At 38.3% G+C, this 144,179-nt stretch overlaps 1 pseudogene; it reads left to right on the forward strand.

The window, feature by feature from the left end:
• Window positions 1-31,708: 31,708 nt before the first annotated feature.
• LOC100446755 (serine/threonine-protein kinase RIO3-like) lies at window positions 31,709-110,233 on the forward strand (annotated as a pseudogene).
• Window positions 110,234-144,179: the final 33,946 nt, after the last annotated feature.

Here is a 144,179-nt window from a genome sequence, read left to right on the forward strand (position 1 = left end):
AGAAAATAGAGTATAAATGGGTAGGTTTGAAGCTGAGGGCCACATTTCCCATGGTCAATCGTGTCTATAAAATTTTCAAAACAAAGACACTTGGGGGACCTACATGGAGCTGCAACAAATTGGATAAGCTTTATGTCCTACAAAACCTGGATCTACCCTGGATGGTAGTTCCCGAGGTCTCTAGGAAAGAGGATGTACTAGTGTGAGAAGAAGCCAAATCTTAGAAGTAGAATTAGTAGAGAAAAATGAGATAGACAGAAAAGGATTGTTTAGGACATTGGGAAATGAACCAGAATCGTAATGCACTGTGGAATCAACTGGAGAGAGAGGACAGGATGGTGGGCAAGGGTAGGCCTTTGGAATGGGAAAATGAGTACCAATGCTCCTTCCCCTCAATGTGTCCACACCAACTGTTCTCTTTTTCTGCTGGGCTCCATAGCCAGGCTTATGCACAGCCCTATATCTGATGAAGCCTTTGTGTGTATGCTGAGATTCCTGATCCTCCATCACAGAATAGAAAATGAGCATTTGGGAAATAAAGAAAAATTAATAACCTCTAAGATTCTTCCCAGGAAAAGCCACCACCTTGAAAACATTTTCCCAGGAAAGATATTCCCATACTCAACCAGAGCTAGATCCTTGTTCACTCAGCAGCTGGACACTTTAAGCACTTGGAAAAGCCTGTTTATTCTAAAACAAATAATTTTTTTATTATTCAGAGAAGCCAAATGGACTGTAGCAGATAAAACCCAAGACACAACCTCCCTGTCTGATAAATTGTTTCCCAACAACAGCATCCACTGGCCTCTACTTGGGTGTCAATGTTAAACGTTAAGAAGTTTGTTTCTTTTATGATTTTACTATTAGGGACCCTGAAGTGTTTGTGACCTTCCTTACCTCTCTTTTCCATGGACAGCCCCTAGGACACTATAGACACAAGGAATAATAGAAAAATAGGAAATACCATGCTGTTTTAGTAGCAACTAAGACAGCACCTGATGCCCCAACATAGGGCCTCTTTGACAAGGTATTTGGAGCATATAATTTTGACTTGAGATGAAAGGGAGGCCCCGTGTTTCCCCTTTTAATATAAATCTTAGATCCAGCAAGCTCAGGTGTGACTGCAGGCTCAGAAAGGAAAATGACATCTTTGAAGGTTGAAGATTGAAGGTGAAGGCTGGGGAAGAAAAAGAGAAGAAACAAAATGCCAGCTGGAGTTTTCTTGAAGCAAGACCTGACTAGATCTGTTCCCACATGAATCAGAGAGCACCAGCGGGGAGCGGGAGAAGGAGGTCTGAGTGCCTTGCTAATATTAAGATGGAGTTGATTTTAAAATGGAGTCACCCTGGCTCTTCCAGGCTCCCGTTTCCCTAACACCTGTAGCAAAACCTAGCCCGGTGAATATCATGGTCTCGAGATAGCAGCCATGATAAGATGAGCAGCTCACCATCCCTTAGGGAGAAGCCTAAAGGGGAAATGGTGAAGCCGACCTGCCACCTCATGAAGTTCAGTGACAATCCCCTCCTCTAACAAAGCTAAAGTCTTTTCTCAGTTAGGAAAAATTGCTCTTGGGCAGCCTGGAGAGATTCACGGGAAATCAGAGACTCAACCTATCTTCATAACAGCAAAGACTTTAATTTAGTTTCACATGGCATGAGTATTTATGTCAAAATACAGACAACACCCATCATTCATTGGCTATACAAGCAGTTGTAAGATCCTATCATATAAAATGTCTATGAGTAATTTAATGTCAATTTGGAGGGGCATCAGGAAAATACTATCACACAGTGCTCATTTCTGTGCTGTGTCTCTTCCAAGTCTTACTAAGGGAGTGGCCTGGACTTTTCAAAGAATGCTTCCTTTAATAAGCATGCTCAGCATCTCAGGAGACAAATATAGAACTAAAGTGATCTTGTAAACTAAAGAATTAATAGAGAGGTTTCCACAGGATAATTGCTACATAACACCCCAGAAAAGAGCTTTTGCACAAGTTCAAATAGGCAAAGGTTTGACGAAACATAGGCTGGATGGGAAAGTAGGACGTGATGGATGATGAGCTCGCTTCAAGTCTGCAGTGAAGACCTGTCTGCAGCGTACAACACAAGCATAACATTGAATGTATCAAAAACAAAACAAAACAAAAAACACAGAAAACAATATGAGCCATTCTCTTGGGGGAAAAATCAAAACATTATTGGCATACACTTACCAAATGAATGAGGGTTATAGAGAATACAGAGAGGATTCAAAGAAGACCCACAAACATGGTTTAATTGGATATCACACCTGAAAGAAATATTGAAAAAACAAGGTTTTGTTTTTTTTTTCTGCTGGCAAAACATAAAACTTAGGAAATATTTTACAGTCATTTGATAGAAAAAGGGCTGTCAGAGACTGGCAATAAGCAGTTCTCTTGCCCTGCAGTTGACATAATCAAAGAAAATCGGCTTAAACTATAACAGTCTGAGAGAGATTTATAATTTCCTACCTACTCAGTCAAACTGGAAAAATTCACTCTCTATTTATGAAGTGCAATTATGCCTTGTATGTGCTGAAGGCATGCCCTGGTCATATTATTCAAGTTCTTTTTTAAAGTCCAAGTCCTGTCATATTAGTATTTCACCTAACACTACTCGCAATTAAGCACTTAATATGGTATTTGGATGTTGTAATAAACAACAAAGATTTTCCTGGCTTGTAGCCAGTGAACATTGGTCAGGTGTGGAATCTCATTCCCTGAAGTAATTCATTCTGGTTTTAGCTTAAGAAACTTTAGGCTTCTTTGGATATTGATTTACAGAAAGAAGCCAAATAGAAAATTAGTTCCCATGTGAATGTGTCTGCTTTTATGATAAAGTACTTTGGGCTAGGCATAATTGTCGTTTTTTTTTTTTTTAATGTGGTCATAGTCTATTATGCAAATTAATCTTTCAGGATCTAAGTTATACTAAGTATAATATCCTTGTGCGCTATAGACATTAATTGTTACTTACGATGTGTCTATTATAAGTCTAACGTTGCTAAGTTACAAAGTTATATATTTTGCCAATTTAAATGCCTTTTGAAGATATGCTTGTGTGAGGATTCTTACACTATACATGAGCTGAACCAGGATGGTCTTCCTGGCAATCTTGAAGAAGGGAATAAATTCCTATGGTCTGCAATAGAGCTTAAGAAATTGCAGCGTGTTGGTGGGGAGATGGAATATGGAATGTTCTTTTTAGTTCTGTGTTTGGCCTGTTAACACTAAAAATGATGGATGTGACTGATAATACAATGTGAGCAATAGATCATAGGTAGATAATAGGTAGAAAGATTTTAGATATATTCCTATTAAAACTCCATTTTTCACTGACAAGAGAGGCCAAGAAGTGCCAAATTGCTGGTTCGGCTTGGGTTTGATTTTATAATTTCGTATTCATTTTTGTAATACGTGGTGTTTTCTGTCCTGATTTACTATTTTGTATGGGTAGACATTATCTTTTAATAATGCTAGGAAATACAGATGCATTAACTTCCTTGTAACTTTGCATCTTTTAACCAGGGTAAAATAATTTCTTTTAATTAGTAAGACAGTTCTAGTCTTAGGATTTGCTACTAAATTTCAATCAGAGAACAAGGAGCTTTGAAAATTTATAATGGAGATTCTAACAGAATTTTAACTTCCTCACCACTGAGTCTCTGCTATAAAACCATCCATGCAAAGAACATGGTTAATTTATCTACAATGTTATCAACATTGGCCTTAAATTAAATCTTCATACAATTTAACAAGACGCAACAATACAATGGCTATGATTTATTTCTGATATATATGACATAATCATAAAAACATCAGGTTACCAGAGCTAGCATTTTGCATCCTTATAATTCTTTAAATGATTTTTCATTTGTCTTTTGTAAGAGGAAGTCAAAATAATTTCACATGACATCAATATGCATGGAATATAGTGTATCTAACAGTTACAGTCTTCTAAAATATTTCTTGTAACTAACAGTAATTTATTAAATAATAAACCAGGAAGCTCATTAATGCAAAGCCATTAATTTTCTTCTTCTAATATTATTATGAGAGAGATTCCATTTTAATTTCAACTGTGAGTGGTTGATATAAGAGTGCAATTTTTACACCAGTAGTTAAAGAATGATTATATTTTGTTTCTGTCTAATAATTCTCAGAGTTTAATAATTTTTGGAATGTTACTCAGCATTCTATTCATAATAATAATGCTCCCAACAAGTTACTGATTCTCATAATGCATCTGATGTGTGCCAGGTAAGGTGTGAGATTTTGGCAAAGAGCAAAGCACGGACTTCACCTTCAAGGTGCTTGTGTTTTAAGCAGAGACAAGCATAGACACAAGTAGGCATCGTGAAGTTTTATAACTACAATGATTGAAGTAGGACATTTATTATTTTGGCTCATATAAAGGTGTCATTCCATGTGGCCTCTTGACATGCTGGCCAGCTGGTCTTCATATTTTGATACCCAGCCTTCTCTCAGAAATATTTCTTGACCCTGTGCCCAACTTCAGTACTCCTACCATGATCACCCATGTATTATTATCTAGCCAGTGCCATATATATATAAATATTTGGAGTACTCAATGAATGTTGGTCTAATGAATTATCTTAATTAACTTACTTTGGCTCAGAGGCAGGGCTTCAAACATTATGTTGTAAATTTGGTTGAACCCCAGTTGAGAAGTGTGTTTCCTGCAAATTTGTGCTCACCAGAAAATGAAGTAGGTAACAAAATAATATGAAGTATCAATGAATAATGCCCCTTCTTGAGTCTTCAGACTACCTGCTGGCCCCTTCCACTCATAGATAAAGAGAAAGTATAGAGGAGAACAAATATTTTTATATTATTTCACTTCTTAAATTCAATGAAGCATCTTTTCCTGGTAGCCAGACACCCTACCCAAAGCCCCAAGGCACAGTGAACAAATAAGATAAATGACTCTAATTCTCCCAACCCAACACCTCCCTCCCACAATTCCCCTACCCCACTCCATGGCTATATACATTTGTCTGAGAAGTCGGAGGAATGAGAGTTGGAAACATAAGGAAAGGAAGAATCAAGTGCACGGCCTCCTGGGTAATCTTGATAATGGAGACAGTGGGTGGATTTTCTCCCAAGCTTAGGGGTAATTTTAAATACACAATTTGCTTCTCTCCTGGCATATGCTGTTTAGCAGAACCCCAGATCCAGGTAGAACAGGAGGGCAGCAGGGAAGGGCAACAGAAAGTGGGCAGTAACAGATTGAGGTGGAAGAAAGTAAAGACTGCCTCATGTGTGCAAGGTAGGAATTCCCAAGATTCCTATGGCCACAAACAGTGTAGGGGCAGGTGTTAGCTTCTCCTAGAGAGCATGACTTTGTTTGTTGTCAAACAAAAACCTGTCCAAGAAGGGAGATCTGATTAATAGAGCTATGATGGGTAGAAAGCTCATGGTTGGCGGGGGGGCGAGTTGGGGAGGTGAAAAAACCCCAATCATGTCTTATCAGGATTACCATGTCCAAGTAGTTACTGAGGAGAGCCCAAATGATGGTCCTAAGAGTATCCAACATGCCTCATGACAGAGTCAGCAATTACTTCCATCTACAGTAATAGGGGCAACCATCAAGGCTTTGCAGTTGGGCATCACCAGAGCCCTAGGACAGTGCTGGGCTTTGGCTTTGCGTCTTTTCTGAAAGCTCCTTCCCATAGCTGTGAGCAGGCATGCAAGGACACCACGTACCCTGGAGAAAGAAGCTTTGCACTGAATAGCGCCTACAATCTTAATGCTTAGTTTCAGCTGGAATATTTTTGGATTACACTGAGTCGACTGAAATGGGAGAGCATGGCTAGCTTGCTCCGAGCAGATGGATGGCTCAGACGATGGGATCAAAAGTCGAGAGAAGTATATCAGGTGCAAAATAAAGCAAAATCCTTGTTTGCAAACATCTGATTCATTAAAGTAAAATTTATACTTGTTACATGTTGGAGGAGTATTCATTGCTTCTGTTGGAGCATGTGGGAATTAACTATTTAGAAGATATAGATTTAGACAGAGTTCCAGTTCCTCAATTCCAGGGGAGGAAAACCCAAGATAAAAATTAACATTAAATAGGGAAGGATGTGCAGCAGTAGAAAAATGAAAAAAAAATTGTTTTCTGTTTTAGACTTTTTCATTAAGTCTTCTCTTCAGTTCACTGAACTCTCTCAAATGAATCCCAAAGGTGGATTCACCCACCCTTCCAGATACCCCCTCCTCTGCAACCCATTCACATCAAGAATTGTGAATAATCACTGTGAGAAGAAAAACAGAAACAAGCAAATATAGCTCAGGATTTGAAAGATATTTGCAGGGCCAATGCTTCTGCCAGGAGAGATGTGAAGAAATGGCCACAGGCTTGGGGAGAAAAAGAGGAAAGTCCATAGAGTATGGTGGAGAGATAACTTTATGGTCCAGGGAGTGGGAAAATTTGCTTGGGAGTTCCAGAGAGCTGACTCTGGAAGCTGCCTCAGTGTCAAGCTGTCTTCATGCTGCCCTAAGAGCTAGCAGATGGAGAAACATTTTCATTTTAAATCATTCTCTAGGACACCGGTTCTGCAAATATAATGCTTGGACAAGTGACATCAGCATCATCTGGACTCCTGTTAGAAACACACATTGTTGGGCCCAACACCAGATCTTTACTGAAACAGAAACTCTGGGTTGGAGTCCAACAATCTGTGTTTAACAAACTCTGCAGGTGATTCTGACACATGCTTGAGTTTGAGCCCCTACTCTATTACATGAAGGGTATTGGTGATGAAGCATGTCTTAAATGTTAATACATTACTTTTATCTTCAGCATTTTCTTCTAAACTCCTGGCACACTTTCTGCATATTTTGATATTGGTGCTTTCATAAGCTCATTGGAAGGTGCCAGCTGAAGGTGGTATTCAGCAAGAGCTTGAACTCTTACTTCATTTTCAAGTGAACAACAACAAAACAAAATAGTTTGTTGACTGAAACACAAGTGGTGGCAGTTGTCTACTCATGGCACGAGGTATAACAACCAAGTATGATTAATGCCAGCCATGTCACAAATGCCACCTGCCTAAAGATGCCACTGATATAAGGCACATGTTAAAATATTTTAAAGGATAAAATTTTAAAAAGTGAAACAACATGTATTAGAAATGATGAAATATGTCCAGGCATAGTGGCACACATCTGTACTTCCAGTTACTCAGAAGGCTGAGACAGGATGATTACTTGAGTCCAGGAGTCTGAGGCTGCAGTGAGCTATGATCGTGCCACTGCACTCCAGTCAAGGCAATAGGGTGAGACTCAAAGAAAGAAAGAAAGAGAGAAAGAAAGAGAAAGAGTGAAGGAAAGAAGGAAGGAAGAGAAAAGAAAAGAAAGAAGGAAAGAGAGAAAGAAAGAAAAGAGAGAGAATGCACTCCAGCCAAGGCAACAAAGTGAGACCCTGTGAAAAAAAGAAAGAGAGAAAGAGAGAAGGAAGGAAGGAAAAGAAAGAGAAAGAAAGAAAGAGAAGGAAAGAAAGAAAGAAAGAAAGAAAGAAAGAAAGAAAGAAAGAAAGAAAGAAAGAAAGAAAGAAAGAAAGAAAGAGAAAGAAAGAAAGAAAGAAAGAAAGGAAGGAAGGAAGGAAGGAAAAGAAAAGAGGGAGGAGAGAAGAGGGGAGGGCAGGTCAGGGCAGAGGAAGGGAAGGGCAGGGCAGAACAGGGCAGGGGAAGGGAGGGGAGGGGAAGGGAGGAGAGGAGAGGAGAGGGGAGGGGAAGGGAGGGAGGGAGGAAGAAAGGAAGGGAGGAAGGAAGGATATGATGAAATATGACAATCCAGAAAACCAATGCACGAATTTACAATGATAATTAACATAGTCAAGTTACCATGGGTGAGAAAGCAAGACAGACACTCAGTGTATTATTATAGAAACAAGAGGACGTAAGTTCATTCTACCTCCAAAATGATTGGAGGTTGAGTCCCACAACTATGGATCCTGAGGCCTGGGATAAGCAAGGCTATGGGTGGGATGTTTCTGATCTGGTCAGGGGAATTAAAAGGATCTATTCAAGCCAATGTACAATCAGGGAAGGGACAAACTCTCCAGACACTGGAATCCTGGAAATAGGATGTCACTAAGGAAGAAATAGATGAAGATCATACAGGCTCATTATAGTGTGATATTACTTCCTTCTCAATCCTGCCTTCAGATTGCTCCATCTATCCCCATCTGGGCCCAGATAAATGTGAACTCTGTGGGTAACATGTTTTTATCTTGCCTGTGCAAAGACTTACACACCTCCACTGGGATTATAAGCACAATTGTATATATTGGGAGTAAGGGCAGCTGTGCTTGGAAATATAGGTCTTTTAAAAGTGGAAATGGGGTCAAAAAATGTCAACTAAAAACAAGTTTGAGTCTCTGACCTAAGAACTAACGCTATCTTTCCTAAGTACATGACTTCAGCTTAGGTGATCAGTATCTGTCCCTTCATCCTCTCATGGGTCACATCACGCACGGAATGCAGAAGCTAATTTTCTACTTGGTCACATGTAAGAGGTTTTTGAGACAAGTTTATCACAATTTCATATCCCCTTTTCATTGTTAGCTTCTGCGGAAGCCTACAATCTTTGAACTTAAAGGTTCATACTCAGCTCCATGATAAACTCAATTTTTTCTATTCCAGCTCACTCTGCATATTGAAATAATTACAATTGTTCTCATAATTTTTAGGAGAACATGAGAAAACATGCTGAAAATGTGTTAAGTAATTTTTTAGTTTTAATTAAAATATAACATATAATTTTAATTGAATAAATAAAAACCTATGGTTAACTTAAATTGGAAAAATATTTGACTTGCTTCATATTTCCTTAAGAATTAATCCCATGCTAATACTAGGGTGAATTACCTACAACTGCATGGACAAGACAAAACTGGGCCCATAGGAAACATAGGAAAAGACTAAGCGTGTTACTCTAAATGAAAGCCCTCAGTGACTAGCTATGTTTGGCAGCAATGTTTTTCTGTAGAATAAATAGCTGTGATTCTCAATTGGTTGGTCATGATTAACCAACTAATCTTTCAGGCCAGTTTGTCCCTTCCAGCCCAGTGTCTGGTGACATGCTCTGTGAACTTTAGCTAGAGGGCATTCTGAAGTGGGACTGGGCTGGTGGATGCCAGATAATCCCTCTTTGCTCTCAGGAGTGACTTGTGGCCTTGGAGAGAGGTCTCCCAAGTCTGCCTATAGCCCACTCTCAGCTCTCTCACTCTCCTGTCCAAGTTTTAGCTTATATGTATATCCTCAGATGAATTTTGCATTTCAACTGTTTTCAGTAAAAGCCCTTCTTTTCTTGAAAGAAGTGATGCAGATATAAAAATTTGCAGATTTAAAAGTAGTTTATCCCCAGTAGGAAGCCAACTCCAGAGCAACTGCTCACACTAATTCTGGCACTCCTTGCAGGGAGGTGGAGTGGCAGAGGGGAAAGAGCATGGGTTCTGGAGTGAGAGTGACTAGGTATGAAGCTTGATTCTGCCACCCCGTGACCTAAGCACATGACTTTATCTAAGTTTGTCTTTATTTATCTGTATAATGGAGATATTTTGTTTATAAGTTGCTAAACTAAATGAAGCCACATACACTCTTGATGGAATATTGAAGATATTATTCAGAAATCCTGGACTTTGAGCTAGGATTGAACTAGAGTTGGATGAACTCTGGTTTGTCCTCTTGTGGTGGTGAGTGTGTTTTGCATGAAAGGTGTATGTGGATATTTGAGAGCTGGACTCTGGAAGAGATGATACATGGCCTGCCAAGGATTTGTGCCACCCTTCCCTACTATAGATATGTAACTGGGAGATGTCTTTCCAGCTCCTGTATATCCAGGTGGGCTACTTGAATAGTTATTATCAGTGAAATGAAAGTAATTGGATTGTTACAAAAATGATTATAAGTAAGGTAAATTCCTTCCTGGCTTAGATGCTTAGCTATCAGGAAGCTTTCTTTAACTCCCTTTCCCCACCCACCGGCTAGACTTGATGTCCAGAATGATTGTAGGAGTGTTTCAGATGATAAGGTGAAAGGTGAGGCACACTGAGTACCATCTGTCCAGAAAAATTAACATGATTCACATTATTCCCATTACATATAGACAGTGTTTGGAATCTGGTAGTTGTCCAATTAAGACAGACTGGATTTATTTAATGCCAAAAATGTTACAATGTGACATTTTCAATCTATTGAGGTAGATAAACTAATAAAAAATTATAAGTATGGCAAATGTTAAAATAAGGATAGTATGATATACCAGGTGAACACATAGTAGAGACATCAACACAGACTGAGGGAAAGTTTCTAGAAATAAGTGACTTCCAAATGGATACCTAGAGGTTGGGAAGTTAACTTGGTGAAGAGAGGTTGTGTGAAGGAGTGTTGGATTCAAAGCTCCAAGGAACTTTCTATGTGAATATGCCTGCTGTGTGAGCTGTTATAGCTCATGACAGTGACCTAAAAACAGACTCGTAACATCACAGACAGAAACAGCAGAGGCAGCCAGTCACTGTCACCAGATCACCAACTAGAAGGACTATACTACGAGGAGCAATGCATGGGGAAAGCTTTTCCCAAAGGACACTGGCAGGTCATTCAAGTGATGGGTAATAATCAACACCAGGGTGTCCCTTGAGCATGCAGTGATGTTCCAATCAAGAAGATGAAAACCGGGAAAGCTGAGTTGGGTGGACAGGTGGGCAGAGACATTACTTCACAGGCAGCAGGCCCACAGCCACTGCTTGAGTTTTTTTGAACAGTGGTTCAGTCTGTGAGGCAAAGATTTGCAAGAGCAAATCAAGAGAGGAGGATCCAAAGTGGAAACCTAGATCTGGTGACTGTGATGCACAAGGCTGATTCAAGCTCCAATTTGCAAGAAAATGACCTGCAAGGTAACAGATATGTAAATAACAGAAAGTAAATAAGACTCAGTGAGCAACACGGGAATGGTAGTCCATACTGGATGTGGAGTCTGGATGGCCAGCTAATGTTGAATACGATCTCCTGGGGCCTGGAAGAGGAAGAAATTGAGACAGAACCCTCCCTGTACTGTGAAGACCTTTTGAGGGTGGAGGGAAGTGGAAGCACAGGGAATGAGCGACACCAGTCTCTACACCAATACACAGGGCGGAGGCAGGGCTTCTGCCTCTAATTTATGGCCTGAGGAAAATAGGTGCTTCTCTATGGGACTGTGTAATCCTATTTGATTATGTATTAGTCCGTTTTCAGGCTGCTGATAAAGACATACCCAAGACTCAGTAATTTATAAAGAAAAAGAGGTTTAATGGACTCACAGTTCCACGTGGCTGGGGAGGCCTCACAATCATGGCAGAAGGCGAAAGCCATGGTCTTACATGGTGGCAGACAAGAGAGAATGAGAGCCAGGCAAAAGGAGAAACCTCTTATGAAACCATCTGATCTCATGAGACTTATTCACTACTACGAGAACAGTATGGTGGAAACTGCCCCCATGATTCAATTGTCTCCCACCATGTTCCCCCCCAACATGTGGGAATTATGAGAGCTACAATTCAAGATGAGATTTGGGTGGGGACACAACAAATTATCTCAGACTATGGAAAGCAAGGATGACTTATTCAACTTTGCATCCTTAACAACTAGCATTGTCCTGGATGCACTGAAAATAATTAATAATATTTGTAGAATAAATGAACATAAAATTAGCAATGTGAGTAATCGGTAATATACTTTAGTTCTGGGATTTTTGATTGCGGTCCCTTGACCAGTGGCATCACCATCATCTGGGAACTTGTTAGAAATACAAATTCCAGGCCCCGCTTCAGACCTACAGAATCTGGAGTACAACCCGGGGAATCCCGTGCTCTACCCAGCCTTGCAGATGATCCTGGTGCATGTGAAAGTTCAAGAATCGCTACATTTGTTCATTAAAAAAAATTTTCCTCTGAATATCTAAATTGTAAATCTTTTATGCCTAGAGGCCAAAACTGCTTTTTTCTTTTAAAGTAAATGCCGATTGAATTTGATAAGTAAGGAATTTCCTTAGATATTTTAAAAATATTGTTATTTGGTGGGTGTTATGTAAAGATTTCATGAGTTCATGAACAATGTGTTTTGAATAGTTTTCTCTCCAGAGCCCTGACTTTTTATAACTTTTCCAGAAATATCCTGTCATTGTTTCACATACAGGATTTCCATTGGTGTTAGGTGAAGTTGAGAGAGTAGGTCAATAGCAGGATGCAGTCTCAGATTACAGAAGCAGAGATCACATTGACCCTGCCACCACTGTATTCTTCCATGCATTGTGCTTCATTGTGTGTGCATTGGTGCCTCCAATCTCATGTTGTCCACTTATCACAAAGTTGAAGCGTGTATCACTTTTCACCATTGTTTGAAGAGACGGTAGCAATCAAGGAATAATACTGTATCTTTGTACATTTTAGCTAGCAGACAAAATTCATTAATTTTATCTACTAGACTAAATTATTACATAGTCTAATAGACAAAATTTAAGATTAGCTAATATAATCTTATTTGAGACATAAGGCTTCAATTTAATTGGCACCAAATATCATTCTGAGCTGACTTTATGACAGCTAGTCAATACCTTTAATGAGATGCTCCGTGATGTCATCATTTCCTTGAAATAATTGTCCTAGAGTAATAAAGCAGGGTCTAATGTGATTAAAGCAAACAGATTTAAACTTCAATGGTTCAAAATGTGTGACTACATATGGCTTTGCTTTTATTATTCCTATAAATTGAATTCTTCTAGTATTGTCAATTTCAGCCAAACACTGAGAAACGTTTTTAACTTTTATTTCAGAATCCCCATGTAGGTTGAGATAGTGACTGATGGTTTCATTACCCAGCAACCGTGGATAAATATTAGAATCAGCATTGCCTGGAATAAACAATAGGTGTAACTAACTATAGAAATTAAGTTTTCTGCATGGAACCAGGACAGTTTCTCAAATTTTAATGTGCATGCAAATCACCTGAGGATCTATTTAAAATGTAGATTCTGATTCAGTAGGTCTGGGGTGGAGCTAGAAATTCTGCATTTCTAGCAAACTCCAAAGAAATGCTGCTAACAGAAATTTACAATTTACAATTAACAAGGAGATGCTGCTAATACACAAACAGCACTTCAGGAAGCAAATCACCATAAGGCATTGTGCTGGGAAAGAAAGAAAACCAAATGCAAAATAATTTATAGGTAGCTATTTGGTCCTGTTCATCTTCTTTATTTCAAAATAGTTTGTGTGTGTGTGTGTGTTTTTTCTTTTTTTTTTTTTTAAATATCATGCTCAGGCAGAGCACTGCCACTGATTTTACTCTTACAAGTTGTTGCTATTTCTATATTTGTTGGCATGTTTCAATTCATATTTATTAATTGTCACCTTTTAAGAATTCTTGTAGTAGTATCTTTTGATGGTAACATACTCCCATATTTCTAGCAAATATAGAATAAAGGGATTCATATGTTTCACTTCCCTATGAACACAGACATAAAGGTGAGTATAGGATGAGTAGAGATGGCAGGTTCGTTTTCAAGCTTGCAGGACCAAATAGCACACAGATTTTTGCTCTCGATTATTTAATGTCCCTGTCGTAAGTGTTAGACCAGTTGCTTGTTCTGAAGGGCAAGTTTTTCCTTTCCTAAACGTTGTTCACTTCCTCCCTAGAAACTCATAAACTTTGATGATGATCATGAAGTTACACTTCTACAGAAAATCATTTCTCGCACACCTCTTGGCCAGATATCGGGGCTCCCAGGTGTTTTCCCATTTCCCTACAGTTACAGTGGAAGGCTGTCTATTTTCTCACATCTACAGACTTCTGTCACTTCACCCTGGCTCACTCCTTTGGGTTCCTGTGGGTGATCCTGATTGAACAAGGAACAGTCAACTTTGAGTGGTGCTCTTCTTTCTTCGGAATGACTGTTATTTTTAACTTAAGAAATCCACCTGGTCGAACTACTGCCTGTCTGCCAGGCAGACACAGCTGCTCTCAGGGTCTGCCAGAGCCATGTTACAGCCTGCTGGGAAATATGCCGATGAGCAAGAGTTTGGCGTGGGGTCAGTTTGGACCTCAGGCCTTGCTGTGGGCTCTTCCTCACTGTGGTTTTCTGGCATAATGAGCAGATGCTCCACCAACCCAAACAGAATGCTGTTGTTCTCTTGCTCTGTTTCTTCAACACACATGCACACACACACATGAACCTAAACACATGCACATACACACTTACATTCACTTGCCACATATTCTCCTTGGAATAAAAAGGAAAGTCTTGTAAGGAAATTGGCCGTGTGCCACATTGCCATAGGCTATACTGTAGGTGCTTTGGATAAAGCTTGTGAAGGAACATATGGGCCTCATGAAAGAAACACCTGCTTGTTCAAACTGAAAAATAAAAAATAAAAGTTGCCCCACTGCTAATTTGGAACCCCCTAGAAGGAAAGCTGACTGTGATTAAACGAAAGAGGCCACTGGAAGCTTTTTCTGCCCATACCCTCCCAGCTGGGGCATCTCCATTCCCTTGATTTTTAAACGGGTATCATTAAAGGCATACTCCGTATTTAGATTCTGAAAGTAGATTTAAGAAGTCCTTATATGAGGCAAGTTCTAAAATTGAATTTTCACCACCCCCCGACAAAAATTTTAAAAAATGGTTTCCAAGCCAAGATTTAGATTTGCACCAAACAGCCAAGATAGTCAAGATTTTCAATAGGATCCTTGCATCTGCTCCCAAATTTTGGGATATTTTGAAAGGGAATTAACAACTGAAGTTAGGTCATTGCTTTCCAAAGTAAAACTCTAACACCCAGAAATGATTTGGAAGAAGGAAAATTGTATCAATAGTGTTTAAAAATACATATACTTGTGCACTTGAAAATGACCTAAAAATAAAACATAGCATGAAAACTAAGTTGCTTTCCATTACAATTAGAATCTAAGATCACAAGGGAGTATATTAATTTATTTTTATCTCTCTATCTCTCTATTCCACTGTAACAAACAAAGGCTAGCTTCTTTTTTTTTTTTTACTTATACTTGACAATAGTAGAACAGCTAGGAAAATCCACTGCTACATGATTGATTTAGTAAGAGTTCTTAGTGGCTAATCAAACTCATTATAAGTCCACCAAATGGTCTGTGTGTGTGTATGTGTATGTGTATACACACATATACGTATATAATGTGTATATATAAATACATATAAATAAAATAATGTATTTACAAATACATATCAGTCCTTCACATAGTAAAATACGTAAAGTGATATAAAACAAAATAATTTTTCTAAGGAGTGAGATTCTGATGCGTTATTTTCTTTTTGTTCAACTGTACTTTCTGATTTTTTCTGGACTTTTATTACTTAGATAATAAAAACAACAATAAACAGTGAAAGAAGATAACAGGTCACAACACATATTCCAGGCTACCTTAAACCAGTTTTCAGGGCACCCTGAGATGTCCTGGAGCTCAGGCACAAAGGGGAGCTGGCACATGCTCAGAATCTGCCCTACTAGAGGATACTTCCAGTTCTTGTTAGGGATTCTCTTCATCTGGAGCAAGTGTCCTAAGACTACTGTATCTGGCCTGTACCAGATCACAGTAGTTTTGTAAATGAAGTTTTACTGGAACACAGCTACAATCATTTATGCATTGTCTATAACTCTTTTTGTGCCAAAACAATAGAGGTAAGTAGTTGCCACAGAGACTATGTGGCCCAAAAAGTGTAAAATATGTACTGTCTGGTCCTTTACAGAAGTTTGCTGACCACTGACCCAGGGTACATTTTAGGGCAAGGACTTCTGTTAATAGAATGTCCTTGTATTCAAGACAGAGCTCACCTACTCCAATATTTAAAAGCTGTGGTTTGTCATGTTGTCAAAATCTGAAATACATCATTAAGCCCTTTAGCCTCTTAATGTTCAATACCATGATTTCAAGTAAATTCAATTCATATGTGTCTGATTCAATCCAGTGTAGTTCAACAAACTGTGCTGATATGGTTTGGCTCTGGGTCCCCACTCAAATCTCATGGAGGAGGAGACTGGTGGGAGGTAATTGGATCATGGAGGCAGACTTCCCCCTTGCTGTTCTCAATATAGTGAGTGAGTTATCACAAGATCTGATTGTTTGAAAGTGTGTAGCACTTCCCCCTTTGCTCTCTCTCTCTCTCCTGCTGTGCCATGTGAAGACACGCCTGCTTCCCCTTTGCCTTCCGCCATGATTGTAAGTTTCCTGAAGCCTCCCAAACCATTCTTTCTGTACAGCCTGCAGAACTGTGGGTCAATTAAGCCTCTTTTCCTTATAAATTACCCAGGATCAGGGAGTTCCTTACAGAAATACAAGAACAGACTAATACATGTACTTTTGGAAAATATGTTTAATGCAAAACACACACACACACACACACACACACAAACACACACATACATATCATTCCCGGATTGTGGAAGTTGTGCTTCTGCTGGAGAGAGTGAATTTCAGACCCTAAAATAATGAGTTGTAACTAAACTCAGGATAGACATGGTCAAATATTTATGGGCACTTTTGTTCTCTGTAAATTAAGCTGATTGTTTGAGTAAAGACTGGCCCTCATAAAGTTAGCTCAAAATCCTATTTTAAAATTTGAGTGTCACATGTTTGGTTCTCAACACCTCAATCAAACTCCTTCCTCATGCTTTATTTAACTTGGGCATGGATATTAATAAAATACTGTATGTCAAATTATTCACTTAAAATAATTCTACTCTTCATCAGCCCTTCAAATTCAGGGTACACAACCAGAGGGAAGCTAGCACAAATTTACTAACTGCAAACCCAGGCTCTGATCATCTCAGCCAAATTTGACAAACCTCCATTGTTTACCTACCTATGGTGAGCCTCTTAGATACTCAATTGAGAGACTAACTCGGCATCCAAGAAACTTCCAACCAGATTCATTTTGGGGCCTATAGCTCACATTCCTTTATGGTATCTGTGAGACCAACTTGAAAAACCAGGGTCTTTCACTGTCATATTCATGGCTTCCCTTGTGTCATAGGCATGTTCTAATCAAATCGGGGAGGTTACTTCCCTAAGCCTCCTCAGAGGAAGGTTTAGCATCTGTGCTTCGTCTTTGATCCTCTGTATTTATCTAACTGTTAGCCATTGTATAACCTTAAATGTTAGCCTCCAGCTAATCTATCTTAAAAATAAGAAGACTGTGACAGAAATTATAGGAAGATGTCTATAAACATATTAAGAGAACAGAGAGCATCATGATGGAAGTCTTCATAATATAGATTATTAGAAGTTAACATGCAATCACTATTAATAACAATATGTTAGCATTGAGCTAGGCAGTTGACATAAATTATCTCAGGTATTCTTCCAAAATTTGTATGAGGAAATGTCTATTATTATTTGTATTTTACATAAGACTCACGAAGATTAATGACTTTCTGAAGATCATGGTGTTAGTAAAAGGTAGAGCAAGGACTCAAAGGCAGATCTGATTGCATTGCTTATTTTTTATTATCTCCCAACTTTCTTTTGTGTATATCTTTTATGCTTGACTACACATTTCCTTTTTGTTACATAAGAAGGGCCTGTTAGTTTTACAAAAATCTTAAAATAAAATCACCTGAAAATAGATAACTAAATAGATCTGAGATTAATTAACAGAATTTATATAACATTTTGCATTTTCAGGATATTGGAACAGAATATTAGGGGTAGACAGAGAAGATTCTTTAGGAGGACTTGACCTTAACAGTTTTACAATTTAAAAATATTATTTCCAAAGTAATAAGCATTTTTTTCTCCTAGAGTGGAGACTAGAAGTTATTGTTCTTTTAGAAAAATTGCTTGAATGGACATTTAGTTGAGCATATCAAAGGGCAAGTTCCCTGCATTCCTGGGAATGCCATAAATTCTATGAATTCACCCCAAGCAGAGACTTTAGGCTGAGATAGTAAGCATTCTGCTCAGTAAAGTAAATGTGTGCCCCTAAAACTCAGAGGAGTTTGTCCATTCTTAATCTGTATGTGCATCATTTATGCCTAAATGCTGTGGTCCATTCTTGGTTGCCAGGTATATGTGCATCAAGTTTTCGATGACAAGAGCTTGGGACAAATAATTTGACTCACAACTTAACTTCTCTTCATGTTATGTAGAGAAAAGATAGTGACAAGAATTACATTTCATGCTGCTCATCTTGAGTGGGATAGATAGAATAAACCAGATTAGAGGGTAATGTATTCAACTACTATTGAGGCTGTTTTGTCAAAGTCATGGGGCCAGATCAAGCCTATGGATATAGGAGGTGAGATTTTTCCTGTGTGGATTTCCGCATTGTAAACTGTCCTGGGAAAGACTTAATGATGAAGTGGGTCTTGCTTTGGGAAAGCCTTCTTTATATTTTCACTGGGCCTGAGTGTTGCCTGGCCTTTGCAGTGAATGTGGTGTTAAGTGTGAGTTACCCCCTGCTGCATGGAAACACTCCACAAGTTGGTCAAGAAGCTGGCTGAGTGGGGAATGACAATGTCAGATTTGGACTCAAAGAGTAGCCACATCTAGTGGTGGTCATAGTGACTGCCTACAATGTTTTCCTCATATTTAACCCTTCAGTAAAGCTAGTGCCCTATGAGGAAGTGCAGAGGGACTGCCTAACCATGTGATGTAGTGTCCCCGCTCACATTAATGTGCATTGAGAAGGGAAGGGAGCAGGTGGTGGGCTAAAGGGGAGTGGGAAGCATGAGACTGTGGCTTGGCTCAGCAAAGAAACAAAATCACCAGTCATGGCCAAGCATAGTGGCACATACCTGTAATCCCAGTTACTCAGGAGGCTGAGGTGGGAGGATCCCTCAAATTCAGGAGTTCAAGTCTAGCCTGGGCAACATAGTGAGACCCAGTCTCAACAAATAAATAAATAAATAATCACAAGAGTCAACCAAGTCTGAGGTGGCAGGGTAGATGGAGGAGGAAGAGCCAGGGAGACCTGATACCAAACATGTATTCAAGATGGCACCATGAGGATTCTAGAAACAGCTGGGGGGCACTTTTGGGGGGCAGATTTCCAACAATGAGGCCATTGGGACTGGATTTTTTAAAAAGAAAGAAAAACATATTTGTTAATTATAGATTGTTAAGATCTAGAATTTGGCTGGGCACCATAGCTCACATCTGTAACCCCAGTACTTTGAGAAGTCAGAAGTGGGTAGATTGCTTGAAACCAGGAATTCAAAACCAACCTGGTCAATATAGCAAGACCTCATATTCACAATAAAAATTTAAAAATTAGCTGGGCATGGTGGCCTGTGCCTGTAGTCCCAGCTATTTGGGAGGCTGAGGTGAGAGGATTGCTTGAACTCGGGAGGTCAAGGCTGCAGTGAGCTGTGATTGCATCACTACACTCCAGCCTATGCAACAGAGCAAGACCCTGTCAAAAAAAAGCCTAGAATTTACGTGTTACACAAGGATGGTAAAACAGATTCAGAAATAGCTAACAAAGACTTGTGCTGCTGCAGTGGCAAGTGCCGAACAGCCTGTCCCTAACTTCACTCAGGCCCCATACCTGACCTATTCACATAGGGCCATGTGTGCAATGCTCTGTACAAATTACTTACTAGGATAAAAGGCAAATATACCTCCAAATAAAGCTTTACTCCACCTCCCCACATTCATTTAGTCCACTGTCCACTGCTACCCTCTAAGGGATTAAAAGAAAAAGATATATATGTAGTGGGGGCTTCTTCAAAGCAACCAGTGTTTAAAATGCATGCCCCTTCCCCAGGACACCTTCTGCATAGAGAATTATATAAAACATTCACTACACTCAACAAATTGAAATCGAAGAAAATTTTATCACAGTGTGAGATACCTGGCTACTGATTCCATGTGATATATGGCTGTACGTTGATATATTTTTTATTAACTTATTCAGTAAATACTTATATAGTCCTTTGTACTAGGCACTATATTAGGGGATTAGATCACAGTTTTTGCCTTTATGTTGCTTACAGGCTATTTCTGAAAGGATATAAGAAGATATACATGTGGGACTCTAATGCAAAATGTGGCAATTTGGAATCACAATAGAGACCACACAACAATTGAAGGAAAATTGATGTTACTGATAAATCCTGAGAAAAACTGCTTTCTACCTAGACGTTTATTTCTAAGGGTTATAATCATATATACAAAAGGGATTGGGGAGAGCAAATGTATGGCATATGCTCTGTGGATTTTATTTTTAACATAGGGTAAACTCAAGTGGAAATGTTTCTTGTAGGTCTTTGTGTAAGAAAACCTGAGAATCAAAGTGGATGTTATTTTCAAATACGGTTTTGTAAAATACAGAAGATTGTTGAAGTGAATAGTTCTTCTACTGCCGCTTTTTTTCTGTTGTGACCTCGTAAAAGAATACAGAGCTGTGAATTAAGAACCTCAGAATAAATTCCTCAGAGCAATTACGACCTCAGAGTATTTAAATAGCCTATTAGATCATCTTTTTCAAATACGAGCTACTTTAAATATACTTTAGTAGGTGGTCAATCAATCAATCAATCAATCATCTTTCTATATGCCTGATGTACCTGGAATAAGAAAGGTAAAGCTATCCTCAACTGTAAAGATTGGAGAATGAATTTATTTGCTCAAAAAGGCTTCTACCATATAACATGGGCCTTTACTACTAATATAATACGTATATAGAACCCATATTTATCTCAGACAAAAAAAGATCTTTGGGTTTTTCATAGCAACTGTATAACTGTTATTTGAACCTTAAATTCTATTATGAATGCAACTGAAAAAATATGCTGGGTGCCATGATAATAGTTGATTATTTTGGTGACTAAAAGTAACAGATACATATACAAAGCTAGAACACAAAACTAAAATCTTCAGTTTGACCCTGTGGGACATTTAATTCCATAAGAAGATGGGGCTATCTTCTCTCTGAGTCTGTCAGTATGAATAAATTTCAAAATTCTCTGACCTGCCCATCCAACTAACTGCAAATGACTGACTCACTGATGAGATCTTATAATTTCACGAATGCATACCAAATAAAACAATGTTTTGTGGCAGCTGGTTCAGAGAAGTGGCCTCAGAAAAGAAGTAGCTCTATGGTTCTACCTCCTTATTACCACTGTTCTTCTAGGAAGGACAGAACAAAAGTATTTTTGGAATTTTTCTATACTCTAGGAACTGTGCTAGGTACTGAGCATGCAATGGCAGAAAACTCACACCCTGCTCTTAAGGAACTTAAAATCAGCCTGAGCACCTTCCAGCTTTCTCTAATAATAGGAAGTGCCACTTGAATTTTCTCTAAGATTGAAAAGAAAGTGAGCCAGAAAATAGCCAAACTGCCAACCCCTAATGTTTATAAATGGATCTTTCCTGGGATGCAGCAACAAAATAAAGCTACTAGCACAATCAAGGAGTCCATCAAATTCGAGTTTATTAGCTATGTCTACGTCCTTTTCCTGATTGTACCCAAAGAAGACATTTCTCTCCCTCTCTAATCCTTGGTCTTTATAGCAAGGCGGGCATGTCTGATTGCTCTAGAGTTTATCTCCCTTCTTGAAAACAACTACTCTTCTGGGCAGTTCTTTGGGCCATTGCTCTGTCCTTTTTGGATCAAGACCCTCAAACTCTTCATACTTCACTAGCCTGGTTCAATTTTTCAGTCTGATGCCCTCCAGCTCCTGACTTTCTTAACTCAATCTCTCAATCTGTTATATATTACTTAAGGTCTTGTAAAAACCCTCCTCATCCTTCCTCATATATATACATATGAAAAACATACATAAGGTCGATATAGACATATGATATAGATTATAAAGATATCATATATATTGTGTGTGTGTGTGTTTCTGCATATATATGGAATCTCTTCTACTGCTCTGGCTAACCTTCTCACTTTACAATAAACTAAATTAGGATATATAAGTATATGTATTTTCATGGCATGTGAGGGGTAAATAATGATGTGCACAGCCTATATAAATACTCCTACCTAGCATTGTACATTCATTTTGTTTTATCTGGGAAGAATTTTTAAGCATGGTTATAGAGATGAAGGAAAGACTAGAAGGGGAAATAGTTTCTGGTACAAAAGACAAGAATAGGAAACTAGAATGTAAAGGATTTAAAACACATGATTTCATTTTACATGAGCTTTAGAGATAGTAAAAACTATTCTAACTATTTTAGAGTAAAAAATGACACATTTCACCATAAAAAAGAGGCAAAAGGAAAACATTTTTGAAAATATAAAAATTACAGAAGACATTGACTAAATAACATTGTGTGTGTGTGTGTGTGTGTGTGTGTGTATTTAGAAAGAAATAAGGCAGAAAGATAACTGCAGGTTATGACAGAATCAGCTGATAAAATATGCCTTCGAAGAGAAATCTGTGAATTATAAAGAAGCTTGTATTATAATAATTTCTTTTTATAATCTGACCTGCCCGCCCTCTCAGAGCACATACTATCTCTTTTGCAATCAGCAGTGGTTCCATCAAAGTCTGCCTTGTATAAATATTAACTCATCTTCAAAGAAGCATGCAAGTCTTAAATTCAAATCTATTTTGCTTTTCTAGGCAGGTAATAGACTCTTCTAACTACCTGCTTGGTTCCCCGTTCCTGCCTTGATGTAACCTTCAGAGTGAGGTCACTAAAACCCTAGAGACTCAGCCTTGATCAGTTTCTTAGTCTAGGCTGGCCTCCTGGGACTTATAAGGAGGCAAAACCAACAGCACTCTGTCTCTGCTTTTGTCCAGAACTGCTGAACAAAAATGTCTGGCTCTGACCATAAAGCCTACTAAAGAATTTAGGCTCACAATTTATTTTTCTCTCTGTCCCATTTCACTAAATTATCCCCAACTTTTCCATTTCCCCATGTCATCTCATTGCTGTCATTCTGTCTGTGAACTCCATCTTTTTATGTATAGGTACCTGCTACCTGCTGTCCCAACTTCCTAAAGGCATGAGATACCCTCCTGCCAGATCCACGCTTTTTGCCACCTGTTGAATCCCTTCCCTTCCCCGATGCCAACTTCCATGCCTGCTCTGCAAGTTTCTCCCTATCATTTGTTCTACTTCCACAGTTCAGCCTAATCTCTAGATTTTTACCTTTTCCTCACAGGCCTTCCATGTTACTGACTGGGCAACATAACCACTCCCAGCATCGTCTAATCATCGAGGCTGAGCTTTGCGTTGGTTTCAAAGGATTGACGAACAGACTCTCTTATGATGAGACATACCTCCAGATATAAAAGAACTCTTACAGATCATGTATTCCAAATCTCATAGCAATGAGGATAAATGGTCTAATATTATATACCTTGTTTCATAGTTTTTGTTCAAAGGAATGCTCAAGGAATACATATGTTAATAAGATTTCTGATCCTATGTATATCTTCCAAGGCTTGGGAAAAAAAGGCTGTTGAGCACTTGAAGAAAATATGTGCTAAGTGCTAGGAATCTCACCATCAGAACTAGAAGAGTCATCCGACAGGTGTAGGATGGTTTTGTAAAGTACAGAAATGCAGGAGTAGGATGACTCTTCTAGTTATGATGGTGCAATTCCTAGTATTTCTTACAGTAGTTAAGTTGGGCTTTGAAAGATACAAAAAAAAAAAAAAATTCAGTAGGAGAAGAGAGAGAAGAAAACCAGGAGCAGAAATTCTTAGAGTGAAACCCTTTAGGATGAGCCTAGAGTAGCATGAGGCCAGGCTGATTAGAGTGGGGCTTTGTGCTGGAGCAAGAGAAGATGCTGGTGATACTTGTTCTAATCTATGTCTCAAAGTTTCCGCTGCCACAGAGAATTCAGGGGTAAGAATTCTGGGTTAGAAAGCAGAAGAACTCATGAAAGTAAGGTTTTTTGAGCTCTATCTCAACTGTGATATTGAATTAGCAGTTCAACCCTATTGACCTCATTTTTTTTCCAGTAGAAATAAATACATAAGACAAATAGCACTGCCTACACCTTGTGCCTACACTGAGAATGGTGTGCAAAATGTACAAAGAGAACTTCATTTAAAGGATTGTAACAAAACATTTTAATTTGTATTGAACGGTGTCTGTAATTCATCAATTTCATAATGTACCACTCTATTGTAGGATTTCCAAACACCAGGTTCCATTTTGCTTAGGGAAGTAATTATTGAGTGCCCACTATGTGCCATCCTGTTAGGGGAAGTGACATATGAATCCAGTCAGATCCATCAAGGTGTTGAGTTAATTCTACTGCCATGAACTTGGTCTCCAACGAGACTGGGATAGTTTAGAAGCCCCAGACTGCTCAAGGTGCCACAGAAAATGTCAGGCCCAGTGTTGTCTTTTTAGTTCTTAGGGATGAATCTGTGCCTTGGATTTAAGCTGAACTGAATTGCCCCACAGAAAACTTCAGCCCATTATTGAATCCTGGGCTTCGTGCATCAGATCATGACCCCCACTTCTCCATTGCCAACTCTTTTGTCCCTGGCAACAAGGCAGTCTTCTATGACTAAGACTCATACTAAGATCCTAAAAACCATCGCCTAAAGGCTAATGGGCCCTTTTCTCCTCACCATACATTTAGATTACTAATTAACTCATCTGCTACAAGTTCTCTAAGGGGTTATTTCTGCCAACCCAAGAAAAGCCACTTAGGCCCCCACTTCCCCCTGGTCCCCAGGGAAGGCTCTAAATGCTTTGCAGCCCTGCACACTTATAGGAAAGATGTAGCCATCTTATATACACAGGTTATGATCCCAAACCAGACTCCAGCCTGTTGAAAATTTAAGGGCCTAGTCTTGCCTTGAATTCTTTTCCTAGTGTAGAGTTTGTAACAAAGCCCTATGTCTGTGGCCCCTTTAGCTTGCAATGACTACATGCTTCTACACAATTCTCTCAATTCTGTTGAGAATGATCCTGTTTTCCGTGCAGTATTGTATCTCACTGAAATTAAACAATTAAATCTGAATCCTCAGGGCTTGCACAAAGAAACTTTCAAATAATCTCAGATGCTTACAGCCCAGCAGGACAGTTACAACCCTGTAATGTATCCAGACATCATGTCAGATACACATTAAAAATTCTAGCATCTCTATATCAGTGACAGATTTCACACACAAAGCCAAAAGATTCAAATCAGATCCTAGCATTCAAGCTTTTCAGTGAACAGCGCCTGAAATTAAATTACTTCGACCTGAAGCCCAGGCTGATGCTTAGCATTTCCTTTCTGGAGCCATAGTTCACCTTTAGAGATGTTCTAATTTCCCCTTTAGAGATATTGTTGGCAATTCCAGTTCCTGAAGAGGAGATTTGTTGCATTGCCAGACAGGGTCAAGCTTCCCCAGAGCAGGTGGTAAAGTATGTGTTGATTGTGGGAAAGCAGCACCAGGCGGATTTTCAAAGCCTGATCTTGTGATCTCATCAGATCATTGAGAGAAGTTTTAATCATTAATGAGCAAAATTCTCAGGAAGAATTCTGATTATTGTCATCTTTCCCTATCTCTGGGAATAGCATCTTTAGAGCCCCATATTAAATATAGCTTCAAAGAGAAGCATTGGGAATATGGTTTTTGAAAACCTCATATATCAGTTGGTACAGTTTTATGTGCTTAAACTTTTGCAAGTGTGAATTTCTGCTTTAGTTGTTTTTTCAATCTGCTTTATTTGATTTGGATGGTAGAGAAAAGACAACCATTTACTTTACAAAAAGAACAAATATTAACAGCTGCCTTGCTGGACTTTTTTGCATAAGTACAGATTTTTTAAGAGGGAAAATTTCAAATTTGACAAAATTATTAAATTGATATGATATATTTTCATTATACTAAATTAAATTTCACTGTCACATAGCTAAAGTTTTTACTAAAGATGCTGCTCTTTGGATTTGAATAAAACATTCATCTTCAACACCACACTAACACTATCTTGTAAGCTCCGTATATTATGTTAGTCTTGGGGCATTAACCTGAGAAAGGGAATTAGTTTGATTTAGAGGGCTTAAGCCAAATCCAATTTTTAGATTTCTCTGTAAACACAGAATTGCCATTGTTTTTTGAAGACTTGCTGTGTTTCTACAGCTATGATTATACCACAATAAAATGACATAAGATAACAAGACAGGGAAAAAATAAATCTCACGTATGAAACTGATTTTGGTATTTATTTTAGGGTTGTAACTGCACAATCCTCTTGACAGCTTCAAATCCTATTTCCAGTTTGATTTGACTTTGATACTGTATACCTAAAAGTGGGGCATGACATTGTAGAAAGACGGTAGAGCTAGAGGCTCTGTTTTTGCACTTTTACTCACTAGAATAGATGCTTAATCTCTTTGAATCACAGGACTGTCCCTTGGAGAATAGACATAATGATTTCTGAGGATATGTTAGTGTGATATTCTATTCCCAGAAAGTTATTACACTAGTTATAATAATATCACCTGGAGCCCTCACTATTAATATTCAACTGTAAAACAGATGTATTATAATAGTAAAGCTATAAGTAACACAGACCATAGTAGCGTAGCAAAGTGGGTGGAACTTCTCAGTATCTTTGTCCTGGACACTTTGTTTTGAGTTGATCATGGAGGCTCTGGGTATTTTGTAGAAAACATGGTTTACCAAGAATCCAAATAATAAAATCCCTGCATGAGAGTAATATGAATTATATGTAATTTATATTACTAAATTATTACTGTATTACACATAAAGCACTATTTTAAACCTGAGTATAGCGGTATTAGAGTTCTGTTTTTCTTGAAACTTTCTATAAGAAAACCCCAAGATATTTTCATGATTCTGTTCACCAATTTGAACTTTTTTTTTAACAACCCCAGGCATCAGATCCCAAAAGCAAAGGAAAATTCAAAACTCATGCAATTCTGTGGTATAAAAATTAGACCTCGACAAGGGGTAGATTCAGATACCACTGCCATTGTTCCTCCTGGCATTTATTTGCCAGTGTAAAAGATCCCAAGGGGATCTAGGTGGACAGACTTTCTAAAATTAATGACAAGTTACCAATGTGACTGTTCTCTTAAAGAGAGTTACATGGAATAGGAAGTTTCAGCTATACAGAAAATGAAAGCAGTAAAGAAAGAGAAAAAGAGGAAATCCCACTAGAAGATTAGCCAAGAGTTGTTCTAACAGGCAGGAATGTCTTTGGGAAATTCGGGATTCTAGAGCTGAAGTCAAAGTATTCTGATTATGAGATAAAATGGAGAAAGATGATTCCTTACTTTTGCCCATTCACTGACAGTATTATCCAGATAAGCCAAAGCTGAATCTTCAAGAGGGTCTACCATTTTGATTTCATACAAGGATTTCTTGACTAATACAAAGACTGCTACCTATGCATGGAAATAAAGAAATGGAGCTCACATTTGTTAAATGGTTTTTGTCTGTCATCCTTAGACATTGTATATAGGTAATCTCATTTATTCCCCACACTGAACTTGTAAAACAAGTAATATTTAATGCATTTAATAATGGTTGAAAAACCAAGATTTAGAAAAATATATAACCATTAAGTAGCAGAATCAAAATTTTTTCAGGCATAAAATTCCCATTTTTTTCCTGCTTGCCTTGTCACTTCCTGAAGCAGTTAGATTAAACTAAATCTAGGGTTTGGTGGGGCAGTGCAATTAACAATCAAGGGATCCAGGAAATGTAGCAGGTCTAGAGAATGTGTGTCCAAGGACAGTCAGCTGGACAAAAGACACCTTACTTCAGCAACACACTTTTTTTTTGTAAAATTGTGTAATCCTTTTTCTGTTAGAAAAGATAAAAGATTTCTTCCTTTTCTGAGACCAAAGGTGAGCTATCTACAGGAAAGACAAGAGAAATAAGCCATTGTCTATACCCAGGACTCAATGCACTATCCACCTTAAGCTAAGAGAGATCATCTTCACGTTCTCTTGCAGTAAGACTTAAGGCCTCAGCAGGTGCAGAGAAGTTCCTCCTCCACTCCTATTCAGAGTATAAGAGATGAAGAAGAGCTCCTCATCATCCAAGGACAAGGATGTCTTCATAACATCTCCATCTTTAGTTGTACCCGGGGTCACCATGTTGAATGACTTCAGGTGAACCACTGACATTGTGGTCTCTGTGAATGGTGGCCTTGGAGCTGGGCAGTATGCAGCCTGCATTGCCAAAATTGGTGACCTGGAAGGACTCAAGGGCTGAGACTTATACCTGTATTTGAGGACTAAGCCATCTGACTTTCTGACAGAGAACACCCTCACATATTCAATGTACCAGGACACAAATGAAAAGTGTTACGCAGATAGGCAAATAGAAACTACCATAAAGATACAGCTTCCAATCACTGTTGGTAGGTTTTCTTGTCCTTTGTCTTGTATCACTCCTATCCTTCTGCAGTGTGATGGGTCCCCTACCAGGTTACTTAAGGGTACATGTCCACTCCTTGAACTCTGAAGGCCTGGGCAGTGGGCCAAGGACACGGGGCTCAGTCAAACAACAGGTGTCCCTGAGAACCCAAACATCCTGGGGTATAACTGGAAACATACCAAGGAAAACAGTCTCATCGCACATACACAGTCATCAAAGAGTCAGAAAATTAACTTAAAACAGTTTAGAGATGGGAGGTGGGGCAGATCTCCAAAGTCATCCTGCTGCCACCCAAGAATGTCCTGTATGTAAGTCCTGATAGACTCATTTACTCTCCAAGCTGGACTTGTATGAGTTGTCCTTTGGTCTCTCCAGGCCCCTTCCCAGTTTGGAGTGGGTATTAAAGTCCCAGGATTTTCTTATAATAATTGGCATCATGAACAGGACCCCAGAGATCAAACGATGAGTCAGGAAGGAGTATCTGCAGAGGGAACCCTGAGGTGATTGGCATCAACCATGTGGGGTGAAGTTGCCTGGCTGCTTGACCTTTGTGGGCTACCATGTGAGTATGGGAACGCTCTGAAAGCACAGGCAGGGCCTGAACATGTACTACAGGATGCTAAGGTGTTAAAATACAATAAGGATGGCAAACACAGCGTTGTTGCAGCAGGCTGGCCATTGCTTTGGGTGAGGCTGGCTACTGAGAAATCATTAGAGCAGGAGAAGGAGATAGAAAAGTTAAAGAAGGAGCTGCACTTAGAAAGGGACAGCCGGGAGCAGTGGCTCACGCCTGTAATCCCAGCGCTTTGGGAGGCTGATGCAGGTGGATCACTTGAGGTCAGGAGTTCAAGACCAGCCTGGCCAACATGGTGAAACCCTGTCACTACTAAAAATACAAAAAAATTAGCTGGGCTTGGTGGCAGGCACCTTTAATCCCAGCTACTTGGGAGGCTGAGGCAGGAGAATCACTTGAACCTGGGAGGCGGAGGTTGCAATGAGCGGATATTGTGCCACTGCACTCCAGCCTAGGCAACACAGTGAGACTCTGTCTCAAAAATAAAAAGAAAAGAAAAGAAAAAAGAAAGGGACATCGGACATTCAAGTGTTTATGTCAGCTCTGGCTGGGGATTTCGCAAAGAAGCTAGATAAATGGGTAAGAACTTCAGTGACTTACGTGTTTAAAAACGTGGAAAAGTTCAAAGCATGCCAGGCTTTCTAGGACTCCCACTGGATACATGTTATGGCCCATTCTTGTGCACATTTTAAAACCAATGGGCAAATTACAGCAAGAAAAGTTCAGAGCTCAAATGATTAACCTGCAACTATAGAGTTAAATAGAGTCTTCTGAAGCTCTCTGTCTCTCTTTTCTTCCTGCTTTTAATCTGCTGTTATTAAGCTACCAGTGTTGAGATGAAACTCACTGTTTATGGTACTGCTAATTCAAAATCACTTGGAGGTTTTATTTTTCTTATACAGTTCAGCCAGTTCTAAATAAAATGCGAACATTGGAAACTAACTTGAAACTAAATTTTAAAATAATAATAAGAAGTTTTTAAAATCAGACTGCCAAAGAAACTGCTTTGCCCAAAATTTTGATCCACAGCTTTGCTTGGATTACCTATTGGGCAAATAAAGTTTAGCCATGTTAACAGGTCCCACTTTTTTCAGAAATACAATTTGGATTCATCTCTCTTTATAAGCTGCTAAGTTTATGATGCTGTCTCATGGCTAGAGTTCCAAGGTAAAAGCTATTGGATCTTTTTTTGTCTGTGTGTATACATGTTTAGATATATTTATGTATGTTACATATATGTGTTATATCTAATATGCAACCAAATTGGCTTATAAGTAAATGAGTACTCATAAATTAAGTCCAAATGCTTTTCAGATTCATGTGAATTTAGTAATCTTTAATAAATAAGCTGGCTTTAAAATTATTAGTAAAATAAAAATGGAAATGTCTTTGAAATTGTCAGTATATAATTTTGTCTGGGTTTGCTGATTAGATAAGTTCTATACTTGCCACTACTAGATGTTTTAAGATGGCAGGATTTGGCCGGGCACAGTGGCTGACGCCTGTAATCCCAGCACTCTGGGAGGCCGAGGCGGGCGGATCACGAGATCATGAGATCGAGACCATCCTGGCTAACATGGAGAAAACCATCTCTACTAAAAATACAAAAAATTAGCTGGGTGTGGTGGCATGCATCTGTAGTCCCAGCTACTTGGGAGGCTGAGGCAGGAGAATTGCTTGAATCCCGGAGGTGGAGGGTGCAGTGAACCGAAATCACACCACTGCACTCCAGCCTGGGCGACAGAGCAAGACTCCATCTCAAAACAAACAAACAAAAAAGGCAGGGTTTTATATAAACATTATGAGACTATACACCCAGCCAAAAGCAGGATCTTTTGTAATTTTTTAACAAGCAAGACCAGTTGAATACTGTTGGTTCAATAAAAACAGCTACATTTACTTACTTATGTGAACACCTGATATTCACAGGCTATGTAAATGGCTAACAGGGAAATAACTTGGAACAATGATTAGCTTTGTCTAATGTCTTGGTTCTCATAAGTAATGTAGGGAAACTGCTAAAACTAAATAAATGTAAATGAGATGAATGCTTGTAGGTAAACTTTTTGTAAAGTTTAAATTTTTAAAATTATTTTAGACACTTACTGGATGGCTGGGTCATTTCCAATTAAAAAAGGGTTATAATATGGGGCAGTGGTTACACTTCTGAGACGGTTAATGGAAAATAAACATAATAAAATCTATAATGTGGGGAAAACATTGGTGGACCTCAGTGAGCTGGCAGAAACCTTCCACCCATTACACACCCTAATAAGGAAAGGTGAAAAATGGGACCAGACACAAATAGAGCAATAGCTATTGGCTGTATGTAGGGCATTACAACAAATGGAGGCCACCACGTGTCTCACTGCTCTCAGTTTCATGTATGGCATGCCAAGATGAATAGACAGTGATCAGGGCTCCTGTTTCACAGGCTATGGTACTCAACCTGGGCATCAGGAAAAACCATAGACTAGAGGTTCCAGTTACCATATAACCCAACAGGGGCAGGCCTCATTTAAAAAAAAAATGCCCTGTTAAAAACCCAATTATGTGCACTGTCCCAGGATGGCTCTTTAAGATCTTAGACTAAGAATCTCCCTGAAGCCATACAAACTTTAAATAAGCCCCATGTACCACACAGGGCATCACTTCCTATAAATGATTGGCAAGGCCTATCAAACAGGCCCTACAAACTCTCAGGGTTACATCTGAGACACTGAGCCACGCTCCTGAAGCAGATGGCCAGACCATGCTCCTGAAAGCACCAGCGGGTCTGCCAAGCAACAATGGCTATGTGGACCTGAAGTCGAGCTTGAAAATACCTCCACGTTGGGCTGGTTTTATGGCACTGGAGTGTACCATGAAGACTGCTGGAGGGGATATGGTCCCAGCTGGGCTCCTTGATGGAAATCCAAAAGCCTTATTATATCAACATGTGGCAGCACCAATACCTGCTGGAGCCATCATAGTGCGGGTACATAGACAGGGCCAGAAAATTACCAATTGGCTACTATGCCCCCTTCCAGGGAGGAAAGCCATGTGTGGTACTGTAAGTGAGACCTGAAGCCCATAGCAGCCTCCCTAATAGGACCAATGGGAGAAAACACAGAGGTAATAATGTTACAAAAAATGGATACACCCATGAGGGTCCCTGCTATATACCTGTGTTTATGCCCATAGGCTGTTATTCCTGCTATCCATGGCAGCTGGTAATATCTTCCTAGACTGGGCTGTGACTATAGCTGCAGTTAGCAACCAGTATGACTGCTGGTTATATGAATACCTACCCCTGTCAAATGGTAATAATATGCTTTGGAATATTCTGTCTTTCTCTTGGCAACACAGAGTGACTGGTTTAACAGCACCAATAAGGCAACCCAGGCTCACTGGGGGTGGCCTCCACCCAGAGGCCCAATCGCCAATGCTATGGAGATGCAACAACATGTGCCGTTATAGCCACTACCTGTTGTGCCTATTGGAGGATTTCTTGAGCCCAGGAGTTCAAGACCAGCCTGGATAACATAATGAGATCCCATCTCTACAAAAATAAAATAAAATAAAAATTAGCTGGATGATGTGCACCTTTAGTGCCAGCTGCTCAGGAGGCCGAGTTGGGAAGATCATTTCAGCCCAGGAGTTCAAGGCGACAGAGAGCTATGCTTATGCCACTGTACTTCAGCCTGGGTACAGAGTGAGAGGCACTGTTTCTAAAAAGTAAAAGGAGAAGAAATGAAAAGAGCAAAAAAGAAAGTAATGTCACAGATGCTTTAAATCATTTGTCAGTTCAGATCCATAATACAACCTAATTAGGTTGCTCTGACTCATTCTCAAATTGGTTATATACCTTATCTACTCATTGGAGTTATATTCTACTGTGTATACGGTAGATGTGGTCTAATGCACAAGCCATGGTTATGCATTGTAGGCCCATATAATTCTTCCCCTCATATCCCACTAGGAGACTCATACACAAGATTGGTAGAAAGAACGTAAGAGCTGGGAGATAGGATAGATTGATGGATTGTAGTATGACGGGTTCCCCACCAGGATACTTAAGTGTGTTTATCTGCTGTTTGAATCCTGAAGGCTTGGCATTGGGCCAAGGCCATGGTGCCCAGCTGAGGAGCAGGTGTCCCTGAGAACCCAAATATCCGGAGGCATAGCTGGGAACATATTAAGGAAAACAGTCTTACTGCTGTCATACACAGTAGGCAAAGAGCCAGAAAATTAACTTTAAAGCAGCTTAGAGATGGGAGACAGGGCAGATCTCTGGAGTTGTCCTGCTGCCACCCTGCCTATAAGTCCTAATAAACTCATCTAATTACCAAGTTGGACTTGTCCAAGTCATTCTTTCGTCTCTTGGCTTCTTCACAGTTTGGACGGGGTGGGGGACATTACAGTCCCAGGCTTTTCTCATAATACCTTCAAAAGGAGCTACTCAATCTTCATCACTTTCATAAGAATCCACATGTTGCCACATGGTTGACTTTGTCTTCTCAACAGAGAAAAAATAAGTGAGCAAGTATGAGCTCTTACAGCTTCCGAGTCTCCCATTTTTTGGTCACCTAAAAGGTCTTCAATGCTGGGGAGGTCTTATCATTTCCAAAGCTAAATCTTGCACCTGGCTCTTAACCCAATTTTTCACTTCTCCCACTCTCAGAACTCATTTATTAATATGCCATTTCTCCCCTTATTTAGGCCCTGATCAATTTCCATATAAATATGCCATGGCCTACACATAAACTCTCAACTGCCAGATTTTCTCTTTTCCTGTTTACATTCCTGCCCTGCATTATAATTATCTTTCTAAAATAATTGTTTAAATTCTCATAGCAACTCTTCAAAGCCTAGTGTTTGATTCAAGACCCTTTACAAATTATTAACATCATTTTAGCCTTTCCTCCCATCATGTTTTATTATTATCTTGACACTACGGCCATACCTTTGCATAGAAGCATGAAACAGCAGAACATCTTCAGAAAGTGGCATAGTTTGTCTTGAGGGTAGGTACTGTGTAATATTTCTTTCAAATTTCTAGTGCTATCACATCCTTGAGTAGATTATAGACAATCAAGAAATATTAATTAAATAAGTTTCACACCGTTCTCCAAACATAGCTCCCTACTTCCAGTTTTCTTTCTCTCTCTGCCATCAGGACCTATTTCTAAGACTATTCCTGTCACTTCCTATTTATAAACCTTCAATTGGGCTTCATCACATATGTAATAACCAGAAACCTTTCCATCTTGGTATCCGAGGTAGCCATGATTTTTCCTTTCTCTATGTATCCAGTCCTTTACTCGTATTTAATCATCCCTGTCCCTCCTGATAGCACACATTATGAATTATGCTCTAGTGGCTTCCTGAGCACTTTAAACTTTTCATTTCTGCCTTTATATAAACTATGATCCCATCTCAGATTGCCATTTTCATCCATCTCCACCTGTTGTAGTCCTAATCCTCCTGAAAGGCCCAGTTCAAATCCCCCTTCATCTAAGAAGCTGACCCAGATTTCCCTATGCAGAACTAAACTCCGTCAATCCACGCTGGCTGTCACAGCCTTTTATCTGTAACATTTCTACTGCAATGAGCAATTTGTATTTTGACTTAGAATTAATTTATGCCTGTCTCTCACACTAAAATGTAAATTACTTGTTTGCATAAACCATATCTTATTTATATATACCTCAAAGCACCAAATACAACACTATAAGCATAACAGTTTCTCAACAAGTATTTGTTGGTTTGAATCAAAGAGAAATATTAAACTTATTATCAAAGCAGCATTGTTGGTGAGAAGAAAATCATGTATGTGTTTTATTGCCTTAATAAATTTGTGGGATTCTCCAAAGCATGAGGTTAATGATACAGCACCAAAATAAAAACAGGTAACCTTAATTTTGTGATAGTTTACAAAAATCAAGTCACGAAAATTTGAATTTGAGGCCAGGTATGGTGGCTCATGCCTGTAATCCCAGTGCTTTGGGAGGCCAAGGCAGGAGGATCACTTGAGTGCAGGAGTCCAAGAGCAGCCTGGACAACAGAGTTAGATCCCATGTCTAAAAAAATTTTAAAATTATCTGGGCATGGAGCCAAATGCCTGCAGTCCCAGCTGCTTGGGAGGCTGAGTTGGAAGGATCACTTCAGCCCAGGAGTTTGAGGCTGCAGTGAGCTACCATCATGCTGTGCCACTGTACTCCATCCTGGGTGACAGAGCGAGACCCTGTCTGTTAAAAATAACAACAACAACTTGAATCTGCTTGAATTTGAATGACTCAAAAGGCACTTTATTTCATTAGTATGAATAAAAGCATCAGAGATTCATTATCTATTTGCAGTATGATTCTTACCACTTTCATTGGTTAGTGATCACAACCCAGTATATTCTGTCACTCACATTAGAAAATGGGTTGACATGACTTCTTCAAACCCAAATTTTACACAATACAAAGGAAAAAAATGGTGTTTAACAGGCATGCATGTCCATTCTTAGAACTTACTCTTTCATTCACTCATCTAGTTGTTCATTCAAAAGTAACACTATTAAGGATAAATGAAAATATTCTTGCATCATTCTGTCCATTTTCATGTCCTCAGCTACAAATCATTCTTTTGACTTTACTGAAGTATATAAGACTCTGTCAGCTGGGCATGGTGGCTCATGCCTGTAATCCCAGCACTTTTGGAGGCCGAGGTGGGCAGATCATGAGGTCAGGAGTTTGAGACCAGCCTGACCAACATAGTGAAACCCAGTCTCTACTAAAAATACAAAAATTAGTTGTGCATGGTGGCACGCACCTGTAATCCCAGCTACTCAGGAGGCTGAGGCAAGAGATGAACTCAGGAGGCGGAGGTTGCAGTGAGCCAAGATCGCACCACTGCACTCCAGCCTGGGAGACAGAACAAGACACCATCTCAATAAACAAAACAAAACAAAAACCTCTGTATTATCAGGTAGGAGAGGGATTCTCTTGTTCTTTGAAGAATTTATCTGCCATGTTGTGAGTGAACCATGTGGCTAAGACCTGAGTGTGGCCTCCAGGAGCTGAGGGTGTTCCTCTGCTAACAAGTAGTAAGAAAGCAGGGAACTCAGACCTATCACCATAAGGAGGTAACTTCTGCCAACAACACATATGTGCATAGAAGAGGACCCTGAGCTCCAAAGGAGAAAATGGTCTGGGTGGCATCTTCATTTCAGCCTGAGGAGACCCTGAGTGAGAACCAACTATACTGTGCCCGTTTGACTTACAGAAACAATGCAGTAACAAATGTGTGCTGTTTCCAGCTGCCAGTTTATGATGATCAGTTACACAGCATAGAAAACTAACACTGGGGCCAGGATACTAATACTTACCAGTTTAGTCAGGCAACTATGATGAGTTAGGTACTGTGTTAGACACTGAACACATAGTATCTTATTTAATCATCACAACAGCTCTCTGAAGTAGATTGGAGTGTCCCCAGTATGTGGAGTAGGTAAATAGGTATTTCTCATTTTATAAATGAGAAAACTGAGATGAGAAAGGCCAAGTGATGCAAAAGTGACACATAGGAAGCAATTAGGCTGAGTAAAATATGTTTTCTGTATGTCAAATCTAATGTTATTTCTGAAGTTCTACAGTCACATGAAAACGCAACAAGTCAGCAATATAAAGTAGTACCAGATGAATCAACCAATTAGCGTTAGAGGAAGTAGTGGGAAGAAATGTGAGGTACCACATCAGGCTGGGATGTCTGGGAAATCTGATGGAAGAAGTGAGGTTTCAAATGAGCCTTAAAGCTGGATATAATTTTCCAAAGGGAAAGGGAGGATGAATACAGTAGTTCAGTCAGGGGAAATGGCAGGTGTCGAGCGCTAGTTTACAATGTAAACATGTTTAGAGAATAGCATTAGCAATTGCAATGGCAAGCATTGGGAGATGGGCAAGAAAAGTTAGATTTAGCCAAGTACATGGCATGACCATGAAAGTATTTTGGCCCTTGAAATACTTTGAGGGAGGTATAGGGTGAAAATAATCCTTTCATACACTGTATATTAATATAATAAGGTCAGAGAAATGGTATTATCTTAGTAGCTAATACCTTACATTTACCTGTTGGAAATGAATAAAATATATGTTTTGGGGAAAATATTCAGGTAAACAGTTGGTGAAATGTATGGGTCCTAAGTGGCTGGTATCAGCTGATACCAAGTATTAAGAAAAGAGGGAGAAAATATTTTGCATAAGGCAAGTGGGGAATTTTTTGCTTGGCTCAATGAAGAAAGAGGAGCAAAGAAAAACATGAAAAAGCACGAAGGAGAAGCATGGGCTATGGCTTGAATGTTTGTCTTCTCCAAAAGTCATGTAGAAATTTGGTTGCTGTGTAACACTGTTAAAAGGTGAGATCAGCCAGGCACGGTGGCTCATGCCTATAATCCCAGCACTTTGGGAGGCCAAGGCGGGTGGATCACATGAGGTCAGGAGTTCGAGACCAGCCTGGCCAACATGGCAAAACCCCATCTCTACTAAAAATACAAATCTAATTGGCTGGGTGTGGTGGCAGTCGCCTGTAACCCCAGCTACTTGGGAGGCTGAGGCAGGAGAATTGCTTGAACCTGGGAGACGGAGGTTGCAGTGAGCCAAGATTAGGCCACTGCACTCCAGCCTGGGTGACAGAGCAAGACTCCATCTCCAAAAAAAAAAAAAGGGGTGAGATCTTTGGGAGATGATAGGGCCATGAGGACTCCACCTTCATGAGTGGTTTAATGTCATTATAAAAGCACAAATTTGGCCCCCTCTTGCTCATTTTGCCCTTCTACATGGCAGAAGGCAGAAGGATCCAGTGTTCCTCCCCTCTGATGAATGTAGCAAGAAGTTTCTCACCAGAAGTTGGCACCTTGATCTTGGATTTTCCAGCCTCCAGAACTGTGAGAAAATTAATTTCTGGTTTTTGTAAATTATCCAGCTTCAGTTATTCCATTATAGCAGCACAAATGTACTAAGACAACAGGGACCAGCAGGATGAATGAAGGAAATAACAGTTCAAGTGATTGAAATGAATCCCCATATTTAATGCCTCATCATACCCAAAGCCCACTGAGATGACAAGAATACAGAGAGGACTGAGATGTTAGCATATTATTCAATTACAGAAAGTGGATTGGTCGTGGAATGTACGGATTAACAATGTAGAGCACATAACCCTCAGTCTGGCACACCGGCGGAGGCTAAAGAAGCTGAAAGGTGTTCTGCCCAGGGTGCAGAGGCTCCATGTCAAGAGTTGGCAGGTATGGAAAGCAAGAGGGTTGAGACAGAAACCGGGGTAATTAATTAAGCGACTATTTTTAGGACTAACTGCAGGGGTTACATGAGCTCCCTCCCCTCCAAAAACAAATCATTAGGAAAATCTCAAGACAATTAAAAACTTTCTGAAGTACGGGTAGAATTAGGGCTCAGCCATCAAACTAAAGTGAAGGCTATAGTTGCCCTGTCCTATCCACTCATCCTTTTCATTCAAAAATGTGGCATATGAGGGCAGGGAACTCATATGAGCTACATAACTAATCAATGGAGTCTTCTATTCTTTTTTTTTTTCTGGAGACGGAGTCTCCCTCTGTCACCCAGGCTGGAGTGCAGTGGCAAGATCTAGGCTCACCACAAGCTCCGCCTCCCAGGTTCACGCCATTCTGCTGCCTCAGCCTCCCAAGTAGCTGGGACTACTGGCGCCTGCCACAATGCCCAGCTAATTTTTTGTATTTTTAGTAGAGACGGGGTTTCACCGTGTTAGCCAGGATGGTCTCACTCTTCTGATCTCGTGATCCGCCCGCCTGGGCCTGCCAAAGTGCTGGGATTACAGGCGTGAGCCACCGTGCCTGGCCTATTCATTTTTACATATAGAAAACCAACAATCACCAGACATTAGAGAAAAATTAATAGCCTCAAAACGAACAAAGGACTCAAAGAACAATTCACTCTAGAAATAACTAAAAGATAAGAGATTTTAATAAACACCTGTAATAAATTTAGTGAGACCCAAGAATATATTAGATCTCTAAAATAAAATAGGTTGCTGCAGAAAAAGCTTTCAGGAAAATAATAGTGTTTTTAGAAATTAAGAAAGAAACACTGGACCTCTGTTCCTGCTTAGGATATTGAAAGCTACTAGAAAGTAGCGGTCTCATCCTAATGACAAGAACAAAATCTTTTCTTTTCCTGGTCTATCAGAGAGCTGAGATCACAAGGCAATTTGTGAACTGAAATCCCAACAGTGTCAAGCCTTTCCAAGGAGAGATGGACGCACAAACTCTTTCCTTTTGCCCAGAACAGAGACACAAAGAGCTGACCACCATAGAAGCAGGTGAGAAAAAAACAATCACAATGTTAACAAGTGCTTTGAGGCAGAAGCCCTCTGACCCTGGGGAGGATCAGGAAACCCACCCCTGCTGACTATGCTCTGTTGTAAGAGGGGAGGTTGTAGCTACTGGGGAGGGGCAGGAATGCTAAAGGAACACAGCCCTGAGGATCAGCTCGGCTCCTAGAACCTGCCTAAGGCAGAGGCAGGAGCAGGAAATTGAGAATGCCTCCTACCAAGCCCTGGCAGCCTGGAGGAAGCAGGAATGCAGAGAGAGATCCTCTCTGTAGCACAGGTTGGTAAACCTGCAGAAAGCTGCCACTGGAGTGGGAACACTAAGAGAAACCTCTGGCAATTAAGGCCTGATGCTAAGCATAAGGTAGCAACAGAAGGAATTTGAAATCTGTGTTATCCTGTAGGTCTCTTCAAAATGTAGAGCAAAAATACAAAAGAGAACATACGAGAGAAAAGTTATGAGATATGAAGAATCAGTTCACAAGTTTCAATCTCTATCAAAGAAGAATTCTTGAAAAAAAGAGAATGGAGGCATAATTAAAGAAATAATAGAAGATGATTTCCCAGAGCGGAAGAAAATCACAGAACTTTATAGACAGGACCCTTTCAATGCCCAGAAAGGAAAGTGAACCAAGAGCCCAACCTACACAGAACTTTGTAAAATATTAGAATACTAAGGATGACGGAAAGACCCTGAAAATTTCCAGAGAGAAAATGAGGTCACCCACAAGGGAACAAGAATCAAATGGACTTTAGAATTTAATCAGCAATATTGAATGTCAGAGAACAGTGAAGCAAGATGTTAGCATGTTGAAAATTAGTCTGAACTACTAATTCTTGTCAATCAAACCAATCAAGTGTGACTTGAAAGAAAACCAACAAGACAGGCTCAAATATGGCAGACCTGAGTTTATGGCCTGCCAGGTTTTCACTATAAATGAGTGCCGTGTACATTAGCAGGGTGCTGCCAAATCAAGAATCACATAGTTCTAGTTCTGTCCACTAGTAGGAGTTGCTTTGTCAATTTTCCTCTACGGCCCCCTCTGCAGTGGGTATGGGTTCTGTGCCCTTCATAGGACCCTCAGCTTTGAAAATTCACTTCCTCCTCATGAAAGTTTAGGGACCTTGGTGTTGTTTTAGATGAGGGTTTCTCAACCTGGGCTTCATATTTTTGGACTGCATAATTCTTTGTTATGTGGGGCTGTCCTATACATTGTAGGATATTTAGCAGCATCCCTGACCTCTGCTCCCCAAAAGCTAGTAGCATTCCCCCAGTTATAACTTTCAAATGTCTCATGGAAGGCAAAATCATCTCTGGTTTAGAACCACTGTTTTAGGGGATTAATAGCCTTTACCATAGGGTTAGTGGTTTCTTTGGCAATAAAATTTCTTGCAAAAATATGTAAACTATCAATCTATTTGTTATCAATCATGTTTGGACACCAGTAACTACATCCAAAGATTATTCCTAGACATAATATTCAAGCTTGATTTCTTGGCTACTCTGAGTCCATCAAGCTTGAATGGGAGGATAACACCTGCCTCCTTACAAGCTACAGTGGATTAAGCACTCTTTAACTTTTATTTCCTAGAGTTTGTATTCTAGAAAATAATTGGCTTTTCCATTTCTACGTGACATCCAATTCTGGATTATATTTCATTTCATTTCTGCTTGCAAATCAGCCGATTCTTACCTAAACTCATCTCCTTCTTATAATATCTTAGCCAATAATAGACAACACATATTTACTCTGACTCCTCCCAGCCACTTCCTGGGAAGTTCAGGCTCAGCTAGCATATGGTCTCCTTGAAGTGGTCATAACTAACAGTTTACCATAGGAGCTACCACTGCATAGCAGGTCTTCATAGGGTTCTAGCCTTTGATATGATTTCTTTCAGTCTTCTATCCAACAGCTATGCCATGTTTTAGGTTTTGCATTTCTGCAATAGCCCACTTCAAGATATCAGTTTCTACATTAGTCAGGATAGGCTAAAGGCTCTAACAAATAGTCGGCAAATCCTGGTGGCCCAGCACAATATACATCTATTTCTTGCTCCCATCATATGCCTATGTGGGTTGGTGTATATGGGATGTATGTTCCACTCTGTCATTCAGGCACCAGGATTCTTCCATCCTGTGGCTTTGCTGTCTCCTGGGGACATTCTTCAGTTGGTGGACAGAGAAAGAGAAAGATGATTACACATGGGAGAGGCCTATACACCCAGCATGGAGGCTTGCATATTACTTTCATCAGTTGTATTAGCACGAGATGTCCGTCTAACTGCAAGGAGCCTGGAGACATCTTCCTTATGTGCTAAAGAAGATGAAAAAGTAAATATTGGCAAGCACTAGAAGTTTCTGACACTAAGTCCAAGTAAGATAGAAATTCAGAAGGCTCCACGAGGAATACATTTTAAGAGAGTTAAGTGGATTTCAACTCAACAAACTGATGGGAATCTGAAAATTTTACTAATATAGTTCTAAAAGTATACATACATTTTTTTTCTCAGCAAGAAAAAATAATGTAACAATGACACATAAATAAAATGACCTAGGGAAAAAGAGCATAATAATAAAACTAGGAACTCAAGGAGGAGAAAAAACTGTACAAATTGGTTCTTTCCAAGAATAAAACAAATTATAATCTGCATGATTTTGAGGAGTTGACGAGGCAAACAAAAAAGAAAAAGTTCAACTTGACACATGAAACATGGCCTTCATGTAGACCAAGTTGCAAAATTGGACCAAGTTACATTCTCCTCTTCATAAGTCCTAAATCTCACCAGTCAGTGAATAATACTTACATAATAATCATATGACAAATAAAAATCATCATGTTTTAAAATATTTAGACTTGATCTATAGAAAAATATAGAAAATTCCATTGTAGTTATAGAATAGAATCTAAAGATTTTTATATTTTGACAATGTAAAATGATATTCTATATATGAATATGGAAAACCTCATGAACATAGGTCCAGAAGTATTCAAAAATAATGAATATCCTAGTATTTGGACACAGGAGAAACTACTACAGCTCGGACTAGAAGAGAGAAACAGAGCCACTGGTACCTGCTCTAAACAATGTCACTCTCATTTGCTGTTATACTGCTATGAATATTATTATGTCTAGAAAAGTTACCCAAATACATTTTCCTTCAAATCCATTTTTCTTGTTTATCAATAATTATCTGCTTTTACTTGAAGTTAGCAAATCCCCGACTATTGTGAAAAGTATGCAATTTTTCCACCAATTACAGCTTTGTGTGAAAATGGAGCTAGTGACTAGGAGATAGTAATAGCATTGGATTAGAACTGCCTTTTTGAAAGCTTCACTCTGTAGGGCTCCTTCTGTAGTTCAGATAATGTATCCTAGTTATTTGGGGTCTGAGGCTTATCAAAAGAGACAGAATTAATCATGCTGGGTTGTGCGATATGTTTTGGAGAATGGACATGACTCCTCTAAAATGAAAAAGGCAAAATAATTTTCTATGAGCTTTTGAATCCTAAGGTTACCCTCCTGTTCCCCCTATCGTCCATCTCCAGATTAAAGCTTGGAACAATCACTAGATTTTAAAGTGAGGGGGGAAGAGGGGGAGACTGTCTGCACCTGGAAACCATTTTCTTGATTTGTGCTGGCTGGAGTCCTGGAGATATAACAGCAAGAATGCCTCTCTGGGATTTCTTTGAAATCTGGGCAGGATGATTTGTCTGAAGGGAGGAATTGGGGGATGAAGGGTGGGGAAAAATTCATTCCTGGTTGCCACATTGTTATTCTGCAGTGAAGGAGCTTGGCCTGACTTGGGTTGGAGTTGAAAGAAAATCAACAAGGCAGCCTCAAGCATGCAGGAATGTGCTGCCCTGAACTTGCCAATTTTTTAAACATAACTGAGTATTGTCTCCACTGTAGGGGGCTGCCAACATCAACCTCACATGGTTCCATACTGAAGATCTTTCCAATAGCTGTGCAAATTACAATGTATTTTTATCTGCTTTAGTACATTCAAAGGATGACAAATAATTATCTCTGCTTACATTACCTGGAAATGCACAGTAATAAATTTGCTTTGGAAGCTCCCTTTGTTGTGTCATCAAGCATTCACATACTTAGAAGATGCTTTTGTTCCTCCTATGTGTACAAACAGTAAGCTCCAAAATGTGAAATATACTTTGCCCAAAAAGAAAGGCAAAAAAAGATGCAACAGGATGAAACCAGTATTCTTAATTTACATGATTGTTTCTCATACACGTTTATGCAATGTTCAGCATTAATGAACTTCTACCTCTATGTTGCTGTCCTCGTGCAGTACAAAGCTATGCAGCTAACTTTTGAAGGCACTGACTACAGTAAGAGTAACAACAGCTTACAAGTGTCTACTATGTGCCAGGAACTTTATACAAATTATTTCTAATCTTCATAATACTGCTCAGGACAGTGACTATTATCTGTAATTTAATGATGAGAAAAGTGATGCCAGAACAAGCTAAAGGACTTCCTTCCCCAAGGCCGTGAAGGTAGTAAATGTTTGCTCCTAGATTTGTCCTGTGGGCATTGAGACATCAGAGCTCATGCTCTTCAGAGCACGCCTGTTTATTACGCATTATTTTTACAAACCTATCTTCTTTGTTTCTCTGGGCGACATTTGGTCTTAAATATTATTGTTACTATTCTCATACAAAACAGGTAATACAGCCCGATGTTTGAATCCAGAAGACCTGGGTTTGAATTTTGTTTTTCTTGTGGTTTTTTTTTTGTTTTTGTTTTTGTTTTGAGACAGGGTCTCACTATTTTGCCCAAGCTGGAGTGCAATGGCATGATCACAGCTCGTTGCAGCCTTGACCTCCAGGCTCAGGTGATCCTCCCACATCAGCCTCCCGAGTAGCTGGGACTGCAGGCATTCATCACCACACCCAACTAAATTTTTGTATTTTTTATAGAGATGGGATTTTGCCATGTTGCCCAGGCTGCTCTGGAACTCCTGGGCTCAAGGAAGCTGCCTACCTTGGCCTCCCAAACTGCTGGATTACAGGCATGAGCCACTGTGCCCGGCCAAGTTTGAAGTTTGACTCCACCACTTATGAATTTGTAACCTTGGACAAGACTCTTAATTTACAGGATATCAAATTTCTCCATTTGAAAAAATGGATATAATAAACATGCCTATGCTCTAGGGCCATTGTTTGAATTACAATACAGTAAGAAATTTCAATTACTCTACTCATGTTAATTAGTACTTCTATAAACTTAGAAAGGAAAATTATACCCAAAGAAGTATAACAAAGTAAATATAAGTCAAGTCTTTTTTGGATTATCTCTTCCTTATGCATATACATATCTGTTCCCTATACATACGCCAATATGTAAGAGTCTGTACATAATTTTATTCTATTTTCTCTGAAATATGGTTCAGTATTTGCCAATCAGCAAAACTCCACTTTTATCACCCGAGAGACTTTTTTTTAATAGAAAAGACTTTTGTAGAGATGAGGGTCTCACTCTCCTATGCCCAGGCTGGTCTTGAACTGCTGGACTCAAGAGATCCTCCCACCATGGCCTCCAAAAATGCTGGAATTACAACCAGCCACCTTGTTATGGAGAGACTTTTATCTCCATAACAAGGCAACCTTTGCTCACCGTACATTTTCTCACCCAAACCTCCCGTAACTTGCCTCCACTCCCCTAGAAGCCCAAAACCTCTATTCCTTTCAGTAGCTTGGGATGGTGTATAAGCCTCTGTCTTCTGGCTGTTTCTTTGGGTCTCATATTTCTGTGGAACCCTCACGTATAGACACCTAATTAAAATTTTTTTCTTCCCGTCAATATGTCTTATGTCAATTTAATTTGTAGACTAGCCAAAGAACCTAGAAGGGTGAAAGGAAGCTAATTTTCCTCCCTTACACATTTATTCATTCAAATATTTATTGAGCAGCCACTATGTACTAAACATAATGCTAGCCACACAGAAGATGGAGATTCTGTCCTCAAGAAGACCATCTTCTGGTAGATAAAAAAAAAAAAAAAAAAAAAAGGAAACCAGCTGTGACATATACTGTGATGGGGTCTGAACAATGTACTGCCTTAGTGCTAAACAGACTGGCTGACTCTGAAAAGATGATACTCAAAATGAGATTTTTATGGATGAGTGGAAGTAAATCAGGCAGAAGAAGGTGAAGGAGAGGCAGAGGGCATCACGGAAAGAGACAGTAATGTGTGCAAAGGCGCGTACCATTAAAATGCACTACACTCTCCATAAACTGCAAGTTGTTCAGGCTGGCGTGAATGCAGGGAGCACTGGCAAGTGACAGGAAGTCCAAAGAGGTAAGCCCAAGAGCCAAGGGACCCAAATTGTCACATGTGAATTCAGATGTTGGTAAAAGCCCACAGATGATACTATTATTTTCAAGAGAGTATAGGAGAGAAAGGGTATGTTTGGAGATTACTGAGTATTCTAATTAAGGAATCACTGTAATTTGGAGAGCATCAGATGGAGAACAGCTAAATGTCAGAAACCTTACATAATAAGGCCTTGCAGGGCTTAGTAAAGTGGAAATAAATAAACGGTAGAAAATATTGGACATAGTGGGTTACATACATGTTGATTTAAAGTGTGAGAGCAAATTTTTCTTACTGAATGGACAATATTGTAGATTAGGCTAGCTAGCAGGAAGGAGTTTTGCTAAACGCTTATGCAATTTTTATGAGATAAGCTCTTCTAAGTTGACTGATGTTGCCTTGGCTTGCCTAAATTATGAAATAAATACTGCAGAAGATGAGCAAAGGAGAAGAGTGACAAGAAATTGCCTTTTTCAAGATATTTATACTCTGTTGCACCTATCTAGTTGAAACATGTGATTCCTCAAAGCTTGGGTATATAGAACATCTTCCTAAAAGTATGGGAAGACTTGCTTTACCCAGAATAAATGTTCATTGTAAAAAACCTGTCCTATAGGAGTACTGTAATTAAAAGAAATCATTCTTCTGAAACTTTTTAGAATTCAGATGTGTCTTTAAGTCTGTTAGGCTTCTGCCCACTAGGAGACGTTAGTGTGGGGAATGGGTAACATTTTGGAAAGAATGAATCTGAAGGAGACACTCTAGCCCTGTTCAATATTAACATTATAGTCTGTAGTCTAAAAGCAAAGTAGAGGGATATGTCTCATTTAGATGGTCTTTCAATCCAGACCCTATGGACTCCTGATGAAATCTGAAGTTACAGTGAGGATGCCATTACTAAAAGTAAAAATGAGAAGAACTGTTTCCATAAACATCATCTTAAGGCTTTGGGAACACAGGTGGCACTGATTTGGCACTTAAAAGACAAGTAAGCTGACATTTAGAATGCCCACCATATGCCATGCACTGTTTCAAGCATATTTTAAATTATTAAATTAAAGTCTATGAGATGAGTTTTTATTCACATTTAGAGTAAATTGCAATATAGAGAGGTTAAGAAACTTGTTCAAGTTCAGATGGCAAGTTAGTAGGAAAACTGAGATATGAACCTAGTTACTCTGCCTCCAAAGTTCATGCTGTTAAACCATAATGCAACTTGAAGGTGATGGGGAGAGGGGATCTTCTTGGGTGAGACACCCTTCAAGGGTCCTAGGGCATTGTCATGATTAACAGCATTTGCAGTTTTGTACCACGTGCAGGCTTTGGCCCAAGGAAAGGCTTGGTACTGGAGGGCCTGGAGAGCACATGACCTGACAGCCATCGACCTGGGCAAGGAACAGTGGCACTGGAGTGGGAGGTTGGGGGAAACTGGGGGAGTCAGAGGAGTTGTCACAGACAAAAACAATGGAAGCTGGAAAAGGAGGGAAGGAAAATCAGGCATATCATGTAGTAGTTGAGAACAGCATTCATGAGCCCACGTGAGGCTTCTTCCTTCACCCCAAGACAGTCCCTGAGATATGGGGGAGATTGAATGGAAGGGGGCAGTCTCCCTATGGAGGAGAGACAAAAGCCAGAAGAGCGCTGTTCATGAAAGTGATGTGACTGGTTTTTTTTTTTTTTGGTGTGACCTGAGAAACATAGGATGCCTTTGTAATTATTAACTGCAACTTTTAGTAGTATCCAAAAAGTCCCAAATGCTTTCATGTAGCTAATTTCAATTGTAAAACAATGGTAAGCAATGGAGTGAAGCTGTGAGACAATTCAACATAGTATTGCCAGTAGAACTAGCAAAGGATTTGGTTTAAAAGACTCCAACTTGGCTGGGTGCAGTGGCTCATGCCTGTAATCCCAGCACTTTGGGAGGCCGAGGTGGGTGGATCATGAGGTCAGGAGTTCGAGATCAGCCTGACCAACATGGTGAAACCCCATCTCTACTAAAAATACAAAAATTAGCCAAGTGTGGTGGTACACACCTGTAATCCCAGCTACTCAGGAGGCTGAGGCAGGAGAATCACTTGAATCTGGGAGGCAGAGGTTGCAGTGAGCCGAGATCGCGCCACTGTACTCCAGCCTGGGAGACAGAGCAAGACTGCATCTCAAAAAAAAAAAGAGACTCCAGTTTAGTCAGTAGCTCTCACAAGTCCCAAACTTCTTTATATCTCCATTTTTTATTGATAAATGAGAAGGCAGTAGATACTCTCTAAATTGTAGGGATTAATGTTAAGACAAGAGCCACAAGAATAGCGAACAATAACATCCCAGATAGCTTAGCCCTATATATGAACATTTATTTTTAACCATGGATGTTGCATATCTTCCTTTAACATTATTTGGCAGGCCAGGTGCAATGGCTCATGCCTGTAATTCCAACACTTTGGGAGGCTGAGGTGACAGGATTGCTTCAGGCCAGAAGTTTGAGACCAGTCTGGGCAACACAGTGAGACCTCATCTCTACAAATAATAAAAATAATTAGCCAGGCATGGTGGTGCACGCCTGTGGTCCCAGCTGCTCAGGAGGCTGAGGTGGGAGGATCACTTTAGCTCAGGAGCTCAGGAGGTTGAGGCTGCAGCAAGTCATGATTGCATCACTGCACTCCAGCCTGGATGACAGAGTGAGATACTGTCTCAAAAAAAAAAAAAAAAAAAAAAGGCATTATTTTGCAATTCTAGTGTGATTAAGAAGGCCATATGCCAAACTAACATTTCCATCATAAGTGGCAATTTAAATGTTGTATATAAATGAGGTAGATGATCCCATTTCAACTAAATGGGATGTATTGGTGCATGATGCTATAGAACTAGCCTAATAAAGCAAACCAAGCCTGGCGAATAGTCCCAGAAATAATAGAATTTTAAAATAAAAACCTAATTTTTAAAAATGAAAATAATTTGAAACTCATCCTAAGTGATATTTTTCATGAAACACTAAATATTATAGAAAATGCAAAGATGACATATGGTATCTGTGAAATCATAAATTTACAAAGCCATTTTCCTAAGAGAAAACAAATCAATAACTGGAAAAAGCTTTAAGAATTCTCTTCATTCAGGCTTCTAAGTCAGTTATTCTATAAAGTCCTACTTAACCATGTTTCTGCTGTCAGAGACTTTATGTCTTGTACCAGTCAGGTTGAGGAAACATTCTAACACCATACTCTTAGTTGCATTTTTCTCCAGGTTTAGGGACTTTCTAGCTTGGTTATCACTGACTTCCTTAATGCAATGATAATACTGTTGCAATTGTAACCAAACCTCTCTTTTAAAACAATAATTATCATTTTTATCATGAAGCTTACATCTATTTTGCATTCTAACTTGCAATGCAGAGATGTAAAATACATCTCTATGAGTCAATGGTAGCATCATAAATCCTCTATTATGGGATATCAATGAAAGGGACTGCCAATGTACCCATTGCACCAGCTTAGCAAAGGGTATATAAAATAGCAATAAATCAGTGGCTCTTTTTTTTGTTTATACTTTAAGTTTTAGGGTACATGTGCACAATGTGCAGGTTAGTTACATACGTATAAATGTGCCATGCTGATCTTTGACAAACCTGAGAAAAACAAGAAATGGGGAAAGGATTCCCTATTTAATAAATGGTGCTGGGAAAACTGGCTAGCCATATGTAGAAAGCTGAAACTGGATCCCTTCCTTACACCTTATACAAAAATCAATTCAAGATGGATTAAAGACTTAAACGTTAGACCTAAAACCATAAAAACCCTAGAAGAAAACCTAGACATTACCATTCAGGACATAGGCATGGGCAAGGACTTCATGTCTAAAACACCAAAAGCAATGGCAACAAAAGCCAAAATTGACAAATGGGATCTAATTAAACTAAAGAGCTTCTGCACAGCAAAAGAAACTACCATCAGAGTGAACAGGCAACCTACAAAATGGGAGAAAATTTTCGCAACCTACTCATCTGACAAAGGGCTAATATCCAGAATCTACAACGAACTCCAACAAATTTACAAGAAAAAAACAAACAACCCCATCAAAAAGTGGGCAAAGGATATGAACAAACACTTCTCAAAAGAAGACATTTATGCTGCCAAAAGACACATGAAAAAATGCTCATCATCACTGGCCATCAGAGAAATCAGTGGCTCTTAACAGCTGATTTGCAGTACTTAAAGCATAAAATGTGGTCTGTGTCAGTTATATAGTTACAGATTCTACTAATTCACCAGTAAGCTGATACGCAACAACAAATAATCAGTATATTGACATAAGACTGTTCCCACTCACCTTTATCTATTCCTGGCCCCTCTATGTGCAGAGATAGTCACTGAAACCATAAAGCCACATCTGTTGGCTGAGTGATGTCCTTCACCATATGGGTGTTGGAAAGTATACTATAAGTGAACTTAACAGGTTCCTGGTAAAGGCAGCTGCAAAGTATTCAAAATAATGGTTGCTCTGGCCATTTCCCCAAAACACTCACTTGTCATTCTAAGAACAGATGCTCCACTCAGGTAACCAGTTCGATGATCAGTTAGACAATCACGAGCCCGGTGGATCAATAGATACATGTTTAGAGCTATGTTGATTCCCTCTGGACCCCTTATTGAATATCTATTTCATATTCAGCCCTCATCTCATGCAAATCACAGCCAAACAGTCTTTCATGGTCTGGCATTTCACAGGAAAGAGAGTATCTTTGGAAACCTAAAGAATGAGACTCAGTGGGGAATTTTAGCCTCTGGCTGGTTTATAAAATAAACACTTCAACAAAACTATTTGCATAATAAAACTGTATCATCCGTAAGAGATTTAGGAAATTGTATCAAATGAAGCTAAACTACAGTTTAAGAGTGTATTTTATGGGGTAGATAAGGGAATCTTCTTAATCCACAGAGTTTTATGTTTTGTTTTATTTTTCAGGGAGGGATCCCTTCACTCAATTCTAGAATGGAGACAACAGCTGTTTGCTCTTGTCTTGTGTGCCGAGTCTTCATGAGCTGTCTGAGGCAGCTTTAAACATTCCTAGTGCCTATTTATTTTTTAGCCTTGTAGTTCACATATTTGGTTAATAAGTTGGTAGGCGATTGGAGTCTCGGGGATACCCATTAGTACAAAGCAAAGGAAGTATCCGGGAATCACTCTGAACTTCCTCTGTTAAAACAGAGCTGTTCAGGCTGGGCGCAGTGGCTCATGCCTGTAATCACAGCACTTTGGGAGACTGAGGTGGGCGGATCACTTGAGGTCAGGAGTTCGAGACCAGCTTGGCCAACATGGTGAAACCCCGTCTCTACTAAAAATACAAAAAACATTAGCCAGATGTGTTGGCGCACCCCTGTAATCCCAGCTACATAGGAGGCTGAGGCAAGAGAATCACTTGAACCTGAGAGGTGGAGGTTGCAGTGAGCTGAGACTGTGCTATTGCACTCCAGCCTGGGCAACAGAGGGAGACTCCATCTTTAAAAAAAAACAAAAAACAAACAAATAAAAAAAACACAGAGCTATTCTCATTGTCTTGAAAATTCATGATTTCACATACTCAACTATGCCCTGACAGGAAAAGGCAGCTTTGCACTCATAAACTCTATTATGCATTTGCTTGCACTTTTGCTAGACTCCAGAACTTTCGAGATATTATTCAGTTTGGTCTTTGTTGGAAGCTGCCAAATAAAATGTATGTGTAGGGAGGGACTGGAATTAAAGAAAGACAGTCAGAAATTTGCATTCTGAGTTTTCTGAAAATCATAATGTAACATCCTCTGTGCTCCCTGGGTTCTATTCTGTTTGTTAACTTGGTCCCTTGATAAACAGGAAATTTCTTGTCATGCTGGAAAACCTAGATTAAAATCAAAGAATAATAGAGAGCTTTAAATCTTAATAAATGACTCAACGAATGCTCTAATGCTCAATAAACATTTTCATTAATTGCTACTATTTCTATTTTCTAAGCAGCTCTGGTATTTCCAGATTCCTGAGTAGTTTTGGATCATGTTCCCCCAACGTCTGAGCTGTCACCATCAAACATTTATTGAGTACTATTGTGTACAAGGCACCAAATTACTTGAGTTCTGAAACTAATCAAGGACTATTTTATAGAAGTGAATAACCATGCCTAATTTGTACATAGATCTCCTCTCCTTTCTCCCAACCTAAGTCACTTGCTTTTGGCTGCTGAAATATCTTAGGGAGTCTTTAATCCTTGCTTTCTCGGCAAGGGAATGATTACGAAAATTGGCTCTTAAAAAATTCACTGATGCCACATTACTAACTGCATTTGATACCACAGCCAGCAATTTCCAGTGGGACACTAGTGGGAGAAATTTTGGGCCAGTGTCAAATATGAAGAACTGAGGATAGAAATGTAACTTTTACTGATCTTGTCAATAGCCTCAAGACTGTAATGCATTCAAAGATAATCCTCTCATTACTCTGAGCTCTCAATACACATACAGTAGGTGGGCTTTAGGTCTGGAACTATTATCAGGATTGTACAGTTAGGACAGGCTTTGTTATGCTGTCATAAAAAAGTAAGCCAAAAATCTCAGTTGACTTTGCACAATAAAAGTTTATTTCTTGCCCAGGGGATTTCTAATGCAAGTCAGGTAACATTCCAAGAGAGTTATCCTCCATGCAGTGACTCAGTAACCCAGATTGTTTTGATCTATGAAACTGCCATAACAACATGTAAGTTCCAGATCACCACAATAAGGGAAGAAAAGTGGAAAGTCACTTATCAGGTCTTAAATTCTTTGGCCCAGAAGTGACAATGGTCTTACAGCTCATTGGCCAGAACTAGTAACATGGCCCAACTGCAAAGGCTCTGTGAAATGTACAATAATGCTAACAGGTAGACATTAATCTCACTTTAGAGATGATGAAAATTGAAGTATAGAAAGATAAGTAACTTTTCCAAAGTCACAAAGAGGTTGGATCAGGGGTTAAACCCAGGTAACATGGCTCTACAATACACACTCCTAACCATGACAGTGGGCCATTCGGGTAGTGTCAGTATTAATCCTTTGTGGAACTTTAATTATTGAATTTTTCTTAGAGTATTTCAATTTGTAAATTATAAATAAGAATATCAATCCAGTGTAACTTACTGATTACAAATAAAGATACATATTGTGCAGATAGAACTGTTATCACTTTTGAAGTACCACTAGATGCCAAGGATATTATATTTTTTATCTATGATAATCCTCATAACACCCCAATAATGATGAGGATGATGATGAAGAGGAAGAAGGTGATGATATGGCAATGAGGATGATGAGGAGAATGACATTTGATGGTTATTGAAGACTTAATAGCATGCTCTGAAATAAGCACTTAACATTAATTATCCCATTTAATCCTCATTACAATTCTATGCTCAAGGTTATATTCCCCATTTACAGAGGAAGAAAATGATGTTCAGAAGCCTTTAAGTTATTTTCCCAAGGTCCATAGAGCTTGGGCTCAAAACCTGAACTCATTATATTACACTGCTTTGTCCCTCATCAAATGAGTTATTAAATGTAGAAGTATTAAAAAATAAAGCACTATGTCAAATCAAATTATTATTACTTACTAAACGATTAAAAAATCTATGATAGAAGTCCTGTTTTCTCTTTATGTCTCTAACATTTTTCTCTCTTATTGCAAAGTACTTTGCCTTAACCTCTAGTCTATTTGATAAATAAATGACAGAAGTAGAAGTTTCTTGAAGATCATGACTGGATTTTGGCTTAGTCTATGGTTCCCACAGCATGCAACAGTCAGAATTAAATTTCAGTTCTGAATAGAAATAGAAAGTTTTGGTAGTATCATGCCATTATATGCAGTTCCAGGCATAAGCCTTTGTTTCTCTCTAGTGCTAGTCTGTTTTTAAGACAGGATGGTTGTTTTTCTCATTCTTGGGCAAACAACATTATTCCATAAAATATCTAATTAGTATGAATACCTTTAGTACTGCTTCCTGGGAAGTCTGGTATTTTATAAAGCCACATATTACTTCCTGTTAAATATATGCTCTTCATATTCTTAAAGAATGTTTTTTTCTATTGCCATTTTCTGTTTGCCTGTATCTAGAAAAATATTAGTGTTTATTAGTAGACGATGATCTTGCCTGCCACTAGCTATAACTGGTTTTATAGTTCAGATTACCAGAGGATGGCAGAGTAACAAAATACATTACAAGGACCATGTTGTGGTCAATGATGATGTCTGCAAAGAATGACTTTCAATTTATTTGAAATAGTCTATGGTCTAGATAAATTATTTCTTTAGTGTGAAGCATCTGACTAACTTCTGAGATGAAATTGTTCTTATTAAAACAAATTCCACAACCTAGGACTCATTCAAGTCTTCCAGGTCAGGGACGACTGTGTCTCATCCTTGTGCCAGTCTCTGCCCTATCATAGCAGCTTAGGAGCCTGAAAAATGCGTGATAAATATTTGTTGAATCCCCCAAGTTCTTAGAGGAAACACATTCTAGGCAGTTCAACACACTAATGGCAACATTCCTCTGTCTCCAAGATAACCTGCTCTTTAGAGTTCTCTCACTTCCGTTTTTCCTACCACTATTATGCCAGGCCCGAAGGACCCACCCTCATCTAAGTGTGAACTCAAACATTGTAACCATTTGGTTCAACTTTCTTTAATTTTACAGTTTTTGCTATGAGTCGTTTTCCCTCTGCTCCTGGATCTATGCAAGAAACAATCCTACCCTTTCCTCCAACTGTTAGGAATCATGTTTTTGCTCCCTCCTCTGCAGAGTGAGTAACTCCTCTGCTTTGTTCTTCCCCTTCCTCCAGTGTCAGGTTTGCCTTTTCTTTGGGAATATAAAATATTGCTTTGCAAACATGTATCTGAATCTCCCACATTAAATTTAGGCAAGTGTCTTCTTCAAGTCTTTGTTTCTGCTTTTTCATGAAAATTATAAACTGTGCAGAAAACAAGACTTCTGTAGAAAAAGTTCAAAGGAAGTTACAAGAGAATGAGGAAAGGAAGATATGAAAAATATTATTATTGAAAATTGAAGGTTCTGAAATGACCATAAATCCATACAATTAAAAATTAAGAGGTTGGGCGCAGTGGCTCATGCCTGTAACCCCAACACGTTGGGAAGCTGAGGCAGGAGGATTGCTTGAGCCCACCAGTTCAAGCCTAGCCTGGGTGACATAGCAAGACCCCATCTCCACACACAAAAAAATAACAATAATTAGCCAATGTGGTGGCCTGCATTGTGATCCCAGCTACTGAGGAGGCTGAGGTAGGAAGATTGTTTGAGCCAGGAGGTAGAGGCTGCAGTGAGTCGTGTTCGCACAACTGCACTGCACTCCAGTCTGGAAAACAGAGCAAGACACTGCCTCAAGAAAATAAAATAAAAAAGAGGAGTGTGCTTTTATTCAAACATTTGTCTAATTTTATTCTAGCTATAAACCAGTCAAGGTTAATCAGTTGCCTTGTTTTAATTTTATCTTCCCTCAGTGTCTGCCAGGAGAGATTTTGCATCCTTTGGGATCCTCTATCATGTGCCTCATATTTTTGGCATTTATTTAAGGAAATGCAAAATGCTATTGCATCACAGTGTGACAAAAATAGAGTTGCATCTTCACTATCTTCTATAAATTCAGCTAAACATTATGAGAGAATATTTTTCCTTATGCTTATTGCAGGTTGAACTTTACTTGGCAACACACAAAATTAGAGAATTCATGAATCCAAGGATGTATTTTATTCCTGGAATAAAAATAATTCAACATTTTTATCCTTCTCTTTTTAATCAAATTACAATTTGTCTAAGTTTATTTTTCTCCCTTCTTCACATCTTTTCTTACGTTTCCTTTATGGTAACATTCCATGCCTGGTGCTGTATTTGTGGGCAAGGAATGGCTCTTCTTTACAATTCCTTCTGAAATTCTTCTTAGAGATGCTGAGCACACATCCATTTTAATCATTCATTGAAACATTCACTTAAAAAATACATGTTGACCACCTACCACTTGCTGGGCTCTGCCATAGGCGCTGTGAATAAAACAGTGCTTGCCTTCTTGAAACTTAGTTAAGGGAGATGGACAATAAACACAAAGGCAAATGTATAGTATGAAGAATATGAAGGGCACCATGGAGGGAAGTAATGTGGGGAAAGTGGATCAGGAATGCCAGGATGAAAATATATCTCTCTACACATCAGGAAGGGCCAGTTGGACCAATAAAGAGCTATTACAATGATCCTCCCCAACTATCTCTAATTCATATTGAAATTAGATCACCCAAAGATAAAGGGGGTAAAAACCACTTTATTTTATTTTGTGTGTATATGTAAGGTATCATAATAAATTTCTAGTTTTCCCTGGAAACTTATATCTTATAGACATTTTAAAAACACCTTTCTATCTATGAAAGCACCATCTTTGTGAATATATTTAAGAAATTGAGGGAGCAGTAGATTAAGCTAAAAAAAAAAAAGCCCATACTGCATGTCTTTGTCTGTTGTGAAAGGAAAATAAAATCTCAGAACCCAAACTCACTATGACAAATGGAAGGTTCAGCTTGGTCACTGAGTCACGCAAAAGCTACATTTCTTCCCAAACAGCTGTAAATTTCACATGCCTACTTTGTCTTATGTAAAATGTAGATCTACCAAGAGTGAGATGAATGCATAATCACTTCCCCTCCACTCCTCTTTTCATATGTAAAATATGGATTTGGTGAGTACTAATCACAGTAGCCACTTCTCATACTGCCTACCTTCCTCCTTTTCTTTTTCTTCTCTTCTTTCCCTCCTGTCTGCTCTTTTCTCTTTAAATATTGGTCCTCAAACTTCTTTGGAAAAAGCACAGGCCACAGATCCTATTTGTAACTTGTGTTTTTTTTTGTTTATTTTTTGTTTTTTCGAGGTGCATTCTCAATCTTGGCCAAATAAACCTCTAAATCAATTAAGATTGATCTCAGACACTTTTTGATTTACACAGTCTGTCAATCCATCCATGGATCCCTCTACCCATCTATTGTAGCTAGTCATTGACAACATGGCCCAGGAGAGTCATGGCCAGAACTGAGCTCAGAGGCTAATAGACCTAGGAGAAACATTGTCTCGGCATAATTAGAAGGTCATTAATTAATTAATTCAAATATTTTTGTAGACTTAACATGTGCCAGGCACTATTCTAGGATCTGGAGATGGATAGGCTACTGGGCTCCACAGAATTTACATTCTAAGCTTTCAAATTAGGCAACATATCTTCCCACAGTGAGATCTCCTTGTTGGCTCAGGCAGTGCTCTAAGCTGGTGGGTGCTTGGAATTCCAATCTGTGTGACTGATTTTTTAAAATTTAATAATATACTTTATTTAACTTAATATATCCAAAATGTTATTTCAACTTAATATGTCCAAAGTGTTATTTCTCACTCTGTCACCCATGCTGTAGTGCAGTGGCAGGGTCTCAGCTCACAGCAACCACCACCTACTGGGCTCAAGGGATCCTCCCACTTTAGCCTCCCGAGTCGCTGGGACTCCAGACAGGCACCACCACCCCTGGCTAATATTTTTCACATTTATTTGTAGAGATGGGGTCTTCCTGTGTTGCCCAGGCTGGTCTCAAACTCCTGAGCTCAAGTGATCCTCCTGCCTTGGCCTCCCAAAGTGCTGGGATTATGGGCATGAGCCACCGCACCCAGCCACATAATAATATTTATCAACCTGTCAACAACAGTTTGGGAAGATGAAGGTAAAGATGAAGCACTGATTACAGTGTAATTAATATTCAACATGTAGTTCATATAAAATAAGAATTATTAATGAGATATTTTACACTTTTTTTCAGACTAAATATTCAAAATCTAGTGTGTATTTTATGCATATAATACATCTTAACTTGGATTTAGCCCAATTCAAGGGCTTAATAGCCACCTGTAGCTGTTGGCTACCATATTAGGAGCACAGCTACAGAGAATATCATGTGACTGGTTTTTAAGGGGCTGTTCTCACTCTCATACATGTACTGGATAGGATATGCTCAGTCCCTTCATCTAGCCTAATTCATTTGTCTCAGCCCCTACTCATAAATTGTTTAGGAATGATATTATCCCACTTAGTGGCCAGTCTCCCAAATCATCCCACCTATTTCATATGACAACTCACCTTAAGATAAAGAACAATGCCTTCCCTATTATAGCCTTGGCACTTTATAAACAAGATGCCTACCTTGGTTTACTCCAGCTACCTTATGTGTAGGCCATCACTGACCTGCTCTGGACACTAGAACTTTGCTATCCTGGTTGCCCTATCAACTAGAAATTCCTAAACTCACACATGAGAAACTGTAATAGGGACTAGGTAATAAAGAGGGTAGTACGTGCAAGAAAGTTATGTTATCTGAATGGTTCTGTGTTTTCTATCCTATGTTCTTTTGCTGATACCCTGAAGGCTACTTCTCTTTCCCCTAGCCCACAACTAAGGAGAGACAAGGACTCAAAGACACTTGCCTACATTTAGTTCAGATACATGTTTGTAAAGTATATTTTTCTCAAAGACAAGGCAAATTTGGGACTAAAGAAAGAGCTAAGATAGAGTACAGGAGTTATTCATTCTGGAGAGGAAAGAGCAGATACAATGGAATTTCTGAAAAACAATGCAATTTCTAAAAGTGGAAGAGGCTGGGCATGGTTGCTTCTGCCTGTAATCCTAGTACTTTGAGAGGCCAAGGTGAGAGGATTACTCGACCTCAGGAGTTCAAGACCAGCCTGACAACACAGTGAGACATCATAAATAAAAATGGAGAAAGATTATCTCCTTTTTTTTCTTTCTTTTTTTTTCTTGCATAGATCAAGGAGAAAAGTGGAAAGGACTTAGAACCCAACTGTTTACACATGTAGAGCCAGACTTCACTGTGTCACTTCCTATGATCTACCATGGCCCAACAATTGTGGACATTTGGAAGCTCCTAGGGGTGATGAACTTGGATAACTCAGGTGAAGAGGGAACTCCACTCCCTGAGCAAGGCAGAACTGAGCAGAGCCATCTGGGAATGTTCCTGAGAGCCAGAGCACGGGTGGACTCTGTATCACTGATACACAACCAGTGGATAGAAACCTGAGCAAGTAAACTTGAGTTGAGCATAGGAGAGGTCCATCAGCAAATTTTAGGGATGTGTAGATACATGGAAAAACTCTAGTGTTGAAAAAATGTTGGTATCTAGCAAAGAACCAAAACAGAAATGCAGATATGGGGCTGCTGAATGGATCAGAAACTTAATGTATTAGTTAACATGGTTTGGATACAGTAGTTCCCTAATTAACATTTTCCCTTTAAACATTCTGGCATTTATTGTTAACTTGGCAAGAAGTCTGGAGTTAAGCATTCCCAAAGACAGCTTGGAGATCAAGACCCAGGAATTTCCCCACGCCATCCTCTCCCTCCCCTGCTGCCTTCCTCATATTGGCTTTGGGACCCTGGTTTATTGCTTTTGGGTCGCAAATTGCTTGTGCAAGCTGCGAAAGTCACACCAGCTCACACATGGTCTGAAAGTGAAAGAATGGAGAACAGGCATTGGTCTGTTTCTATGATCCTCTGCCTTCTAATCATGGGGAAAATATTTCTGAGAAGCTCACAGGAGATGTGCCTTACATCTTATTGCCCAAAATTTAGTCACATACTCACCTCCAGCTGGAAGGAAAATTAGAGATGTTTATGTTCCCAGGGACAGGGATATTGGAATTGTTTTGGGGCAACACTAAGCCACTGGAAGTGAGGCACAAGGTCAGGGCAAGGATCTAGCATGAGCCTGACTTCATCCCAAAGCAGTGAAACTGACTGTGGACTCTTATTTTTTTTTTTTTATCTAGAGACAGATTCTAGGCTGAAATCAAACCCAGAGAAGAGGCTAGATTTCTTTTAGTGAGGAGTAAAGATGACAGGGCCCATTTTGAGAACCTTTGAATGCTAGATAGAGAATTTTTTCCTTTGTCTATAAATAATGAAGATCTATTGCAAGTGTTTGAGCAAAGGAGTAACAATAAGAAATTTTAAACTAGCAGCAATGGGCAGCCTGGGTGTGATCAGAGGTTAATCAGTGCCTTCTCCACTAGGGACTTCGCCTACGTGTGTACTTTCCTGCACACCCAAAATAAGACAGAAAAATCCACATGATATTCACCCTTCAGTCGACAGAATAACCCTCAGGAAAGTTCACAGTGCCTGGGAAGAACATGAGGAGTAGGAGTACCTGAAGCTTTCAGATGGAGAGTGTCTGGTTCACTAAGTATAAAGGTTGACCAGTTATGAAGAAACACTTCACATGTAAAGATGGGCTAGGTAAAAGAGATTATAAGTGACTCTCCTTCAAATTTAAAAATGATTATGTCACCAAAAAGCACAAATGGGTTAATGGAAAAGTTGAAGCTCTGGAATGTGGGAAACATAAAACATCTTAAATAGTAAAATAAAGACAAAAACAGTAGTAAAATTAAGGCATCATCCTTGAAATTCATATGTCATTTTTAAGCTGAGTGCCTCTTACTTCTCAAGAATAACCACAAGAGAAAAGTTATAAGGACATAGCCAATGAATAGTTTTATGGTTTTGCCCTCTCTGTCTTCAAGTAGAAAAAAACCGAGCTTAATTATTCTATAATCATTACAATTTTCTCAGTCCTATTGCTCTTTGACCTTATACCAGTTTCTCCCTGGATAACTTAATACTCTCTACCATTTGAAAATCGAATTTCCCATATTGCTTTTATTTAAGAAGGTCACATAGCCATAGATATAATCACCTGATTAAAAAACCTTCAGCTTCAATATTAAATGTATACTGCTTTTATCTTCTAATGGGATGAGTTTAGATGATCCCAAGCAATATTTTTAAACTGTCACTTAATCTTTTATAGCTAATAAGCTATTCTACAAGATCATAGTGATTATCCACAAGGTTGTATAACTTATCTCAGAAAATATTTTTTTTTCTGCAGTGTAACTGATGTCACCAAAATACGAAAGTCTTTAATATTAGGATAAATTGATATTAACCTTTAAAATAGCGATTTATAATAGGATGCAAACCAAAGTTTAAAAGATACAATCCAGTTTACACTTAAGTAAGCAAACAAATATTTCTGAAGCATCATTGCCCATTTCTTCTATTTGTTTTAACTTGTCGGATTTTTTTGCTTTTGATCAAAGGCCATCACATGGTGTTTGACATAAGGAACTGAGTGTGATGAGAAATGTAGAAAAAATTGGCACAACAGTGATTCTTCTAAGCAGGAAACTATGTAACATATCAGAGATGGTAACCTAACAAGAATTTTCATCACTGTGTTGTACCGGACCCGTTTAATAACTTAAACAAATTTAGCTCTGATTTTTAAACAGCAAATAAAAAATGATAGATGCTAAATATTGCATACATATCAGTACTAAAAAGTGAGCAACATCTTTTCCAGGACATTGTTTAAATTTACTGTTACCCCAACTGCTTTTGGATGTGGAACTCATGAGATAAAATTGTTATGAAAGAAATATGGCTCAGATATTTGTTAAATGCTTATTCGCTAGGCTAGAAGAGTCTTTCTTGAATCATGGCTAAAAAGATGGTCTAACAAAGCTCCACAGAGGAGTTTGAGCTTGAGACAGTATGATTTCCAAGATGATTGACTTCTTCATTTCAAAAACTTTCCAATATGCCAAGAAAAATAAGTTTCTTTTTAAAAAAAAATTCAACTTCTTGTGTAGAAAATTTTGGTTGACTTTTTACTTGAGAACATTAATATCTATGCATCATAACAAACAAAGAAAAACTTGTTTGGCTTCAGAAGTCAAAGACTTGTTTTCATCCTGGCTTCAGATATACAAAGTAACTGGGATGTTTGGTAGAGCCAAGGCAGTTTCTTAATCTCTGTCACAGTATTGAGACCGAGTTATTTAGCTTTAGGTCCACTTTGTATAAACTCATGCCAGAGAAGATCACACACAGCAGGACATTTGCCCCTGGCCTTCTTATCACTGCAGACACAAGAGTATGATTCTAAACCTTGGGTACCCTTTGCCTCAACTTCCTTTATTTTTCCAAGTCTTCAAGGCAAAGAATTTAGTCCAGTGCCATCATTCCACTTTTTCTCCCCAAACTATAATTACTAACAGTAATAATACAGTCAGACTTAATAGTTTTGTGTTGAGCTAGGCAAAATTTTGACGGATAGCTTTCAGGAAAAATCCCAATTTTTGCCTACACCTCATGAAATGAAGGACTCAACTAAAGAGAACTTTACCTTTCCTCAATTCATAATAGCAATACCAGAAAGCTGTTTTGAAATTATTTTATAAGATTTCCTATTCCACAGAGTATTTATGTCATCCCAATTCTACTTGTTTTATGCAGAATGACATTTTTGGAGTTCCAAATTCTGACAGTATGTGCTACAATTCAGCAATGTACAATTATTGAGTGTGAGGCCTCCCAAAAGCAGCTTGATTGAGGGCACAAACTAGTAATAAACAGGGTGGATCTAAATTGTTTTTCTGATCCCCAGTACAATACATTTTTCACAATTGTTTCCAGTGTCTTTTACTATACCACCATCAATATGGATTCACGCCTAATGATGACATTTATGTTTTTATTTGGCTTGTTATAAAAAACACAATTTTGACCCTATTCTTATGCAACTTAGTAGTCAATTCTCTCAGCTGCAATTAATCATGATCTGAGTAGACACTGCAGTTTTAACAATGCTGGCAGGAAATGTCACACAGTCGGTAGCCAAGAGGGCCACGTTACAAAAGACAACAAGACAGAAGGCACAATAGCTTAACATTCCAATTTGCCTTTTCTTCCCATCATTCTCACCTACCGGGGAAGGGAAAGAGAATATTAGAATACTAACAGTATCTTCCATAACTTGATACCCTATATACTCTCATATACAGGTTTCCAATAACTTTAAGATCAATGGACTAAATAAAAATTTTCCAAAACTCTAATAAAGAACAGACAGATTTAGGAAGCTGCTGATCAAAATCAAGGCGAACAAAAATTAATTACATGAGATTAAGCACATTGATGAAGGTATTGTTTTTATGACTTTTATTTGAAACATTGTTGGATCATTACTTAAATATTTTGTTTTCCAGATTTAAGGAAATGTTCTCTCTTTAGCTATCTATAGCTTACAGCAATTTGGTAAAGTATACTTTTTGAACAAAGATGGAAACATTTGCCTTTTCTCCCTAGTTGATCCCTCTGACATTCAGGAACTATTTATGAGTACTCTTATGGCAATATGGATATTTGCATAAGTTCAATAAAAATCTGCTCTCTTTACAACAGAGCACAATTAGACACATTTGTTATATTACAAAGGCTTTGACTGGAATATAATATTTGAGAATGTGCGTAGAAAAAGCCTGGCTTCAAAGGTTCCTAGTTTTACAGTGAGTGAGTGAAAGTTGTCACTGCCTAGCAGGTCCAGTAATCTTAAAACAGTAGTTAAATTCGAAAATCTGCCCTGGTTTGGCTTTCTAGCTTCAAAAGGTTTTTGAATCTGAGATTCCTATGTAATCATGTAAAGAAAAAAAGTTTTGTTTCTAAAAGTAACACTATTATACACCAGTATTAGATTATAGGCCTCTGCATTAGTTTCAAGTTCTTGTTATCTACCTATTGGCTAGACTAAATCCTAAATTCTTCTAGCTTCCTCCTATCCAACTTTCTTCCATGGAGTTATTAAAAATAGGAACTGCTCTGTTTCTAAAGCCCTATCAGCTTAAGTTAGTTTTAAAGAACAAGTCTTATGCATGACGTACAAGCCACACAGAAAGTTCATCAGGCTGGTTCCATAACCAGAGACATTCAGACTGCAAACCAGGACAAGAAGTTGATGACTTCATGATGCAGGCAGCTTTTCTCAAGATGTAGAATAAGACTCCATACCAAAATAAGACTCTTACCCCTTGTAATGTTACCTTTTCAATGACAGAATAATGGTATTACTAAAATTTTATAATCTGTAGCTTCTGCTGGTAACTTGACAGAATCTGACCTAAGAGATCCGCTGCTTCACATGTCACATGAAGGATATCTTGGCAAAGGATATCAGAATCTGACTTAAGAGATCCTCTACTACAATTTGGAGTACCTCCCTCAATATGCACATAATTTACTATGATGTGCATATTCCCATTGCAATGTCCCATTCCTGAACAAACATCACTTTCTTTTAGAGAACCTCTCCCTTTTTGTTATGTAGGTTGACTATATATTCTTACTTTAGGTTATATGGGCTCCAGGTTTATTTTTATGTCTACTGGATAAAGACTATATAATCTCCCTTAGAAACCTAGAGTGGAAACATTTTAAGGAAAGCAAATGTAAGAAAAATTAGCTGCCACTCCAGAAGGAATTCTCCAGGTTAAATCTAACTGGTGCTACAGCAAATGAATTTCCAGCTACTTGCTCCGCTGTATCTTCCTGATGAAAACACGTCCCTTCCTGGTTTGCCCAAAACGCTTCACCCCTGCATTAACTTTGTCCATGAACCTTTGATTCCTCTTGTTCTCTAGACCCTCCTTTTAGTGTCTGTTTGTTCTTCCAAAATCAACTTTAATACCCTCAAACTATTTTGAATATACTTAATCACTTTTGGACTCTATTTTGAGGGGTTGTATTCTGTATTTCTTTTCACCTAATCTCTACAATATTCTTCCCTATAGCTGACACATGATTAGCTTCCAGCCACAAATGGGGACTTTACTTTTTTTTTTTTTTGAGATGGAGTCTTGCTCTATCACCAGGCTGGAGTGCAGTGGCACGATCTCGGCTCACTGCAACCTCCTCTTCCCGGGTTCAAGCGATTCTCCTGCCTCAGCCTCCCAAGTAGCTGGGACTACAGGCACATGGCACCATGCCCAGAGATACTTTTTGTAGTGTTTTAGTAGAGACGGAGTTTAGTAGAGATGGAGTCTTGATCTCTTGACCTCGTGATCCACCCTCCTCGGCCTCCCAAAGTGCTGAGATTACAGGCATGAGCCACTGCGCCTTGCTGGGAATTTACATTTTGATTTGTGCAGTCACAAGGAAAACAGAGCCCAATGTTCCTTGCCTTAGTTTAGTAATCCTTTTATAGTTACCTATATGCATCACGACAATTTCTAAAATAAGCTAATGTTAACTTTGTTATCATAAAACCAATGCCCTATAAAGTGAAGCATAATTAGTGCTTCATCTGTATGAGATAAATGTTATATATTGAAATATTGAACAAATTTGCTCTAGCTTTACAATGTAAATGATAAGCTATTCTTTGCCTTTTAATTGTGCCACAGGTATGGAACAAAGAAACAGACGTAGAAACACAGAATCAATCTTAACTCTACAAAAAAGGATAGTCCACTGGGATTTCTACCAAGGAGAACCAACCCATGCAATTTCCTTGTACAATGACCCATTCGTTGCTTTGTATGAAAACACTGTCCAGAGGAAAACTTGTCATTTTCCGACTTGGGTCCAGTGTTTGGAAGCTTGCAAATTAACTGACAATAGATTAAAAGAAGATACACCGGGCGTGGCGGCTCATACCTGTAATCCCAGCACTTTGGAAGGCCAAGGTGGAAGGATCACATGAGCCCAGGAGTTTGAGACCAGCCTGGGAAACACAGTAACACCCTGTCTCTACAAAAAAAATTTAAAAGTATTAGCTGGGCATAGTGGTGTGTGCCTGTAGTCCCAGCTACTCAGGGACTGAGGTAGGAGGATCACTTCAGCCTGGGAGGTTGGTAGGTCAAGGCTACAATAAGCTGTGTTTGTGTCACTGCACTCCAGCCTGGGCCATAGAGTGGGACACTATCTCCAAAAAGAAAAAGAAAGATAAAGAAAAGAAAGGAGAAAAGACAAGGTTTATTTATACAGACTCAGTGATGAGTAACTCACTGAATAGCCAGAGATAAAGGATTTATATTCCACATTTGACAAAATGTGGAGGCAGGGAAGGGAGGGAGGGCTTCCATGGAAGACATGGAGGGTTCTATTGGGCTTTTGATGCTAAGGAAAATGGAAAGTCTGTCTCCACAGCAGCTGAATTCTCAGAAAACTCCCTTGGAGGGGAGTACAGAGCAGCAACATTTTCTGGAAGTTCTGCTTTGGCCCAATAAAAGAAGTTCAGTTATAATTTCTTTCTGTATCTTACTTAGCTCAAATATTTTCACTTGAAAATTATTTTTATACTGACTCTGGAGGTCCAAGTGGGTCCCACAAAACTATTACTGTTTTTAAATGCACATAACCGAAAGAGCAGAGCACAATGGGTAATGAACATTGATTGACCTTCATGAGTTTCTACATCATAAACACAGATTTATCCTCATGGTTTGACTGATGACCCTGTTTAAACCACATTGCGAGACGGGAGTGGGGGTGAAGGAATCTCACAGCACTAGCAAGTATGGAAAAGGAATATAACTACACCAACAATACTACAAAAACTCACAATGGATGAGGGTGGAGTCACATTTCATATTTATCTCTCCATAAATTTGATTGACATACTCATACTACACCATCTATCCAGTCTGAATTCTGCCACTCTTTGGCTTTTCTCCTTCAAGGACATTTTAATTGGATATAAACTATTTGGAAATTGGAAAAGCACACAATTGTTCTACATATCTCCCTGTAGAAGGGAAATATAATTTAATGTTTTTCAAAGGAATTAATTACTAAATTCTTCTCATAAATTTTTAGATGGGATTCTCAGGGAAACAAAATGACTTTCCTGAGTAAAATGTTTTTTAAATTCCTTGTTGAAAAAAATTTTCGCAAATAAATTATATATTTTAATATTTATTTTTAAATAAAAGCAAATGATTACTAGTTTCTGGATTTTTAAAGTAGACACAATTTGAATCTACAGTGCATGTAAGCATGAGCCTAAACACACAGTCTCCAGCATTTTTGTGCAGCCACTTTTATCATGTGTGAAAAAACACTTTGCCTGGATCAAAAATCATAGCTCATTTATTAAAAAATCTCCATTGAAACCACACCCATAAAAAGTATTAATAGATATCCCTTGGCTCTTGAGCATGCCTCCAAGACAGTTTTAATAATTTATAATGCCCCGAGAGACTGAGGTCTATATATGAAATCTTAATTCCTGCTCTGAGCCTTACAGATTTTATCCAAGAACTAATAGTGTTAGTATAAACATACCCTAAAGGGTCAGACTTGCTAATGCACATTTAATTCTTTCCATGGAAGACCACCTCCCTTGAGAAAACTGTCTAATCATAAAAGTAACAAAGATTTGCAGCAAGAGCCTGACACTGAATATAGAATAAGTAAAGAAGGAGATAGCTGGGTTTGATCACAGCCCTTAACAAAATCCCTTTACCGCTGGGATTTTTGGTTAACTAAAGCTCATCACTTCTAATCGGGAGAAATGCAGAAGGCCCTGGGGCCCAAATAGGAGAAAGTTATGTGGCCAACATGGTAGATACATTTCTAAAAGGAGAAATGTCATTACTTAGAGAAAGAACTAGTAAGATGTTACTGCTCACCAAAATTCTAATGTCTTAGAAAGAAACCATCATTATTGTTTACATTCTCTGAGGGCACCCTCTCTTCTAGGCTTCATGTAAAAGGAAATATAAACTACTTTAGCAGCATAATTCAATAGTTCTACATTGTATCCTTTTTATTGCAGGGAAACAGCATTCCTCAGGAGCTTTGTAACATGGTCTCTAACCATGTTCGCTGATTTATTAGGACAGTAACAAATAGTTATTCTGAATAAAAATCTCACTAGAGTATCAAAGCTTGTTGGAAATTATGATAAGTGAGAAATGCAAATTTTTTTTGTCATTTATTTGGTTGTTTTTTTTTTTGAGACAGAGTCTCTTTCTATTGCCTAGTCTGGAGTGCAGTGGCGTGATCTCGGCTCACTGCAACCTCCACCTCCCAGGTTCAAGAGATTCTCGTGCTTCAGCCTCCTGAGTAGCTGGGATTACAGTCATGTGCCACCACGCCCAGCTAATGTTTTTGTATTTTTAGTAGAGATGGGGTTTCACCATGTTGGTCGGGTTGGTCTCAAACTCCTGGCCTCAAGTGATCCGCTCACCTTGGCCTCCCAAAGTGCTGGCATTACAGGCTTGAGCCACTGCACCTGGCCAATGCTAATTTGTTGTTGGCAAGTGACACTTTTTAGAAGTTTTGTCTTAAGAGTGGGCGCTAAGTTAGCCTCAGCATTAGCAATTTTTGATTTTCAGTGGATTTTTTTCCTATCTGCAGATACTGTTGAAGGATAAAAATTGTTTCACATAGTGATGCTTATTCATTTCAGAGAGATAGCATTGCCATAATCACAAACTTGGATTTACACTAATGAAGGGACTCTCTGTCCAAGCTTGTGTAAGCGAAATTACCTGGGTGTGTCTTTTATTCCTCCTCCTTTTCCTAAAATGGCTGGAACGCTCTTTCCTGGGAACTTTGGTTCACATTTGAAAGGAGACTCCATGGAAAATGTGTTAGTTATCTTTTACTCCTACTGAGCTTTGAATCACTTAACGCACAATTCAGGTAACCAATGTATTCATGACCACCAATATGATAGCTGGTTGTATAATAGAAAACTTTCAAAATGATTATATAGAACAAAGCATAAACTGTTCCATCTGAAAATAAACTTTAGCTGGGCATGGTATTTCATTTCTGTAGTCCCAGCATTTTGGGGGCCATGGCAGGAGGATTACTTGAGTCCAGGAGTTCAAGACCAGCCTGGGCAATACAAAAAGTTTAAAAATTAGCTAGTGTGGTGGTGCACTCCCAGCTATTGGGGAGGCTGAGGTGGGAGGATTGCTTGAGCCCAGGAAGTCAAGGCTGCAATGAATACTGATTGCACCACTGCACTCTAGCTTGGGCAAGAGAGTATGACCCTGTCTCAGAAAGGGAAGGAAGGAAGGAAGGAAGGAAGGAAGGAAGGAAGGAAGGAAGGAAGGAAGGAAGAAAGAAGGGAGGGAGGGAGGGACCATTTTATCAAAGTGTACTGCTGGCATGTGAGGAGCTTGTTCTTGTTGAGGTTAGCAAGTTCAATAAATAGTTCTATTCTTTAGCACACACTTATTACTCATTTCTTTAACATTTACCTCTCCAAAGTAGTTAATTACTTATCAAGTAATTAATTTATTTAGTAAATTACTTTAAAGAATTACAATTACAACAATTGCTTAACACTAACTAAAAATTTATATGGATGGATAGCTTCAGAATCCTGTCTTACTAGAAACAAAATTAGCCTGCTTTTTGGAAACCTGTCTCCCTGCTATAGCTGTAGAGGTTATCACTGGCCCCAATGAAGTATGTACCACTGAAACACAGCACATCCACATCCCAACTACAGTCACCTTCATCCTGCCAAGTGCATCGCAGACCAAAGGACAAACTCATGGCCATCTATATCTAAGACATTGTATTCTTCTGCCCACTACTTATTAGGTCTGTGGTATCTCAGACCTAGCAGGGGAGCTTGCCTAAGTGCATGGCTTCAGGGATTTTATATCATTTATTCATTTAGTCATAGTTTGCAGTCGGTAGATATTCTTTTAACTATTTTAAATTAGGATATGCTAGTGTCTTCTGCATCATATCAGCTGATTACTTTTGCACAGGAAAAGATTCACCTTGGGTCCCAATAAACTAGCCAATAACCCAACAATCAGGTAATCCCCGGTTCTCTGAGGTGCAACACAAATTTTAATTCACAAATTCTATTTGGTTTAGGAGAACTGAAACAGACTGGTGTGTTTATTCCCCAGTGTTCATTTTGTTTCTGTCAAAGGTAATGCATTTTTAATATACTATTAAATGTTATAATAAAAAATACATAGGCATCTAATTCTGAACTTTCCTACTGCTGAGTGAATTCTAAGTTTATTTTAATAGCTATTATACTGAGTGTAGTTATAATACTAAAGAATTATCCTATTGAAGATTACCAAATAATCTGTTCTCTTTGATAGAGGAGTTACTCCAAAGTAGACATTTACATTTTAATTATTTCTATACCTAACATTAAAAACTATACCAAGAATAAGCTAAATTCTAGCTTTATCTGATGCAAAAAATGAGAAAATTGAGACTTTAATAACTGCACATATTTATGGAATACAGTGATATTTTGATACATGCATACAATGTATAATAAAAAATCCAGTGTTGTGAGAAAAACTTGGAATTGTAATGCCTTCCTCAAACTGGGAGGGAAATAAGAGAACAAAGAATGACTAAAGCAAGTCCAGTTTGAGAAATAGATGAGTTTATTAGTGCCTACATACAGGGAACTCCTGGACAGCTACAGGAGAGCACTGGATATCTGTCCTACCTCCTGTCTCTAAACTGCTTTTAAGGTAATTTTTTGGCTCTTTTGCTACTGTGTTTGAGCAATAAGACTATTTTTCTTGGTAGGTTCTCAGATACTCTCTGGGGTGTTTGGGTTCTCAGAGACACTGGCTCCTTGGCTGGGAACCATGGCCTTGGCTTATCGCCTAGCTGCCAAGGGTTTAAGCAGCTGACATAACACTCTTAAGTAACCTGGTGGGGGGATCTGTCGCGATAAATCTGGGAAATTTAAGATATCTATCGCCTCAAACATTATTTTTTCTAGATTTTATATTTGTTCACGGTCTGATGGGTGGCACTGACACAGATACATATGAGTATATAGTAAGTGCTCACTGAATTCCTCTTGAGTGATAAGCTAGGATACAAGGTATCAGAAAAGAAGGAGTAAGGATAGGTATTGGATACAGATGTCAGGGTAGTCTGAGTGTCTTTTGCTGGTTAAAAGAACAGGATATTTTTTATTTTCATTCTAAACCATGCCTGATCCTTGCCCCCTGTATCAATGAATCACTTCCTTGATGGCCCCTCAAACATGATTTCTTTGAAGTTGAGGGTCATTGACAAAGGCTCCTTAGAAGTGCACTGTGGCTACTAAAATTTCTGTCTGTGCTTTGTGCCTGGGTATCAGTACACGTGTCAACTGAGGTTTTCTTATTATTTAAATTTCTTCCTTTATCTGATTAATAAAACAATGCATACATGTACTTCATGCGTATATAACATACCTTTTTACATTTCTCTTTATTTTTCATATATTTTTTATGTTTTTATTTCAGTAGGTTTTTGGGGAACAGGTGGTGTTTAGTTACATAAATAAGTTCTTTAGTGGTGATTTCTGAGATTTTGGGGCACCCATCACCTGAGCAGTATACACTGTACCTAATGTGTAGTCTTTTATTCCTTGTCAACTTCCATTCCTTCCCATGAGTCCCCAAAGTCCAATGTTTCATTCTTATGCCTTTGTGTCCTCATAGCCTAGCTCCCACTTATGAGTGAGAACATATGTTTGGTTTTTCATTCCTGAGTTACTTCATTTACAATAATAGTGTCCAAATCCATTCAAGTTGCTGCAAATATATATATATATATATGTATATATATGTTCTTTGTCCACTCATTGATTGCTGAGCACTTGGGCTGGTTCCATATTTTTGCAATTGCAAATTAAGCTGCTATAAACATGCAGGTGATGTATCTTTTTTGTATAATGACTTCTTTTCCTCTGGGTAGATACCTAGTAGTGAGATTGCTGGATCAAACAGCAGATCTACTTTTAGTTCTTTAAGGAATCTCCAGTGTTTTCCACAGTGATTGTACTAGTTTACATTCTCACCAACAGTGTAAAAGTATTTCCTTTTCACTACATACTCTCAAATATCAATTATGTTTTGATTTTTTTATTATGGCCATTCTTGAAAGAGTGAGGTTGTATCACATTGTGGTTTTGATTTGCATTTCCCTGATAATTATTGATGTTGAGCATTTTTCCATTTGCTTGTTGGCCATTTGTATATCTTCTTTTGATAACTGTCTATTCATGTCTTTAGCCCACTTTTTGATGGGATTATTTGTTTCTTGCTGATTTATTTGTAGATTCTGGATATTAGTCCTTTGTCAGATGTATACATTGCAAAGATTTTCTCACACTCTGTGGCTTGTCTGTTAACTCTGCTGATTATTTCTTTCGCTGTGCAGAAACTTTAATTAAGTCCCATCTATTTATCTTTGATTTGTTGTATTTGCTTTTGGGTTCTTGGTCATGAAGTCTTTGCCTAAGCCAATGTCTGGAAGGATTTTTCTGATGTTATCTTCTAGAATAGTTTGTGGTTCCAGGTCTTAGATTTAAGCCGTTGATCCATCTGGAGTTGATTTTTGTATAAAGTGAAAGATGAGGATCCAGTTTCATTCTTCTGCATGTGGCTTGCCAATTATCCCAGGACCATTTGTTGAATAGGGTGTCTTTTCCCCACTTTATGTTTTTGTTTGCTTTGTTGAAGATCATTTGGCTGTAAGTATTTGGCTTTATTTCTGAGTTCTCTATGGTGTTATTGGTCTATGTGCCTGTTTTTATACCAGTACCATGCCATTTTAGTGACTATGGCCTTATAGTATAGTTTAAAGTTGGGTAATGTGATGTCTCCAGATTTGTTCACTTTACTTAGTCTTATTGTGGATATATAAGCTCTTTTTTGGGGCCATATGAATTTTAGGATTGTTTTTTTCAATTTCTGTGAAGAATGATGGTGGTATTTTGATAGGAATTGCATTGAATTTGTAGATTGCTTTTGGTGGTATGGTCATTTTCACAATATTGATTCTACCCATCCATGGGCATGCATGGGATGTGTTTCCATTTGTTTGTGTTGTCTATGATTTCCTTCAGCAGTGTTTTGTAGTTTTCCTTGTAGAGGTCTTTCATCTCCTTGGTTAGGTATATTCCTAAGTATTTAAATTTTTTGCAGCTATTGTGAAAGGGGTTGAGTTCTTGATTTGATTCTCAGCTTGGTCACTGTTGGTGTATAGCAGAGCTACTAATTTGTGTACATTAATTTTGTATCCTGAGAGTTTACTGAATGCATTTACCAGTTCTAGGGGCTTTTTGGTTGAGGTTTTAGGGTTTACTAGGTGTATGATCATATCATCAGCAAACAGTGACTTTTGACTTCCTCTTTACTGATTTAGATGCCCTTTATTTCTTTCTCTTGTCTGATTGCTCTGGCTTGGACTTCCAGTACTGTGTTAAACAGAAGTGCTGAAAGTGGGCATCTTTGTCTTGTTCCAGTTCTCAGGAGGAATGCTTTCGACTTTTCACCTCTCAGTTCAATGTGGGCTGTGGGTTTGTCATAGATGGCTTTTATTACTTTAAGGTATGTCCCTTGTATGCCGATTTTGCTGAGGGTTTTAATCATACAGGATGCTGGATTTTGTCAAATGCTTTTTCTGAGTCTATTGAGACGGTCATGGGATTTTTGTTTTAATTCTGTTTATGTGGTGTATCACATTCATTGACTTACGTATGTTAAACCATCCCTGTTTAACTGGTATGAAACCCACTGGATCATGGTGGATTGTCTTTTTGATATGTTGTTGGATTTTGTTCACTAGCATTTTGTTGAGGATTTTGGCATCTATGTTCATCAGGGATATTGGTCTGTAGTTTGTTTTGCTGTTGTTGTCATTGTTCCGTCTTTCTCTGGTTTTGGTATTAGGGTGATACTGGCTTCATAGAATGATTTAGGGAGGAGTTCCTTTTTCTGTATTTTTTGGAATAGTGTCAATAAGGTTGGTACCAATTCTTTTTTGAACGTCTGATTAGAATTCAGGTGTAAATCTGTCTGGTCCTGGACATTTTTCGTTGCCAATTTTTTTAATTACCATTTCCATCTCACTGCTTGTTATTAGTCTGTTCAGAGATTGTATATCTTCCTGGTTTAATCTAGGAGGGTTGTATATTTCCTGGAATTTATCCATCTCCTCTAGGTTTTCTAGTTTATGTGCATAAAGGTGTTCATAGTAGCCTTGAATAATCTTTTTTTTTCTATCAGTTGTAATATCTTCCACTTAGTTACTAATTGAGCTTATTTGGATCTCCTCTCTTCTTTTCTTGGTTAATCTTGCTAATGGTCTATTTAATTATCTTTTCAAATAAACAGCTTTTTGTTTCATTTATCTTTTGTATTGTTTCCTTTTTGTTTGTTTGTTTCATTTAGTTCTGCTCCGATCTTCGTTATTTCTTTTCTTCTTCTGGGATAGGGTTTTGATTGTTCTTCTTTCTCCAGTTCCATGAGGTGTGACCTTAGATTGTCTATTTGTACCCTTTCAGACATTTTGATGTAGGCATTTAATGCTATGAACTTTCCTCTTAGCACTGCTTTTGCTTTATCCCAGTGGTTCTGATAGGTTGTGTCACTATTACCATTGAGTTCAAAGAATTTTAAATTTCCATCTTGATTTCATTGCTAACCCAACAATCATTCAGGAGTAGAATTATTTAATTTTCATGTATTTTCATGGTTTTAGGGGTTCCTTTTGGAGTTCATTTCCAATTTTATTTCACCGTGATCTGAGAGAGTACTTGACATAATCTCTATTTTCTTAAATTTACTGAGACTTGTTTTGTGGCCTATCATATGGTCTATCTTGGAGAATGTTCCATGTGCTGATGAATAGAATTAATGTTCTGCAGTTGGTGGGTAGAATGTTCTGTAAATATCTTGTTGAGTCCATTTGTTGCAGGGTATAGTTTAACTCCATTGTTTCTTTTTTGACTTTCTGTCTTGATGACCTGTCTAGTGCTGTCAATGGAGGACTAAACTTCCCCACTGTTGTTTTGTTGCCATCTATCTCATTTTTTAGGTCTAGTAGTAATTGTTTTATAAGTTTGGGAGCTCCAGTGTTAGATGCATATGTATTTAGGATTGTGATATTTTCCTGTTGGACTAGTCCTTTTATCATCATATAATGTCCCTCTTTGTCTTTTTTAACTGCTGTTGCTTTAAAGTTTGTTTTGTCTGATATAAGAATAGCTACCCCAGTCCCTTCTAGCTTGTAGGGTTTCTAATGAGAAATCTGCTATTACTCTGATAGGTTTTCTTTTATAGGTTACCTGATGCTTTTGACTCACAACTCTTAAGATTCTTTCCTTCATCTTGACTTTAGATAACCTGATGACTGTGTGCCCAGGCAATGATCTTTTTGAGATGAATTTCCCATGGTGTTCATTTGCATGAAATATCTTTTTCCACCCCTTTACCTTAAATTTATGTGAGTCCTTATGTGTTAGGTGAATCTCCTGAAGACAGCAGAAACTTGGTTGGTGAATTCTTATCCATTCTGCCATTTTGTATCTTTTAATTGGAGCATTTAGGCCATTTGCATTCCATGTTAGTATTGAGATGTGAGGTGCTATTCTATTTATCATGCCATTTGTTGCCTAAATATCCTTTTTTTCATTGTGTTATTGTTATATAGGTCCTGTGAGATTTCTGCTTTAAGGAGGATTTATTTTGGTGTATTTCTGGAATTTGTTTCAACATCTAGAGCTCCTTTTAACCATTCTTGTAGTGCTGGCTTGGTAGTAGTGAATTCTCTCAGTATTCGTTTGTCTGAAAAAGACTGTATCTTTCCTTCATTTACGAAGCTTAATTTTGCTGGATACAAAATTCCTGGCTGATAATTGTTTTGTTTAAGGAGGCTAAAGATAGAACCCCAGTCCCTTCTAGCTTGTAGGGTTTCTAAAGAGAAATCTGCTGTTACTCTGATAGGTTTTCCTTTACAGGTTACCTGACGCTTTTGACTCACAGCTCTTAAGATTCTTTCCTTCATCTTGACTTTAGATAACCTGATGACTGTGTGCCTAGGCAATGATCTTTTTGAGATGAATTTCCCAGGCATTCTCTGAGCTTCTTGTATTTGGATGTCTAGATCTCTAGCAAGGCCAGGGAAGTTTTCCTCCATTATTCCCTCAAATATGTTTTCCAGACTTTTAGATTTCCCTTCTCCCTCAGGAACACCAATTATTCTTAGGTTTGGAATGTTTAACACAGTCCCAAGCTTCTTGGAGGCTTTATTCTTTTTTTCATTATTTTTTCTTCATCTCTGATGGATTGGGCTAATTCAAAAGCCTTCTCTTCAAGCTCTGAAGTTTTTCCTTCTGATTGTTTGATTCTATTGCTGAGACTTTCCAGTGCATTTTGCATTTCTCTAAGTGTGTCTTTGATTTCCAGAAATTGTGATTGTTTTTTATTTATGCTATCTGTTTCACTGAAAAATTTTCCTTTCATATCCCATATCAGGTTTTATATTTCTTTAAGTTGAACTTCACCTTTCTCTGGTGCCTCCTTGATTAGCTTAATAGTCGACCTTCTGAATTTTTTTTTTTCTGGCAATTCAGAGATTTCATCTTGGTTTAGATCCATTGCTGGTAAGCTGATATGATCTTCTAGTGGTGTTAAAGAACCTTGTTTTGTCATATTACCAGAATCGTTTTTCTGGTTCCTTCTCATTTTGGTAGACTAAGTCAGAGGGAAGATCTGGGATTCAAGGGCTGCTGTTCAGATTCTTTTGTTCCATGAGATGCTCCCTTGATGTGGTGTTCTCACCCATACCCTAGGAATGGTGTTTCCTAAGAGCCGAACTGTAGTGATTGTTTCTGCTCTTCTGGGTCTTGCCACCCAGTGGAGCTACCCTGCTCTAGGCTGGTACTGGGGAGTGTCTACACTGGTGTGATCCGTCTTCAGGTCTTGCAGCCATGGATACCAGCACCTGCTCCAGTGGAGGCAGCAGGGGAGTGAAGTGAAGTGACTCTGTGTGGGTCCTTGGTTGTGTTTTTGTTTAGCGTACTACGTTTGTGTTGGTTTGGCCTCCAGCCAGGAGGTGGCACTTTCAAGAACGCATCAGCTGCAGTCCTATAGGGAGGATGCAAACTTGCTCTAGGGACACCTGGTTAAGTATTCAGGTTTCTCAGGTTGTAGGCAGGGCTGCAGAGCTCCCATGAGATTGTGACCTTTGTCTTTGGCTACCAGGGTGGGTAGAGAAAGACCATCAGATGGAGGCAGGGATACGTGTGTCTGAGCTCAGCCTCTCCTTGGGTGGGGCTTGCTGCAGCTGCTGTGGGGAATGGGGATGTGGTTCCCAGTCTGATGGGGTTATGTTCCCAGGGGGATTATGGCTGCCTCTGCTGAGTCATACAGGTTGCCAGGGAAGTGGGGGAAAGCCAGCAGTCACAGACCTCACCCTGCTCCCATGCAGCTGCAGTCCTAAAGGCCAGTCTCACTCCCACCGTGCCTCTCCAATGGCATGGAGTCTATTTCCAGGCAGCCGGTGACCAGGGCTGAGAACTTGCCCCAGACCATGAGCCTCCCCATTGAGAAAGCAAGCAGACTCACAGTTTTTCAGCATCTCAGGGAGCCTGCAGCAGTGATCCAGTTCCTTCAAAAGATCTGTGTATTCTCTCATCTTTCCTGATATGTTCCCACAGTAGTTATTGGAGCAAAAGTTCACGATGTGAGTCTCTATACACTCCTGTCTGTCTGAGCAGAAGCTGCAAGCTAGTCCTGCCTCCTATCGGCCATTTTAATCCCTCAAACATTTATCATTTCTTTGTGTTAGGAACATTCTAAATCTTCTCATCTAGTGACTTTTTGATTGGCATATTGATTTGGGCAATTCCACATTTAACTCAGTTTTTTCATGGAGGGAGCAGAGTTGATTCACAGGAATCAGCTGTTAAATACTTCCTAAGAATTAACCCATTAACTTGGGAGGTAGATGGGCCTCATCCCTAATCAAATCACTGTTCTTCAGGGATCTATACTCATATTTTCAGGCAAAGCAGCCCTATGTGGGTCACTGATTGGTCTTTGGTCTCTTATGCTGCAACTCTCAATCCCTGTAGAAGAATGCCACACAGTCATTGGCTATGAATTGAAAGTGAGGAAAGCAAGGTCCCTCTTTCAATAGGGAGGGAAGTTCAGAAACTTTTTTTTTTTAATCTCTAATCCCCAGGCTTCTTACTTTATGTTTCCAAAGATGGAGAAGATATTGAGTGAAGGAAAAAAGTACTTATTGTAAAATAATAATTTAGGGCTTAAATGAGAAAAAATATGCTTATGTTAATTTTGTTCTCATTGTTGCTAAAAAACACCCCATTTGTCCAAAGCAAACTTCTAGGAGCACAGATAAGTATCACAGCATAAAATAAAAATCAAGATAAAGTTTGGCTAGAAAGAAATGCTGATAGATATTCATGTAAAACAAGAGAGTTTTCATTTTAGAGATGAACAGATAAGACTGTAAAATAAGTAATTGTGTGTCTATTATTTAAGTTTGAAATCCAACTGCCAGGGGGCTATCATTAATTCTTGTTCCAAGCAAACATATCTTTTTCTTCTTTTCAAAAGACTCTTTGTTTAATATCTCTGGAACTTTTGTTACATTTTTTAAAGTCTTCTACCTCAGTTGCTAATGGACAAGGTTTCCCTTTGTCTTTGGCTAGATATTTCTTTCTTAGAGACAAAGAGAAACAATGATGCTTTTATCTATTTCTACTGGGGATGAATAGGGCCTGGTTATCTGAAATCCATGCCTATGACCAAGCAGCGAGAGGCAATGTGATTATAGCAAAGAGATGAACAAAAACACAGCAAGAATAATGCAGAATTAGAAATATTTTACATTATTAGCAACTTTCATAAAAATAGGTGAAACTGACTTTGCCAAGTTATGACAGTAAAAGAAATATGATGTAGTTTACTCTATTTTGCTTCTGACATGCAAGCTATCCTTGGTCATACCTAGGAATAGGTCAATCTAACTTTGGGAAGAATTTAGTTTATAGTTTAACTTGAAAGCAAGGATGATAATAGTTTCTCCCTAAAACGAATCCCCTCCTTGCTCAGGGACTGAAAACATCTTTGTAAGACTAATGAAAGGCCACAAGAATAAATTATGAGAGGGGTTGAACTCTGCTAAAATGTAGGTTTAGTTTCTATAATCCCTTACTGCTCAGGACACAGGAGCCAAGTGGCCAGAGGTCACAAGATGGGTGTCATTTCTGTAACTCTGTACTGCTCAGGAGTCATGTGGCCAGCAGTCACAAGATTTGTGACTTTTCCAATTGCTTCTATAGATAATGTCACTATTGTAGAATTTAAGATTGGTTTCTATATGTTTCTCAGATCTATCCCAGGCGGGCTTGTGACTCACGGTTCAGCTGGTCCTGTGGCCCCACCGAGAGGCAGACTCAGTGCATGACGACCATTTTCTACAACCCTATGATATAATTCCCCAACCAAGCAGCAGCACCCATTCCCTAGCCCCCTGCCCACCAAAAATTGTCCATAAAAACCCTAACCTCCAAGCCTTCAGGGAGACTAATTCAAGTGATAACTCCAGTTCTCCTGCATGTCCCAGCCTCGTGACAATAAAACTTTTTCTACTGCAATGTTGTGGTCACAGTGAACTGGTTTGGTCTGTGCAGTGGGAAAAAAGAACATGTTGGGTGATTGATTACACAGATATTAAGGAGAGAGAACAACTGGGCTGAAATTGCTTAGTAATCATCCATTCAGTCCTTCATTATTTATTTTCAAGAATGCATGACATGTTAATATATAAAATTCTGTTAAGAGTTTAATGAAAAAAGTCACCAAATATGATTTTCTCTCTCTCTCTCTATCTCTCTGTCTCTTTCTGTGTGTGTGTGTGTGTGTGTGTGTGTGTGTACACAAATATACATATGTAGTAGATAGGGGATAGGAAGAAAGGCAGATTCTAGAGATTCTAGGCAGGAAAGGGAGGAGGCTGCAAGCAAACTTTAAAGTTATATTTTAATATCTCCAGAAATTAGGGCAATAAAGCTAGGTTGGTGGCTCATGCCTATAATCCCAGCACTTTGGGAGGCTGAGGTGCAAGGATCTCTTGATCCAGGAGTTTGAGATCAACCTGATCAACATAGCAAGACCTCATTTCTATAAAAGAAGCATATATATTAGCTGGGGATGATAGTGCACACCTGTGATCCCAGTTACTTAGGAGTTTGAAGTGGGAGAACCGCTTGAGCCCAGTTGGTCAGGGCTGCAGTGAGTTGTCATCATGCCACTGCACTCCAGCCTGGGCAACAGTGTGAGACCCTGTCTCAAATAATAATAATAATAATAATAACAACAACAATTATATTGGATCCTCATATATTTTTATTTAACTAAAGTATTTACAGGCTTTAGGAATAAAAATTATAGATATTTCCTCAGAGATCAAATTTATAGAAATGATATTTGACAGATTTGATAATATAAATAGGATTGAATAGTTTAGCAAAAATATAGGACACCAGTCAAGTTTGAATTTCAGAAAAACCTCAAATAATTTTTGTATAAGTATATTTAAAATATTGCATGGGACATACTGAAAAGACTGCAAGGCAGTTGTGTTTGCTTAAAACAAAAACTAAGGTTGACTCTTGGCAGCTGAAATTTGTATTTCTACGGTAGACACACAATTACTTATCCTGTCTGCTCATTTTTTTAAATAAAAACGCCTCTATTTTATACAAATATTTTTAGCATGGAACATACTTATATTTTAAAATTATTTGTTATTTATCTAAAATTCAAATTTAACTGGGCATCCTGTATTTTGTCTTGGCAACATTAGAAAATGCTACAATTACTTTAAATATCAGGAACATTTAACATTTTAAAAAACAACCTATCCAAATTTTATATAATTTGAAGTATTTAACACTCAAAAAAGGGAGTGTTATCCTAGGAGCTTGATAGAAGCCTTTTTCATTATATCTGAAATTTAATCTTGTTCCAACCCAAAGGATCTAATCTCAGTTTTGTAAATGTGTTTTTTAACCTTGAAATTTGCAGATCTAGGAGAGGAAAAAAGTTCTTAATATCCTTGGAATATCTGTGTTTCTCTCTCCACATTGTTTTGCATCATCCTAATATGTCGTTACCTAAGACGGGTACATAATATGGGGTGACATAAGTCACCCCAGTCTATCTTCTGTCACTTTCTCTCTGCCTAGTTGTGCATAGTTCTCTGGGCTGTTTCAGGGTGGCTCCAGGGTTTGCAGACCAACCCTGAAGTCTGTTAGTTGCACTCTGTGAATTCTTCAGATCAACGGTGACAAGAAATATTTATAAAAGTGGCTGAAATACTTATACAAGGGTTTAAATTTCCCTGATTCTGGGTAATGTGACTATAAATTTCTTTGTATTTTAGGCTCACGATTATGCAGCCCACTATACTTTTCTAATGGCTTTTTTTAAAAAAGGTAGTTTTAGTTTCATAGCAAAGGTGAGAGGAAGGTATAGGGATATCCCCAATGTATACTCTTTTATTGGTTGTCATCTCATGAATCCACATATTTAGCCGCTTTCCATAACTTTATCACACACCATAGATGTTACCTTAGTCCTTTCCAGAGCAGCCTTATGTATAGATTGGTAAAATTCCTCTTCCTTTTTCTGGATGTACTATATTCCTGATTCATTACCATTAAAGTCATGGTCAAAGCACTATTTCAGTGTAGGTATACAGTCACCTAATAATAATGTATGTTTATTACTGATAGCTATTGTACTCAGCGTACTATGTGCCAAACATTTCAAGTATTTTAAGTGTTTTAAGTCACTCCTACATAAAGTATGTATTATCATCTTACCTTTGCAGAAGAGGAAACTAAGAAAAAAAGTTATACAGCTAGTTACTGTGGATTTCTCAATTTCTCTTTTTATGTTAGTCAAGGTTTGCTTTGTATATTTTCCGGCTATATTTAAGGAGCATACATGTTTAGAATTATTATGGTCATTTAGTACATATATAGAAATATTTAATATTATATTCACCCCCTTTATCTCTAATGATTTTTCTTTGCCTGAAAACTTATTTGAATTTATGAGTTATTTATATATTCTGGAGACAAGTCATTTGTCAGGTATGTGTATTATAAATATTCCTTACCACTTATCTGACTTATCTTCTCATTTTCTTAAAGGTGTCTTGATGAGCAGAAATTTTAAGTTTTGATAAAGTACAGTTTATAATGTTTCTTTCTTCTTAGAGTCAGTGCTTTCCAAGTCCTGTCTAAGCAACTTTTGTCCACCTCAAGATCAAGAATATCTTCTCCTGTGTTTTTTTCTACAATTTTCATGTTTTAGCTTTTTATTTAGGTTTATTATCCATCCTGGAATAATTTTGTGTATCATATGAGTTGCTTTTCCTCAAAAGTCATATCATCTGCTTTACTTTTGTTTGCTCTTCAGTGGCCTTCAAGTAGCTGTTTTGTTCATTTATTTGCTTTTTGATATTGTCTGGTCTATAATTATTATCCCTGGTAGGGTTAATCCAATTCAATCTACTTTGCCATTACTGAAGTTATTCCAAGCACAACCAACCTCTTCATGTCCTGGGAGCATGGTGATAATGCCTAAATAGTTAACTCCTTCTTCTAGTATCCTGCCAGATGAATTTGTATCAGCAGTTGTGTCATGTTCTGAGAGTTGCACTAAACCACCAATCATTCAGTTGGTAAGGTCTTTGAGAAAAATGATAAATTTTGGGTTACGTGATGAGAAAAGTGTGTGTTTTACATAGAGATTAAGCAACCCTACCTTACAGTGTATAAAGATTAGCCTATTGCTGTCATTTAAGTCATTTATCATTTATTACATATATTTTATTGCTTGGTAATAATATTTTAGTATGCAGTAAATCCTTTCAATAGCAATTAGATTTAAAAGTACATGTTTAATGAAAAATTAAGTAGTGAATTTACATTTCTCTGGACAGTTGATGATAAGTAAGTAATTTCTTTGTCTATGTTTACCATCCAATGTGGGGGCAATTCTAATAGCAGAAATTGGAAAAATCAGAACACACAAATCTGCTAAAGAACTACCAGTACCTACTTCAAGATTTAGTAGTTTTATCAACAATGTAACATATCTATCTGAAGACAATCACTTCACAAACCCCGTGAGGGTTACTTGCCTATCACCAATCAGATCAAACCATTTTTCTTCTAAATCAATTTATTTTTAGTTCCCAGATTTCTTATGCATATAAATAAAGCAATAGCTGTTAAAACATTGGCTTCATTAACTGAAATAAAATTTAGAAAATAATTTAAATGAAGCCATTTTTATATCAGTATCATAAGAGGACTCAAACAGAAAAGCAGTTAGGTTAATTTTTCTTCATCCAAACTATAAACTCAAGACTCTTTTTAAGTTTATTCTTTTAATTAAATATCCAACATGATCTGGAAGCTGTTATAAACTCAGCTATAAATATCAATATAGAAAATAATATTGAAGGAGGGGAGGAGCTAGATGGCTACATAGAGGGCTCCACTAATCATCCCTCCTGCAAGGACACAAATTTAACAAATATCTATATTAAAAAAGTACTTCAGTAAGAACCGAAAATCAGGTGAGTACTCAAAGTACCTGGTTTTAACTCCATATCACCGAAAGGGGCATGGAAAAGGTAGAAAAAATAGTCTTGAATAGCCAATGGCAACCCGTCCACATCCCCCAGAAGTGGCTGTGTGGCATAGAGAAAAAAATGTGTGCTCTTGGGAGAGGGAAGGTGCAGCAATTGTGAGATATCGTACTGAACTCTGTGCTGCCCTATTATAGCAGAAAGCAAAGCCAGACTGAATTGAGTTGACACCTGCCCATGGAGGGAGTATTTAAACCAGCCACAGCCAGAGGAGTATGGCCCATCCCAAAAACTGGAACTTGAGTTCCAGTAAGCCTCACTATCTCAGGCTGGAGTGTTCTGGGGCCCTAAATAAACTTGAAAGGCAGCCTAAGCAACAAGGGCTGCAACTTCTGGGTGAGTCCTAAGGCTGAGCTGGGCTCAGAAGCCAGTGGACTAGGGAAACACATGACCTACTGAGACATCAGCCAGAACAACTAGGGAAGTGCTGGCACCACCTCTCCTCTAAGCCCAGACTGCACATCTCATATCTCTAAAAGAGTCCCCATCCTTCCACTTGAGAAGAGGAGAGGGAAGACTGGGAAGGACTTTGTCTTGCATCTTGGATGTCAGCTCAGCCACAGCAGGATAGGGCACTGGTCAGAGCTGCGAGACCCCCTTTCCAGGTCTTAGCTCCTAGACAACATTTCTAGACACATCCTGGGCCAGAAGGGAACCCACTTCCTTGAAGGGAAGGACCCAGTCCTGGGAGGATTCATCATCTGCTAACTGAAGTGTTGGCCCTGAATAAACAGCAGCAATACCCAGGTAGTACATTGTGGCCCTTGAGAAAAGCACAGGGAAAAGTAAAGGAGATTTGTCTTACACCATAGATAGCAGCTCTGCCACAGTAGGGTAGAGTACAACACAGGGTCTTGGGGTCCATGATTCCAGGTCTTGGCTCTTGGATGGCATTTCTAGACCTGCCCTAGGTCAGAGGGCTGCCCACTGCCATGAAGGGTGAGTCCCAAGCTAAGCAGCATTCACCACAAGCTGACTGAAGAGCCCTTGGGCTTTAAGTAAACATTGTTGGTGGCTTGGCAGAATGCCCCCATGGGCCAGTGGTGGCAGTAGGCACAGAGCGAGGCTCTCTGCTTATGGCAAGGGGAAGGAAGAACAAGAAAGAATTTATATTGTGGTTCCAGTGCCAGCTTAGCCTCAGTAGAATAAAACATTAGGCAAATTTCTGAGGTTATTTTTGACTCCAAACTCTGGCTCCCAGACAGCATCTTTAGACCTGCTCAGGGCCTAGGGAAACTCACCAACCCTAAAGGAAAGGACACAAATTTGGCTGTCTTCACCAGCTACTGATCATAGAGCCCTAGGGCCTTGCGTGAACATAGGTGGTAGTGAGGTAATGATTACAGTGGGCCTTTAGGCAAGACCTAATGTTATGCTGGCTCCGGGTCTGACACAGCACAGTCCCAGTTGTGGTAGCCACAGGGGTGCTCACATCACCACACACCCAGTTACAGGCAGCTCAGCACAGAGAGAGACTCCATTTGTCTGGGAGAAAGTAAGGGAAAAGAACAAGAGTGTCCATGTAGTAATCCAGAGAATTCTTCCGGATCTTATCTAAGACCACCAAGGCAGTGCCTCTATGAGTCTCAAAAAAACCACAGTTATATTGGGTTTGGGGCCTAGGTCCCCTTGAATACCTGGGAAGCTTTCTCAAGAAAGACAGGCACACACAATCCCGGATTGTGAAGACTACAATAAATACCTACTTCTTCAATGTGCAGACACCAAAGAACATCTACAAGCATCAAGATCATGCAGGAAAACATGACCAAACCAAATTAACTAAATAAGGCACCAGAGACCAATTCTGTAGAAACAGAGAACTGGATCTTTTATACAAAGAATTCAAAATAGCTTATTTGAAGAAACTTAAAGAAATTCAACATAACACAGAGAAGGAATTCAGAATTCTATCAGATAAATTTAACAAAGATATTGAAATAATTCAAAACAATCATGCAGAAATTCTAGAGCTAAAAAATGCAATTGACACACTAAAGAATGCATCAGAGTCACATAATAGCAAAATGTATTAAGTGGAAGAAATAACTAGTGATCTTGAAGACAGGCCACTTGAAAATATATACTCAGAAGAGACAAAAGAAAAAATAATAAAGAACACTGAAGCACACCTATGAGATCTAGAAATAGTCTCAAAATGGTAAATCTAAGAGTTATTGTCCTTAAAGAGGAAGTAGAGAAAAAGATGGGGTATAAACTTTATTCAAAGAGATAACAGAGAACTTCCCAAACCTAGAAAAAGATACCAATATTTAAGTACATGAAGGTTATAGAACACCAAGAAGATTTAACCAAAAGATTACCTCTTTGGTGGAAGGAACATAGAGTTGGATCAGGCTGAATTTATTGATCTGTGCCCACTAAGTAGGGACTCTGCATATAACGTTGCAGCTCAGGGAGTTACAAAAGGTTCTAATAGTTTATTTGCTTCGTTAGCTGAAATATGGATTAAAAGATGGCCCACTGTAAGTGAGCTGTAAATGTCTGATCTCTCTTGATTTAGTGTAGAGGAAGAGATCCAAAGACTTAGGAAGGTTGGGATGGTGGAGTGGATTAGTCACTTTACACCTACTCATTCCAGTTGGGAGGGTCCAGAAGATATGCCCTTGACCAATGCCTTGCAAAATAGACTTGTGAGGGCAGTACCTGCATCTTTGAAGAGTCCTGTAATTGCTTTCTCTGTATGTCAGATCTAACAGTGGGAACCACAGTCGCTCAACTACAACATTTAAATACAATGGGAATAATTGGATCCTGAGGTGGCAGGGGCCAAGTGGCGGCACTGAACAACCAAAGGCAAGGTGGGCATAGCTACCATAATAAACACCAAACACAAAGTGGCAATCAGAATAGTCTGACTTTTGTAGCCCTCTGGTATTGGCTAGTTACTCATGGTGTTCCTAGAAGTGAAATTGATAGGAAGCCTATCGCATTCCTACTTAATTTATACAATCATAAAACTTCTACGTTGAATGGACATAAGACTAATTTGAATTAAAGAAACAGAGAATCACGGCCCCTCAATCAACTTCCAGACTTGAGCCAGTTTACAGACCCAGATAATGAAGGGGAGGCTGGGTGCCCTTGAGCAAGGACCTAACTACATTACTCACAGTTTATGCAGTGAATCTTTCTCCTATACTTACCCAAGGAAACCTCCAGCTTTTTACCAGAGTAACTGTGCACTAGGGAAAGGGAAAGGATCAGACATTTCAGGGACTACTGGACACTGGCTCTGAGCTGATGTTGATTCCAGGGGACCCAAAACGTCATTGTGGTCCTCCAGTTAAAGCAGGGGCTTATGGAGGTCAGGTAATTAATGGAGTTTTAGCTCAGGTCCAACTTACAGTGGGTGCCCGGACTCATCCTGTGGTCATTTCCCCACTGCCAGAATGCATAATTGGCATAGACATACTTAGCAGCTGGAAGAACCCCCACATTGGCTCTGACTGGTAGGGTGAGGGCTATTGTGGTGGGAAATGCCAAATGGAAGCCATTAGAGTTGTCTCTAACTAGAAAAATAGTAAATCAAAAATAATATTGAATCCCCGGAGGGACTGCGGAGATTACTGCCACCAACAAGGACTTGAAAGATGCAGAGGTGGTGATTCCCACTACATCCCCGTTCAACTCTCCCTTTTGGCCTGTGCAGAAGACAGATGGATCTTGGAGAATGACAGTGAATTATCATAAGCTTAACCAAGTGGTGGCTCCAATTGCAGCTGCTGTACCAGATGTGATTTCACTTCTTGAGCAAATTAACATATCTCCTGGTATCTGATATGCAGCCATTGACTTGGCAAATGCCTTTTTCTTTATTTTGTCCATAAGGTGCATCAGAAGCAATTTGCCTTCAGTTGTTAAGGCCAGAAATATACCTTTACTGTCCTACCTCAGGGGTATATCAACTCTCTGGCTTTGTGTTATAATCTTATTTGGAGAGACCTTGATGACTTTGCTTCCGCAAGATATCACACCGGTCCATTACATTGATGACATTATGCTGATTGGATCCCGTGAACAAGAAGTAGCAAATACACTGGACTTATAGGTGAGACATGTGTGTGCCAAAGGATGGGAAATAAATCAGACTAAAATTCAGGGACCTTGTACCTCAGTAAAATTTCCAGGGGTCTGGTGGTGTGGGCCTGTTGTGATATTCCTTCTAAGGTGAAGGATAAGTTGCTTCATTTGGCCCCTCCTACAACCAAGAAAGAGGAACAATGCCTAGTGGGCCTATTTGGATTTTGAAGGCAACACATTTCTCATTTGGGTGTGTTATGCTGGCTCATTTATTAAGTGACCCAAAAGACTGCCAGTTTTGAGTGTGGTCCAGAACAGAAGATGGCTCTGTAACAGGTCCAGGCTACCATGCAAGCTGCTCTGCCAATTGGGCCATATGACCCAGCAGATCCAATGGTGCTTGAGGTGTCAGTGACAGATAGGGATGCTGTTTGGAGCCTTTGGCAGGCCCCCATAGGTGAATCACAGTGGAGGCCTCAAGGATTTTGGAGCAAGGCCCTGCCATCTTCTGCTACTCTTTTTTTTGAGAGACAGCTCTTGATCTGTTACTGGGCTTTGGTGGAAACTGAACGCTTCACTATAGGTCATCAAGTCACCATGCAACCTGAACTGCCTATCATGAACTGGGTGCTTTCTGATCCATCTAGCCATAAAATGAGTCATGAACAGCAGCATTCTATCATCAAATGGAAGTGGTATATATGTGATCGGGCTTGAGCAGGTCCTGAAGGCACAAGTTACATGAGGAAGTGGCTCAAATGCCCAGGGTCTCTAACTGCTGCCACCCTGCCTTCTCTCCCCCAGCCTGCACTGAAGGCCTCATAGGGAGTTTCCTATGATCAGTTGACAGAGGAAGAGAAGACTAGGGCCTGGTTCACAGGTGATTCTGCATGATATGCAGGTACCACCCGAAAGTGGACAGCTGCAGCACTGCAGCCCCTTTCTAGGAGATCCCTGAAGGACAGTGGTGAAGGGAAATCTTCCCAGTGGGCAGAACTTAGAGTAGTGTACCTGGCTGTGTGCTTTTCATGGAAAAAGAAATGGCTAGATGTGCAATTATATACTGATTCATGGGCTGTATCCAATGGTTTGGCTGGATGGTCAGGGACTTGGAAGAAGCATGCTTGGAAAATTAGTAACAAAGAAATTTGGGGAAGAGATATGTGGATGGACCTCTCTGAGTGGTCAAAAGCTGTGAAGATATTTGTATTTCATGTGAGTGCTCACCAATAGGTGACCTCAACAGAGAAGGAATTTAATAATCAAGTTGACATGATGACCCGTTCTGTGGATACCACTCAGCCTCTCCCAGCCACCCCGTCATTGCCCAATGGGCCCATGAACAAAGTGGCCATGGTGGCAGGGATGGAGGTTATGCACGGGCTCAGCAACATGGACTTCCACTCACCAAGGCTGACCTGGCTATGGCCACTGCTGAGTGCCCAATTTGCCAGCAGCAGAGACCAACACTGAGCCCTCGATTCCTCAGTGTGATTAGCCAGCTACCTGGTGGCAGGTTGATTATATTGGACTTCTTCCATCATGGAAAGGGCAGAGGTTTGTCCTCACTGGAATAGACACTTACTCCAGATATGGGTTTGCCTATCCTTCATGCAATGCTTCTGCTAAGACTACCATCCATGGACTCACGGAATGCCTTATCCATCATCATTGTATTCCACATAGCATTGCCTCTAACCAAGGCACTCACTTCACTGCTAAAGAATTGTGGCAGTGGGCTCATTCTCCTGGAATCCACTGATCTTACCATGTTCCCCATCACCCTGAAGCAGCTGAATTGATAGAATGGTGGAATGGCCTTTTGAAGTCAAAATTACAATGCCAACTAGGTGACAATACTTTGCAGGGCTGGGGCAAAGTTCTCCTGAAGGCTGTGTATGCTCTGAATCAGTGTCCAATATATGGTGCTGTTTCTCTCATAGCCTTGATTCATGGGTCTAGGAATGAAGGGGTTGAAGTGACACTACTCACTATCACCCCTAGTGATCCACTAGCAAAATTTTTGCTTCTTGTTCCCAAGATATTATGTTCTGCTGGCCTAGAGGTCTTAGTTGCAGAGGGAGAAACACTGCCACCAGGAGACACAACAATCATTCCATTAAATTGGAAGTTAGGATTGCAACCTGGACATTTTGGACTCCTCCTACCTTTAAGTCAACAGGCTAAGAAGGGAGTTACAGTGTTGGCTGGAGTGATTGACCCAGACTATCAAGATGAAATCAGTCTAAGGTAACTTTAATTTCACAACAAAGGTAAGGAAGAGTATGCATAGAATACAGGAGATCCATTAGAGCATCTCTTAATATTACCATGCCCTGTGATTAAGGTCAATGGGAAACTATGACAGCTCAATCCAGGCAGGACTACAAATGACCCAGACCCTTCAGGAATAAAGGTTTGGGTTATGCCACCAGGGAAAACAACAAAAAAACAAAATACTACCTGCTGGGTTGCTTGCTGAAGGCAAAGGGAATACAGAATGAACAACAGAAGAATGTAGTCATCAATACCAGCTATGACCACGTGACCAGCTGCAGAAATGAGGACTGTAATTGTCATGAGTATTTCCTCCTTTTGTTATTAAAAACATGTTTGTGCATGTATATACTTATACTAAAAAAATCTTCATTTTATTTCCTTTCTCCTTTATCATGTGACATAAGATTTATTGAATTCACATCAGAATTTAAGTATTGTTAACTTTATGTAATAGTATTTGGGTTGTGGATTGGTGCATTTCCAGTTGTATGAAGGATAGTTGTATTGTGTTAAGCAAAATTATGACCTTATTATTGTCTTTATTTGAAGATTATGTATGATCTCAGCAGATGTGTATGGGTTCAAGTTGACAAGGGTTGGACTTGTGATGGTTAATACTGAGTGTAAACTTGATTGGACGGAAGGATACAAAGTATTGATCCTGGGTGTGTCTGTGAGGGTGTTGCCAAAGGAGAGTCAGTGGGCTAGGAAAGGCAGAGCCATACTTAATCTGGGTGGGCACAATCTAATCAGCTGCCAGTGCAGCTAGAATATAAGCAGACAGAAAAATGTGAAAAGAGAGACTGGCCTAGCCTCCCGGTCTACATCTTTCTCCCACGCTGGATGCTTCCTGCCCTCGAAAATTGGACTCCAATTTCTTCAGTTTGGGAAATCAGACTGGCTCTCCTTTATTCCCAGCCTGCAGATGGCCTACTGTGGGATCTTGTGATCATGTGAGTTAATACTTAATAAAGTCATATATATATCTATATATATAGGCAGCTGGTCATGTGGTCATAGCTGGTATTGATGACTACATTCTTCTATTGCCCATTCTGTATTTGCTTTGCCATCAGCAAGCAACCCAGCAGTGTTTCCTTTTTTTTTCCCCTGGTGGCATAACCCAAACCTTTATTCCTGAAGGGTCTGGGTCATTTGTAGTCCTGCCTGGATTGGGCTGCTGTAGTTTCCCATTGACCTTAATCACAGGGCATGGTAATACTAAGAGATGTCCTAATGGATCTCCTGTATTCTATACGTACTCTTCCTTACCTTTGTTGTGAAATTAAAGTCACCTTAGACTGATTTCATCTTGATAGTCTGGGTCAATCACCCCAACCAACACTGTAACTCCCTTCTTAGCCTGTTGACTTAAAGGTAGGAGGAGTCCAAAATGTCCAGGTGGCAATCTTAACTTCCAATTTAATGGAATAATTGTTGTGTCTCCTGGTGGCAGTGTTTCTCCCTCTGGAACTAAGACCTCTGGGCCAGCAGAACATGATGTCTTGGGAACAGGAAGCAAAATTTTTATATATATATAAAATCTATATTAATATACTTATGTATATTTATACATATTATATATACATATATAAAATTATCATATATAATATACATTATATTATATATAATTTTATTTATATATAATATATATAATTTATATATTATATATATAAATTATAATTATATAAATTATATATAAATTATATATATCATATATATATAAATTATATATATCATATATATAAATTATATATCATATATATATAAATTATATATATCATATATATATAAATTATATATATCATATATATATAAATTATATATATATATTCCATTGGTTCTGTCCCTCTAGAGAACACTGACTAATATGCTTATCAACAATAACATTGAATGTAAATAAACTAAACCCTCCAATCAAAGGACACAGACTGGCTGAATGGATTAAAAAACAAAAACCAAAGATCTGTTGCCTACAAGAAACACATTTCACCTATAAAGACACTTATAGCCTGAAAATAAAGGAATAGAAAAAGATATTACTGCAAATGAAAACCAAAAGACAAAGAAGGTCACTGTATAATGAAAAAGGGGTAAATTCAACAAGAGGATGTGACACTTGTAAATATATATGTATCCAATACTGGAGGACTCAGATTTACAAAGCAAATATTATTAGAGCTAAAGAGAGAGATGGCCCCAATATAATAATAACTAGAGGCTACAACACCCCACTTTCAGCATTGGACAGATATTCCAGTCAGAAAATCAACAAAAAAGATTGGACTTAATCTGCACTATAGACCAAATGGACCTACTAGATATTTACAGAATATTTCATCCAATGACTGCAGAATTAAATTCTTTTCCTCAACATATGGATCATTCTCAAGGATAGATCATATTATAGGTCACAAAACAAGTCTTAAAACATTCAAAAAACTAAAATAATATCAAGTATATTAGCTGACCACACTGGAAGAAAACTATAAATCAATAAAAAGAAGAATTTTAGAACCTTTATAAATACATGCAAATTAAATGATATGCTTCTGAATGACCAGTAGGTCAATTAAGAAATTAAGAAAATCAAAAATTTTCTCAAAACAAATGACAATGGAAACACAACATACCAAAATCTTTGGGATACAGCAAGAGCAGTGTTAAGAGGAAAATTTATACCTATAAGTGCCTACATCAAAAAAGAAGAAAATCTTCAACTAAATAACCTAACGATTAATCTTAAAGACCTGGGAAACCAAGAACAAACCAAATTCAAAATTAGAAGAAAAGAAATAATTAAAATTAGAGCAGAAATAAATGAATTTGAAATGAAAAAAATACAAAAAGATAATAAACAAAAAGTTTTTTTGAGTTAAACAAAATTGACGAACTTTTAGCCAGACTAAGAAAAAAAGAGAAAAGTTCAAAATAAATAAAATTAGAGATGAAACAGGATGAATTACAAATCACAATGCAGAATTAAAAGGATCATTAATGGCTATTATGAGCAACTGTGTGCCAATAGATGAGAAAATCTAGAAAAACTTGACAAATTACTAGACCCATACAGCTACCAACATTGAACTGGGAAGAAATTCAAAACCCAAACAGACTAATAGCATATAACAAGATCAACATCATAATAAAAAGCTTCCAGCAAAAAAAAAAAGTCCAGGACCCAGTGGCTTCGCTGCTGAATTCTAGCAAACATTTAAAGAAGAACTAACCCCAATCCTACTAAAACCTTCCAAAAAATAGAGAAGGAAGAAATACTTCCAAACTCATTCAATGAGGCTAGTATTACTACAATACCAATATGAAACAAAGACACACCAAAAAAAGAAACTACAGGCCAATATCCCTGATGAATATTGATGCAAAAATCCTAAACAAAATACTAGCAAATCAAATTCAACAACGAAAACATTAAAAAATCACTCTTCATAACCAAGTGGGATTTATCCTAGGGATGCAAGGATGGTTCAACATATGCAAATCAATCAATGTGCCACATTGTATGAACAGAATGGATAAAAACTATATTATCATTTCATTTGATGCTGAAAAAGCATTTGATAAGCATCTCTTCATAATAAAAACTCTCAAAAAACTGTTATAGCAACATAACTCAACATAATAAAAGCCATATATGAGAGACCCACAGATAGTATCATACCGAACGGGGAAAAACTGAAAGCTTTTCCCCTAAGATCTGGAAAATACTAATGATGCCCACTTTCACGACCATTATTCAACATAGTACTGGAAGTCCTAGCTAAAGCAATCAGATAAGAGAAAGAAATAAAGGGCATCCAAATTAGAAAGGAAGAAGTCAAATTATCCTTGTTTGTAGATGATATCATCTTATATTTCAGAAAACCTAAAGACTCCATCAAAAGCTATTAGAACTGATAAATTCAGTATAGTTTCAGGATACAAAATTAACATAAAAATATCAGTAGCATTTCTATATGCCAACAGCAAACAATCTGAAAAAGAAATCAAGAAAGTAATCTCATTTACAATAGCTACAAACAAAACTAAGTACCTAGTGATATGGTTTGGCTCTGTGTTCCCACCCAAATCACATCCTGTAGCTCCCATAATTCTCACATGTTATGGGAGGGACCCAGTGGGAGATGACTGACTCATGGGGCAGGTCTTTTGGGTACTGTTCTCATGATAGTGAATGGGTCTCATGAGATCTCAATAACAGGAGTTTCTCTGCACAAACTCTCTCTTTGCCTGCTGCCATCCATGTAAGATGTGACTTGCTCCTCCTTGCCTTCTGCCATGATTGTGAGGCCTCTCCAGCCACGTGGAACTGTGAGTCCAATTAAGCCTCTTTTTTGCAAATTGCCCAGTCTCAGGTATGTCTTCATCAGGAGTATGAAAATGGACTAATACCATAAATTGGTACTGGTAGAGTGGGGTGCTGCGAAAAGATACCCAAAAATGTGGAAGTGACGTTGAAACTGGGTTACAGGCAGTGGTTGGAATAGTTTAGAGGGCTCAGAAGAAGACAGGAAAATGTGGGAAAGTTTGGAACTTCCTAGAGACTTGTTGAATGGCTTTGCCCAAAATGCTGATAGCAATATGGATAATAAAGTCCAGGCTGAGGTGATTTCAGATGGAAATGAGGAACGTGTTGGGAACTGGAGCAAATGTGACTCATTATGTTTTAGCAAAGAGACTGGCAGCATTTTGCCCCTGCTGTAGAAATTTGTGAAACTTTGAACTTGAGAGAGATGATTTAGGGTGTCTAGCAGGAGGATAAATTTCTGAGTAGCAAAGCACTCAAGAGGGGACTTGGGTGCTGTGCTGTTAAATTTATTCAGTCATATAAGGGACGCAGAGCATAAAAGCTCAGAAAATTTGCAACCTGACAATGTGATAGAAAAGAAAAATCCATTTTTCTGAGGAGAAATTCAAGCCAGCTGCAGAAATTTGCATAAGTAATGAGGAGCTGAAAGTTAATCCCCAAGAAAATGGGGAAAATGTCTCCAGGGCATGTCAGGGGTCTTCACTGCATCACTCCCATCACAGGGGGGAGGCCTAGGAGAAAATGGTTTTGTGGTCTGGGCACAGGGTCCCCATGCTGTTTTCAGCCTAGGGACTTGGTGCCCTGCATCCCAGCCACTCCAGCCATGGCTGAAAGAGGCCAACCTAGAGATTGGGCTCAGCTTCAGAGGGTGGAAGCCCCAAGCCTTGGCAGTTTCCATGTGGTGTTGAACCTGTGAGTGCACAGAAGTCAAGAATTGGGGTTTGGGAACCTCCACCTAGATTTAAGAAGATGTGTGGAAATGCCTGGATGTCCAGACAGAAGTTTGCTGCAGGGGCAGGGTGCTCATGGAGAACCTCTGCCAGGGCAGTGCAGAAAGCAAATGTGGGGTCAGAGACCCCACACAGAGTCCCTACTGGGGAACCACCTAGTGGAGCCGTGAGAAGAGACCCACTGTCTTCCAGACCCTAGAGTGGTAGATCCACCAACAGCTTGCACTGTGCCCCTGGAAAAGCTGCAGACACTCAATGCCAGCCCGTGAAAGCAGCCCGGAGGGAGGCTATACCCTGCAAAGCCACAAGGGCAGAGCTGCCCAAGACCATAGGAACCCATCTTTTGCATCAACCAGTTTCTCCCATTTGGAATAGCTGTATTTACCTAATGCCTGTACCCTCATTGTATCCAGGAAGTAAGTAATTTGCTATTGATTTTACAGGCTCATAAGCAGAAAGGACTTGCCTTTTCTCAGATAAGACTTTGGACTTTGGACTTTTGAGTTAATGCTGAAACGAGTTGACACTTTGGGGGACTGTTGGGAAGACATGGTTGATTTTTAAATGTGGAGAAATGAGATTTAGGAGGGGCCAAGGGCAGAATGGTATGGTTTGGTTCTGTGCCCCTACCCACATCTCATCTCATAGCTCCCATAATTCCCACATGTTGCTGGAGACACCTGGTGGGAGATGATTGAGTCATGGGGCAGGTCTTTCTGGTGCTGTTCTCATGATAGTGAATGGGTCTCATGAGATCTGATGGTTTTAAAAACAGGATTTTCTCTGCACAAGCTCTCTCTTTGTCTGCTGCCATCCATGTAAGATGTGACTTGCTCCTCCTTGCCGTCCACCATAATTGTGAGGCCTCCCCAGCCATGTGGAATTGTGAGTCCAATTAAACCTCTTTCTTTGTAAATTGCCCAGTCTTGGGTATGCCTTTATCAGCAGTGTGAAAATGGACTAATGCACCTAGGAAATAACCAAAGAAGTGGAAGATCTCTACAATCATACTATAGAACATTGATGCAAGAAATTGAAATGAACACACAAAAAATGGAAAGCTAGTCCATGTTAATGGATTGGAGGAATCAATATTGTGAAAATGTCCATACTTTCCAACACAGCCTACAGATTTAATGCAATTCCTATCAAAATACCAAGGACATTCTTTACAGAAATAGAAAGAAAAATCCCAGAATTTATATGGAACCAAAATGTCCCGGAACAGTCAAAGCTATCCAAAGCACAAAGAACACAACAGGAGGAATCACACTATCTGCTGTCAAATTAAACCACAGAGAAATAGTAACCAAAATGGCATGGTACTGGCATAAAAACAGACACAAAGACAAGTGGAATAAAATAGAGAACCCGGAAATAAATACATACATCTACAGTAAACTCATTTTCAACAAAGATTTCAAAAACATACATTGGAGAAAGGGCAGGTTCTTCAATAAATGGTCCTGGGAAATCTGGATATCCATGCGCAAAAGAATGAAACTTGACCACTATCTCTCATTTTACACAAAAATCAAATAAAAATGTATTAAAGATTGAAATTTAAGACCTCAAACTAGAAATCATTAAAAGAAAACACTGGGGAAACTCTAGGACGTTGGATTGGATAAAGATTTCTTGAGCACTATACCCCACAGGCACAGGTAACCAAAGAAAACATGGACAAATAGGATCACATCAAGTTTAAAACGTTCTGCACAATAACGGAAACAATCAACAAAGTGAAGAGAACCCAGAGAATGGGCAAAAATATTTTCAAATTACTCATTGTTGAAGGATTAATAACCAGAATATGTAAGGAGCTCAAACAACTCTATAGGAAAAATCTAATAATTCAATTAAAAATGGGCAAAAGATCTGAATAGACATTTCTCAAAAGAAGACATACAAACAGCAAACAGGTATATGAAAAGATGTTCAACATCATTGATCATCAGAGAAATGCAAATCAAAGCTACAACGAGTATCATCTCACCCCAGTTAAAATGGCTTTTATCCAAAAGTCAAGCAATAACAAATGCTGATGAGGATGTCAAGTAAATGGGACCCTCATACACTGTTGGTGGGAATATAAATTAGTACAACCATTATGGAGAACAGTTTGGAGGTTCTACAAAAAATAAAACAATAGAGCTACCAAACAATCTAGAAATTCCACTCCTAGGTATATACCTATAAGAAAATATCAGTACATCTACACTCCCATGTTTATTGCAGCATTATTCACAATAGCCAAGATTTGGAAGCAACCTAAGTATCCATCAACAGATGAATAAAGAAAATGTGGTACATATACACAATGGAGTAATGTTCAGTCATAAAAAGAATGAAATCCTGTCACTTGCAACAACATGAATGGAACTGAAAGTCATTATGTTAAATGAAATAAGCCAGGCACAAAAAGAGAAACATCACATGTTCTTAATTATCTATGAGAACTAAAAATTAAAACAACTGAACTCATGGACATAGAGAGTAGAAGGATGATTACCAGAGGCTGAGAAGGGTAGTGGGGTGGTGGGGATTGTGGAGGAAAGAGAAATGGTTAATGGGTACAAAAAAATAGAATATATAAGACCTAGAATTTGCTAGCACAACAGGGTGAATATAGTAAAAAATAATTTAATTGTCTATTTTAAAATAACTTTAAGGAGCATAATTGGATTGTTCAAAACACAAAAGAAAAAGGCTTGAGTTGATGGATACCCTATTTACCCTGATGTGATTATTACATATTGCATGCCTATATCAAAATATCTCATGTAAGCCATAAACATATACACCCACTATGCACCCACAAAATTAAAAATTAAAAATATAGATAAAATTTTGCATTTAGGTGATATTTTAAATACTGTATAAATTTTGATGGAGGAAAGCATTATAATAAAATATTTTTATTAAATAAGAAAAGCTCTATGGCAAAAATATATTTGGAATTGTTCATGGTACACACAGAATTCAAAATTGCATCCAATGTTTTGGTATTCTGCCAATTAAAAGAGAAGTTGTAGTTACCCAAATTTACGAGTATTTTTACATATACATAGAATTACTGAGCAACACAATTTTTGTTACTAGACTTATCTTGAATATAAAATAAATATTTCATTATGGCATTATGCACTTTATTTTCTGCCAATGTCAATTAAACTTTAGTGTATTTGAGAATCTAGAGAATTACTTTTTAAATTGTCTTAAAATGGTATTGAACATTTTGCAAATGAGCCCTCTAAATTTCAGCAGCATTTTATTCAAAATTATTTGAAATTTTCAATCAAAATATTCCATGAATGAAGTACCAAAATACTTCAGCTTTTAAAGCTTTCATTGGATTGCTATTATTGAAAACAAATCTTGGGAATAGGAAGACAGTAAAACGTTTTTCTTAATAACAAGGGAGCAATTGAATAAATTGAATAATAGCTCAAATGGTATACAATATTAAATTTTGAAAATCTATAATTTTGCTTCAGAATGATGCTTTCCAAACTATCTGTAATAAAGAACCAGTTTTGTTTGTTTAAATTTCAATCCTCCACAAAATGATACTTTTGGAAAATACAATAAAAGTAAGAGAAATTAAGTAGACAAAAATAACATACAAACTTCAAGCCTACTTTTTAAATCATTAGTTTAAGTGCATATAAAAGTGACTTTGACTATATATAATTAGAATGACCATATAGAAAAATAAAAGAATTACAAAACTTCTACAAGTTGTTCATTGAAGTACGCATACACGCAAGTAATACATTGGAATACTGTAAGACTAATGAAGTTTTGTCATTCTGCAATCATAACTAAAGAAAAAAATCATGATTGAAATATGGTTCCCCATATGAAACATATGAAACACCTTATGGACAGACACTTTTCATGAACAGCATATTTATCAATATTTATGTTTAAGGTAACAATTGAGCTTGGTTCTTACTAATTTATCTAATCTAAATTAGATTGACAGTAATACTTCTTGCAAGAGATTATATAGATCTAAACTGTTTATTTTTTTAATAAGCATAAAACCACAGGAAAAAAAAACACAGTATAACAAATATGTTGAAGGGAATGGAAGAAGATTTTTTTTTTCTTTTTTTTTTCAGGACAGAGTCTTGTTCTCGTGAAGTGGCACAATCTTGGCTCACTGCACCAGGCTTAGGCGATTCTCTTGCCTCAGCCTTCCAACTAGCTGGGATTACAGTCATGCACCGCCATACCCAGCTAATTTTTGTATTTTTAGTAGAGACGGGGTTTTGCCATGTTGGCCAAGCTGGTCTCAATCTCCTGACTTCAAGTGATCTGCCCACCCCAGACTCCCAAAATGCTAGGACTACAGGAATGAACCCTGCACTTGGCTAGATTTTTTAAAAAATTTTTTAAATGAGCTCAAATTATTAATTTTTTATTTTTATCTAAAATCAAACAAGTGATAACTGCAGTTTCAAAATTTACACTTAGTCTTTCATAGGTAACCAGTTCTGATAATTTATCCCATAAGCTGATAGTCAAATTTGTTATTTAACTTTATGAGGGGAATGAATTGCCTGTGTTGGATCTTTTTGTGATGGAAAATAAAATTAAAAGTATTTTACAATATTCATGAGAGATTTGGTGGTACAATTTTTTGGACATTCAGTATCTAGATCATCACCTACTTTATTGATTTGTTATCTAATTATGAAATATGCTGTAATAATCTAAAGAAGCTTTTTCTTTCAAGCTTCTAACTTTAATTTTTGCTCTTCAGTCTTATCTGCCACTGAAAAACCTGTTACATTCCTTCATTGTACGCATGTGTGATGGTCGATATTGAGTGTCAACTTGATTGGATTGAAGGGTGCAAAGTACTGTTCCTGGGTGTGTCTGTGAGGCTTTTACCAAAGGAGATTAATATTTTAGTCAGTAGACTGGGAAAGGCAGACCCACCCTTAAACTGGGTGGGCACAATCTAATCAGCTGCCAGGGTGGCCAGAATAAAAGCAGGCAGAAAAACGTGGAAAGACTAGACTGGTTTAATTGTCTGGCCTCTATCTTTCTCCTGTGCTGGATGCTTCCTGCCCTAGAACACTGGACTCCAAGTTTTTCAGCTTTGGGACAGAGTTGGACTGGCTTCATTGCTCCTTGCTCCTCAGCTTGCAGACAGCCTATTGAAGAACCTCACCTTGTGATCCTGTGAGTCAACACTCCTTAAAAACTCCCCTTTATATATATGTCTATCTTATTAGTTCTGCCCCTCTAGAGAACCCTGACTGATACACCATGCAGTAAGATCATTAATAATTCTCAAAATATCAGGCAAACAAGCAAGTCTAGTCTACAATTTATATGTTTAAAAACCCAGAACCACATTATTTTCTTATCTTGGAGAAATACATTATTGACAGAATTTTAACCCTTGATAATAATCACATCTGAGCCTATAATAACAATTGTACATGACCAGTCTTCATAGGATCACATAATAGAGAATATTTTTGAATTTAACATCGGAATAAAACTAGTATTGGTCTTCTTTTCTCTGAAATCATGTCCAACACTACCATAACCATTTGGTCTACTACTTCTGCCATATTCAAAGAAGGCAGGTCTTTTCACCTGTAAGAGCAAAGCTTATTATACTATCAGTAATTAGGGTCGAAATAAGTAATACATGCTAGTAACCAAAAGCAATTCAGATGAACTATATAAGTGTAGTTTGTCTTGAAATCCAATGGACACCTGAGGACTAAAAGAAACTTAAATGAAACAAACTCCAGAAAGTGACAAGCCCTCAAAAGAGAAGAAAAAACTGAGCATGGTGGCTCATGCCTGTAATCTTAGCAGTTTGGGAGGCCAAGTCAGGTGGATCACCTGAGGTCAGGAGTCCAAGACCAGCCTAGCCAACATGGCAAAACTCTGTCTCTACTAAAAATTCAAAAATTAGACGGGCATGGTGGTGTGTACCTGTAATCCCATCTACCTGGGAGGCTGAGGCAGGAGAATCTCTTGAACCCGAGGGCAGAAGTTGCAGTGAGCCGAGATTGCACCACTGCACTCCAGCCTGGGCAACAGAACAAGACTCCATCTCAAAAAAAATAAAAAATAAAAAAAGAGGAAAGATCCACAGTTCCTGTATGCCTGACTGAAATAGAGAGTGAGGGGAGCAATGGGCCACTGAAAAAGGTAATGAGTACCCAGTCTAACTTTCAGCAAGCCTTCTAGGGCTGTGTGTGAATGATGATGGGAGGCCCAAGATAGAAAGGAAGACTACACCACCCTCTAGTTCTTTCCCTTACATCTTAGGGAGACCTCAAATTGTAGCAGGGAGAAATTACACCCCTAGGCTTAACTCCAGGCATTCACCTCACTAAAACTGAGAGAGGAGCAGAAGAGTGGAGAGAGACCTCTCAGGTAATTCTTTCTTCACAGAGCATCTACGGGCTGCATCCCCTCTCCAGAGGCCAAGAGTGGTACAGCAGGAATGAAAAGGATCACCCAAGGCACAGAAAGCAGAGGGCAAAACTGGAAAGCAAAGAGAACTCCCTCACCACTCAAAATTCTGGCAACCAGAATATAAAGTGGGAAGAGCTTGCTCAGAGGTCAGAAGGCAAGTGGCTCACCTGTGAAATGCAACAGACATCCTGAGATTCACCAGCGCCAGGACCCCAGGCCTTGCTGATGGGAAAGGCTCAACGTATTTTAGATCCCACAGTGCATTACTATCAGTGTTTTATAGACACAACAACCATTTAGATTGACCCACACGTTTACTCTTTCTGTTGCCTTTCATTTCTCTTTAAATCTTTGAGTTTCCTTTTGGAATCATTTTCCTTTACTTGAAAAACACTCTTTAGTACTTCCCTTAGAATAGGTCAGCTATTAGCAAAATATCTTCACTATGTCTCCATTTTTAGAGAATATTTTTGCTGGGTAAAGAGATTTATTATGTAAATGAAACTAAGAGTTTAAATGCTCTTTAAAAGGCTTATTGCTTGACATTCCAGCGAATTTCCCTTTTCATAATTAGGTCATAGCTAGTTTGGACACTGTCTTACAGAGAAGCATATAGCAGACATAACTTGAAGATCTTTGCAAGATACCAGGCTTCATGGGGTCCAAAAATTTTACTAATATTGGAAGGATTTGGGGGTACTGAGCCCATCAACATTCAGACTATATTAATCAACCCTTTACCCAAACTAGTAAAATACCCTTTCTAACCACAACCAAAGTAGGGACTGAGTCCCATAATATAATCACCAATAGAAATAGGATTTATTATGTCTTGCACTATCCCATGCGATACTCTTAACCTTCCTTGAATGAGAGTTCAAAATTGTAGGGTCATGACTAGAATGATTATACCTTGCTCACTTTCCAGGATGGCCTGATCCTCTCGATACAATTCTATCTACTAGTCGTGACCCTAAACTAGTCAGAGAGTCATCATCTTTGCAGTGGCCCCTTCTGGTACCTAAAATATCCCCACATTGTTAACCCTAACTTCTAATCATAAAAAAAAAATAGACTCTGACTGGAAGAACAAAGTGCTTCTGTAAAAATCATTATGGTGCTGTCCATAGAGGTCAGGCATGTAAAAGGGTAAGGAATAAATATTGGAGCTATTTTTTTCTGTACAGTTCACTTTTACTCCTCAGAGCCACTTCAACTGCTTTATAGGAGTTGTTCAACTCCAGAGAATCTGCCCTTCCCAAAACAGATAACTGGCACACCTGCCATGTTAAATGATTCCTACACTACTAGATAGTCTGCGCCCTCTTAAGCACCATTTTTTATGGAACCCATCCTTTCCTTGTTTCTCACAAATAAACCAGTTGCATCTATCAGGTAATTATTACTGGCTTTTCTTTACATCCCATGGGAAACAGGTCTCCTTACAGCATGTGCCTGGGAACTTACAAAATGAAGCCACACAGGCTACTCTGAAGAATCACTAATTTACTTTTGTATATGCATTATTCATGTAATAATTCCTATAATGGGGCATATACAATTGGAAAAGGTAGTGAGAAATTTATATAATTGGAAAGGTAGTAGGAAATTAAATCTTACCTGATGTTATAAATGATATTTTCATAGCTCTGAAACCTCATCGGACCAATCTAAACTCTTCAGTTCAAGAAGTAATTATCAAAGTCATAGTTTTAGATTTTCTCTCAGTTTATCAATGTGTATCTGTGTCATTGCTAACACTTCAGGTGTACTTGCAGAAACACCACTGGTCAAATAGAACAATTCACCTCCAAGATGTTCACCTCACTCTTCAAGGTAGACCCCAATAGACCCTGTGATGTGTTTCCTTGGTCTGGATTCTAATCATTCTGCTCTCAAGTTTTTGTGAATGTTGCAGTTGCCAAGTGTGGACTCTCTGGAGTTAGAAATGTTTCTGCATAGTCACTATCTTATCACATAATCCAACTCATTTGATGAAAGGAGAAACAAGGAGACCCTAGTCTGACTCTAAACTGTTGTTTGTTGTTTCTGAGAAAACGTATTATCTAGAGATTCTAACAGTAGTGTAGATCTGGAATGAGAGTCTTCTCTGCCTGCCCTTCTGGTCTGGCCAGAGCTTGGCCATGAAAAGAGGTTCAGGAGGATGAATAGGAACAATCACCCCCACCAGGTACGTAAGAATGAGAACAATCGCTTTATAATTATAACTGCAGAATGCCATATGGCTTGCATAATACTTCTTAGCTCATAATATCATCTAGTTGGCATTGACCCTTGCCTTAAGAAAAAAATCAGTTCATCCAAATGTTCATTCTGCTTCTGATATCATATCCTAGGAACTTCTTAGGGCAATCCATAAACAATAAAAACTCATTCTTTCTTGGTTAATTAATTTGCAAGTAATTTTTCAGAACTTCTTTGTAATTGTTCTTCCTTGCTGTAGTATGCCAGTAAAATTCTGGTTATATCATAGCAGGTTTCTTTATTTAAGAGGCTTTCCACATGTAGACTAGAATACAGACATATAAAAACATCACATAAATACAATAATTTACCTAATTAGGTTATAGGTTAACACAAATATGAATGGCTTAAGAACAAAACAAATACTCAAGCAGACCCTGAGAAGATAGAGCAGCAAATGGATCTTCTCATCCTGAAGCATCAAAATGCTGTATTACTTGTTAGTTCTATAGCACTCTTCCTCCAAAGAACTCAAGAAGCTTGGACATACCTTGAAAAAGGCTTTTAAAGACATTCTAACACTTATTAGTAGTACTGAGTCACTGTCAGTATAAAAATTTAAAAGAACATCCCAGGACAAAATAATGATACTTGCTATAGACTAACACTGGAGAAACAAACTTGGATTGAGGACAGCTCTGGTCATCTGTAACGATGCCACACAAGGCAAATTGCTTAAACATTCAGACCTCAATTTTCTCCTATATAAAATGGAATCACAATATCTGCCATACTTCACTGAAAATGTTACTGAAAGAGTAAAGTTAAATAATGAATATAAAAATAATTGTAAGACTGCAAAATATGACACAAAGTCAAGCAATTGTGTGTGTGTGTATATGTTTTAGGTTTTATATAGCTTTTTATTCATGGACTTATATTCTTCCCACATCTACCCACTCTGCTATCCCCATGCCCACCATCCCAATGTTTCATACCCCAAATCAAACTATTATATCTTCCAGGAAGTTGAATCTATACATTGTGAATTGAAAATCTCATTCAATGTATTTACTTGAATTTGAACCAACGATAGGAAGTAGGGTGGAGGAATTGGGGTGCAGCTTAGCAAATCAACTTCAATAAATGCCAACACAGAGGAATCAACTTCTTCAAATGCTTCGGGTAGCTGTATGAATCCACAACAATTCACTTAAAATGTAATTTTGCACGTGATTAATCTATCATCTGGTCTGATTGCCTCTGGTACATTTTTATAATTATAAATTGAATGGAGAATAAAGATAATTCAAATAATCTTATTGGCTAAAGCACAAGGCATTAATTCAGTTTATAATAGCAATAATGACCTCAGCCCAGGACATTTCCAGGCAATTAATGGCTGGCTAGAGTTAATGGCCCAAGTTTCAGCCAAGGACCATCTATCTACTCCTCCTAGCTGGTCATCAATCCTCAGAAAATGCCCAATCTTCAGATCCATTCAGAGTTTGACTCCATCCCAACTTTATATTTTCAAATAAGTTTGTGCTTTACTCTTTTTCCTCAAATTCTATGTCACTTGTAAACTGGGTAAAAATAATTGACATTGTTTTTGAATAATAAATCAATTCATGGAACATAAGAACAACTAAATGACACATAGACATTATACATTAAATTGTACTGTAACATTGAAAACATAGTACAGACCCAAAACACAGGGCATTGATTTTTCTAACTCCAACTTTCTCAAAATCAGTCCTGCTAAGGAAAACCTGGGTTGTGAGCCCCGATTTTTCATGTTCTTAGTTTATTTCTCCCAGAGAAAAAAAGTCAGATTTAACCTGTAATGTTCACATTTCTGCTTTCTACCTATCAAGCTATCCTGTTTGATTTTAAATTCTTTTCCAGAAGAAGTGGGAGACATAGCAGAGAGAAGCATGACTTAATATGCAAGCCCAAGCGATACCACATGATAACGTCATCAGTCATTTCAAGCTTCTCTAGAGTATTTACCTATTTTTTATTCCCCTATCTCACAGGAGGCAGATGAAACAGATGAGCTGGATTACCAGCATGGCGCACACAAGCTCTTTGTGAGCTGTTCAAGCAGAGAGAGGGATTTGGCCAACCAGCCCCCATCTCTACAGGAGGCCACCAGGATGCTGCTCTCACCTCTCACCAGGAACCAGAGACTACAGAAAAAGCAATGCAATGTCTCATTGAGTTTGCCTCCCATCAGCTCCCCCTCCCTTTTTTTCTTTCTGATTCCTTTGTTGTTTTAATCCATCATGAGAAAGCCAGAAGTCATGAAATGACAGTATGTAAAGTGACCTTTACAATCAGGGTCACTGGCCTGGAAGTCATGGACTCAGAACACCTGTGGCTGTTAAACAAGAAGATGCCTTCATTCAGAGATCACATTTGTCCAAAGCCTACTCTATTCATTATCTATTTTTAAAAGGCAACCCTTTTAGAAATACGTATACAACATTCAAGTAGGCAATTCATTATCATTATTACTTACATTAACAACTAATGTCCAAAACAGGCCTCTTGCAGGCTGTGCAGTCATTGCCTGTAAAAGGAAACAGAATGTCCCTCAGTAGCTGAATTAATGTCTCCCAGAGGGGATTTCTCAACAGGAAATGGGAGATGTGTTGCCAAAGAATAAAGTCTGGTCATGAAAAATGATTGATGATGAGAATAGTCAAAACAATGTTAATAAATGACAAATAACAATACACTCATAAAGTAAAGAGAAAGGTTGCATTCCCATCTTTTCTTACTTACTGGGAAGATGAGTGTCTGTCATTAAAACCATTATTCCTGCTGTCAAAATGCAGACATGGAATAATTCAAAAACTGTCACAAAGAACTTTACGTATTGATGGTTTGATGTATGGTGGAGTCAGAAATAAAGAAATAAAAGTCCAGAAAATAGGATTCTCCCTATGTCTCAATCTACCTTCACCCAGAGGCTACATGCAGGTATGAGACAATAGAGATACTGAGGATTGTTAAGCAGGAGTAGCAAAATGTTAAAAGATGATCTGTCAAATTTTGCTAAGGTAGATTTGATATGCTGGAATAGCATATTAATTTTCTCAATATCATACAAATCAATACTAAATTTGGAGGAAAATTAGTAAGATCTATATAATACAAATAATGTTTGAATTTAAGAAAAAAGTAATAATTTTGTTTTACTGATTTACAGAAAGCAGCTGATGATCAGTGTCAATTGTCCCAGTTTAATTTCTTGAAGCAGACAAGTTGATATATATTCTATAGATAAAGATGTAACTAGATAATTGGTTTAGGACCAGATTTTCTCTGCTGGAATTCAGAAGGTTCAGGAATCTTCAGCCCTGTTTTGCAGAGCTAGAAAATGAATTCATGTCTGTCTTAACACAAATCCTATGTGCTTTCTGTCTCACTGTGCCTCACATGCTAAAATCTCCTCCTATGATTCCATACAATATGCTATTTCACCTAGAGGGATTTTACAAATCATTTAAATGCAAACAGGGAGAATTCACCATTACTCCACTATCATGGATTGTGTGTTTATGTACCCCGCTGCTAAATTCATATGTTGAAACCCTAACCCCCAACAGAATGGTATTAGGAGGTGAGCCCTTTGGGAGGTAACTAGGTCATGAGGGTGGAACCCCTATGATGGAATTAGTGTTCTTATAAAAAGGCAAATAGAGTTAGCTCAATCAATTTCTACTATGTGAAACTACAATGAAAAACTGGCAGTCTACATCCCAGAAGAAGGCCCACACCAGAACCGAACATGCTGGCACCCTGATCTTGGACTTCCAGCCACCAGGCCTGTGAGAAATACATTTCTGCTGTTTATAAGTGACCCGGTTTATCATACTGTGTTACAGCGTCCCGAACTAAAATACTAATTATTTAACTTGTTTAACTATAAAACAAGACATGGTACATGCCCCCAAAAACCTCTGATTTGCATCTAACTAGAGGTTAGAATTTAGAAAATCTTATTATCTAAGGAAGGCTGCATCTTCAATCAGAGGGTGAAAATGGGGTGACATCAATATCCATAATGTAAAGCATGTCTTAAAACAGTCCCCAAAGAACACTTAAATGTTGATAATGAAGATCAAGAGCTGCAAGTAGCATACAGTTGTATGACTGTTATTCAAACTAGGCATGTAAGAAAAAACATGTGGTTAAACATTATTCCCAGTTGAGTCTAGGGGAAAAAAACACACTAAAGGTACATATATACCTTTCTGGTTACCAAGTGGATGGTCTCTCTCCTCTTACCTCCTTGGATTAAAGGGTCTCTGAGATGTATTTAGCTTATGAACCCCTATATGTAATTTCCATTTAGATTACACAGTGAACATTAATTACAGGTATACCTCCACTGTTTTCTACTTCACTTTATTGTGCTTCACAGACACTGTGGCAACCCTGAACTGAGCAAGTCTATCAGCCCCATGTTTCCAATGTCATGTGCACACTTGTGTCAAATTTTGGTAATTCTTGCAATATTTTAAACTTTTAAAATTAATATTATATCTATTATGGTGACCTGTGGTAAGTGATCTTTGATGTTACTATTACAATTGTTTTTGGGTATCAGGAACCCCACCCATATAAGATGGCAAAAACAGTAGGTAAATGTTGTGTGTGTTTTGACAGCTCCACTAACTGGCTGTTACCACCTCTCTTCTTCTTGCACCTTCCTGTTCCCTGAGACACAATATTGAAATGAGACAAATTAAAAACTCTACAATGGCGTATAAGTACTCAAGTAAAAGGAAGAGTGACTCATCTCTCACTTTAAATCAAACGTTAGAAATAATTAAGCTTAATGAGGAAGGCATATTGAAAGCCAAGATAGGGCAAAAGCTAGATTTTTTTCACCAAACGGTTCGCCAAGTTGTGAATATAAAAGAAAAGTTCTTGAAGAGAATTAAATGTGCTACTCCAGTGAACATACAAATGTTAAGAAAGCAAGACAGCTTTATTGCTGATATGAGAAAGTTTAGTTGTCTGGATAGAAGATCAAACTAGCACCAACATCCCCTTAAGCCAAAGCCTAACCCAGAGCAAGGCCCTAACTCTCTTCTATTCTTTGAAGGCTGAGAGAGGTGAGGAAGATGCAAAGGAGAAAAGCTTGAAGCTGGCGGAGGTTCATTCATGAAGCTTAGGGATAGAAACTATCTTTATCACATAAAAATGTGAGATGGATCTGTCACTTCAGTTCTGGTTACCTTGGCTCCACCTATCTTCTTGGTAGAGCCTGCTTCCTGTCTTACCACCTCTCTGCTCTGCTCTTGTTACTGAACTTCTTCCCCCCCAAAATCTGGCAGAAGTGACATTGCCTAAGCCCAAGCCAGCAGTGGCCTGGGGACCCAGTAAGTGTCCATGGGCTACCCTTCAAATGACAATATCTTGTTCTTTGGCTGATATAATGAGTGAACGGTTGGTCAAAGAACTGCAGTTAGGGGAAGAAACTGTCACTTTTCCTCAAGTAGCTGTTGCTAAAAGACCATTTATTATTGAAGAAAACATTGATACTTCCAGCGACCTAATGTTGGCTCAGATATTATGGATGGAATTTGGCAAAGAATATGATGCACAATTAGACATAAAGAAAAGAAAATTCAATAGAGATAGAAAAGTTTCCATGTCCTTTGAAAACTATTGAAAAGTGCATCCTGATGAAGACAGTGATAGCTCTGAAGATGAGGCTGACTGGCAGGATACTCATGATGATCTCTACTGACTAGCAAAACCAGTTCCCACTCCCAAAAAGGGTTTTATTGGAAAAGGAAAAGGCATTACCACCAAACGTCATGAAGTAGTATGTGGGAGAAATAATCCAGCAAGAATGGAAAATTTTGCACCTGCATTTCAGGTAGAAGACAGAATGGATCTAAAACTACCAAACAAAGTTTTTGATGCTTCAAAAACGCCATGCCTACTCAGAAGAACAGCAAAGTTCCTTCCTCCACAAGAAAAAGGAGCATTCTATGGAAGAAAATGCCATTGATCCTGAGACATGTTTTCTTATGTAAAAATGGTCAACTCTGGAATGTTTGAGACAATCACTGACTATTAGTACAGGAGAGAAATCTGTTGTCTTTCATGTATACAGAAAGAGCATGGAGGATGAAAAGAAATACAGTAAAGTTATACCTACAGAATGTGCCATCATGGTATTTACCACAACTCTTAATGAGTGGAAGATTCAGGACAAGTTAAAGATGATCTTAGGTTTAAAGATCACTTCAGTAAACTAAGTCCACATAAGATTATCCACATGTGGGCAGAAAGCGAAATCCACAATCTCACAAGAATGCAGAGAACTAGAATTCCTCGTCCAACAGTTATACAACTTGAGTGCAAGAAATACATTTTAGTTATGTCTTTTATTGGCCATGATTATGCTCCAGCCCCTAAATTAAAAGAAGTAAAGCTCAGTAGTGAAGGAATGAAAGAAACCTACTAACAAACTCGTCATTTGATGCAGCAGTTATGTAAGGGATGTACACTTTTTCATACCAGCCTCAGCAAATATAACATACTTTGGCATGCTGCGAAGGTCTGGTTGTTTGACATCAGTTAGTCAGAAGAACCAACTTGTCTTAATGGACTGGAATCATTGCTCCATGACTATAAAATGTCTCACACTTTTTCCAGAAAGGAGTAGTAAGGAAAGCCATTAATGAATGAGACCTCTTCAATGCTGTTTTAAACACCTCAGCAGATAATGAAGGGGATTTTTTTTAGCTAAGATAGAAGCTTTGGAGAAAATGAATGAAGATCACATTCAGAAGAATGGAAAGAAAGCTGCTTCATGCCCACCAGTATTGTATGGTGAATACCACCAATGTCCGCTGCTTTCAATGTAAACACAGAGGTGATTGCCAGTTGCCAATAGCAAACAAAGTTATGGTTGTACTTGCAGTACCAAAACATGAGAGGTATACAGTGGTGTTTCTCTGCTTTTCCCCCTCCTTGTAACCCACATGCCAAATGTGTGGAATTTTTAGCTCAGCATTGAGAAAATAAAATCTCACTACCTCTAAAAAAAAGTGCAAGGTGAAGCAGCAAGTGCTGATGTAGAAGCTATAGCAAATTATGCGGAAGATCTAAGATAACTGATGAATGTAGCTACACTAAAAAACAGATTTTCTATGTAGATGAAATAGCTATCTATTGAGGAAAAAATACCATCTGGGACTTTCATAGTTAAGAGAAGTCAATGTCTGTCTTCAAAGCTTTAAAGGACAGACTGACTTTTTTTATTAGAAGCCAATGCGGCTAGTGACTTAAAGCCAATGCTCACTTACCATTTCTGAAGTACCAGGGCCTTTAAAAATTATACTAAATCTACTCTGCCTGTGCTCTAGAAATGAAAAAACAAAGCCTAGATGACAGGGCTTCCTTTTACAGCAAGGTTAAATGAATATTCTAAGCCATTGTTGAGACCTACTACTCAGAAAAAGACTTCTAGCCACCTAAGAGCTCTGTTGGAGATGCACAAGGAGATTAAGGTTGTTTTCATGTCTGCTAACAGAACATCCACTCTGCTTCCCATGGATCAAGGAGTCATTTCAACTTTCAAATATATTATTTAAGAAATACATTTTGTAAGGCGATAGCTGCCATGGAAAATTATTCCTTTGACAGATCTGGGCAAAATAAATTGAAAAACCTCTGGAAAGGATTCACCATTCTAGCTGCCATTAAGAACATTCATGGTTCATCAGAGGAGGTCAAAATATCAACTTTAATAGGAGTTTGGAAGAAATTAATTCCAATTCTCACAGATGAGTCCAAGGGGCTCAAGACTTCAGTGGAGGAAGTAACTGCAGATGTTGTTGAAATAGCAAGAGAACTAGAATTAGAAGTAGAGCCTGAAGATGTGACTGAATTGTTAACAATACCGTGATAAAACTTGAAGGGATAAGGAGTTTCTTCTAATGAATAAGCAAAAATAGTGGTTTCTTGAGATGGAATCTACTCCTGGTGAAGATGCTGTGAACATTGTTGAAATGAGAACTGATCTAAAATATTCCATAAACCTAGATGAAAAATCAGTGGCAGGATTTGACAGGATTGACTCCAATTTTGAAAGAAGTTCTACTGTGTGTAAAATGCTATCAAACAGCATCACGTTACCAAGAAATTTTTCATAAAATGAAGATCAATCGATCTGGCAAACTTTATTGTCTTATTCTGAGAAATTGCCACAGCCATCCCAACCTCAGCAACCATCACCCTGATCAGTCAGCATCCATCAGCATAGAGATAAGACCTTCCACTAGCAAACAAGTTAAGACTCACTGAAGGCTCAGATGATCATTAGCATTTTAAAGTATTTTGTAACTCAAGTAGGTACATTGTTTTTATAGACATAATGCTATTGCATACTTAAGACTACAGTATAAACATAAGTTTTATATGCACTAGGAAACCAAAAATTTATATGACTTATTTTATTAAGGTGATCAGAAATTGAATCCACAGTATCTCCAAGGTATGCTTATAACTATCTTCCCTCAGTTTACTGGAAATATACTCTATTATTTATATTTATAGATGCTTATGAGCATGTACAATGAGGTTGTTTTAGATTTAGAGAACAGTATCAGGAAATCTGTGAATTGCAAAGTCACCTGTCAAAAAAAGTTGCTTTTTAATTCATTTTAAAAATAAGAGTTTATGATGTAATTGCCTCAGTCTGTCCCCAGTTTATTGAACTGATGGACACAAGATGCTCTTTCTAAAGTGAGTCCATTTTTAAGATGTGGTCCACGCTCTTTAGAGACATAACAGCAAGAAAGCAACCCTGAAACATAGGTAGGGAATTCTGAGTTTAAAAATTGACTTTATTCCAAAAATCTAAAAAACAGTTGTTTCAACTGACTGCTTTAAAAAAATACAACTGTGTACATAGCGATCATGTTGCTAAGATATCACACAAAATACACCCAATTATTAATATAGTTGAAATGTGGCCGAAGACTATGTCCTGAGAGCAGACCCAGTCATTCAGAGAGGACGGGAGAAGGATGACAAAACAGAGCTTTTCTTACTCATTGCTAATGGCAGGGATTATTTAAAAGAGTTCAACCATTGTGGAAGTCAGTGTGGCGATTCCTCAGGGATCTAGAACTAGAAATACCATTTGACCTAGCCATCCCATTACTGGGTATATACCCAAAGGACTATAAAACATGCCGCTATAAAGACACATGCACACGTATGTTTATTGCGGCACTATTCACAATAGCAAAGACTTGGAACCAACCCAAATGTTCAACAATGATAGACTGGATTAAGAAAATGTGGCACATATACACCATGGAATACTATGCAGCCATAAAAAATGATGAGTTCATGTCCTTTGTAGGGACATGGATGAAATTGGAAATCATCATTCTCAGTAAACTATCGCAAGGACAAAAACCCAAACACCGCATGTTCTCACTCATAGATGGGAATTGAACAATGAGAATACATGAACACAGGAAGGGGAACATCACACTCTGGGGACTGTTGTGGGGTAGGGGGAGGGGAGAAGGATAGCATTAGGAGATATACCTAATGCTAAATGGCGAGTTAATGGGGGCAGCACACCAGCATGGCACATGTATACATATGTAACTAATCTGCACATTGTGCACATGTACCCTAAAACTTAAAGTATAATAATAATTTAAAAAATAAAAATAAAAAAATAAAAAATAAAAAAATACAACTGTGTACATAGCGATCATGTTGCTAAGATATCACACAAAATATATCCAACTATTAATATAGTTGAAATGTGGCCGAAGACTATGTCCTGAGAGCAGACCCAGTCATTCAGAGAGGACAGGAGAAGGATGACAAAACAGAGCTTTTCTTACTCATTGCTAATGGCAGGGATTATTTAAAAGAGTTTTGAAATTGTTTTCTCACTTCACTTTTTATACTGTTCTCTTGGCACATGGCACCCCTCTCCACTGATAACCACAAGCCCAGGGCCTTGTTGTTCTTCATTTCCCCTTCTGTATTTCTTATCCTCTTCTCCAGACTCACTCTCAGAAACCATTTACTTCATTTTCCTAAAACCACATTTCAGAATCTATTTGTGGGATGGCTCTTGGGTTGAAGTTAGAAAAAAGACAATTAAACCCTGTGTCTGATATTCCTCTGGTAAGAAATTGTAATAGTCCTTTGCCTAAATCACATGATGATAATGAGGAATAAAATTTAAAATATAAACCACAGGAATTCATGGTGTCAACTAAGTTGCAAGCCAAATTCTAAGTATTATTTTGTTGTGCCAATTTACAAATGTGTGAAGAACTCATAGCCCATGAACACTTTGATAATTCTATACATTTTAGCAAACAGATAATAACCTTAATGAATCTCGAATTGGTAAAATTTTAGGTAGTGTTATGAGCACGGGTGAAAAAGAGTCAAGAATTCGGAAGAAATTTACTTTGTGCAAGGGATGAATCACCCAAACAGTAAGTTCCTCAGAGTCTGCCAATGTCAGGGTTCCAGAAGCTCATCCTAACTTCTCAGTTTTATTTCTATATTTCTTTTTTTCCAAAATTACTTCTTATTTGCAATATGTATATTATATACATATATACATATTTCTTTTACACACATACCTTTTATAAATTAGAAGTAACTGAAATACATATAATCTAGTAAAAAAGTAATTTTGAAGGAGTACATATACATACATAATACATATATATATATAGTTTTATGGCAAGAACAAAGGAAACTTCATGTGTTTCTAGGGGAGTTTCTGTCAGTGGTTTCCGAGGAGGAAATGACAAGGGATAGCTGTTCATTAGTAAATGTCATCTGTCAGTGGTAAGGAATGAATGGTCTTACCCAAGTGTTCACTCTGATTATAGTCTCTAGTATAGCCATACAAAAACATTAGTTCTGAAAAATAATTCAAGTCATTCTAGAAAATGATTCAGTCACTGAATCAAGTCAATTATTCAAGTCCACAGTTTCTCCTATTTGAGAAAAGGCCAGACATTTTCTTCCTTAAATAAGAGGCACATAATCTAACACTGCATCTTAAGAAGCATGGGTGATGTTCAGCTACAAAACTTACTTTAGGACACAGTTTAGACTGAAAAAATAGGAAAGGCTACAAAAAATGACATATAAGGGTGCCTTCTCCAGAAGTCCAAAGAGCCAACGACTCAACTGGAGTGAGAATGAACTGGATAACTTCATGCTCATGCTGTGTCTTTGTAGCTCCTAAAAGTAAGATGATGGTAAGGATAATTTGATACTGTGCTTTAGATTAAGAATATTTCTCCTTACCACATTTCCACCAAAAATGTCTTGTAACCTCAGTAGGGCATTTAGGTCAAAGACGTAAGTTCTAATATTACAGGTCTTTACCCCACAGTCCCCCTTTGTTCCCATCCCAGCCACTTACTATAATGTCTGAAATTTCCTCAAGGTACGTGAGTCTTGATGGAAAGTCCGAGAATACTTGGACACAAGGCATTAGGAACACTAAATGCTACTTGATCAGGGAAACTTATGTTGGGCTAAGAGTAGATATCCTGGGCAAATGGAGGGCAGTGTGCTGTCTTTGTCAGATACCTATCACTGTATAACAAACTATACAAATTTAGTGCCTTGAAACAACAATCATGAATTTGCACATGGTTCTGCAACTTAGACAGGCTGGGTAGGAATGGATTTTTCCCATGTGGCGTCAGCTGGGGCATTCAAGAGGTTACATTTTCCTGGTAGAGTGGAAGCAGAAAAAAAGAAGAGGCTATACTCAGTGGAAGCTCAGCTGAGACTGCAAGGACAGTCTGATGCCTCAGCTGGGATGGCTGGAATATGTAGGGACCTGCTGGACATCTCTCTCCCTGTTTCTATGTAGTCTTTCCTGAAGGGTAGCTGGATCTCTTTGTAAGAGCTCCAAGAGAGTGAATGCAGAAGTTCCAGGTCTCTTCAGGCTTAGGCCTGGTACTGGTATGGCTTTACTTCTGTGGCATTCCCAGTGGTCAAAACAAATCACAAGGCCATCCCCATTTTAAGGGGAAGTAAATAGATTCCACCTGTTGGATGGGAAGAGTAGCCAAAAAAATAAAATAAAGTAACCATCTTTAACCCACAATAATGTGCCTGCATATAAAGTTTGGCAGTCACTACAAACCAGGTAGAAAGTCATTCCCAAGGGGGACTGAGAATAATCTGAAGATAATTGTTGCCATTGTTGTTTTCAGTTTTGCAGATTTCCAGCCAACTTCATTCATTACCATGTGCCTCTGGGCCTACACTTGGCCATTCATAACCTTCTAAGCACCCATTTTCAGAGCAACAAAGTGTAGAATAGCAGTGACAAACTGCAGCCTACAATGGTTGTTTTTGTAAATAAAGTTTTATTGGAACATATCTCTACCCTGTCATTTGCATATTGTTTATGGTCGCTTTTGTGCTGTAACAGCAAAGTTGAGTAATTGTGACAAAGACCTTATGGTCCACAAAGCCAAAGATGTTTACTTTATGGCCTTATTTGTTTGCTAGGTCTGCTGCAACAAAGCACCAGAGACTGGGCGGCTTAAACAACAGAAATTTATTGTCTCACAGTTCTGGAGCCTGGAAGTCTGAGATCAAGGTGTTGCCAGGGTTGATTCCTTCCAAGGGCTGGAAGAGAAGGATGTGTTCCAGGCCTCACTCCTTGGCTTGCAGATGGCCATCTTCTCCCTGTATCTTCACATTGTCTTCCCTCTCTGCCTGAGTCCACATTTTCCTCTTCTTAGGAGGACACCAGTCATATCGAATGAGGACCCATCCTAATGACCTCATTTTTAATTTACTTCTGTAAAGACTCTATCTCTAAATAGGTCACATCCTGAAGTAGTAGGGGTTAGGAATTCAACATATGAATTAGCAGGGGTTGAGGCATAATTCATCCCATACAATGGCCCTTTACAGATACAGTGTGCTAAGGCCTGCGATAGAGGGGAAAAGGCTCAGCCAGCTGTTATAAGCCTTAAATTCTAGTTCAATTCTGCCCCTTCCTACTTAGTGCACTATGAACAAGTCACCAATACTCTGATTCTCTTTCTATATCAGTAAATTGGGTTCAACTGGACTGCACATGATGCAGAGTGAGTGTAAGATCAAATTGCGATGCTGTGCAAGAGAGTAGCATGAAGAATAAAAGGTATTGCCTATGAGTTATATTTATATTATATATTCTTGGAATAATTTACTGCCATTCAACCCTGGGGCTTTGTATATTTGAACTTGAGCTTGGCTCACTAATATATTTAGTGGGAAATATATTAGCAACTTCCTCCTAGTTGAAGAAGGAAGTGGCTGCTGTGGTCCAACTTGTTAAATGTTTCTGAATCACTCTGCTCAGTATATAATGACCTACAGTTTTCTGGATATCTGAAGGCTTCCTTCAGGAGCTTCTGACACAATTTCTTCTCGTGTGTCCCACCTGCCTACCTGGTTTACTCATTGCCTTGCATCACTCTTTGGTAACTGTAGTTTGGGAGCCTGAGAGTTCTGGTCTGGCTGAAGTCCAGGATCTTATTTTAGTTTCCTCTATTCTGCCACCGGATAGCACAGTTAGTCTCAGATGCCCATCTCTACCTAAAAGTTTTTAGAAGCAAACTCCTTCCAATGCCTGACCCATCCTGGACCTTTACCTCCATGCTTGTGTTCTACCTCCCACACCTCAAATAAGAAGCTAGGAAACTCATTCTTTTCCCTCCTATACTAAATTGTGTAAGTCAGATCATTTCCATTCAAGGCACAGCTTCCTATGTCTCCTATTTGTACTAGACTTTATAAGACATGTTGTTAAGTAAGGAAGGTGTCTTAGTTGGTTGGGACTCCTATAACAAACTGCCTTAATCTGGGTATCTTATAAACAATAGGAATTAATTTCTCACAGTTTCAGAGGCTGGGAAGTTCAAGATCAAGCTACCAGTGGATTAGGTGTCTGGCAAGGGCTCACTTTCTCATAGATATTACCTTTTTATTGTGTTGTCCTCTTCGTTAATGGGCTTCCTTTTGTCTGTCTTAGAAGGGCACTAACCCAGACTTGAGGAATCACTTCCCAGAGGTCCCACCTCCTAACCATCACCTTGGGGGTTAGCATTTTAGCATATTATTTTGGAGGGACATAATATCCAGACCATGGCAGGAGGAAAGATGATTCCATTGATTTCATAAGATGACATCATTGTCAGTTTGTCAGTTTTGTTTGGTAGGTGACTGTCTATTAGTTTGTGCTTTTCAACTTAAAAATTATTTTAAAAGAGCTCAGGAAAAATGGCACTAAGTTGTCCACCTAAAGTGGTAAATGCAACTAAACAAAAAAAACTCCCAAAAAGAACAATGAAATCATCTGACCTCAGCAAAGCTAACTATTAGTTTTTGCTGAGTATGTGTTTAGGTAGATAATTCTATCCAGCTGTGCCAAGATAGTACTCATACTGAATTTTTTTTTTTTTTTGACACAGGTTCTCACTCTGTCACTCAGCCTGGAGTGCAGTGATGGGATCACAAATCACTGCAGCCTCTACCTCCCAAGCTCAAGCAATTCTCCCATCTCAGCCTCCCAGGTAGCTGGAGCTACAGGCATGTGCCATCATGCCTAGCTGATTTTTTAAACTTTTTGTAGAGACAGGGTCTCACTATGTTGCCCAGGATGGATTTGAGCCTGTGGGCTCAAGTCATCCTCCCACCTCAGCCTCCCAAAGTGCTGGGATTACAGGCTTTACCACCACGTCCACCTGGAATTTGTTTCTAATGGAGAAAAATACAGTGCTGTTAATCTTATCTTGACACATTATGAAATGCCATGCAAATCTCTCCCATGTCAATATGCTACCTTGTCCTTTTTTTTCTATTTGCTGGGCTTGAACTTTTCCAATGAATGTACCACTTGGCAAAGTCAATTTACTGAAATGAGTATGTGTCACTGTCATTCTGGAAAAAGAGATGACAGTGCTATATGCCATAACCAAAAGCCACTCCTGTGTGGCATTTTACAACTCTGCCAGGTATCTGCTGGAGACTGCATGCCAAGGGATCTTGAAACTCTCAGCAGATGTGATTATAACTTTGCCCACTACTCATAAGCTATTTCTATTTGCTCTGACATCTTAGCAGAAAACCCATACATACTCAATGTTAGCAGTGACATGAGTGACTCAGGCATGGCTCTCTTCAACTAAACTTCAAATCAATTAAGAAGAAATATTTAAACAACAACAACTATACCAGTTTCTTTGACTTCTGGGCTAATTCTAACCAATTCATTAAGCTTTAACTTGGTGCTACATTTATGTTTTGTTGAATTGAAATTTATGAAAAAGATTTAGCCAAAGACAAGCATGAAATTTAAAAGTGTAAAGTGAGCTGAGGTCTCTAGTCTGTCATTTTAAAAAACAGGGGAGGTCTCCAATTATCCAATAGAATAGAATTAATAAAAATGATGTGTGTCATAATAGATTTTACTCCATAGAACAACATTATTACATCTGATCATAAATCACATGAATACTTTCTGGCAACCAAAAGGAAAAAATCCACACTGTTGATAATTGTATAGCTTCTCACATACCAAAATGTATGAGGGGTATATGCTACTTGTATCATTAAAGTCTTATTATATTATAATGTAGTAATTTAATTTCTCTAAGTGTCTCATTATTTTTCATTTCAACTGCCAAATGTACATATATTTTATGTTGTTAGTGAATTAAATGGAGACATGCTAAGCAGATTGATATTCTGGATTCACTCTGTGATTTAAACATACTAATTATAGTGTAAAATAAGAAAAAAATGTGCTATTTCCTGTAGGTCACACCCTGTGGTTTATAACAGAGGCAATCTGCATTGTGCCTAGAAACATATTGTATACAAACTGGTGTGATAAATAATATGATTTCAAATGAGTATAGTTGCATATTTAAATAAGAATATTTGAGATGTCAGCTAAATTTGAGTTCTTAAACATGTCTGCGGGTAAATTGTGTTGTAATGTGCATAGCTCAGCCTCATGAGAGTATAATCACTTAATAACTACTCATTGTCCCCAGCAATAACATCACTTGGGTGATGATAGATATGATTAACATACAGAAATACAACAGAATGGTATATCGGTTAGCTATGACTGGCTAACAAATCATACCAATACATAGTCACTAAAAAAAAAAAAAAAAAAGATTCAGCTTCTAAGTGTTGGCAATTTTGGCTGTGCTCGGTTGAGTCGTTCATCTGGTCATGGCAGAGCACCTTTACATGTTGTCATCAGCTGTAAGTTAGGCTGATAGCTTTGCTGATTGTATTAGTCCATTTCTGCATTGTATAAAGAACTACCTGACACTGGGTAATTTATAAAGAAAAGAGATTTAATTGGCTCATGGTTTTGCAGACTGTAGAGGAAGCATGGCTGGAGAGGCCTCAGGAAACTTACAATCATGGCGGAAGGCAAAGGGGATACAGGGACATCCTACATGGCTGGAGCAGGAGGAAGAGAAAGAGGAAGGGAAGGTGGCCACACACTTTTAAACAACCAAGTCTCATGATAACTCACTCACTGTCATGAGAAGAGCAATGGGGAAATCTGCCCCTATAATCAACTCACCTCCCACCAGGCCCCTCCTCCAACACAGGGGACCACAATTCTAGATGAGATATGGGCAGGGACACAAATGCAAACCATATCGGTAATCTTGGCTGGGGTCTCTCCATATCTGGGACCTCAGCTGGGGCAACTAAGCTTACGTGGCTCTGGTGACTGGCCTCTCATCCTCCAGCAGACTAGCCTGGGCATAAGAAATCAAGCAAAAACACTTAAGGCCTCATGAGACCTGGACCTGAAACTGCCACACCATCACTGGCACTGAATTCTATTGGGTAAGCCTGATTGAAGGATGAAAAAATAGACTCCACCTCATGATTGGGGGAGCTGTAAGATCACATGGCAAAAGGACATAGATATAGATAAGGGTAGGAAATTGCAGCCATGTTTGGAAGCAATCTCCAATTGATGGTGGCCTATTAAAGGTGACATTTTGGATAAATATATTAAAAGAGTTCATCATGTCTATCAGTAGAATCAGTTGAGGGATCCCAAACATTACTGCCAGAGACTGGAGAAAGTTCAAATTCTTCCCTCTAAATCATCTATGCCTCTTTTCATTCCTGTCCGTGGGATCTTATAGAATGATTACACAAAGAGCCAGTGGCCAAATGGAATTTATTTATTCTTTTATTGATAACTGCTGACAGGCCCTGACCATCCATGACCAGGTAGGTAGAGGACATTGATAAGAGCTGCTTAATAAAGTCCTCTGACAAATCAGTAAGTCATTTTGGAGAAAAGGCTGTAGAGAAGAGACTGGTAATATGTCTAACACAGGAACATTTACTCATGGAGAAAATGTGATTCAGAGAATATTCTGGACCTCTGCCCATCAAGATGAGCAATTGTCCCTCTTTAGAATATCAGTAGCTAGAAAAGAGGTGATTAGAAATAGGCCTAGCTTGCCTCTGGTATTTCAAATCCTAAAACTCTACATAAAAAGTTGATGACAACATCAAAAGTAACAATAACAACAAACATAGTTTGAAGTTAGATCTTCTGCCAAAATCTCCATCAGACTAATGCAGGTGCTCCATGCATGTCACCAGCTTTGTTCTTCTCTCCTCCCAGAGCACTAACCCAATATGCGTGTGGTTTCACCTTTTAAAAGAAACTGACAAACAAAAATACCCATGTAACTTCATAATAACTTTACCACCTGCAATATTGACCTGGCAGCTCTGATAGTAGTATCGCCCTCTTCCATAATGTGTGTAAAAAGAGTATCAGATGCTATAGATTGATATTTTTCCTCTGTTTAACCCAAGTTCATAATTTAATCCTAGGAGAGTAAGGTAAAATAACCAGAATCCCTGTATTAGAACTGCTAATTCCAGCTTTATCAGTAAATGGCTGTGTGATCTTGAAGACTCAGAGAACCATATTTTCCTCTCTTCTTATTTCTCCTTATCAGCACTTACATATGTTTCAACCTCTTGCAGTTTATAAAAAATAAAACATAATTTAAAGCCTCCAATAATCCCCCCTTTCTATCTAGTGATTACCGTCCCCCACCTCTTCTTCTTAGTCAAATTTCTACTTTAATTCCCTTCATTTCCTCATGTTCAACTCATGTGTGAGCCCACTGTCCTCTGGCATTAGCCACCCCCAATTCCCCAATTCTACTAAATTTCTGCTAAAACCATGAGTGGCTTAATGTTATTAAATCCAGTAGAAACTTTTAAATTATCTTCTTTTTTGACTGCTTAGAAATATTGATACTACTAACCACGATGTTTCTTCTTAGAATACTCTCCATTTTTAATGTCCTTTCTCTTCCCTGGTACATCTTCCTCTACCTAATCAGAGTTCTTACCCTACTTTCTTCTCTCTTCTCAATTCACACTCTTTCCAGTTTATCCCCATGCCTTCAATTATATCTATATGCTGCTAAATCCCAAATTGAGCTCCACACTTACATTTCCATATTCCCAGCTGTCCATGTTACCTATCTATTTGAATATTTTAGAGGCAGTTTAAGTCAACATATTCAAAACTGATCTCATCATGTTTTCCCCTTAAACTTATCCCTTTTCCAGCATTCTTAAACTAGAACTTCAAGATTATCTCTGGCTCCTCCTTCTCCTGGTTTACAAGATCCCAACAATCATCTGTATCTCCTGAGTGTCTCCTGAAGCCATCCATTTATGTCCATCTCCCCTTCCTCATGCTAATTCAAGTTAATCTTTTGCCTAGTGTGTGGCAAGTGTTCTAGTTGACTTCCCCCTCCATTCTGATTCCTCTGTGATCCACTCTCCATTTTCTAGCCCAAGAAAAATAAATCTGATTACATCATTCCCCAACTTCAACTCTTCAATGCTTTCCTGTTTCCCTTGCTCTAGCATTACTTCTTGACACTCGCCCCCTAGATTTTTACATTTGACCTTCTTTGAGCTTCTGGATAATTTTATTTTTTTCACAATTGCATATGCTTTTATTTTTTACCTGGAATGTTCTTCTACCTCATCTTCATAGTAATTTTTTTTTTTACCCTCTTGGCATGTGTGTACATCCATATCACATTCAATTGCTTGTTCAGTAGCTGTGTTTCCTAGAGATTGTGTGCTTCCCAGAGCAGGGGCTCCACCAAAAGCTTTCTACCTAGTAACATGCCTGGAACATACATAGCAGTTGTTTATTAATAAATGTTTCTTGAATAAATAAAGAATCCCTAGACCTCTGGGTTCCCCACTGCCCCCCGCCCCTGCCACCAACCCTCAATTGAAAGAGGAAACGTGAATTTCTATGCCAACTCCTTGTACTAGCAACTTCTTAAGGTTGACTAGATGACCTAACAGGTAATTTTTTTTTTTAATGGTGACAGTTTTTTGAAACACAATGCCTTTTGGAAATGAAAAAGATATTGCAAAATCTCTGTGTACTACTTAAATAAATGACTTGAGAAGGTTTGGGGAAGGACCAAGGAACCAAATTATCATGAAGGAAAAAACAGCCTCAAATTTAAATGACATAGTTAGCAACCTTAGGCATTTCAGTTAGAAGCTTATTGTTACCAATCTTACTATCCTCTGATTTTCCAAACCACTAATCTTCATGCTCTCTCAAGATCCCTGGTAACTTGCCACCTAACACTATCTCAAAGTTTAATCACCTGCATTCCTCTTTTTTACCTTGTTTTTTTTTTTACAAATATGTATTATGAGACATACACTGTACCAGGTAGTAGGGGTAGAAACATAATTATCACATAGTTCTAGCCATTTCCATTTCCATTTGCTATGAAAACTATGGAAATCATCTGATATAATGTCATGCTAAAGAGGAAAGAATCTGTGGCCAGAAAGGTATGGCTTTGGATCTAACATCTAGTGCTTACTAAATCTGTGTGTTTCAGCACAGTTCCTGCAACTTTGAGCTTCAGTTTTCTTATATTTAGAATAGGTAAGCATAGCTATGCAGGACAGTTCCTCAGGTGGTCTTGGAGCAACCTATTCTCACTTCTTCTTGCTTGTAGTTCTCAAAAATAACTATAAAATATGCAGGGAATGCTACATACTGATATAAGGAGGAACTGGCCAGGACATCCTGGACTCCAGTCCAGTTGCTTTTAGAAACATGATGCCCTCCAATGCTTTAAGTCCAGCAAGCCATGGTACCTTTTAGGTATAAAACCCAGAGTGGGCTGCTTTACTGGGTTCCTCATCTGCCATGCAGGTAGGACTCACACAGATGAAATTCCATTTAATCCTGGGCAGCTCTTTTGAGCCTTGGGGAGCCCACTTACCCTGACTCCTAGGTTTCTACTGTCCCCTTCTGCCTATCTCTAAGTAATTAACCAGCTTCATGTAATTTGTTGTGTGGGTGAGTGTTCTGTCTCACTTGTTTCAGGTAAGTAGTAGAAACTGCAGTCCAAGATGCAGTGGGCTGAAGTAGTAATCAGTGCATGGTAAACTTGCTTTACACCCTTCCCCAAACAACTATCAAAACTACCAATAGAATTAAATGACATAGCAATTGAAGCATCTAGTATGTGCTTTGAATAGAAGTACTCAGTAGGGTTATCTATAATAACTTTTAACAACCTGAAAGGACAACTTGCCAACATATCAAGGATTGAAGTAACACTGATAATGAAAGCACAAGGAAACACCAAGGAAATGAAAAAACTGACACTTCTTTTACTACAAATACTTGTTCTTTATCAGTCACATTATGAAGAAATAAACAACAGTGATAATCACAACATATCCAATAAACCACTCTCCCATAGAACTTAATATTCTGTCATTAAGAACAATGATTTGTATATAACAAATAAGATATAATTAACCAATGACTTAATGCATCTTTTTTTGTAATATCCTAGTGTACGTTTTCAAATAATGACAATATTTAGTGAACTTGTACATGTGCTAGTTCTTGTTCTAAGTACTTTACATATGTTAACTCATTTAATCCTCATGATAACCTGTAAAGTGGATCCTATTTTCTTTATTGCATCAATATGTAAGCCAAGGCACTAAAGGATTACGTAATTTACCAAGGTCACATACTCAGTAGGTGGAGAAATTTGGGCAATCTGAGCCAAAAATTCATGCTCTTTAACTAATGTACACACATGTAAACATACATATATTATGGTGCTTTTTTAAAAACTAACAGCAGTATCTTTTCTGAAAAACTAAGATTCCCATCTTGGAATGAAGTAACAATATGCTACCCCAAAATGTGCCACTTTGGCATAAGGATTCCTTTGAGCTGGAGACAATTGAAAAGAAGCAGATGCAAGAACACCTCTCTCTCCTCTCCCTATTTGCCTAAAAACAGGGTATAAATTTACGAGTATATTTCTCCTCCCATCTCTGAAAAGAAGGACAAATATAATCATCCGATTTTAGACCTTTACCAGCCTAGAGACAGCACTGGCAAAATCTCACAACAAACTTTACTAACTAGCCTTTATCCACCATTATTTTCCCATATATTTGCCTTCCCACAATTTGCTGCCCCTGGAGACTCAAGGTTCTTTTCCTTTGTCTTGTCACATCTCTAAACTTTATTGTTCTCTGATGAAGATGCTATACAAGCTGTAAGCCATCTCTTGGAGAGTTACTCTTTCCCTGAGTAGCTGGTGAGTGTCTCACCAGACTGATTTCAGAGTGTCAGCCAAGGATGTAATCTCATTTGAAGTTCAGGTCCCTCTACCTAGCTTGTTCAGGTGGTTGTCAGAATTTAGTTCCTTGAGTTGTTTCACTTATTTTCTTGTTGGTTGTTCGCTGGGAGTCACTCTCAGCTCCTATATAATAATCTCAAATCCTGGCCACATAGCCCTCTCATAACCTGGCCATTTACTTCTGGAAGTCCAGCAGAAGAATAATGTAACATAATCTTGGAAGTCACTTTCTCATCACAGTTCTCATAGACCATAATCTGATCAAGGGTGTAACTATGCCACTATATTCACAGGCGCACTCCCACAAAGGTAAGGGGATTGTCCTGGGTATATACACCAAGGGCTGTTTTAAAGACTGTTTTAGTCAGGATTCTCCAGAGAGACAGAACCAATAGGAGATTTTATATATATATATACATACACATACATACATATATATACACATACATACACATACACATATATCTCTTTCTCTCTCTCTCTCTCTCTGTGCGTTTCAGCACAGTTCCTACATCTTTGAGCTTCAGTTTTCTTATACTCAGAATGGGTAAGCATTCTAAAGAGAGAGAGAGAGAGAGAGAGAGAGAGAGAAATGAGAAGGGGAATTGGCTCACATGATTATAGAGGCTGAGAAGTCCCACCATAGGTCCTCTGCAAGCTGGAGAACCAGGGAATCTGGTAGTGTGGCTCAGTCCAAGGCCAAAGGCCTTAAAACCAGGGAAACTGATGGTGCGACCCTTGGTCTGAGGTCAAAGTTTCAACAGCCTGGGAGGCCACTGGTGGGAGTCCTGGAATACAATGGCCAGAGAACCCGGAGCTTTGACATCTAAGGGCAAGAGAAGAAGGGTGTCCTGGCTCAAGAAAAGAGAACCCCAATTCACTCTCACTCTGCTTTTTTGTTCCTTCTGGGCCCCCAGTTGACTGGATGGTGCTCATTCACATTGAGAGAGAATCTTCCCTACTCAGTCTGCCAACTCAAATGCTAGTTTTTTCATAAATACCCTCACAGACACACCTAGTGCAGCTCAATTTTTCTAACCAAATGCCAAACCAACTGGGTTTCTTTCTTACCAGAAGAGGAATCAACTCCATGTCTAAGAAAACACTGACAATCAGTTATCTGGGTATCACTTAGGTATTGATGGGATGTATCTCAAAATAATAAGGGCTATTTATGACAAACCCACAGCCAATATCATACTGAATGGGCAAAAACTGGAAGCATTCCCTTTGAAAACTGGCACAAGACAGGGATGCCCTCTCTCACCACTTCTATTCAACATAGTGTTGGAAGTTCTGGCCAGGGCAATTAGGCAAGAGAAGGAAATCAAGGGTATTCAATTAGGAAAAGAGGAAGTCAAATTGTCCCTGTTTGCAGATGACATGATAGTATATCTAGTAAACCCCATTGTCTCAGCCCAAAATCTCCTTAAGCTGATAAGCAACTTCAGCAAAGTCTCAGGATACAAAATCAATGTACAAAAATCACAAGCATTCTTATACATCAATAACAGACAAACAGAGAGCCAAATCATGAGTGAACTCCCATTCACAATTGCTTCAAAGAGAATAAAATACCTAGGAATCCAACTTACAAGGGATGTGAAGGACCTCTTCAAGGAGAACTACAAACCACTGCTCAAGGAAATAAAAGAGGATACAAACAAATGGAAGAACATTCCATGCTCATGGGTAGGAAGAATCAATATCATGAAAATGGCCATCCTTCCTAAGGTAATTTACAGATTCAATGCCATCCCCATCAAGCTACCAATGACTTTCTTCACAGAATTGGAAAAAACTACTTTAAAGTTCATATTGGAACCAAAAAAGAGCCCGCATCGCCAAGTCAATCCTAAGCCAAAAGAACAAAGCTGGAGGCATCACACTACCGGACTTCAAACTATACTACAAGGCTACAGTTACCAAAACAGCATGGTACTGGTACCAAAACAGAGCTATAGATCAATGGAACAGAACAGAGCCGTCAGAAATAATGCCACAAATCTACAACTATCTGATCTTTGACAAACCTGAGAAAAACAAGAAATGGGGAAAGGATTCCCTATTTAATAAATGGTGCTGGGAAAACTGGCTAGCCATATGTAGAAAGCTGAAACTGGATCCCTTCCTTACACCTTATACAAAAATCAATTCAAGATGGATTAAAGACTTAAATGTTAGACCTAAAACCATAAAAACCCTAGAAGAAAACCTAGGCATTACCATTCAGGACATAGGCATGGGCAAGGACTTCATGTCTAAAACACCAAAAGCAATGGCAACAAAAGCCAAAATTGACAAATGGGATCTAATTAAACTCAAGAGCTTCTGCACAGCAAAGGAAACTACCATCAGAGTGAACAGGCAACCTACAAAATGGGAGAAAATTTTCGCAACCTACTCATCTGACAAAGGGCTAATATCCAGAATCGACAATGAACTCCAACAAATTTACAAGAAAAAACCAAACAACCCCATCAAAAAGTGGGCAAAGGACATGAACAGACACTTCTCAAAAGAAGACATTTATGCAGCCAAAAAACACATGAAAAAATGCTCACCATCACTGGCCATCAGAGAAATGCAAATCAAAACCACAATGAGATACCATCTCACACCAGTTAGAATGGCAATCATTAAAAACTCAGGAAACAACAGGTGCTGGAGAGGATGTGGAGAAATAGGAACACTTTTACACTGTTGGTGGGACTGTAAACTAGTTCAACCCTTGTGGAAGTCAGTGTGGCGATTCCTCAGGGATCTAGAACTAGAAATTCCATTTGACCCAGCCATCCCATTACTGGGTATATACCCAAAGGACTATAAATCATGCTGCTATAAAGACACATGCACACGTATGTTTATTGCAACATTATTCACAATAGCAAAGACTTGGAACCAACCCAAATGTCCAACAATGATAGACTGGATTAAGAAAATGTGGCACATATACACCATGGAATACTATGCAGCCATAAAAAATGATGAGTTCATGTCCTTTGTAGGGACATGGATGAAATTGGAAATCATCATTCTCAGTAAACTATCACAAGAACAAAAAACCAAACACCACATATTCTCACTCATAGGTGGGAATTGAACAATGAGAACACATGGACACAGGAAGGGGAACATCACACTTCGGGGACTGTTGTGGGGTGGGGGGAGGGGGGAGGGAGAGCATTGGGAGATATACCTAATGCTAGATGACGAGTTAGTGGGTGCAGCGCACCAGCATGGCACATGTATACATATGTAACTTACCTGCACATTGCGCACATGTACCATAAAACCTAAAGTATAATAATAATAATAATAATAATAATAATAAAGAAAAAAAAGAAAATTAAAAAGACTTGAAGGATAAGTCCAAGAATCCTGAAATGTGGCTATTACAGTGTTAGAAAAAAATTAAGTAATGGCAAACAGGCAGTAAATAAACAAAAGAAGGATACAATGACTACATTGAAAACAGGCTGAGTTTATAGGTTTCTCAGTCCTGATTGATGATAAAAGAAACAGAATCAATGTAGTATGGTAAAATCTGTGAAGTTAAAGAGTCAAGAGAAAAACTTACAAGTATTTAGAGAGAAGTTAACTTCAAATAAATAAATTTCATATTGACACTTACTGTATCACTTGTTACACTGAAATCTAGAAATATTGGAATCACTGCTAAGAAAAAAGAATTTAATTCAGCAATCCTGTAGACAGCCAAGATGCCATTCATCTGTCAGGGTGTAAGTAGGTATTTGAGAATGTAGAAGTCTGAGATGGTGTGACCCACATAAAAGATCTTAAGGAAATACTTGTGTAAGTTCTTAACCTAACATAAATTAAGCAAAACCAAGACTTCACAATACAGGAAAATAAAGAAGACCTAAAACAGTGTTTAGCAATGAAACTTACAATTAATATACATAATTGGAATAGATGATAATGGACCATCCAGAAATATGTGATGCAAGAGCTTAAAACAAAATAAGATATTCAGGCCAGGCACAGTGGTTCATGCCTGTAATCCTCAACATTTTGGGAGGTCAAGGCAGGAGGATCACTTGAGTCCAGGAGTTTGAGACCAGCCTGAGCAACATTGTGAGACTTTGTCTCTACAAAAAATAAACAAAATTAGCTGGCCATGGTGGTATGCGCCTATAGTCCCAGCTACTAGGGAGGCTGAGGTGGAAGGATTTCTTGAGCCTGGGAGGTTGACGCTGCAGTGAGTTGAGATTATGCCATTGCACTCTAGTCTGGGTGACAGACCAAGACCCTGTCTCAAAAATAAAAATAAAAAATAAAGTACTCAGAAAAATACTTGTAATAAAAAAGGCAACATTTTGAAGACAACATAATAGCTATAAACCTGTGTGGCCCATACTAATAGAAGCTAACTAGAAAATGCAAATATTCAAGATATTCCAGGAGAACCAGATAAAAGTATAGTTGGAGTCTTCAATATGCTTTATTCAGAATTAAATAATTTTAGTAAGCTAAAAAAAGAGCATGGAGGAGTTTAAAATACAAACTAATACAATTAAGAAAAAAATTTAACAGACATACATATTCACATCTCTGGAACAAATAATAAATAAGTTTTGTATACATATGGAATACTTATTAAAATCAATATGAATTTATTCACAAAGAAAAGTTTAACAAATTTAAAACACAGAGGTCATGTTTTCTAATCATAATTCAACAAATATAGAAATAAATAGTAAAAATATGGAAAGGAAATTATTTGGAAACCAAGATATATTCCTAGCTAACACTTAAAAAAAAAAAAAAGAGACCAGGTTCAGAAGCTCACATCTGTAATCCCAGTACTTTGGGAGGCCAAGGTAGGAGGATTGCTTGAGCCTGGAAATTCAAGAGCATCCTGGGCAAAATTGTTAGACCCTATCTCTACAAAAAAAAAAAAAAGATATTAAAAATAGTTGGGCATGGAGCCCACACCTGTAGTCCTAGCTAGTCTGTAGGGTAAGGCAGGAGGATCACTTGAGCCTGGAAAGTTGAGGCTGCAGTGAGCCATAATCATGCCACTGCACTCCAGCCTGGATGACAGAGCAAGACCATGTCTTAAAAAAAAAAAAAAAAAAAGAGAGAGAGAGAGAGAGAGAAAGAGAGAGAACCACCTAGAAATAAACCCACACGTGGTCAGTTAATTTTCGACAAAAGTGCCAAGAATACACAATGAGGAAAGAACAGTCTTCAATAAATGATGCTGGGAAAACTGGATATGAACATGCAGAATGAAATTAAACTTTTGTCTCATACCACATACAAAAATCAACTGAAAATGGATTAAAGACTTAAACATAAAACTTGAAACTATAAAACTGCTAGAATAAACCATAGGAGGAAATCTCCATGACAGTATTATAAGCAATGATTTTTTTATTATGACCCCAAAAGGACAGGCAACAAAAGCAAAAATAGACAAATGAGATTTAATCAACTTTAAAAGCTTCTGCATAGCAAATGAAACAATCAATAGATTGAAGAGACAACCTATGGAATGGGAGAATATATATGCTTGCAAACCATATATCAGATGAGGGGATAATATGCAAAATATATAAAAACTTTTTTCACCATATGAAATAAGAAAGAAAGAAGTTCTTACAATTACTCCTTTTGGGTATTTTTGCATAAAGTTATTCATAGCATGTATAATGGATAGAACCTTGTTCTTATACCTGAAACCACCTTTGCAAAAATTATGACAGTGAAAGAAGTCTGGCATGGCTTACTCTATCTTGCTTCTAGCCTCACAGCCTGACTGTCCTCACTCATTCCTGGGCATAGGCCAAGCTAACCATGAGAGGAACTTAGTTTACAGTTTAACTTTGAAGCAAGGATGATAATAGTCCCTCCTTAAAACTAACCACCTGCTTGCTCAGGGACTGCAACCCCTTTGTGAAACTAACGAAAGGCCATGAGATTAGGATTATGGGAGGGGCCTGAATTCTGCTAAAATGTCAAAGTAAACAATAACGAGACATTGTTCCCTAGCTTGCTTTTCTATAATTCTTTGCTGCTTGGGAGTCATGTGGCCAGAGGTCACAAGATTTGTGACTTCTCCAATTGCTTCTATACATAACATCACTATTGTAGAGCCTTAAGATTGTTCTTTTGAGATATTATTCAGACTTTTGCATTCTGGTGACCAACTGGCTCTACCCAGCCCCTTGATTTGTGGTTCAAATGGTCCTGTGGCCCCAATCCAGAGGCTGGCTCAGCACACAAGGACTGTTTTCCACACCCCTATGGTTTCATCCCCAATCAATAAGCATTACCCATTCCCTAGCCCTCTGCCCACGAAATTATCCATAAAAACCCTTGCCTCCGAGTTCCTGGGAAGGCTGATTTGAGGAATAAACTCCCATCTCTTGCTGCGCTAGCCCTGTAATAATTAAACTATTTCTCTACTGGAATACCACTGTTTCAGAGAATTGGTTTTCTCTGTGTAGCAAACAAGAAGCAATCAGGTAATTACATACTCAAAAAAATTTACTTTGTTAAAAGAAAAAAAATCCCAGTGTCTATCAAATCTAATCCAAAAATATTCAGTTCTTTGAAGCAGCTGGTTAACTCAAACACAATGATTAAGAAGGTCTGTTTATCAAATTAGAGTGTGAATTTGAAAAATTACTGAGCACTGATAAAGGTAAAACAAGAATAACAAAAAAACATTCAAAGAACTAACTATCCAGTATGTGATGATATCTATAAGAATTTTTATTTATTTTTATTTTTTTTTAGAGACAGGGTCTCACTCTGTCACCCAGGCTAGAGTGCAGTAGTGAGATCATGGCTCACTACAGCCTTGACTTCCTGGACTCAAGTGATCCTCTTGCCTCAGCCTCCCAAGTACCTGGTAATACAGGGCATGCAACCATGTCCAGCTAATTAAAACAAAAAAAAAATTGTACTCCTGAGCTCAAGCAATCCTCCTGCCTTGGCCTTCCAAAATGCTGGATTATAAGCATGGGCTACCATTCCTGGCCTGTAAGAATATTTTGTTTAAAGTTTTTCCTGCTAAATGTAGGAGCTTTGTTTTCAGGGTTCACAAATGTGACATGAGAGGTTTGAGAGAAGTGCTTTAGGGTGCCAAGTAGAGCTTACAAATATCCCCAAAGATCAGATCCAGATGAGACTCTTCTATTGTTCAGGATGCAAAATTTCTCTAATGAAGAAAATACCATCTTTGGAGGCCCACGTAGAAAACTCAACAATATATCAAGAACCCACTGTTGGATGAGGCAACTGTGTATATGCAAATATATAGCTTTCATGCCTTCACCTAAAATTGTCATATGATGGCCAACATAATAGTTAAAAATTAGGAAATATATAACAGCACAACACCAAAGTTAGGTGCTACTCCCTTATCAATATCCTAGAGGTTCCAAAGGACACTATGAACTAAACTGGGTAACAAACCATAGACTGAGACTTAGCTACACGATGAGTACCTATAAGCAGAGAAGAGGTAAAAACCAAGTTTTCGATGGTTAGATAGGTACAAGAAATAATTTTATACACATATACATTAATGTAGATAAATAAAATAGTTAATAAACATAAATATTTCAACCGCAACACAAATTTCAAAGGTGACATGAAACCATAGTCACATACCATTTTGCCTCTTAAAACTGGTAAAATAATAATTATTACTAATATTATAAGATTTAGTACACAAGGAAGTACACTGAGATGAACACAAACTGCTGGTAAGACTGTCAATTGGAACATTTCTGAAAAATGATGTCCAAATTGTTTCTAGAAACTAAAAAAGTGTTTCTAACATTTGACCCCATAATTACTTTTCCAGAATTCTGTCTTAATGAAGCCCCTTCACCACAGCTGTATAGTAGGAAAAAAATTCAAAAGAACATAAATGCACAACAACGTGATTAAATACATTTATGGGTTATCCAATATCATTTGTCAAAAATTCTAATAATACAAAAACTCTTGTTATGTAATATTAATGAAACATGCAGTGTAAAACTCTTATCTACCATTAAATCACAATATGAAGTGTGTAAGAAACATTCTGGAAAAAGATACACTAGTATCTTTTTTTTTTTTTTGAGACAGTCTCACTCTGTCACCAGGCTAGAGTGCAGTGGCGCAACCTCAGCTCACTGAAACCTCTGCCTCTCGGATTCAAGTGATTCTCCTACCTCAGCCTCCCGAGTAGCTGGAACTACAGGCTTGCACCACCATGCCCAGCTAATTTTTGTATTTTTGGTAGAGACAGGGTTTCACCATGTTGACTAGGATGGTCTCAGTCTCTTGATCTCGTGATCTGCCCGCCTTGGCCTCCCGAAGTGCTGGGATTACAGGCATGAGCCACCGCGCCCGGCCCTAATATCTTAACAGTAAATGTATCACTCAAAAATTACAATTTTGTTTACTTTGAAGGAAGAATGTTAACAGGATTCACTGTATTTTCTGAATTCCCTATTTATAGTTGAGCTGCGTAGCAGTTTTGTGATCTGTGTTGGGAGTCATGTATTCATATCTTACAAAACTGTTTCCTCTTCGTTTTGATTGGACTTAAGATCTTTGATCAAATTGTTCCTTTTAATGCCATATTATATTTGTTGAGTCTCAAATGAAGTCTTGGCTATGCCTATCATAACATTTTGCATTCATGTATAAAAAATTTCCATTTACTTTGGTAATCACTTATACTGGGTGCCTTTAATACACAGATATCTGAAACCAGAAATATTATCTCCCTATTCCTCCCATCTAAAATTATGAAAAATTTTTCCTGCCGTGTTTCTTCTTGACCTGACTCTTCCCCTTTCTTTCTTCTTTACTTTCATTCTTTCTTACTTTCTCTCTCTTTCTTTCAAGAGACAGGATCTTACTCTGTCTTGCAGGCTGGAATGCAGTAGTGCAATCATAGTTCACCGCAGCCTGGTCCCCCTGGGTTCAAGCTATCTTCCTGCCTCAGCCTCCTGAGTTGCTAGGATTACAGGCATACACCACAGCACCCAATTCCTGATTCTCATTTTTGTCCTCTATTTTCAATCTTGTATGGCTGTTTTATCCAGAATTTTACTTCTATCCATCGAATTCAGATTAAAAGCAAGAGATAGGGTCTTTTAAAGTTCTTCCAAACATACTTTTCATTGTTTTTACCAAGTATATGCCGAACCCATACCAGGAAATCATTTTATTTCATTCAGTACCATCCACATTCCCTACCGTTTACTTTTCACAGTTTTATTCTTCACAAATATTGTAATCACCAACCAGAAGAACTGAAATTGTCACTGATACCTCCTTTCTCCCCATACCCAGACAATCCTAGAATTTTTCTTTCAGAATATTCAGTCTAGAGTTCTATCAGAGATTTTATCTCAATGTAAGAGGCATTCCCAGTTGTTTCAGCAGAAATGAGTAGTACTCAGAAATGTAAGAGATTTACCAAAATTTCATTCACATTAAAAAAATACTAGTCGAGGAATGCAGTCACTAAAGTATTGCTATGCATAGCTGTCACGTTATATCTTTGCAACCTCTTGGTGTGAAGTCATCACCAACCTCTATGCCTTCTAGTGTTGACGGGACCTCTCCCACCTGTAGTTCCAGGCCTTCTCGCCTGAAACCTCCTATGGTTAGGTAGCAATGAATCTTTTTCAAGATGCTATAAGTTACTATTAATGGAAAAAAACTCCTATCTATTTTAGAGGTCCAAGGATAGTTTCCTATCCTCTCTTCTCTGAATATTCCATTCCTCTGTTGCAACAGATTTACTATCACACTCAGAATTCTATTTTGTAAGATTCCTTCTATCTAATCATTCCTTAATAAGATGATTGTTACTTAATAGGCATAACAATCACTTAGAAAGATTTTTTTTAAAAAAATGAATGTAGGCTCTAAGGAATTCTGTTTCAGTATGTCTAGTTTGAGAACACAGAATCAACATTTGTAACAAACATTGCAGTTGATCCTGGTACACACAATGAAAAAGACTGCTTTTACATTTTAAGACACTAGAACCCAGAACATTCATCAGGCACCTTCACCTTCTCCTGTAAAAGTTTCTACATCTGCAAACAGTCCACTTACAAGCCTGCTTCCTCAGGGGCCTGGTGATTGCCTTGTTAAACTGATTTAGTTCTTGTTCTATTTTTCCATTTAATGGCTGCTGAGTATTAACAAACAGAAGATTTAAATAATCATTCATAGGGGACTTACACTCACTACTTAACAAAATACTTCCCACCATCCATGGGTTCTCCTGCCTTGTAGCATCGGGCGGCACCATAAGTAGTATTAACTCACTTTTCCCAATTGTTTCTGGGCTCCTCACTCTCATGCCACCTGGGTTGCAGGTATCATTTATTGCGTTCTTAATGGATAATTAAGAATGGATAATATCTACATTTTTATGGTCAATTATGTAACATAACTAGCAGTTATTTCTGTTTTCCTTAATAAATTTAAATCAGGGCACCTCCACTTTATTTAATTTTAATGTCTGCTCATGTAATGCATCATACTCAACTTCTCTTTCACCTGCTCCTTTTTTGCCTTTTCTGTAGTTTTTCCTATTTGCTTCTTTAATTACCAAACCTGCATAAACTTCTGGTGCATTTCCAAACCCCTTTCAAGCCAGTCCTTCAGCTATTCAAAGCTTATAACAGTATTCACTGTTAATACCTAAAGAATAAGATGATGTCCCTTAACATTTAAAACCTTTTCAATCATGACTTGGGCTTCCATTATGTAATCAAGGCAGAGTAGTACAACAAAATGTAATTTTTTTCTCTCTTCAGTCAAATATCTCACTTCCAACATAAGGTCTGTACCTAATAAACGTAAATTCTGTTTCATTTATGGGACAGTGTTTACATATTAGAAACCTTTAATTATAAAACAGTCTTTTTTCCCCTTTCTTCTGTTAGGTGACTGATGATTTGCAAAGAAGGAACAGTTCACTATTGGGAAGCAAGTGATAAGCAAGCTTAGCTCTTCATAAACTCCATGAATACACAGCTATTTCTCACAATTACACATTAAACACAGTTGAACATTCTATTTAAAATATGTATGCTATCAGCTTGCCAATATCCTCTTTGAAGCTAATGTACTCAGACATTTCTTGGGAGAAAAATGACTTCTGTGATGAATTTTAACCAAGTAACAAAAATATATTGCACTTTCAAAGTGTATGACATTGCATTTAAATGTATCCCCACTTACAAATATAAATACTGACTGACTGTAAATATGATGCATATAAAACAAGTGGGAAGGGTTTTCCCTTGCAATACAACTTAAAGATTATCTCAGTATTTTTCAACCAATTCTTAATACATGGGAACTATTTCTGAAACTGCCTGAGAGCAGGAGCAAACCATTGTCCTATGTGGCAGAGGCTAAGCAAGACATACCTGCAATTCAATGGTCTGGATTCAAATCCCCCTCTACCTCTTAGACATGAAGTCCTTGCCCTTGCCTATGTCCTGAATGGTATTACCTAGGTTTTCTTCTAGGGTTTTTATGGTTTTAGGTCTAACATTTAAGTCCTTCATCCATCTTGAATTAATTTTTGTATAAGGTGTAAGGAAGGGATCCAGTTTCAGCTTTCTACATATGGCTAGCCAGTTTTCCCAGCACCATTTATTAAGTACGGAATCCTTTCCCCATTTCTTGTTTTTGTCAGGTTTGTCAAAGATCAGATGGTTGTAGATGTGTGGTATTATTTCTGAGGGCTCAGTTCTGTTCCATTGGTCTATATCTCTGTTTTGGTACCAGTACCATGCTGTTTTGGTTACTGTAGCCTTGTAGTATAGTTTGAAGTCAGGTAACATGATGCCTCCAGCTTTGTTCTTTTGTCTTAGGATTGTCTTGGCAATGTGGGCTCTTTTTTGCTTCCATATGAACTTTAAAGTAGTTTTTTCCAATTATGTGAAGATTTCATGTTGAAAACACCAAAAGCAATGGCAACAAAAGCCAAAATTGACAAATGGGATCTAATTAAACTAAAGAGCTTCTGCACAGCAAAAGAAACTACCATCAGAGTGAACAGGCAACCTACAGAATGGGAGAAAATTTTTGCAATCTACTCATCTGACAAAGGGCTAATATCTAGAATCTACAAAGAACTCAAACAAAATTACAAGAAAAAAAACAAACAACCAATAACAAAGTGGGCGAAGGATATGAACAGACACTTCTCAAAAGAAGACATTTATGCAGCCAAAAGACACATGAAAAAATGCTCATCATCACTGGCCATCAGAAAAATGCAAATCAAAACCACAATGAGATACCATTTCACACCAATTAGAATGGCGATCATTGAAAAGTCAGGAAACAACAGGTGCTGGAGAGGATGTGGAGAAATAGGAACACTTTTACACTGTTGGTGGGACTGTAAACTAGTTCAACCATTGTGGAAGACAGTGTGGTGATTCCTCAAGGATCTAGAGCTAGAAATACCATTTGACCCAGCCATTCCATTACTGGGTATGTACCCAAAGGATTATAAATTATGCTACTATAAAGACACATGCACACGTATGTTTATTGCGGCACTATTCACAATAGCAAAGACTTGGAACCAACTCAAACGTCCAACAATGATAGACTGGATTAAGAAAATGTGGCACATATACACCATGGAATACTATGCAGCCATTAAAAAGGATGAGTTCATGTCCTTTGTAGGGACATGAATGAAGCTGGAAACCATCATTCTCAGCAAACTGTCACAAGGACAAAAAAACCAAACACTGCATGTTCTCACTCATAGCTGGGAACTGAACAATGAGAACACATGGACACAGGAAGGGGAACATCACACACCGGGGCCTGTTGTGGGGAGGGGGGAAGGATAGCATTAGGAGATATACCTAATGTAAATGACGAGTTAATGGGTGCAGCACACCAACATGACACATGTATACATATGTAACAAACCTGCACATTGTGCACATGTACCCTAGAACTTAAAATACAATAAAAAGAAACAATACTTAATCTATTTATGTCTCTATTTCCATATCTATTCAATGAAAGTAATTACAGTTTCTATCTTATAGGGTCGTTGGGAGGATTAGATGAGAAAATAAATGTATTTTGTATTTGTGTATTTTTGTATGTATATTTTGTATTGCATGTATATATATCTGTGTATTTTATATGTATGTATGTATACATGAGCAAATAAATAAAAAGATAAATGTAAAAAAAAGTTCTTTCCCATAATATAAACTCCCAAACTATACACTATTATTTTATATGTTTTTTGGCTTCTGAAATTTCCCAGTGTCTTAAATTGGTGTGTCTTATTTTGCAGTTAGACACATTTCTTATGAAACAGAGTTTTCCCAGCTATATCTACAGTAAAAGTTTTAACTAAAAAGCAAATTAGATGATTCTAGGGCAAAGTACTTTCAAAAATACACTACACTTCACAAATTTCAGGCAACATTGTCATTGGTGACAATGGTGATGGTGATAATGGTCACACATTCTTCAAATCTGAATGTCATCCAATTGCTTCCCATTTTCTCCAGCCTTAGGAAGTCATTCTTCCTTTTTACACAAATAGCAGTAGTTTAAGTGCCCACCCTTTGTTCCACAGTTTTCCCCACCACTGCAGACTCACTGAGAAAAGCACACATGTGATACCATTACTTTCTCTGGGTTGTTTCTTCTCAAGGATGTAGGTAACCTTCCCTTAGACTCCCAAAGACTACCAAGAAGAAGCCATAGGCAAATGGAAGGTCATTATAATGCAGGAAAGAAAAACATAACTTTCCATTAGTTCCTTCACAGGGTCTCACCCGTTTTCCTTAGCCCCTCAACTAGTGTTCCTTAGTCTTTTACCCGCCATCATATTATAGATACCAATCTACCACTTCCCAACTGAAGTTCATCTAGACCATGGAGGCCTGTTCTCCACAATCTAACACCTCCATGCAAGGTGGGTCTGCCTCCTGCCTGCCCAAATGACAGTCAAGGGTGGGTGCATCCAGAAAAAAAGCTATCATAATAGGGAAGGGTATGTTTCCCAAGGTTGGAAACCATCACATGAAAGTCACAATCAGTTCCTCTTCACGGTCTTTTCTGTATTTTAGGATTATGTTTACATGTTTTTACAATCTTCTGATCACCAGTGAACAAATATGTGGAGTAAAGAACGAAAAAGAGTGAGAGGGACTAGCCCTTCTATCAGTGACAGATATTAATTTTCAGAGGGAGTCTAGTCAAAAGCCATATTTAGGGGAAAATATATTGGATCCTTCAAGGGCATGCCCTTCCTCAATAAGTGTACACTCAATTTAACATTTTGATCCGGGGCATCTGTATTTGAATTACTTCTCTGGTTCTGGGTTTCCCAAGTACCATGACTTAGATATCTGCTTTATATCTGGTTGGTTAAAACCAACATGGCACATGTATACATATGTAACTAACCTGCACGTTGTGCACATGTACCCTAAAACTTAAAGTAAAATAAAAAAAAACTGCTCACAAAAAACCTGGTCCCTCCCATAAGAAAAGAGGTTTAATCCCCACACTACATTCCCTCTTTAGCTTTGAAATTTAGAAACCATTTACCACTTCCCAAATGGCTTTTTCCAGATTCGATTATTTTAAGATCTAAGCTTCAACTTCGTAAATATAAATATAGGTTTGTATTTAAGTAAATATGGAGTACAAAAAGAAATTCTAAGAACTGTTATTTGGTAAAGGATACAGGAAGCATATACATCCAATTCATGAGAGGCTTTTCTAAATGCTTATGAATTTGAATAAGTATCACATTATTGATCTGAGATTTGTAAGAGAAATTCCAAAGAGCTCTCTCTCTCTCGCCCCAAAATATAACTAAGTAAAAGAATAAATTAGAAGTTAAATTCAAGAAAGCTTTTTTAAAGAAAAGCATATTTGTTCTCATTCTTGGTGAAAAAAAATGTCATTGTCTATTATTAGACAGCTCAGATTACTTCTTAATTAAATATAAAGGTTTTGATCTGAATTTCTCTAATGAGCAGTGATGTTGAGCTTTTTTTCATGTCTGTTGGCTGCATAAATGCCTTTTTATGAAAAGTGTCTGTTTATGTCCCTTGCCCACTTTTTGACGGGGTTGTTTTTTTTTCTTGTAAATTTGTTTAAGTTCCTTGTAGATTCTGGATATTAGACCTTTGTCAGATGTGTAGATTGCAAAAACGTTCTCCCATTCTGTAGGTTGCCTATTCACTCTGATGATAGTTTCTTTCGCTGTGCAGAAGCTCTTTAGTTTAATTAGATCCCATTTGTCAATTTTGGCTTTTGTTGTGATTGCTTTTGGCATTTTCGTCATGAAATCTTTGCCCATGCCTATGTCCTGAATGGTATTGCCTAGGTTTTCCTCTAGGGTTTTTATGGTTTGAGGTTTTAAAGTCTTTAATCCGTCTTGAGTTAATTTTTGTGTAAGGTGTAAAGAAGGCGTCCAGGTTCACTTTTCTGCATATGGCTAGTCAGTTTTCCCAGCACTATTTACTAAATAGGGAATCCTTTCCCCATTGCTTGTTTTTTTCAGGTTTGTCAAAGATCAGATAGTTGTAGATGTGTGGTATTATTTCTGAGGTCTCTGCTCTGTTCCATTGGTTTATATCTCTGTTTTGGTACCAGTACCATGCTGTTTTAATTACTGTAGCCTTGTAGTATAGTTTGAAGTCAGGTAGTCTGATGCCTCCAGCTTTGTTCTTTTTTCTTAGTATTGTCTTGGCTATATGGGCTCTTTTTGGGTTCCATATGAAATTTAAATTAGTTTTCTCTAGATCTGTGAAGAATGTCAGTGGTAGTTTGATGGAAATAGCATTGAATCTATAAATTACTTTGGGCAGTATGGCCATTTTCACAATATTGATTCTTCCTATCCATGAGGATGGAATGTTTTTCCATTGGTTTGTGTCCTCTTTTATTTCCTTGAACAGTGGTTTGTAGTTCTCCTTGAAGAGGTCCTTCAGGTTCCTCATTAGCTGTATTCGTAGGTATTTTATTCTCTTTGTAACAATTGTAAATGGGAGTTCATTAATGATTTGGCTCTCTGCTTGTCTGTTGTTGATGTATAAGAATGCTTGTGATTTTTGCATATTGATTTTGTATCCCGCAACATTGCCAAAGCAGCTTATCAGCCTAAGGAGTTTTTGGGCTGAGATGATAGGGTTTTCTAAATATAGAATCATGTCGTCTGCAAACAGAGACAATTTGACTTCCTCACTTCCTATTTGAATACCCTTGGTTTCTTTCTCTGGCCTGATTGCCCTGGACAGAATTTCCAATACTATGTTGGTTTTCAAAAGGAATGTTTTCAGCTTTTGCCCATTCAGTATGATATTGGCTGTGGGTTTGTCATAAATAGCTCTTATTTTGAGATATGTTCCATCAATACCTAGATTATTGAGAATTTTTAACATGAAGGGATGTCAAATTTTATCAAAGGCCTTTTCTGAATCTATTGACGTAATCATGTGGTTTTTGTCATTGGTTCTGTTTATGTGATGGATTATGTTTATTGATTTGTGTATGTTGAACCAGCCTTGCATCCCAGGGATGAAGCCAACTTGATTGTGGTGGATAAGATTTTGGTGTGCTGCTGTATTTGGTTTGCCAGTATTTTATTGAGGATTTTTGCATCGATGTTCATCGGGGATATTGGCCTGAAGTTTTCTTTTTCTGTTGTGTCTCTGCCAGGTTTTGGTATCAGGATGATACAAACCACAATGAGATATCATCTCACACCAGTCATAATGGCAATTATTAAAAAATAAAGAAACAATAGATGCTGGTGAGGCTGTGGAGAAATAGGAATGCTTTTACATTGTTGGTGGGAATGTAAATTAGTTCAACCATTGTGGAAGACAGTGTGGTGATTCCTCAAGGATTTAGAACCAGAAATATTATTTGACCCAGCAGTCTTATTACTGGGTATATACCCAAAGGAATATAAATTATTCTACTATATAAAGACACATGTGCAAGTATATTTATTGCAGCACTGTTTACAATAGCAAAGACATGGAACCAACCCAAATGCCCATCAATGATAGACTGGATAAAGAAAATGTGGTAAATATACATGATGGACTCCTATGTAGCCATAAAAAGGAATGAGATCATGTCCTTTGCAGGGACATGGATGAAGCTGGAAGCTATCATCTTCACAAACTAATACAGTAACAGAAAACCAAACACTGCATGTTCTCACTCATAGTGGGAGTTGAACAATGAGAACACATGGACAAAGGGTGGGAAACAACATACACTGGGGACCGTCAGGGGATGGGCAGTGAGGGGAGGGAGAGCATTAGGACAAATCACTAATGCATATGGGGCTTAAAACCTAGATGACAGGTTGATAGGTGCCACAAACCACAATAGCACACATATACCTATGTAGCAAACGTGCATGTTCTGCACATATATTCTGGAACTTAAAGTAAAATAAATAAATAAATATAAAGAAGACATATTTACAATTAGCTATATAGTAATTTTGAAATGTAAAATATCAAGACTATGAGGAAAAAGAAACAATAATTCTGAGAACAAGTAGTGATATCCAGATATGATCACATTATAGATAATATTACAAGACACACAAAGTAGAATGCAAAAGATATCCAGCCTTAATTTACCATCTGCAGCAAGTGTCCTATGGACCTATGAGAGTCTTACCTCCGTCAATAAGCTTATTACGTATAGGGCTATTTTTAGATGTGGCTTGGAGAATGGTGGAGTCCCATGTAAAGCATAAGCTAATCAGGGAAGATTGTGAAGGCACAGAATGACCCTCCTGGGAGCAGCAGAGAGTCAAATAGAAGTATCAGTTTAACAACTCCAAATGAACACTGGAAATTCATTTTTCTCTGACCAATTATTGATCATTAAAAAGTTTACATAAGGTGATGAATCTTCCACAAACTTACTCTCCTTGTTACATAATCAAAAGGAATTGCTGTAGTTCAAAGGGGTTAATTACATATAATCCTATAATTCAAACACTACCAGAAGTGTCTGAACTTCCAGAACCTTAAATAGATTGCAATTGTCTAATCAAATGTTTTCTAGAATTATAGCTTCTTTAAAATGAAGTATGATTTACCTTTCTTCTTGTACTGTGAAGTAGCTGAAATCAATTTATCATCTTTTTTCTCTCTAGAGCATTCTCTTTTCTTTGAAGGCATATTTACCACTTATACATCATCAGATTTATAAGAATGATGAAACAGATGATATAAAGTCACAGTATATTAAATAATTATTCAGTTTAATAAACTGATGTGATTATTTTAATATTTTTTCAATAAACTGTCAAACTGTAAATACAAAATGTATCTTTATGATTTTGCTATTAAACTATGCATTATTTACACCAAAATGGTTTTTTAAGCCTTTCTGAAAATTCTGATACCTTGGAGAATCATTTACTTCATGAAAAGTTTTTATCTTAAGTTACATTAGGATACGAACATTACATTGCTAGTGCATAAAAAAATTAAATTTTCTCTGATTATGAATATAATTCTTATTTTAATGCTTTTTTAAAGGTTTGACTTATGTGTCTATTCATGGAGGGGTAACCCAGGATTTTTCTTTAATTCTCAAGCTTTTGTTGTAAGACCGAAGAGACTGCACTAAAATGCTCCGCAAATTTTACAAAGATGTACTACAATGGTCACCTATGAACGTGGCCTTCAGGGAATGCAAATTTCACCACCAATGGTGACATAAAAACCTTCCATGAATTGTGTTTCAAAGCTCAAAATATGGTTCACTTTTCTCTAGGTCAGTTAGCACATTGCTCACAATAGTTTCCCCATCTCTCCCAGGAGAATGTCCTGGCTTGTGTTGATTGATTGCATTTTTAACTATGTTAGAAGCAATGCTTTTTTATGGATGACAAGCAACAAATCTCTTCAATTTTTTTTTATTAATGTCATTCTTTTCTTGTGTAGCTGTCATTACCAATCCTCTCACCAATGTTCCCTATTATAATTCCAAGAGTTAGGCT

The sequence above is a fragment of the Pongo abelii genome, chromosome 14 (genome assembly GCF_028885655.2).
Source record: "Pongo abelii isolate AG06213 chromosome 14, NHGRI_mPonAbe1-v2.0_pri, whole genome shotgun sequence".
NCBI lineage: Eukaryota > Metazoa > Chordata > Mammalia > Primates > Hominidae > Pongo > Pongo abelii.